This window comes from Phoca vitulina, unplaced genomic scaffold (genome assembly GCF_004348235.1).
Source record: "Phoca vitulina isolate PV1807 unplaced genomic scaffold, GSC_HSeal_1.0 scaffold20, whole genome shotgun sequence".
Lineage (NCBI taxonomy): Eukaryota > Metazoa > Chordata > Mammalia > Carnivora > Phocidae > Phoca > Phoca vitulina.
The window spans coordinates 3,724,241-3,868,419 of NW_022589723.1; the positions used below are offsets into that span (position 1 = coordinate 3,724,241).

Below are 144,179 nucleotides of genomic sequence, written 5' to 3' on the forward strand. Positions count from 1 at the left end.
TGTTGGGAGTAGGTGGTGGGAAGAAATATAAACAACCTTCCTGGTTTCTAAGATCCTTGGCTGGAGCATTGCAGAAAAACTGATAGATCCCAGAGGTGAGTTAATGACCCAGCTCCCAGAAGAATTGATGGGTTTCTTCTGTAGATGCAGCCCAGACTCCCCCAGAAAGAAACGGCCCTTTTGAGTCTATCAGTCTGATGAAGGTCTCCCTTCTTTACTGCTTCAAATCACCTTCCTCTTTCTATGAGAATCCCATCTCCTTCCAGGGACTCTGACCCCTCACCATTACCACCACCAGATTTTCTCTTCTGGGAAGCCTCTGCTATGTCCCTGCACAGAATTTCCTCCTCATTAATCTTGCTGTTTGGTTCCTCACCTTTTCCATAGCCCTAGCCAGTAAAGCTTTATACCTTGTCCTACATTGTTATTTCTAGGTCAATGCTTACCATACATAACCTACTCTTACATTTAAACCATTAATTGTGATTGTATTGTAGAAACTTCAAATAATCACAAATGTAGAGATAATAGTACAACAAATCCCCATGTACCATGACCCAATCTCAACAATTATCAATTTATGGCCAATCTTGATTGATCTATACCTCCAATACCCCTCCCGCCATCACTACCAATGGATTATTTTAAAGGCACTCCAAGACAGCTTATCATCTATAAATAATTCAGAATTTACCCCAAGAAATGAGAGCTCTTTTTAAAAAAATATAGCCATAATACCATGTAACACTTAAATATCACCCAATATCCAGTCTGTCACTAGTCAATTGTCTCATCAATATCTTAATTTGATTTGTTTGAGTCAGGATACAAATAAGACTCATTGTATTTGGTTTGTTATGTCTCTTAAGTCTTTTAAAATCTATAATAGTTCCCCCCCCTTTTTGTTTCAATTCCTGCCATTTATTCATTGATAAAAGCTAGGGCACTTGTCCTATAGTCTCCCCTATTCTAGATCTTGGTGATTGCTTCTCAGCAGTGTAATTTAACATGTTTCTCTACTCCTTGTGCTTGCTATTGGCAGAGAGTTAAATCTAGAGGTTCAGGTTAAATTGTTATGGCAAGAATATTTTGTTGAGGCATTCCTATACACCAAAAACAAGACAGAAGGAAGAGAAATTAAGGAGTCGATCCCATTTACAATTGCACCCAAAACCATAAGATACCTAGGAATAAATCTAACCAAAGAGGCAAAGGATCTGTACTCAGAAAAATATAAAATACTCATGAAAGAAATGGAGGAAGACACAAAGAAATGGAAAAACGTTCCATGCTCATGGATTGGAAGAACAAATATTGTGAAGGTGTCAATGCTACCTAGAGCAATCTACACGTTCAATGCAATCCCTATCAAAATACCATCAACTTTTTTCAAAGAAATAGAACAAATAATCCTAAAATTTGTATGGAACCAGAAAAGACCCTGAATAGCCAGAGGAATGTTGAAAAAGAAAAGCAAAGCTGGTGGCATCACCATTCTGGACTTCAAGCTCTATTACAAAGCTGTCATCATCAAGACAGTATGGTACTGGCACAAAAACAGACACATAGATCAATGGAACAGAATAGAGAGCCCAGAAATGGACCCTCAACTTTATGGTCAACTAATCTTCAACAAAGCAGGAAAGAATGTCCAATGGAAAAAAGACAGTCTCTTCAACAAATGGTGTTGGGAAAATTGGACAGCCACATGCAGAAGAATGAAACTGGACCATTTCCTTACACCACACACAAAAATAGACTCCAAATGGTTGAAAGACCTCAATGTGAGACAGGAGTCCATCAAAATCTTAAAGGAGAACACAGGCAGCAACCTCTTCGACCTCAGCTGCAGCAACTTCTTCCTAGAAACATTGCCAAAGGCAAGGGAAGCAAGGGCAAAAATGAACTATTGGGACTTCATCAAGTCAACAAAACCAAAGGACAACCGACAGAATGGGAGAAGATATTTGCAAATGACATATCAGATAAAGGGCTAGTATCCAAAATCTATAAAGAACTTATTAAACTCAACACCCAAATAACAAATGATCCAATCAAGAAATGGGCAGAAGACATGAACAGACATTTTTCCAAAGAAGACATCCAAATGGCCAACAGACACATGAAAAAGTGCTCAACATCGCTCGGCATCAGGGAAATCCAAATCAAAACCTCAATGACATATCACCTCACACCAGTCAGAATGGCTAAAATTAACAAGTCAGGAAACGACAGATGTTGGCGGGGATGCGGAGAAAGGGGAACTCTCCTACATTGTTGGTGGGAATGCAAGCTGGTACAGCCACTCTGGAAAACAGTATGGAGGTTCCTCAAAAAGTTGAAAATAGAGCTACCACAAGACCCAGCAATTGCACTACTGGGTATTTACCCCAAAGATACAAATGTAGGGATCCAAAGGGGTACATGCACCCCGATGTTTATAGCAGCAATGTCCACAATAGCCAAACTGTGGAAAGAGCCAAGATGTCCATCGACAGATGAATGGATAAAGAAGATGTGGTATATATATACAATGGAATATTATGCAGCCATCGAAAGGAATGAAATCTTGCCATTTGCAACAATGTGGATAGAACTGGAGGGTATTATGCTGAGTGAAATAAGTCAATCAGAGAAAGACATGTATCATATGACCTCACTGATATGAGGAATTCTTAATCTCAGGAAACAAACTGAGGGTTGCTGGAGTGGTGGGGGGGTGAGAGGGATGGGGTGCTTGGGTGATAGACATTGGGGAGGTTATGTGCTATGGTGAGCGCTGTAAATTGTGTAAGACTGTTGAATCACAGACCTGTACCTCTGAACAAATAATACATTATATGTTTAAAAAAAAAGGAGAAGATAGCAGGAAGGGAAGAACGAAGGGGGGGAAATCAGAGGGGGAGACGAACCATGAGAGACTATGGACTCTGAAAAACAAAATGAGGATTCTAGAGGGGAGGGAGGTGGGGGGATAGGTTAGCCTGGTGATGGGTATTAAGGAGGGCACGTTCTGCATGGAGCACTGGGTGTTATATGCAAACAATGAATCATGGAACACTACATCAAAAACTAATGATGTAATGTAAGGTGATTAACATAACATAAAAAAAAAAGAATATTTTGTTGACATTGCTTCTTATTAGTCATAGCAGGAAGCAGATAATATCCATCTCTTTTTGATCTGATTTACCAGTGGGTTCAGATGCTGCTGGCCTGATCTATCCATTAAGAATTGACTCCTTGGTTTTTCATCCACTGTTGTAGAAGCCATTGATAATGATTGACCATGATGATCTCTTTTTGAAATCTACATGAGAGAATTATTCCGTCCTCTTCTTTCTTTCTCAAGGGCCCCTCATGACAAACTTTTATATTCTTCAGTGACTGCCAACGTGGCTCACACCACCACTCTTGATAGTGATTTCTAACCTTTTGAGGGTCACAGATCCCTTTGAGAATCTAGAACTTTGTAAGAAAAAGAAAAAAAACATACATGCATCAGCACTCGGAATTCCAGTTAGTGTCAGAATATCCTGGATCTCAGGTTAACCCTGCACTCTACAAGCTTGTGGTGCAGCTTTGACTTTGTACAGAACCTTGGTACCCTGACCTTCCCCTCTCCAGCTTGAAGACTTTACCTCTCACATTGATGATTCTGTCTTTTGTTTCCTGACCTCATGGTTTTTCTACTTCTTCAAGACCATTGGTCTTTAACTCCACTCAATTCTAACTACTTCTTTGTAGTTGTCCCAACTGAGACATCATTTATTGTCCCTTGAAAATTTTCCTTTGTCAAGAATCCAAACTCAGGGATGCCTGGGTGGCTCAGTCGTTGGGCATCTGCCTTCGGCTCAGGTCATGATCCCAGGGTCCTGGGATCAGGTCCCACATCAGGCTTCCTGCTCAGTGGGGAGCCTGTTTCTCCCTCTGCCTCTCCCCCTGCTGGTGCTCTCTGACAAATAAATAAATAAAATCTTTTTTTTTTTTTTAAGATTTTATTCATTTCTTTGACAGAGAGAGACACAGCGAGAGAGGGAACACAAGCAGGGGGAGTGGGAGAGGGAGAGAGGGAAGCAGGCCCCCCGCTGAGCAGGGAGCCTGATGCGGGGCTCGATCCCAGGACACTGGGATCATGACCTGAGCCGAAGGCAGATGCCCAACGACTGAGCCACCCAGGCACCCCATAAATAAAATCTTTAAAAAATAAAAAAAAAGAATCCAAACTCAGCTTCCCCCTGCCCCCAACTGCCAACTCCTTGACTTTATTTTGGCCCACCTCATTTCCTACATTCTTTTGACTTCTCAAATCACTGGTCTCAGCCGGAACCATAACAAAGTCTCAAATCTATACCGGGGCATCTCAGTGTTGCTTTCTCTGGGGATTTAGGATCTTTGACTTGTTCATGTTCTACCACGGGGCTCACTCTCTTGTCTGCCTTCTGCTTTTCTTCCAAAGGTGCTCAGAGTGGCAATGCTGACAACGTCCTTATAAATTCAGACTAAGTTAAGCTGGTCTCTCGGTGCAGTTCACCCACTTCCACTCATCTTTTCCTACTCCCCTATTTCTGTGCTACTCAGATGTTGTTCATGGACCAGTAGCATCAGCATCACCTAGAAACTTAAAATAAATGCAAAATCTAAGGCCTATCCTGGATCTACTGCATCAGAGTGTGCATTTTTAACAATATCCCCAAGTGAATCATATTCACATGAACGATCGAGAAGTACCATCCTATCTGTTCTCCACCTTGGTCGTTCTAAATTTTTCTCACAGTACTTGATTCTTGATTCCCCCGATGGATGACTCTATCAGGCAAGGTCCAATCAGGAAAACAGAAAACACTCAAGGGGCGCCTGGGTGGCTCAGTCGTTAAGTGCCTGCCTTTGGCTCAGGTCATGATCCCAGGGTCCTGGGATCGAGCCCCACATTGGTCTCCCCGCTCAGTGGGAAGCCTGCTTCTTCCTCTCCCACTCCCCTTGCTTGTGTTCCCTCTCTCGCTGTGTTTCTGTCAAATAAATAAATAAAATCTTAAAAAAAAAAAGGAAAACAGAAAACACTAAATATTTCAAACAGAAGGAATTTAATACAGAAAACTGGTTACACAGGTGATGGAAGAACCAGGAAGCCATACAGGGGTGGGTGAAATAACCCGGGGATTAACAATATGGCAGAAGCCATGGCCTCCTTATGCTGCAGGGACCAGGGGAAGAGGCAACATGACTGGAGCCCGGACACCATGCTCACCTAGCAGGAGATGGGTCCTTAGGGAAGATGCAGCTACTGGGAGAGAAAGCACAATACCTTGCTTCCTCCCATTCTTTCACCCTCTACTCTCCTCTCAGTGACCTCACATTAAACATGGGCAGAGCTCCACTGACAAGAGAGCCTTGGAAACCCAGCCTGCCTTTCAGAGAACAGGGCACAGAACGCATCTGAGGGCAAACGGGCTAAACACAGGCCCAGTGACCTTACTTCCTCCCTGCTTCACCTACACTTCTTTCTTCATGATCTCAAAACATCTGCTTTTAGCCATTTTTCCTTCCTTCTGTCCAATCTCAGAAAAAGAGATATCCTTTGGTTTTTCTACGAAAGTTAAAACTGGTATGAAAAGTAACTAAAAGCCAACAAAACGCAAGATTCATGGGGTAAGCCCACCCAGCTCTGCAGGGCTCTAGGACACATGGGAATGATCTTTGGGAATCAGGTGACCAGGGTGCTTCAGAAATCCTGCTGTGAAATATGGGGAAACTGCCTGCAGGAGCTCTCTAGAAAAACTGTCTCCTGCTACGAAAAAGGTGCCGATGCCTTTCTTGATTTCTATAATTGATCATAACAGACTCACACGTTAACTGAAGACGGTCAGGCTGTTTCTATTCCATAAATCGCTGACATTTAGACTTAATGTGCGTTCATTAAAATTAAAACCAAGAACGATCCATCTTCCTCCCTCGGTGCCTTCTCACTGCGGTCTCCCTCTCATAGACCAGGAAGTTGAGGCCAGTGATATCAAAGCCTGCAACTCGTGTAACTTCTTTACAGTGAAGAGTGCTGGAGCACACGGGAATGATCTCACCAGTGCGCTGAATCCTGCCAGCCTTCTTCTGAATTGGCTTTCTGACTTGGGAGGACTCCGCTGAGTGAAAACTGCACACCTTTTCAGAAACAGCCTGGGGAGGGGCGCCTGGGCATCTCAGTAGTTAAGCATCTGCCTTCGGCTCAGGTCATGATCCCAGGGTCCTGGAATCGAGTCCTGCATCGGGCTCCCTGCTCAGCGGGGAGCCTGCTTCTCCTTCTGCTTGTGCTCTTTCTCTCTCTCTCAAATAAATAAATAATCTTTAAAAAGAACAAAAACAAAAAACAGGCTGGGGAGCGCGCGCCTGCACCTGCCGCTCCACCCTTTAAAAGCAGAGGGGATGGGGCGCCTGGGTGGCTCAGTCATTAAGCCTCTGCTTTCGGCTCAGGTCATGATCCCAGGGTCCTGGGATCAAGCCCCGCATCGGGCTCCCTGCTCCGCGGGAAGCCTGCTTCTCCCTCTCCCACTCCCCCTGCTTGTGTTCCCACTCTCGCTGTCTCTCTCTCTGTCAAATAAATAAAATCTTAAAAAAAAAAAAAAAACAAAAAAAACAAAACAGAGGAATATTATTTTACAAAATAAATAAATAAATAAATAAAAGCAGAGGGGAGGTGACTGACCTACTCTCTGCTCACCGAGAGCTGCTTTGTGACCTGGATTGTAGGCTCCGCTGCCTGGGGACCTTGGTGGTGTCAGCCTGAGTCCCCGATGCGCCCACAGAGCCCAGCCCTATGCCTGGCATGGGGCAGAAACCCGGTATTTGCTGAATAAACACAATAACTCAAAGTCAAAGACTTCAGTCACCAGGTACTGGCTGTACGAGTTCCAGCTTTTCATGGAAGCCAGGGGTCTCGGTCCCCCCATTTCTAAAATGGAGATACGGTGCCAGCCCCCGTTTACTTCACTGTATTAGTGTTAAGATCAGATAAGATCCTATTTGCGAGTTTGTTCTAGTAAGCAAATAAATTGTTTTTATAATGATCTAAATAAAAAAGCTTCACACACCAGTGCTTGCATACACATTTATTAAGATGTAGCCAAGTGAAATGTGTCCGTTCCTCCTCTTGAGTACTGTCTTCTTTACTGATGTGTAACAACGCCCACGGGCCGGGTGAACTACATAATCAAAATCAAATGCCAGCTTTTCACAGACTTTGCCAAAAGAGTGCAGCCCGAAACACCATTTTAAACTGCAAGAAATCTGAGGACATTTCATTCATAGTCTTGCTTTTTGCTGTTGTTGATATATACACTTTAATTTTAATGTTCATCGCAGATCCATATTTAAAAAGAAAAAAGTAGTAGAGAGCAGAGCTGTCAGTGTGAAGGACGATGCAGTATTAAAATACAGCTGCTTTTCATCCGTACTCGTCTAAATTAGAAACATGCTGCCATTCACAGGGGCTCTAATCACACGTGCGCATAAGCTGTACTGAGGCCTAACGGGTGGTGTGGGTGCCTACCCGGCATCTTCACTTTATTCTGGGTCCTTATCCTCATCTGAAAAATGGGGGACCGACTTCTTGGCGACCACATTGTCCAGTCTCTGTCCTTGTAGATACGGATTGACACTCTGAAAAAAATATGGTTTGGTATTATACCTGAACATCAGATACAGACATCTCACAAAAGACGTGAGTGAGAATTGCTTCTGGCCTATTGGGTTTAAAAACAAGGGGCGCCTGGGTGGCTCAGTCGTTAAGCGTCTGCCTTCAGCTCAGGTCATGATCCCAGGGTCCTGGGATCGAGCCCCGCATCGGGGTCCCTGCTCCGCGGGGAGCCTGCTTCTCCCTCTCCCACTCCCCCTGCTTGTGTTCCCACTCTCGCTGTGTCTCTCTCTGTCAAATAAATAAAATCTTTAAAAAAATAAAAAATAAAAAAATAAAAATAAAAACAAGGTAACAGTGGTACGTACCACCTACCAAATGATTACTCCAGTGCATCTTCAATACCTGGGCGTCTGACTGACAGATGTGTCTAATTGTGTCTTTCACGCAACCAAAGAGTTCTTTATCAGATGGACTATGTCTCCCGCCTGCTTTTTGGTACAAAGATTTAGAGTGAGCCAGCTAGTAAGTTCTCACTACTAACTTAGGTACCAAGCCCCATACAAAATAACATTATTATTCTATGGCCTTATTTAGTGGGAGAGAGCATAGGAAATGCATCAAATTATAAGAATGTTCTAAAGAAGACGACAGAGCAGGACCAAGCGGGAATTAGCATCTGCAGACTGGTCATAGGACATCCCGTTGCTGTACTGGTTCCATGCCAGTGTTCTACCTCAAGAGGATCCATCAGCGGCCCTAGAATTCTTCCCTCACTCAAGTTCAAAAGCTAAAGAAAAGAACTAAGCTATACACAAGGTGGCTTTATTTTTGACTCAAGACTTCGTAGTCTGAAATCTTTCATCTGTTGCTCCTCTGAATGAGTCAAGGTTTTTCCAGTCCTTCTCTAATACATATCTATTTTTTGAGGTTTGGATTTGAACTAGTAATTGGAGCTTTACAACATAGTATTTAGCAAGCAGAAAAAATTTCAAACGTTTTGGAAGCTATTTGTTTATTGAAGTCACCTTCCGGTAACTGAACAAAAATATAAGGAAGAAGCTATAGTTACAAATGATCAGCAATCCCAAGTCCCCGTGAATGAAGGGTGGCAGTTCACAGGTGGGTCTCTCGCCAAGGGGACACTGTCTGCCTTGGCTCTTTTGAAGGGTGAGCAGGTCATTCTCCAAAAGAAATGGACCCTAACTTTAGTATTTGTAAATGTCCTTCCACATTCTCACAGCTGAAAGCATGAATCATGAAAGGCCCTACTCATCCAGCAAAAATGCATTACAAACAAGCTGAGAATTACAAAGTGTGCGATGCCTTCATATCTGAACAGGGACATGTCACAAAAACACAGCACTTTGCTGGGAAGGCATCCTTAAAATACTTAGAATAACAAAAATACTTTTTATATCAGAGATTGTCCACTAGAATGGCCTGGCTTACTCCAGAGTCATGTTAGAATCTCTGGGTAAGTGAAGCAAGTGTAGACTGAAAAAGTGCACTCAATACCATAAATATCTTCATTGTTTTTTAGTAATAATATTTATTCTGAAAATTCTAAGACATTAAAAAGGGTATGAGATTTTCATACTTCCCAAGTATGGGAATAAAAGGTTGATAAACCCTTTAAATAAGATAAATAGTAGATTTCAAATATTGACAAGATACATCTTAACAGTTATAGTTTGCAAAGGTGATCATTTAAAGGGAAATTGACCTTTTACTCATGAAGCAACTCAGAATTCAATTGGATTTGATCGAATACAGAAAGTTACATAAAAACCACCTAGGAGTCTGTTGTAACTCCAGGGAGGATCCGTCTTGGTAAAGGGACTTTCACAGGAGCAAGTCCTTCTGCCCAGACCCAGAAAATGACAAATATTGGAGGGCAGGGGAAGTAAATTAATGAGGAAGCAGAGGGAACAATCACTTGAACTTTTTTTGATAAGTGTTCATTAGTATTGAATCCTATACATAAGAGGAATAATAGCATGATACTTGGTTTTAATTAACCTCTGAAAAACTCAAGGCACTTATATATTTCTCTTGTCTCCTGCGTGAGAGAGACTGGCTAGGTTACAGAGAGAACATTTTTTCCATTTCATAACTGGAAGAAACATTGGGATCAGATTCCTGCTTTTGATGTCCTTTGGAAATCCACAGCAGGTACTGAGCTTCGCTGGAGACAGCCTTGGTGATTGGTGCACTTGAGGAGGTGAGTAAAGTCTTCAATTAAGTGGAAACTTCACCTGAGGCTTTCAATTAAGTGGAAGCATCACCTGAAGCAAGTTCTGTTTCCTCATCAGTCCTGAGAAGGCCAGGATTTATGGCATGACCATGAATTTTTGTAGCTGTCTGAGAAGAGGAAGAACTTGATACCACTGGGTCAAAATGACCCTTATTTTCATAAATTCTAAGCCTTTCCTATGTGGAGGAAGTTGAGGCCAAAGTACAATCCTTTATAACATGTGTCCTAGCCAGAATTCTGAGTTTTGGTAATCACAGGTCTCACGGAAAAATGACCTGAATCCTGACCCACGGTCATTAACCAAGTCAGGGCAGAAGGAATGGTGAGCCAGGAAATAAAGACAATTAAAGCTTCATGCTAAGTTATTCATCTGGGGTCGGTCATTGGTCTTATTTGGAAATGTTCTTGTTGTGCCACGGGGAGATATTCAAGCCGTCTTACTGATAAATTGTGTATTGTGAGCTCCTGAAATAGAATTTCTTGATGTTTTCTCAAGACCACATTACACCCTTCGGACCCTTTCTGCCACCATTTGCCATCGGAAACTGTAATCGCCCCCCTAAAAAAACTCTAATGACCCTGTGAACTCTCCGGAAGAAGATCTGTTTCCAGACAACTTTGCTTCTCAATAGAAAACTGGCTACGCGTCATTTGTATCTTGTTAGGCAGCGCAGGGCTTGGAACTTTCTGTCGCGGGGGCCCGTCAATTAATGCTGCATCCAGAAAATCGACACCTCCTCGAGCACCCTGACCGGATTCGGCAGAAGCATGCAGGCCGGCCGAAACTACCAATGTCCAGATTCCCAGATGTTGCCAGGATCCAGGCACTTGCCATTCTAAATAAACAGTCAGTGGCCTTGGGTATACGGTTTGGTTTGTATAACTAACGTGGTTACTCTCTGGCAGCACTACGCTGCAGAAGAACAGGACTTGAACTTTCTCCTCCACCTGATCAGAAAAAGAAAGCAGGGGGCCAGGCACTTCTGTCCACGAGGGCACCCATGGATTATCAGAACAGACACTGATCACTGATTCAGCCTCGGGGCCATAAAATGCACTGGAAACTCAGAGCAAACTTGACATTCAGCTTTACAAGAGGCAACACCACAGCGGCTCCGTGCACGACCCCCAGACCAACGTGCCACCCCGGGCCGCCCTGAGATGGTAAATACCTAAGCCTGCCAGCAAATTCACCCGCCAGCAGACAAATATAACAGATCTAGTGGATTGTACATCAGGTTAGCTAGGCGAAGAAAAAGGTATGTAGGAGGAATGAGGTTTGGTCATCTCATCTTTTACCCCTACATTCCTTCAAAATTACTGCCTGGAGCTTGCAGTTCAGCAAGCACTTCCTTGTTCCTGTCTTGTGTTTTTATATAATTGGTGCAAATGTGTGAGCAGTTGCCCCCAGTGGCCTAGAGCCCCTCTGAGGAAAGACACCCTCATGTGCTCCCTGAATTCCCACACCCAGAGCAGGGATGCAATCCACATTTCACGAATGCGGTGGAGGTGGCTGGATCACCACCAAGAGGGGCTCCGCTAAGAACCACGCGCTAAATCGTGGGCAAACCATCGCAGGAACCGACGGCATGGCCCTTGTTCCCCGGGACCCCAGTCGTGCCCTCCCAGGATGGCACGTGAGAGGCTTCGGCTATTTTCCGACAACGGAGGGTGAGTTACACTCAGAAAGCTCCAGGCGTCCCACCAACAGCCCAGCCCACCACACATTACCCTCCGCCTTCGTGTCTGTCCTCCCTTCATCTTCTCATAAAGGAGTTTCTTGTTCTAGAATGGGGAGAAAAAGAAAACACAAATGCACAAGTATGGATCAAATTTGGTGAGCGTCTATTTTAGAAGCAATACTTGGTGTGTCCCCCTGGATATTTGCATACGCATATTTTGGAAACAAAGCTAGATGAAAGGAATGTTGTGTCAGAAAGATAGACCACAAGAGAAAAGCTGGTGGTTGTGTAGCTTTTAATAAAGTTCTCTGCAATGCCCCAAGGCACCCCAGTGTCACCAACAATCATATAAACAGGAAAATACGACATTCTAAAACACACGGGGCACTGGAAACTCGGCTCCTCACTTTGAACAGCCTTTGTTTAAAACAAAGTTTTATCTTGTTTTACTTTTGTACCCAACTCCCTTTTTATGAGCTTTACACATAAACTGTTCTCTAGAGGAGTGTCTGACTATTAATAACAATCCTCTATGTCAATAAACGAGACCTTCTGACTTCTGCGACCTTTCCTCCTGTGGCTTCGGTCAGTGTGTGCCCCCAGTCAAGACAATCGGAAAACCATTTGGTCTATAACATTTTTAATAGAGTGAACCTTTTAAAAACTGCCAAAAAACTTCTTGGCAGAAGGAAAGCTATGTTGGGGGAAAAAAAAAAAAACGGGCTCCGTTACCACAGTTTGTATAAGTGTTTCCACATATTGCTGTATTTCAAACACATAGTGGACTTAAATGAGCTCTAGAATATCGGACACATGCTCCGCAGATTTCTCTTCTACTGAGATTACAGACGACAGAACACTTAATCTGAAGGCAGAACGGGAGAAGGGGCATTGGGGGGACATATTTGTGTTGGCTTTTTTTTTTTTCATCAGAAGGGAAATAATGTATAAAAGAGATGATTCATCTTACTCTAAATAAAATATACTGACACTGTTGTTTTTTTTTTTTTTAAAGAGATGACAGTTCTGTTAAGGAACAAGTTTATACAACGCTTTTATCCTCTGAACTGTTTGGATATAGAGACTTTTTTTTTTTAATGGTAGATTTGGAAACGAAAATGACAAATGCCAAGAATGAGCTTCATAATTTTCATGTTCATTAATATCTACCCCACCCGCTATTTACGATGCGTTATCTCTTGCCCGAACCTCAACTATGCAGGGAGACCGGCGCCGGGGAGTGAAGGGGCCTCCGCTGCCACAAAGGCCGGTACTGGCCGCAGCCTCGGCCCCCCGCTCACTTGGGGAACTGGTCAATCTAATATTGGAAGGGAGGAAAGGCAGACGTGCAGACCACACCCTCGAAGAATGAGCACATCGCCGTGAGGCTCATTCTTGTCGTCTGTAGTTGCCTCTCCGTGGATGTAACAACTCTTGCTGCGCAGAGAACGTCTGGGAGCTTGTGCCGACGCTGGGGAAGGGGATTGGGAGATGGGGGGCCAGGACAGAGGCTCTTCATGTGCATCGTCAGGGTCCGCCGCCTGAGTGGGTGGGAGGGCACGGGGCCTGGAGCCTGAAGCCTGAAGGATGGGTGGGGCAGCCCCTCCGCCGCGGCAGAGCTCCACTGCGCCACCAGCAGGGTGAAGGCGGCATCGTTGTCTTTCATCTCCTTTAGAAGGTTGTGGGGCAGATGATACCAACGAACAGCCTTCATTCAAAAAGAAGTGCAAAAAGTCTAGCAAGTCTTCCTCTCAGAGATGGTCCCTGGGTTTGCCTAAGACCCAGGGTTAGGATTAGCCGGATGATGCTTTCCCACACCTGCATGAAAGGGGCTGGGGCACTCCTGACTAGCTCTGCTATTGAATGGATTTAAAGGCAAGGATTCTTAGGCACAGGGTAAGAGAAGTATACGAAAGGAACCAGAAGAAAGCAGCCCCCTCCCCTGACACCCATTCCTTGTAGATGGGGTGGGGATGGGGGAGTGGTGAGCCTGTTTTCCATGTGAGTAGCAGGTTCAAGTTCACAAAAAGGGCTTTCCACTGTGCCATCAAGATTTTGGACAACTGCCCAGATCTTGGTTTCAAATTCCATTCCTAAATGGAACCAGGGAGACTTCTCGGAGAATGTCTGATTCCAGGGCCAGGGCAGGGAAAGTACGAGGATCAATGAAGCTGGAATATCTAATTGTGCCATAAGGGAGGAACGTGCTCAGAAAGTGGTGAGTCATGTCAAAAGGACAGAGAAGCCAGCTTGGAGACTCCCACTGGCTAAATCTAGGACAGTTTAAACACCAAAATAAGTAATAATAAGAATCTACAAACCATCAAATAAACCAGTTTTTAAATACATAAATGAATAAATGGGGGAAGAGGGGAGACCCTTGCTTAGAGTAGAATGCCAGCCAATAAATGTAGAATGAGTAAGAGAGTTGAAAATCACCATTTGACAACTACCATAGTTATCATTGATTCTGGCGAGTATCATCAAAGGAGACTAAAATTGTTGGCTCAAGTTCAATGGGGACAGAACATGTATACAGTCTGAAAGTATCTCCCCACAGATTATTAATTTCAAAGGGAAAAAAAACAGTAATTTTACACTTGAGAAACCTGGCCGACATCACTTAGACCAGGTCACTACCAAATCTGGGACAAAGTGGCATCACATGTGTCCTGATGTCAACAGTAAGAGGAACATCTCAGAAAGGCATAACTCAAGGCTAATCACACGGAAACATGAGGCAAACCCCAAGTGACTCTTTAGCGGGGTTGAGGTCCTGAAAGACAAAGAAAGGCAGAGAGGGTCCTTGTTGCCCCATTTCTTTCTTGGCTCAGGCTCTGGCTGTGATCAGCTGCTTCCGGGGAAGAAAGAGACCCTACTCACCCCAAACGGGCTGATGAAAAGATATGAAAAGCACTCGGAAAAGAGAAACATTTGCTTGTCGAGAGAACTTTTTCCTGAGTAGCAGTGAGCAATTACTGTGTGAAGGAGGGGGCGACCGATACCTACGGCGGCCAGCCTGTGGGTATAGCCACTCGGCGCTGGGGGCACACACACTGTCCAGAAGGCAGCCAGTCCTAGACAGGACTCGATGAGACCCCTGTACAGGACGCATTATGAGCCATGAGCCACGAAACGATAAGGAATCTGTTTTTAAAGAGCTCCTGGAGTCAGATGGTCCAGTTCAAATCCCAGCTCCGCTGATCATCAGCTCTGTGGTGTTGGGCAGGCTACCCAACACCCCCTAAGCCTGGATTTTCTCATCTGTAAAATGGGAGTGATCGGGATGGGCAGATCGAATGAGATAATTCACGTACAGTTTTTAGCACAATGTCTGGCACACAGTAGCTGCTCAATAAATACTACTATTTACTACCATATAATAAAATACAATGACTCTTCATCTTCATTCCCGTCATCTAACAGAAGGCCTGGAGGGCATGTGATGTGCATTTAACAAATGCGTCTTGATGCATTAACAAAGAGAAAGTAATGCAGGAAACAAGACAGACGCTGATATTTATAATATATGAATCACTGCTAAAGACCTAGCTGAGCTCCAGCTAATGTCAAAAACAGACAAATGTTATTAGCATATAAGGAATCATGGTGTTGTGTGCCATTCTCTTGTGCAAGACCATTACTTTGTTAACTTACAATCCGGCTGAGCTTAGGACAGGCTTGAGACCATCATTCTCTATAAACAGGGAGGAAGGCCTCTCAACCCCAGCATAGAAAAGCAAGACATACAGCAGTTCCCCTTTATCCGAGATTCTGCTTTCCACGGTTTTAAGTTACCGGTGGTCAACCACGGTCTGGAAGCAGATGATCCTTCTTCTGATATATGGTCACTTACTGTTACATCACAATGCCTACGTTATTCACCCCACTTCGTCTCATCACAAGAAGGGTAGTATAGGTGCAATAAAGATCTTTTGAGAGAGAGAGACCACATTCATATAACTTTTATTACAGTGTCTTGTGATAATTGCTCTATTTTATTATTAATTACTGTTGTTAATTTCCTACTGTGCCTAATTTATAAATTCAACTTTATCATGTATGTATACGAAAAAACAGTATACATAGGGTTTGGTACTATGCAGTTTCAGGAATCACGGGGGGTCTTGGAACAAATCCCCCTTGGATAAGGAAGACTACTGTACTCAATTCACACTTCCAAGTGAGGATCAAGGAAATCGGGGCACCTAGTCGGTTAAGCATCTGCCTTTGGCTCAGGTCATGATCCCAGGGTCCTGGGATCGAGGTCTGCATCGGGCTCCTTGCTCAGCTGGGAGCCTGCTTCTCCCTCTCCCTCGGCTGCTCCCCCTGCTTGTGCCCTCTCGCTCTCTCTCTCTCTGACAAATAAATAAATTCTTAAAAAAAAAAAAAGATCAAGAAAATCATGTTTCACTGCCAGGCGGTAATGGGAAAATAAACGAGAGAAACTTAAGTTTAAATAAACACATAATTACAAATGATAAAAAGTGTGTACACATTGTTCCTGGTCACTGATCTGTAATAGTAATCTGTCCAGGTTTTCAAGAAAAGGCAAGGAAAGTTCCCAAGAGAGAAGTTTCCATCTTTCTTGCTTCCTCAAAAGGGCTCTCTGCCCGCAGTCTCTCTCCTGCTTCCTTTTGCTCATTTCCAGCCTACCAGTTCTTCAGGGTGCCTTCAACTTCCTCGAGGACCATCGTACAGTTGGCGGTGCAAGGCCTCCGTCTTGGGTATTCTTCCGCCCTTCTCTTCCCTCTTTGCCGTGGTGCTCACGGGATAGCTAGAATATGAAACTGGACAGCGCTACGTTGGGTTCACTGTGTTTTCATGCATTTCACCTCAACCACGAAGTGGTAAGCTCATGGAAGACCAGTCCCATGTCTGGAAGACAATTGTAAATCGAGCACCTAGCACAGCGCCTGGAACAAAGCAGGCTCCGTATCTTCCACTTGTTCTTTGCTGAACCTGGCCTTTGCTTTTCTTTGGCAACACTTTGCCCCTCTGTTGTGGAGTCCTTCCCAGGGCTCCTCTGTAACCTCCTACTCCTTCCTACCTTCTCTGCTCCCCTTTTTCCCTCCTACCTCCTTCTTCTCTTCTTCACTCCATCCTTTAAAAACTCCCCTCAGAGGAAAAGTTATGCCGTCCATTTCCCGTAAACTTGGCATAGCTCTTCTTTCCTCCTCATGCTATATTTACTCCATATACCGGTTCTAGTCAGCTCCCCAGCTGCCTTTGAAATGTCATAGGTTCTCATCACATTGGTGAGGTTCACTTGAATCCACTATATTCGTGGCCTTCATAACTGGAATTACTTCATATATTTTTTTCTTGCCCTTAGTCTGTTCCTTCTCTATTCCGTCCTTCCATATGCCACCAGAATAACCTCTTTTATAGAAGACTTTCATGAGTTCAGCCTCCTATTCCAGAACCTATAGATGTTTGCCTATGTAATTCAACATGTTTAAATTCTGCTAGAGGCTTCAGAATGGCTCCATAAACCAAGTCTCCCTAACAGAACCACTTATGAAAAAGAACAGAAATAGCATTAATGCATTTTGGAGGAAGCAAAATTAAAGCTGCTGTGGTGTTTTAAGATGGGAAATGTGTCCACATCAAGCGTAGAGGGAATCAATTCAATGCAATGTTAAAGCAAGGTAATGGAAAAATGAAAGTGGTGATTCATGAGGAGAGGCATCTCTCTCTAAAACAGTCTAAAGAAAGGGAGGGATTTTAGTCCTAAGATTACGATGGCCCTAGTAATGACGGAAGCAACGTCAGCTGCCAGCAATGAACTAACTGAGCAGGGACCGATAACTCTAGAAAGGCTTAGGCAGGAATATCTGCTCATTCACTCCTGCCACAGATGTACTGACCAGCAACTTACACATGAATTAACACTTCTTAGTACTTTCCCACTTTTCTCACGGGGCTTTTGCATTTGATTGCATAGGCCCGACCACCGGAGCATAGCTATATCCCCATTCAGTCGTGATCTTCTTTGACTCATTGTCCGAGCCTGCTGGGATCTTCTTGAGTCCTGACTCTTGTCATTCAGTGCTCTCCCTTCTAACTTTGCGTCATCTTTTGAGAAGCTGATAAGTACGTGTTCTATATTTTCTATTACAAACATTTCTAAAGATGTGGAGTGGGATAGCACCAAGACATGCAGGATACCATGTGCGGTCTCTCTCCCTGTGGACATGGACTCTTTCACAAGCTCCCTTTTGGTGAGGTTCTCTTGCCGAGGCTGCATCTCTCCACCTATTCCAAGAGGAGATCATGAAAGAGCTCATCAAGTACTTTGCTGAGGTCCAAATGCACCATGGTCACTCCATTTCCCTCATCAAGCTGACAACTAAATGAATAACACTGGCGAGTAGAAGAGTACAGTCAGATTGACAAAACTTGGTTTTAACAAACATATGCCAAATGGTGATGATTTCTCTTTCCAAGTGCCTACAATTTCTTTAATGGACAGTTAGAGATTCTTGCCTTGTACTGACAGCAAGTTCACTGCTCCACATCTTGGAATTTTTCTTCTCTTTCCATAGAGCAGAATTACATATGTCTGTTTCTAAACTTCCTTTTTTTTTTTTTTTTTTTTTTTAAGATTTACGTATTTTAGAGAGAGAGAGAGAGAGCATGAGTGGGAGAGGCAGAGAATCTCAAGCAGACTCCACGCTGAGCGCAGAGCCTGATGCAGGGCTCAATCTTACCATCCTGAGATCACGACCTGAGCCGAAACCAAGAGTCGGACGCTCAACGGACTGAGCCACCCAGGCGCCCCTGTTTCTAAGTTTCTGACATCATTTTTCCTTGGTCCCACAGAGATCATCTCCCTCAGTCTAGAGAGATAATTTGCAAATTTTTTCAGTATCCTTTTTTACCAAAAAATAACAACAACAACAACAAAAAAAAACAGCCCATATACTTCCTGTATGACCTTTGTGAAACCGTGGTGAGACTTTAGGATGTGTTATGACACAGGCTGTGGAGGAGACCAGAATCAAAGTCTCCGGAGACTTCAGTTGCTGAGACGGGTTTAGGTCACTGACTCTTGGGATGGGTTGGTATCTTGCATCCTAGACATGCATGTGGTTTGGTAATTACTTGAATTCCCTCTCAACCAGAGATTCCTGAAAAATCAGCTTCCAAGCAATTTTTCTTCTCTCACCCCACCCACATTGCTCATCCTTGCCGTCAGTACCTTCGGAGTATCAGAGTGTAAGATCTACTAGTCATTAAGATTGGACTTACCCACTTGCCCAAGCCTGGATAGTCATGTTCTGGATCAAAGAGGTGCTGGTGCAACTGGAATTCTCGACTGAACTCTGCTGTGTCGGGGGTGTTCTCTAGACATCCGTCATCTACTGCAAACAGCAAAAGGTTTTTGAGGAATGGCCCAGGCATCTATTGTTATTCTAAGAGTGAATTTATTCCAAAACAACCGGACATCCCAAGGTAAGCATCTGTCCACATCAGTCACTCTGGAATCTGCTCGTCCCAAGCTCTCACTCCTCCTCCCACCTGTGGCAGAGACTGGCTGGCTTCTCGCCAAACCCACTTCCCTTGCCCCCTCGGCACACAGCCTTGCCCTGCAATCAGGTGGAGTCGTATGGCTGAGTTTGTGCCAGTGGAATGTGGGCACAAGTGATGTATTCCGTTTCCAGGTCTGGCCCATAGAAACCTCCGATATGATCCCCGCTCCCGCCTGCCCCCCACCCCATCGGCTGCTCTGCCTGCTACATGCTGCCAACCAGGGCAACTGGGACTGTCGCAGGTCAAGAGGAAAGACGGCACTTTGGGTGGCTGAACCACCCGCCCCTGCCACACCCTCACCCACCTCTGGCAGGACCTCAGGTGAGCGAGAAATAACCTTCTATTGTGTTACCACTATCATTTTTATCTGTTATAAGAGCAAATCGTTCCTTAACTAGTATACTTCCATTCCACATGACTCATGGTGTTTTCTCTTGGGTGAGCTCCGTAGAAACAATTTCAGCTTCTTGGAAAAGGCCCCTTATATAAGAATGACAACATCACGAGACAGTATTGAGCTGTGTTATCGTGGTGATGGCGGCAGCTTGGAGTCAGACGAACCAGCGCTCAGCGTTCCCATCCTAGCTCATAAGTGACAGATGGTCTTAATTCCTTGGGAAGATTAACTCTGTCTCTCTAAACCCATCCATCCACCTACGAGAGGGGCAGAATCAAGGACTTACCTGACTGGGTAGCTGTGAGAAAGAGATGATCACACACAGAACACCTCGCACATAATAGGTTCACTCTGCTTTAGTTCCTTTCCCAGCATCTCTCTTTAAATGACAATTGATACTCTGACAGCTCTTTGAAATAAGCACGTCTTTTAGTCAAACCCAAGAATGGTTATCCCACTTGGCTGCTGCTTTGACCTAAGCCCTATCATTACAGGACGTGAGGCTCTGAAATTAAGTCCCTTTTTTCTGTTTCTAATGTGCTTTTAGACAATAGCTTCAAAGGGTGGGCGGCAGAGGAGGGGGTGTGAATTTTGCATGGGGCTGGGCGGGGGGGGGGGGGGGGGGGGGGGGGAGGAAAGAGAGTCCTTTTGCAAAGGGATAATGAGGCATCAAAGTCAATGCTAAAAGGAGTCCACGAGAACCAGCCAGACAGTCCGGTCTCTTGAGCCTGCTCTGAAGCCTTCCAGCAGCCGGAAGCATCCAGTGTCTTCACAGCAGGAAGCTCGTGTGGCGTCATTAGGTTTGACCAAACCCCTAACGTGGCTCCCCACTTTTCACGGAACTGCTTATCTAACTTATTCATCTACAGCAATTACCACGTAAGAAAGAGACATCCAATCCAGAGAGTACAGGCAGTCGGCATAGGGCAGCTTAACAACCTGTTCATAATTGTTTCTCCAGGACTTCCGAGTGGGCCCGGACTGCGATGTAGAGATACAGCCCTGCTCTGGGAATGGCAGTATCTCAGGGCCTGAAAACGTGCCCTGGGATTCGCATCCTATACCTGAGGATGCACTCTCTGTGTTCCGCTGCTCTATCCAGGGTGGGGGGACCATGATTCAGATGAGAGCATGGCAGGGGAGGGGGAAGCCAAGGTTTTATTCTTGGATTGCTCAGCTGTGTGGTGTCATGATTCTCACTGAGGCATATCTCAAGCAATCTCTAAACAAATAATGTCTAAATTTTGCCAGCGATTTCCTTTCTAGAGTGAAAATAATGGTAGAACATAGAGTGAGAAACATGTTTGCTTGGTGGCCGGATAGCAAAGAAAAATGGCAGACAATGTGTGATGAGAAAGAGTCTGAGAGTTGCCATCTGACCCAGCTGTAACAGCCCGCCTGGACTGCCCCGTCTCAGAACTCCTGCGTGCATAGAACTAGTGCTTGATTACACAGATCTGGACTCTTTCCTTTCCTAGGACAGCCTAGAACTGCATTTATGTTTTTGAAGGCACTGACTATGTCTTCATTTTACCGATGAAGAAACTGAGGTGCAGGGAAGTAGACTGACATACTATAGTTAGGACTAGACCTCAGATCTCTTGGCTCAAACTCTGTCCAATCTCCTACAACAGTGGTTCTCAAACTTCAGTATGTGCCAGAATCACATGGAAGGCAGGTTCTGGGGCCTACCCCAGGAGTTTCTGACTCAGTGGGTCTAGGGGAGAGCCTGAAAATTTGCATTTCCCGCAGGTTTCCAGGTGATGCTGATGCTGCCAGAAACCTGGGACCAACCCGGGACCACACTTTAAGAACTACTGTACCATATTATATCTAATCAGTTTAACCAAATCCCCATGGAGACTGTTGCTCTTCAAATTCTGGACTGGTCTTTCCTCCTACCCATCCAAAACCCTACAAGCACGTAAAATGTGGCTGCAGTGATTGGCTCTGCGCACTGATTCAGGTTTTCCAGCAGCCAGCCCAGTATTTCTCCATTGGCTAGGTTACATCCAACTACTCTGGGTGCTCCAGAGGCTCTGTGCCCCATAGAGAACAGACACCTACCCTAAATCAAAGGAGGAGTATCTTTCAGGGAAAGAGTATCTTTCAGCCTGCATTGTGTTTAAGAAAATCTGAGGGGCTGGAGCTCCTGGGTGGCTCAGTCGTTAAGCGTCTGCCTTCGGCTCAGGTCATGATCCCAGGGTCCTGGGATCGAGCCCCGCATCGGGCTCCCTGCTGGGCGGGAAGCCTGCTTCTCCCTCTCCCACTCCCCCTGCTTGTGTTCCTGCTCTCACTCTTTCTTTCTCTCTGTCAAATAAATAAATAAATAAAATCTTTAAAAAAAAAGAAAGAAAAGAAAATCTGAGGGGCCAATACTGTCACAATTTTCAGAGCAAGACACTATGTCATGGTGGTTGAGCACACTGTCCTGAATCAGGTAGACCTGGGTTTGAGTCTTGGCTCTGCTACTTGCTAAGTAGATAAGCTTGGACAAGCTATGCCCTAAGCTTCAGTTTCCATACATGCAAAGTAGGGGTAATAAATACCAACTATTGTTATTGTAGGCTTGGGGAAAAAGACTGTTCTGGTGCTAGGAGTTAACACAAGCCCAACGAGAGTGATGCGTTATTTACTAGCAGCAAAAACTAATGCTAATCAGGATGCCATTTAATGAATCTTTTACTTTGTGCAAGGCGTTGCACTGAGCGCTTAACGTGGATAATTTCATTTAATTCCCACAACAACTCCCATTTTGCCAATGAGGAAACTGAGGTGCAAATTGGTTAATTAGCTTGTGCAAGGTCACATATCTTGACCTTGGTTTTGAATTCAGGTAGTCTGAGTTTAGAGCCACTACTCTTAACTACCAAGGTTAGCTGCTCAAGGCCCACCATAAGGGGAGTCCACTCACCATTCACTCTTTGGCATCAGGGAGTAGGAAAATGGAAGGGAGATATGAGAAGCAAAGAAAAGTTGCAAGCTTCTCCCTTAACCAACTTCTTATCTTCCTGGACCCACTGTCTCTCATGCCACCTCCTGACCCCAAGGAAGTATCTCAGGATTGATGCTGTTTGTGACATGGGTAAAATGTCAATTGTCAGAGGAAGTAAGGAAAAACGGTGGACATGGATAATCCACAAACTAGTAAGTTCCAAAGACACTAAAAGTGGGCAGCAACTGTATCACAGAAACGGCAAAAAGAAGAAAATCTTTCTCCATTTTTATTAAAAGAGTAGCAAGTGCAGAAAAAAAGCATCAATTCCTAAAGAGGGAGAGAGACTGAAGGTAAAGCTTTGGCAAGGGAGTCTTATGTGGGTGTATCTGAGCGCCAGAACACACCAAGGGTTCTATAATAAATTTCCCTTTCCAATCTACCTACAAAACATGGGGGGGGGGGTCATTAGGATAAAAATACTATTTCTCAGAATATTTGTAGCAGATGTTAGAATTTTTAATTTCCTCCCAAAGACTCTACCATCCATGAGAAGAACCCAAGGGCATGCCCATTACCTGTTTTTCCAGCCGGACAGGGATTTGGAGGGTCCGGGTAGCCCTGATCTTCACTAAAGTCCTTAGGAATGTTGTCACCAGTCAACTCTGCCACAATGTTTGGGATGTTGCCAAAAGGACCCAAGTGCTGAAGACCTTCATGGGCTCCACCTGCCAGGGAATCAGAATAGTTCATTTCAGTGCAATTAAATTCATTTCAACTAATATGTACTCAGGCAAAGCACTGTGATCTATACTGTGGAAAGAGAATAAGAAATCGAATAGTTCCCGCCCTTTAGGGCTTAAAATTTTAGTTGTGGAAATAGACACATGCCTCCACATGTACCATTTCCACACAAGGCATTAGATATGAGACCTAATAGAAATGTTAATACAGCATCATGGGAGCACAGTGAAGGGAGAGTTTCATTTGGCTGATAGGATGGGGAGGGCTTCCCGGACGAGCTGAAACTTGAGTGGCACTTGGGGGCAGGGTAGAGGAAGAGATAGGGAGGCAACTGCTGCCAGGCATGGGAACAGGCTGAAAGACAACACATTTCCAGAAAAAGAAAGAAAAGAGACGCCTGGATGGCTCAGTCGTTAAGCGTCTGCCTTTAGCTCAGGTCATGGTCCCAGGGTCCTGGGATCAAGCCCCGCATTGAGCCCCGCATCGAGCCCCACATTGAGCCCGGCATCGGGCTTCCTGCTCAGCGGAGAGCCTGCTTCTCCCTCTGCCCCTCCCCCTGCTTGTGCTCTCTCTCTCTCTCTCTCTCTCTCTCTGTGTCAGATAAATAAATAAAATCTTTAAAAAAAGAAAGAAAGAAAAAAGTCACTGTCCTCCGCCACTCTAGAACAACCACTTAAAACTTGGTATATTTTCTTCAATCCTTTCTCTTCTGCATATCTCTTTATACTTAAGTGTTTATTCATGTTTATTTAATATTAAAGCACAAGCATCTGCCCATGTGGCTGTGTGGTCTCTCCTCACATAATTACAAATGGCTATGTTGTTTTTCTATCCAGTGGCTGTACCACAACATATTAATCATTCCCCTATTGTGGGACATTTAGTGTTTCCCAATTTACTCTTAGGAATTTAATTTTTTCCATATTTTGGATTAATATTTCTCAGGATAGATTCCCAGAAGTCAAATTACTAGGTCAAAGGCCATAAATATTTTTATGGGTCTTTATATTATATTGCCACGCTGTTTTCCAACCTGGAAAAGGAGGTACCAATTTATAAAATAAGGTCAACAAAATACGAGAATACCGTTTTTATAATATCTCTACCAGCATTGGGTTTTATAAAAATAATTTTTGTTTTCCTTGCTAATTTAAAAGGTGTTTAGAAAAATTACTGTCTTATTTTTAAAGTCCTTGATTACCAGCTCAGTCAAATATATTTCCATGTGTTTATTTACTAGCTTTAATTTCTTTTCTTTTTTTTTAAGATTTTATTTATTTATTTGAGAGAGAGGGAAAGCACAGAGGGAGAGTGACAGGGAGAAGCAGACTCCCTGCTGAGCGGGGAGCCTGACGTAGGGCTCAATCCCAGGACCCTGGGATCATGACCTGAGCCAAAGGTAGATGCTTAACCAACTGAACCACCCAGCCGCCCCGTACCAGCTTTAATTTCTTTATGAAAGTTGTCTGTTTATGCTCTTGGAATTTTAATCGTTTCTCTTATCAATTTGCACGAACACTTTACATAGTAAAGAGAATAAGACTTTGGCTGTTACATCTCCTGCAACCACGTTCCCATTTCCTCTGACTTGGAATTCTGGTTATTATAGCAATATTTTGCAACCCTAAGTTTTTAATATTTATGTAGTCAGATATGCTCTTGTTATTCTCCTTTGTGATTTCTTCTTGTCTTTTTAAATTTATAAAATTGGGTGGCGCCTGGGGGGCTCATTTTTACTTAAAAAAATAAAAAATAAAAAAATAAATTTATAAAATCGTTGCCCTTTCAGGAGTACTACCAACATTTGGATATATATTTTTTTTAATTTTATTTATTTATTTGACAGAGAGAGACAGTGAGAGAGGGAACACAAGCAGGCAGAGTGGGAGAGGGAGAAGCAGGCTCCCTGCTGAACAGAGAGCCCGATGCGGGGCTCGATCCCAGGACCCTGGGATCATGACCTGAGCCGAAGGCAGACGCTTAACGACTGAGCCACCCAGGCGCCCCAACATTTGGATATTTTAGTTTTTCTATTTTTTTTTCTTTCTTTCTTTTTTTTTTTTTTAGTGCATGTAAAATAATTAACCAATTATCCCACCAGCATTAGTGAAGTAATCCTGTCTTTCCTGTTTAGGAAGCTTACTCTACCAGCACTATAGCAGACTATTTCTTGGAATGAATTCCTATCTAGTAATTGTATTGGGACATAGCTCTCTAATGCAAAAGGTACATCTTATACATGAAGGGCCAAATCAAAATCAAAAGGTGCCTTGGTTGGTGTGCATGAATTTAGAGTCAAAATCAGGCTGTGATAGCCACACTTCCAGGAGAAGGCTCCATAGCTCAGGGGTTAGAGCACTCATCTCGTATAATAGCCACACGTCCACCTCCATGGGACATCTTGCCAATAGGTTATATTATTTAAGCCCAGCTGGATGAGGCACCCTTCTCCCCTGGATGAGATGTGTCAAGGTTATTGCTCTGACACCTGCTTTTTTTGCGTTTTTGACTGAACCAGCTCCCCTTGGGGGCAACACATTTTTTTCCTTTGGAAATATTAATATATTCAGGAGGACCATGGTTAGATCTTAGTGTCCTGGGAATCACATTGTCTTTGAAATGACTTTGTATCAGCCTGTCTTAATTTATTACGTCAGATTAAAGTTGATCCTTAAAAGGATCATTGTACCTCCTTCAATTTCAAATTTCTCTAGCCCCCCAAAACATAGATATCATCAAGTGGCTGGGTTGTTTCATTTACATTTATATTATATTTCATTGCTTTGTGATGGGAGTGAGTAGCCTGCAAAATTTCTGCATTAAAAAAAGGTATTATTTTTGGAAAATGTCCATGTGAACATTTAAAATAAGATGTAATTTTATATCTATCACAGTCTGATGGTTTAATCCTATCTTAATTTGATGGTTATGTGTTAAAATCTATTACTACCAATAAGTCTCTCAACCTCTTATTCCTCGATGTTTTTGCTTTAGCATTTTGATAATATGAGAGTTGCCATGTTCGAGAGTATAAATTCTTCATTTTAATTGTGTTATTAATTGGCTATTGAGTAAAAACGTAATTGACAAATCATATTTCTCCCATTAGCCTCACTGCTCTTCATTCTGTTGTTTTGCTTGGTCAATCTTTGATCATCCTTCTATTTGTAACTTTCTGTATCTTTCTGATGGATTTTCCAATTCCTCCTGTGGTGTCTGCCTTCAGAGACATTCAAGGGATTCCTCTTTATTACCCCACATTAACCCAAGATGTGCAAAAGGTTAAACAGACAGATCAGCGCCCTTGGTATTGATACATTTGAAACTTTGTACAATCTTGGCAATGCAGCCGCCCCTGTGTTTGCTATAGGGCATGCTCTCTGGTGTGTCAATACATGTCTCAACTTTTGAAAGCACCCTAGCCTTAAGTGCCAGGAATTATCTGACTTGGCTTAGGGGAGAATGCATGTCTTCTTAATGTTCCATTAGTAATTAATGAAGGAAGCAAACACAGTTTCCCTTACGGAAGGCCTGCCAAGGCTCTGTTTACCTCTGTGCACCAGGGCCATTAAAATGAATGCAGCACTTGTTAGGGAGTAGCCAATGTTTCTTACCAGGCAGATACATTATAACACAGGCTCTTTTAAAAACTACATTTAATGACCTCAAATCAAGAAACACTGAGGTAGGAACTGTGGGAGATACATGGAAGTAACAAATGCTATCCTTTGCTCTCCAGGAGCTTGAATTTTATAGACAAGAAACCACATTTAGGTAATACTTAGAAAATGATATAGTTGAGTATGCAACCAAATGCTAGTTATCAGGTTCATTATGTTTAGATTATGTTAATTTCTTATACCTGAAACCAAGTCAATCAAAATGTTATGATGCAATGGATGCTCTTTGTTCTATTTGTCACAGTCTCAACCAAACACAGAGTTTAAAATCATTAATTAGTCAGTTTAAAAAATATGTATTGAGCACATACTACATACTACATACCAACACCTGGACTAAGTGCTAGAACCAGGTAAACGGGGGCCCTGCTTTCACAGTTTACAGTCTGCAAAAGATGTACAGAGAAGAACACACTTGCAATGCAGAGTTGGAATGCACTTCTAATGTAACTGGGATACAGCAAGATGTCACAAGCATGACGGGAGAAACATCTAACCCAAACGTGGGACATGGAGGACTTCTTGCAGGAAGCAACATACCAGTGATTACGTTAGGTGCTGTGGAAGACAAATGTAAAAGACATGGTTCTTACTCTCTAACTGGTTCTTTATTCTAGATGGTTCTTCAAGGTTAACACAATAAGCCAGTGGTATATGATAAGATACATCCCCTGACATAATTCATTATGGTATAGACTGTAAATGATGTAGAAATTCAGGGAACAGAGAACCTGCCAAAAAAATACCCGTGAAAGAGATGACCCTTGAGTTGGAATCATCATCAAAGACAGGATCCATCCTTACAGGTAGCAGAGGAAGAACCACAAGTGAGAGCACAGAGGCAGGTGTAAGCAGGGAAGGTTTGAGCATCCGTGATGAGCACTGTTGGGGAAGCGGGGGGAGCTGGATGGAAGGGGAGAAGGCCAATGCCAGGCAGAAAAGTATGAATTAACATAGGAATAAATGGCAACCAAACTTTCTGGGCAGGAGAGCAATGTAATAATTGGATGTTACACAGAATGTTAATTTAGCAACAATTTAAAGCCCTTGTTCCCACCTAAGGATGCATATCAGAATCACTTGTGGCATTTTTTTTTTAAGACTTATTTATTTATTTATTTATTTATTAGACAGAGAGACACAGCGAGAGAGGGAACACAAGCAGGGGGAGTGGGAGAGGGCGAAGCAGGCTTCCCGCCGAGCAGGGAGCCCAAAGCGGGGCTCGATCCCAGGACCCTGGGATCATGACCTGAGCCAAAGGCAGATGCTTAATGACTGAGCCACCCAGGCGCCCCTCACCTGTGGCATTTTAAAAGAATTCCAATGCCCCCTACTCCAGAGCCACTGTATCCAAGTGTCCTTCTAAAGACCGCTGTATGAAGGTAGACTGGAAGAAAGTTTAAGAAGTCCTGCTATAAGGCTATTGTTGAAACTCAGGGGTGGAGAAAGGAGGATTGGGGTTAGGGTAGCCACAACATGAGTAGAAAGGAGATTCCAAACAGTGCACAAAGGGAAGATGAGTCAAAGCCCATGAGGTTTCCAAAGTGTAGAGGCCCCCTGATTAGGAAAAATAATACCATTGTAGACAGAATCTTTCACTACAGCTTTAAAATTATTTCAGGCAATTAATTAATTCTATCCTGTGATGATGCTTTATTTATCTGTTTCCATCACAGCCCTAGCACTCTACAAATGTCTCTAGAATAAAGAGAAAATATTTAATTCTTGCCAAATAGGTTTTAGGCTCAGTTTTGTTTATATAAACTTTGTTTTCTTTAATACAGTTGGTACCGTGCAGCTGTTTATTCTCAAGCTCTAGGCCATTGGTAGGTTTTCTTCGCATTGTGATGGCAGTAAAGTGTCGGTCAGTTGTAGTGTTCAGAGGCAATGGAAGCCGGGAGTGGGGAAGAAGAGGGAGACCCAGGCTGGTCTGATCCAGGCCAGGGCTCTTAAAATCTCCTTCTTGGCCTGCACTAAAACCCTCCATAAAAAATCGGTTGAGGCACTTTTCCATGTCTTGGGGGATTTCTCTAACAGCTCTTCTCTGCATTCCCATCCCCTGCCTTGTGCTTGGATTCTCCCTCCTCTGCACGACCCTTTTAGATCGGTAATGCTGTTGTTTCAGTCGGCTATCTGGTCAACCTCAGTTCTCACTTTGCCACCCATGGGCTTGTGCAGTCTCAACATGGCAGCTCCCAGCAGGACTCCTAAGGACCACCAGCTGGGCCCTGCACCTCCAATGCTCATTTATCCAGGAAAGGGCACTAGCTTTTCTGGTTAATTTAAAACTCCCTTTAGTTTCAAATCCATTTTCTTGCCTTAGTAATTTTGAAGATTAGTTGCCAGTATCTAGTAAATGAAAATATGAAAGTTTCATACCTACTGACCCAAAAAATTTTACTTGGCTTCCAACAGTCATGGGTTTTTTTGTGGTATCAGCTGAGTTGTTTAGTTGTTTAGTTATATAGTAGAGTAAATCTCTGGTATCACGCCTTATCTTGATGTCATCTGACTCTCCTAAATGTAGTACATTAAAAAAAAAAAAAAACCAAAACGAATGAAGTTAAGTTTCCAATTATAGTGACATTTCATGTATCTCTTTCCTGGAGAATGTGGTTTTCCATATAGTATGCACATCACTGAAGCATCCCATTTAACATCAAGATCCATTTATTTAACCATTTTAAAGGAAAATTTTCACTATGAATTTTAGGTAAAGACTTTGAACAGCAGCTTGGGAATATGACTTTCCCTCCTCTTGATAATTTGGGACTATTATTGGCCGTATCAATGACCACATAGTGTTGCAGCAGTTTGTTCTCAGTGGGGGGAAGTGCGCACAGTGCTATCACCCCGTGACACGGTCCTGGCTACTATGGTTTTTACAGTTCTTCGTCTCCTCCCTCCTTGTCAGCTGTTAATCCTAGTCATCCCAGGTCCTTTTCATAATGAAGGACTTACATAAATAAAGAGTGGGCCTAGGCCTTGCAAATCCCCTCTTCTAATGTGCTTTACTACACACATAAATCACATGAGGATCCTGTCAAAATGCAGGTTCTGATTAACAAGTGAGGGGTGGGGCCTGAGACTCTGCCTTTCTTTTTTTTTTTTTTTTTTTTTTAAAGATTTTTATTATTTATTTGAGAGAGAGAGAGGGATAGAGCACAAGCAGGGGGAGCAGCAGAGAGAGAGGGAGAAGCAGGCTCCCCGCCGAGCAGGGAGCCCGATGCGGGGCTCGATCCCAGGACCCTGGGATCATGACCTGAGCCGAAGGCAGACGCTTAACCGACTGAGCCACCCAGGCGCCCCGAGACTCTGCCTTTCTAACAAGTTCTCAGGTAATGGCGATGCTGTCAGTCCAAATACCACACTTTCAGTAGCAAGGGGCTAAGAAACGAGAGAGCCAGACTTATTCAAATTATATATAAAATAAGATTAAATTATCTCTGAGAGAGACCTTGGGGTAATGATCTTGGTTCGTGGGTCTGCAACATCCAGGGTTGCTACTGAGAGGCTTTCTAAAATTCACTTGAGGTTTCAGAGAAAGGAGCTGTGGCTACCGTTGACATCCTTTTATTTAAGGATTTATTCTAATTATAGAGGCACGTGCTCACATTTCACAAGGAAAGGATCCCACTGCACCCTTTTTCATTCAAACGAATTCTGTGTGAGAATTAGAAATACCTCCATCTTGAAGGTAAGTTCTCACATACAAGTGATGTCCTTCACAGAGCCTGATGACCTCACACCATCTAATGCAAGAGTCCCTCTTTGCTGGGACTGGTGGGGACAGATTTGGTAAAAGTCAAGGTTGGCCAGAAATGAAGAAGATAAATGGGGTCTGGCACCACTATCACCTTTTTGTACTCTTACTGTTTCAATCGTTTCAAAGTACTTTTATATCCTCATTAAAAATGTTTCGTGAGGTCAGTAAGGCAAGCATGACTACTCATAAGTGAGAAAGGGAGTCCTAAGAGATTGTTACTTGCCTGAAATCACTCATCCAGTTAGTGCTATTTGGAGACTGGGACCCCAGCACTGTTTCCATTCCACAGTGGCACCAGGGGAACCCCCAAAAGGCTCTATGCAGCCCATCCATTCCCTTTGCGGGGAGGGGTTGGGGGGGGTCGTCCTCCAAAGATCAGCTCTAGCTCCAGAGAAGTCATTGGTAGAATGACCTGTCAGAATAACGGGGGCCTCTCATATTTTCCAGCTCCCTCTGAGGCCCCCAAAGTGTCTGTGACCAGGAGGGTCAGCTTCCCCCCACAGCTGGGCCCCAGCAGAATGACTCTGGGATGGGGAGCCGGCTGTGGTCCCCGCCACCGTGGTTCCGCGGTGTCTGCGTGCCAGCCTCACACCAGAGGTTTCGAGCCTCCAGACATATCCCCGGCCCTGCGGACGCTGCCTCGCAATTCGGTAACAACCCTGACAAGCTCGCAGCCAGCAATCTCCCCCGGGCCCCCACCCGGCCGCAGCGCCATGCCGGGGCTGCCCGTGGGCCCACACGACTGGGCACTGGCGCTGGGCAATAAAAGAGAATTGTGGCAGGGCTGCCTGGTGCCAAGGAGCCAGTCAGCCACCTCGTAAAAAGGCAGCTCCATGAGCAGAGTCTGGCAGGGAGTGGGCATACTCTCCTGAATACCAGCCATTCAGCTGAAGGGACAGGAGCCAGCAGTTTTCACTTAGGTCACCACAAACAGCCGGCGCTAAAAATACCCTGCGGTCTGGGCCTTCGTTCCTCCTGCGCGTCCCCATGCATCATTTACAGAGGCACCACCAGCTTCTCTCCTGTTCATGGCCTGGGACACTGAGGCATCGGAGAGGTGATTCGGAAGAACGCTGCCCTGCTTTGGTTTGCCCTCTCACACTCCTGAGCCAGAGCGGAGCTGGAGGAGGGCAAGGAAACTGGAACAGAGGAGGCGGTGGTCCATGGCCTCAGAGGCCGCTGAGCAGGCACCGACGGGGACGAGCAGGACACAGACAGCGTGCAGCACCTGCGTGACCATGAGGGAACGAAGAGGAGCCCGCATCCCAGGAAATCCTGAGGGCCAACCTGAGGAAGCTCTGGCTGGCCCTGCAAGTTTTGTCTCTCCCCCCCGCCCCGAGGTAAACACACACACTGTTATACAAAGTACTACCACTTCTCAAAGGTGGGAGGATGAACCTGTCACCTCCTGTCCAAGCCACACCTCGGCTTTCTCCTTAGCGCAGCACTCAGGTAGTTTGGCTACACGTTATTGTCCACACTGGAGCATAGAAGACAGAAGCATGGAGAAAAGGCCAGAGAAAGACACATGATTTAGCCGTTATGGGGCGGGGGGGAGGGAAGAGAAAACACCTGAAAAAAGTGGCCAACTTAAGGGTGGGATTTTAAAATGTTAGATGTCTAATATCCATGTTTCTGCTTCCTTCAGGCCAAATAATTTAAGTGAGCTAAAAAGAAGAAAAAAATAGTCATTTCTATACATGTCCATCCTCAAAATTAACTATATATGAAGGCATTTTTGCCTTGATTCCTGGTAAGAAGTGAGAGTCCCAAAATTCAAACATATTATTGAAAAGCAACTAATTTTCACTTACTGAAGACCCACAGAAAAGAGAGCACCTTTTATACAAAAAACCTTTTTTTTTTTTTTTTTTTTTTTTTTACAAAAAACCTTTTAGAGCTTCCTGTTGTTAAGACCCTGGGTTCAAGTCCACATTCTGCCACACTTCAGAGAACATCCCAATCTCTCTGGATCTCAATTTCCTTCTTCTGAATTTGGGGATAGTATGCTTGCGAGGGGATCAAATAAGAGATTATACGCAAAATGCTTAGTTCACTGCCTGGTAGGTATGTAGTAAGCACTCAATAAATGTTTGCTCCTTTTATTATCTAATCAGTATTTCCTAACAGCACAATTAACAGAGCCCAGATTAACAATCCTATGTATTCTTCATTCTGATGATCCCAGCCCTGTATTTGGGGCAGCGAGCAACAGGGGCTCAAAACAGTCAAACTTTTTCTTAACAGCAGTGCCTCCTTAACCCACTTAAAACTAAATAAGTTAATACTTGGACTCATCCTACTCGGTTTTTTCAGGGCAGGCATCCTCCATTCTTGCCCAGGTGACAGAACTCCTTCTCTGAAGGATTTATCATCAGAGTTATAGGGGGCAAAACACGTCCACATAAACACATATCCGATGTAAGTGCCAGTTTGTGGAGGAGACCACGAGCACAATGGGGACAGAGAAATACGTGTCCTAGAAGGAGATGATGAATGCAGAATCATTTACAGTTAGAGATGGGTGTTAGGGCCTCAACCCTCCTCCTTGGTAACGGAGCTTAGTTGAAGCTGTTTAGAATGGTGAGGACTTATGTTGCAACATCCACATTCTCTAAACCCATGACAAGTGACCCCAAAGCACACAGCATTTGGTAATTGAGAAAAACAAAGAAATGATTCTATCTCTGCTGAATTGGCTTATTCATTGATTTGCCCCAGGGCAGGGGGCTGGTCCAGGCACTTCGCAGGAGCCATCGAATGCTCCGAGTGCCAGCCTGGTCTCTCACAGGGACTTCCCCACGCAGCCCGCGTCCTCAGCAAACGCCGCGCCCGTCGCTTGGCACCACCCTAAAGGTGCAGGAGCGATCTGAACTGAGTTGAATCTCCTGGCAGATAGGCAAAATAAAATTCATTGTTCAGATAGTCTGTCTTGAAAGGCATTTGTTTTCGTTCCTTTTCTTTCTTCTGCTTCGTACCAACCCCCCCCCAGTCATACGAGGATCTAAAAAACTCAGGCTCCTTTGGGACCAAAGGCAACATTATCATCATCTACTCGAAGGCACGCAAACAGTGCAGGCAGAAACTCGGAGGCGAACCACTGCATCTGTGGTTTTCACATCTACATATGGTCCCAATTTAGGATCACAAGCAGAGTTGTTTATTTTAGAAAAGCTTTTTAGTTCACTTTTAAGGTATTTTGCTTAGGCACTGCTTGCTTTTCAAAAGAAGAAAATGTGTATTTTTTTCCAAAGTGGTGTTTGTTTTGGCTGTTTGCTCATTTGCAAAAGTTCAAATTTTACTCTGCAAATTTAACTAATTCTCCTGCAGCCACCACAAGCCCCACCCCTCCCCAACGCATCTGCACAAAACCCAAAATTAGAATAAAATACATTAATTTGAAAATGAGGTACTTGGAGGATAGCTGTGAATTTTGTAGGTTTTCGAAAAAGCCACTTTAATAGGTAATTTGCAGCAGCACTTTTAATCCCTTCATATAACTTTATTTGCTGCCTGAAGTGAAGTCTCTATCTGGCAATTTGTAGGGAAGCCAAGTATGTTTCTGTCCTGAGGTTAAGGCCCATTGGGGGTCCTTTAAAACCTTTATTCTATGATTCTTGCTGAAATTATATGACTTAACTGGGAGTCAGAGTAGAGTTTAAGTTGAGGTATCACTTATTGTTGAAAAAAATAATGTGACATTTAAACAAAATTGTGGTAGGGGTTGCGATTGAGTGAGGACATGGAGAAAACCATAAAAAAAAAGTCAAGATATACACTTGGGTGGGCCCTTCAGCACGTGGTCCTGTCTAGAGTCCTACTGTCTCCAGTTATTGAAATCTCCCAACTTCATCTTCCTTTCTGAAACTCCACTTACTGAGGATGTCCTTTGCCCAGAGCAAGAGCCCCACATCTCTGTTCTCGAAGATGTGCTGAGTCCCATGTGCCATTCCTTTGGGTAAGGTTCTCCACTAACATGGTAATGAGTACTATGTGGTCCTCTGTTCCTGTGTAATATATTTGCACCTTAGACAATTTCTGGGGTAATCACTGTAACTTAAAGCAGTGACTTCCTCACAGGAGTCCCAGGCCCCCTGGTGTAGCAGCTCAAGAGACAAGTGGGATAGTTCATGTTCTTGGGTGAGGAGAGAGGGCAGTGTTGGGTCGGTCCCCGGAGGCAGGCAGAAATCAACGCAAGTAGAACATCAGTGGCCAGATCAGAGCCAAGTAAATGGCCAGGAGGTTTGTAATGAGTGATGGGGTGTGCAAGGAGCTAGCTTCCGACACACAGGGAAAGGTTGAAGGAGGTCTGCAGGAGCCTGGGAGGGCCAATAGATGACATCAACACCAAGCCACGTGGCAGCAAGAGTGATCCTCGGCCCGACTCACAGCTCTTATGGTTTCATCTGGGGCTGGACTTTCCCAGCCAGCCTGGGCTTTACAGGGAAACACGACACTGGGGACCCAGGGCTGAGAAGAAGGTGTGAGTAAGGCATGGCAGAGACTGAGACGGGCCCATGCCGGATGGGATGGCCAGCCCAGGGCCCCCTTCTGTCAGCTGCTTGCTGTCAAGAGTCTCCTTTCCGAGGTTCTGTGCTGGCCCGGGCTGGGCACGTGGCTCAGGGATGCGATTATTTCATATGGCAGTTCCTTCTACTCCTCTGTAAATTAAGACGAGGGGACTTGAGTTGAGTCAGGGAAGGCCTTCTGGACCACGACAAAGAAGGTCTCACTTGGCCTAACAAATTGGTGCCTGCATTAATTATTGATCCCCGACCTCCCTTTCTCCATCCATAGCTGCTGTAAATAAGTGTCTTTTATAAATAGCTAGTGTAAACGTTTGTTTTGGACAGTGATCTCCTTATAGGACATTCTTTTCTGTTTCCGATTTTCTAGTAGTTATTACCTTCTTCTTTCTTCTTCTTCTTTTTCTTTTTAATTCCAGCCCCGGGAAGGGAGAGCAGGTGGTGTGTGTGTTGGGGGTGGGGAGCGGGGGTGGGGAGTTCACTCCGATGACAGCTTCTACAGACCTCTGGTATAGTTTTTCCGGCCTGTAGTTTTCCCACCGCACACAAATATTCCCAACTTCTTCCTTTTGTATCCATGTAATCTCTGCCAGGTATTAGTCATTATGAATAAAAAAAACATCAAAAACAATAACAACCGCTGAGCTCCTCACTGAGCGTCCGCTCAGTGCCAGGCACCATACCTGGGCCAAGGGCCCAAAGCCATGTTGGAGGAGACACAAAGGTGGTCGGCCACAAGGCTGTGTGGAAAGTGGCAGGCAACTCCCCTCAATGAAATCTAGAAGAGGGGCATCCAGGAGCACACACTCGGATAGGCAGAGCACTCCATGTGGTAGACTCTGAAATGGTAACTCATGTGTTTCTTTTGAACCCTAAAAATGGCCATCTTTTTTACCCACAAATGGTAATGGGGGTAAAGAAAGCATAATTCAAATTCACAAATAAAAAAGGCTTAATGTTTTAACACATTTAAAAAAAATAGCTTTAAAAAATAATTAAAAATTTTTTAAATAGCTTCAAGCTCTCCACCTACACTCTCAACTAAAATTTTAACTAGAACTACTGGCGAGAAACACTGTTGGCTTGGGTAAATTTCACAGTCCCTTGTTACTTGGAATAGTACATAAGGGGCGCCGTCAGGTGAAAATATAATGTGAGCCACACAGGTGAGCTTAAATCGTCTAGTACCCTTATATCAAAAAGTAAAAAGAAACAGGTGAAATTAAATTTAATAACTTACTTTATCCCAATACATCCAAATTATTATCATTTCAACATGTAATCAGTATTTTAAAAAAAATGAGTGATGAGATATTGTGCATTTTTGTTGAACTATTTCCAAAATCTGGTGTGTAGCTTATACTTAGGGCACATGACCATTCAAACCAACCCTATTTCGAGGGTTTAGTGTCCCACATGGCTGGTGTCCCAGGACAGCTCAGGTACATAGAGGAGGCTTGGCGGGCAAAAGTACTTGCTCTGTGATCCATCTGCCTGAGTTTGAATCTTGGCTCCCTCCCCCTGGCTGTATGACCTTGTCTGTAACATGAGGATATAAGGAATGCCAATCTTAAGGGGGTGGCATGAGGATAAAATAAAATAAAATAGTCCTTGTAAGGCTCCTTGCATGGAATCTGGCAAATACAAAGAAGCTGTCCTTTTACAATGCACGATTAAAAACTTATGTGATCCTGGGCAAAGTGTTTTACCTATTTGAATATTTGTTTTCCTTCTCTGTAAAACACGGGTGATAATAATACTTCATTGAGAAGATTAACTGGTACAAACATAGCACTTAATAAATGTTCACTTCTTTCCCCTTGGATTCAGATGTCAATAAACAGAAAAATAGCCAAAGGGCCAGTGGAGCGGGAACAGAGGTAAACGGGCCCAGATAATTGGCAAAGCACAGAGTCATGAGGTAACCACGTCACAGCAAGCATCCAGACGGCTCCAACCTACCTCAGGCAGGGTGAGTGTACCCACTGGATGTGTTTCTTTGGTAGTCCCTTTACTAGAAGCTATAGAACAGCAAGCAGGTTCACCAATCCACGGGCCAACGGAGGCTGTATCTGCCTCTTTTGTGATCTGTCCCTGCATACACCTAATGCCGTAGACAGCCATTCTGTATTTTAAAATCTTAGCCATGACTTGACTCCCTTGATATTAAGAAGAAGAAGGAGAAGGAGAAGAGGAAGAAGAGGGAGAAGAAGAAGGAGAAATAAACTATTTGTTTATTACAGAATTCAAAATCTCTAATGGTAATGGCCTTGACTGCTTTTCCACTCAGAAGTTTGCTTTTGCATATTTAGCAGCTTAAACAAGATTTTGAGAAGGAACACTTAAAAATTTTAATTAAAACCATACCCTAATTATCCTTCTGCTCTTCTGCATATTTGTTTATTTCTTTTTCCTTAGGATTGATTTGTTAAGAGTTTTGGAATTACTGGGGAAGAGCTTTTGAGGATGTTTGAAATCCGTGACTCAAAGCAGGGAGGGACCCGAGGGTGACGGGATTGGTTGTGACATCAGCAATGACGGGCCACTCCTCGACGAGGCTGGGAACCCTCCATGCTGTCCTTCAAGAAGATGTTGTAAACCCTCCCAAGGCTTTAATGCCCCTTTGTGCTTTAACGTCCCAAAAGGTTTGTTTCCAAATGACAGTAAGAATCTGGCCACGAAAAACAAAAGTGAGCTTTGGGTGATCCTGAGGGCCTCATCCATTGCTCCCACCAACGGAAAGGGAAATATTGGTAAGACACAAACAATCCTTGGCTTTCCCGAAAGGGACTTACGACCTCGCAGCTTTGGCACTTCACTCATCCACGGGAATTCAATAAACACGATAGGTAACTGTGAAACGCGAAATAAAGCAAACATAACAAAAACACCTTCTACTAAACTTGTTCCACTCCTGACACTGGATTTATTTCTATCGCCATGTGTATCTCTCAGAAAGTAGCAGAAACCAGGATTGTTTTTTAAAATATAGGAGCTAATGCTAATGTGATCAGTTAAATAAACAGAATTGTGTACAGATGTCTTACCAAAATGGAAATAAAATAAACGTCTTGAGAATATGCATAGAGGTTATTTGGGATGGTCATGCTGTTCTCGTTGTTTCAATGGCATTAGGTATATTTTGGGGAAAAGTGGCCCTGATGAGTTCATTTCAAGGTGGTGATTTGATTAAGGGACTTGGGTGGGGGCGGTGCCCAGTCATAGCAATGTCATTTAAACCTGGACAAGGTTTCCACCTAGAAACCCCCAAGGGTTGTACTCATGTTGAGGTCCATTCCCCATTCAATAAAGGGAGAAGAATGTCCGAGGAAGAAGACTCTCTGAGACCAAAACCGGGGACAGAAACAGAGGCTGGGATCCCTGAGGTGCCCCTGGGCAGACCACGGTGCTACAGCCGGTGAGGAGGACTGGGACCAGTGCTCACTGTGTGTTCAAGCCTCTCTCTGTCCCCTGAAGCACGCTTTACGTAAAATGGACCCTCAACACGTATTTGTTGACAGGATGGCCTCCATTCCGTGTGCCTGGAGGCCACTAACTGGTTCTCAGCAGGATACACATTATTTATATATATAAAAGAACCTGGCAGAACACATATGACCGGGGATCTTGCTAGGACTGCTCCTAGAGGTGGATTTACAGTGAGGTGAATGAGGTGTAAGATTCAGGGCCCCTAACCCTCCTACACTGTTGGTGGGAATGCAAGCTGGTGCAGCCACTCTGGAAAACAGTATGGAGGTTCCTCAAAAAGTTGAAAATAGAGCTACCGTACAAGCCAGCAATTGCACTACTGGGTATTTACCCCAAAGATACAAATGTAGGGATCCAAAGGGGTACGTGTACCCCAATGTTTATAGCAGCAATGTCCACAATAGCCAAACTATGGAAAGAGCCAAGATGTCCATCAACAGATGAATGGATAAAGAAGAGATGGTATATATATATATACAATGGAATATTATGCAGCCATCAAAAAACCCCTGAAATCTTGCCATTTGCAACGACGCGGATGGAACTAGAGGGTATTATACTAAGCGAAATAAGTCAATCAGAGGGAGACATGTATCATAGATCTCACTGATATGAGGAATTCTTAATCTCAGGAAACAAACTAAGGGTTGCTGGAGTGGTGGGGAGTGGGAGGGATGGGGTGGCTGGGTGATAGACATTGGGGAGGGTATGTGCTATGGTGAGCGCTGTGAATTGTGTAAGACTGATGAATCACAGACCTGTACCTCTGAAACAAATAATACATTATATGTTAAAAAAAAAAAAAAGAAGAAGAGGGCTCCTGGGTGGCTCAGTCGTTAAGCGTCTGCCTTCGGCTCAGGTCATGATCCCAGGGTCCTGGGATCGAGCCCCACATTGGGCTCCCCGCTCTGCGGGAAGCCTGCTTCTCCCTCTCCCACTCCCCCTGCTTGTGTTCCTGCTCTCGCTATGTCTCTCTCTGTCAAATAAATAAATAAAATCTTTAAAAAAAAAAAAGAAGAAGAAGAAAATAGCAGGAGGGGAAGAATGAAGGGGGGGGAAATCAGAGGGGGAGATGAACCATGAGAGACTATGGACTCTGAGAAACAAACTGAGGGTTCTAGAGGGGAGGGGGGTGGGGGGATGGGTTAGCCTGGTGATGGGTATTAAAGAGGGCACGTATTGAATGGAGCACTGGGTGTTATACGCAAACAATGAATCATGGAACACTAATCAAAAACTAATGATGTAATGTATGGTGATTAACGTAATAAAATAAAATTTAAAAAAATATTTAGGGCCCCTCCTTTGCACAGATGGCTTCCAAAGCCTTGGACCTAATTTTGCATTTGTAACTTTGTATTATTTTTCTTAAAGAGGGTTTCTCAACTGCATAAGCTTCAGGCCTCACAAAACTTGGATCTGCTCTGGGCTGTTCTGAAAAGCCATCCACGAATGCCATCTTGGATTTTTCATCTGTCATCATTGCAACTCCCACTCATCCAAAGCAAATATAAATCAATTAGCTCTGTAACATTGGACAAATTAGTCCTGGGTTTCCTCACTTCTGAAAATGAAAAGCGGTTGGGTATGATTCTTCAGATCCCCAAAGAGAGAGATGTGGAGGAGTAAGGCATAGTGGGAAAAGAGAAAGAGGCAAAGGATCTGTACTAACAGCCGGTGTATGACCTGCAGCGAGGAACCTCCCCTCTCAAGGCCACAGTCTTCTCTACTATGAAATGAGCAGGTAGACAAGATGCTCTCTAAAGCCCCATGCTGACCTGGGGTTCAATACCCCATTTCATGCCCTGTGCCACATCTCACGCCCTATTCTCACTGGATGTCACCGTGGCCCTCGGCGGCATTCAGTACAATGTTCTGGCAAGGCTCAGACTTCTAATTCAGTGTTCTTTCTGCTATACCACATTGCACATATTTGCCAGCGGAACAGTAAATAAGGCTGATGTCATTGGTTTTGCTGGCCTTCAAATGTGCACTGTTGTCATGCTGAGTCAAAGATGACACTGACATGAACCAGCACTGTAGCATGCAACGTGGCAGATGATGAGGGTACAGCTGCTTTCCCAGGAGGCACTGGAGTTAAAGCTGCAGCTGCTAGAGAGAGCCAGTCTTCAGGGAAAGGCCATGTCATTCCCTGTCTCTGTTCAAACCCAGGTTTCCTTTGCTCCACTACTTGATCGCCCATTGCTCATTGCTGACGGCTAAACTATCAGCAGAATCACCTGGAGCCCCCCCCCCAAATCCTAAGCAGCCCAACTTCCCAGAACCACTAAATTTAAATTCCTGGAGATATTGGGGGCCAGGAATTGTTACTTCTAAAAGCTTCCCAGGTCAGAAAACTGCTGTTCTAGGTACTTCCCTCTGTCCTAACAGGATTGGAAATGCTATAGCACTTGAAATAATCAGTCTATCTCACTACCCTGATGCCTCGTGCCACAATGTAAACTGGGGTAGTGTTGGTCGGGGCACGTAGTAACAGAAAACAGCCCTATCACAGAAGACTACCTCTTACATGTATTATAATGCATATAAATTTGTACATTTATATGAAATGTCCAAAGTAGGCAAATTCTTGGAGACGGAAATTGGCTTAGTGGTTGCCAGGGTCTGGGGGAAGGGGGAGGGAGGAGGGGGTAAGGAGGGGTGGGGAAACTGGGGGAATGATGGCCATAGGAATGGAATTTCTTTTCGGAGTGATAAAAACCACACAAACACACACACACGCAGGTGCATCATGCCAACCGGTGATCACCAGCAGGTTAGTTACAAACACCTAACTAGCGAATGTTCTATGTGTGTGATTGGCACTCAGCCTCCTTATCACCTCACTCACCTTGTGACCACTTAGTAATACGCTTCCCTAGACCTCCCACACCAGAGAAACCAAATCGTCCTGGGCCAATGGCACCGCCTGGTGGCCACCTCTGGAACTCCCCAACCAGGTATTTGCACCACTTCGTTCACTGTCTGCAGAACCTCATGCGCAAGTCATTCTCCCCTTTTCTCTTCTTCCAAGTTCAGGGCTCAGTTAATTCTAGCTAGGTAATCTACAGTTTATACACAAGCATTCCCTTCCATCTCTTCTCCCAACTCCTGCCCTGTGTCTCCCTCTCTTGCTACTTGGAAAGCTTAAGGAGCTTCAGCTGTAAGTCTGAACTAGGAAGAAAGTAGCAAATCTTGAAGTAGTGAGACACATTTGGATTTACTAAACCAACAATCATCTCACCAACAAATATTTTTGGAGAATAAGAAAAGTAAATAGCTATATAATAGATGGGAAGACGGTCAGTTTTTGTTTTTGTTTTTTTTTTAAGATCGATTTATTTGTTTTAGAGAGAAGGAGAGCACACATGAGCGGGAGGGGCAGAAGGAGAGGGAGAGAGAGAGAGAGAATCTCCAGCAGACACCATACTGAGCACAGAGCCCAACTCAGGGCTCGATCCCATGACCCCCAGATCACGACCTGAGCTGAAACCAAGAGTCGGGGCTCAACTGACTATGCCACTCAGGTCCTCCAAGATGGTCAGTTTTGTTGGTAATCAAATGAATGCAAATTAAAACAATGAATGTTATTTTTGCCTGTTAAATGAAAAGATTGGAAAAAGTAATACTCATAGTTAAGAAGCAAGACAAGATTCCATGAACAGATGAAGAGAAGGCAGCCAGGTTAGTCCAGCATTTACAGAAAGCAATGTAACAATATGGAGGAAATGGGGCCTAAAAATAGGCATGGAGCCTGACCCAATTTCTCTTTTCATAGAAATATATAGCTTAGAGAACTACACAAAGACTTCTGTGCTAATATGTTCACTGAGGCAATATTTAGGATGCGGACAAACTGGAAAAACTCTAAATGTCCAACATTTGGGTAATGTTTACCTGAACTATGGTATAAACATAATAGGATATAATGCAGTTACTAAAAATAATTACAGTGATTATTTAATGAAATACAAAAAGTTCTTGATATAAAGTATAAAATTCAGATAAAAATATTAAGTATAAACATTCAGATAAAAGAAGTATGATTTTGGGTACACCTGGCTGGCTCAGTTGGTTAAGCTCTGACTCTTGGTTTCGGCTCAGGTCATGATCTCAGGGTTGTGAGATCGAGCCCCACACTGGGCTCTGCACTCAGCGCACAGTCTGCTTGAGATTCTCTCTCTCCCTCTTCCCCTCCCCCTGCTCTCTCTCTTTCTCAAGTAAATAAATACCTTTTTTTAAAAAGTATGATTTTTTAAAACTACATATATATATGCACAGAGAAAGGTGCTGGAAGGAAATATACCAAATGTTGAAAGTGGGTCTCTCTAGGTGGTGAGACTATAAACAATTTATTTTCCAAATCATCCAAGTGGACTTTATTATGGTTGTAGTAAAAAAAAATCACTCTAAACATCAGCGAACTGTAGCATCTAGTCTTTAAGGGTACCCCCAAACTTCTTTCTGAATGTGCAATGGCAGGAAAAATTAAGCCTCTAGAGCAGTGGTCCCCCGCTGTTGACTGGCAGAGGACAGTATCTGGAGCCATTTCTGCGCAGAGGCCAGGGATGCAGCCCCCATAACAGAGAATTCTCTGGCCCAACATCAGGAGTGTTGGGAGTGAAAACCTTGCTTTAGAGACTAACTCACAGGATTTGAATCCAGATCCTATCTCCCTTAGCTGGTCAATGCTGGGCCAACCGCTCACACACTCTATACCCCAACTTGCCCTTATAAAAGGGGATCATCACATAGGACTTTTGAGGATTTTTATTTTTTTTTTTAAAGATTTTATTTATTTATTTGAGAGAGAGAGAATGAGAGAGAGCAAGTACATGAGAGGGGGGGAGGGTCAGAGGGAGAAGCAGACTCCCTGCCGAGCAGGGAGCCCGATGCGGGACTCGATCCAGGGACTCCAGGATCATGACCTGAGCCGAAGGCAGTCGCTTAACCAACTGAACCACCCAGGCGCCCCAGGACTTTTGAGGATTTTTAAATAACAATATATGAAGTGTCAGGCAAATAAGAGATAAAATATAAGGATGAGTTCTCTTCCCTCTGGAACCACATTTAAAGAAATAACACTCCTATTCAACGCGGTGTTTCCTTTTGTTAGGTACTTATTTTAAAAAAAAGTTCCGGGGTGCCTGGGTGGCTCGGTCGTTAAGCATCTGCCTTCAGCTCAGGTCATGGTCCCAGGGTCCTGGGATCGAGCCCTGCATCGGGCTCCCTGCTCAGTGGGGAGCCTGCTTCTCCCTCTCCCACTCCCCCTGCTTGTGTTCCCTCTCTCGCTGTGTCTCTCTCTGTCAAATAAATAAAATCTTAAAAAAAAAAGTTCCTATAACCTTTTAATCCTTCTCAATTACCCATTTAAAACATAGATGGTGCTCTCCCTGGATTCTAGAGCTTCAATATTCAGGTTGATAGGATTAAAAAAAATAAATTCTTGGGTCTACAATAGCGATTACCAAAAACTCATGGAGGCAAATGTTCTACATTCTGGGGCTAACATAGGTGAAAAGCTGATCTCTGGGTCCAGCACTGCCCAGCTGGGTCCCTCCTGTGATCGAAAGGCTGGGCTTGTGGAGCACCAAAGCACATACACAGGGGTCCTGTGTGCATCTCTCGTTATCAGCCAGAGCTACACATCAATGATGGGGCCCATCCATCCATTTGGGTTTCTTGTGCTTTTCCTCTGCACTGAATGATTCAGCTCTATTTATGTCTGCTCATTGAAATAAAAAATGGCCTAAGGAGACCAAAAGCCTAGACCCAAGACACCCTCACTCCTACTACTTCTCCATCAGCACAGCGTCGGCACCGTCTGGGAGAGCTACGGGGCATCCCGCCGTCGTCTCTCGCTCCTTGGCCTAAACCGGAGCAAGGCAGTCACTCACGCACGCCCCTCCAGGCTGTCCTGGAGGGGCTGAGAGGTGACGTGACCTCCCCTGGAGCCCGGGTGAACAGCCCGAAGCATCACAGCCCTGGCTCTGGCGAGCTGGGAGCAAGCTAAGCACTCCCTGCCTGCAGGCACGTCTTGCTTGTCCACAGCCCAGACCCCTAGGCACCAAAACTCTGCCTGTAAAAAAAACCAGAGGCACTTACCAGGCTCCAGCGTGCTGTATACAGATCTAGTTAAGCGAGAGCCAACTGCCAAAAATTCTCTTCACTGACCACACATGCAAAAAAAAAAAAACGAAAAACAAAACCCCTGTGATATTAGTATAACGCATCACTTACCGTCAGAGTAACTCTCCCCCTGCCCTCCGGAAACACGTTCAGACGATAGCACCTGTTCTGCTGCCATATCTTTGCACACTCCAGTGAGCAGGGGCTGTTCAGCGTCTGCACAACCTCAACAAATGGTCCCTCCCATCATCCAGGGAAGGACTGGAAAGAAGACGACTAGACGGAAATAAACTAAGAGACAGGACGAGAGACTCGCTCATTCAGTTCGGGAGACAGGCGTCCTCGATCGTTGACAGCCGAGGAATCCTTCCCAGCAGGCCCACCCGTTCCTGTTGTTTTGAGAGGAAAATGTCAGTCACCCACTTCGGGTCCACACCACGTAGGGCTTGCTGCCCCAGGCCTGCTGAGCTGTCCTACCAGACAGTGGCACTGGGACGGTCCCCTGGGCCAGTCGCCGGGACGGAGCGTCCCCTAAGCCACGATCTGTCTTGCGCAAAGACAAACTCTGACAGGCTACCGGGGGGGAAACGGCCGGTGGTGCCATGAGCTGGAAGGGCCACAGTCATTCCAGGCTCTGCGTAAGTCTCGCCCCGTCTTGACCTAGGCCACACGCCATCGGACCCTTCCCTTCCCACCGCATGCCGCGCCACCGCCCACTGGGGACCAAGTAGGCTCTAAAGTCTGACCCGCTGGGACCTTATAATCAGATGTGTCCCGGTGAAAAACCACATGGAAAAGGTGGGGCGGTTACGGCAAAGGTCCGTTTTATAGATTGTTCAGCATGTGCTGAGCACCGCAGAAAGCACATTCCCTTTATCGTCTTTCTGACATCCCTAAGTGCCATCCCTAAGTGCCGAGTGACGGAAGAACCCCCAATGGCGCACGGATTTGTCCAACACAAAGACAAATGTCCAATCCCTGCGCCCACCCAGTAGCCTCTCCAGATTTGGGGAGCCTTTCTATCTGCAAAGAGAGAGGCCTTACAGGACATTCTGCGGGCAAGGGGATAGGCAATGGGAGGCCGGAGCTTCCTTGGGGCATCTTAGGGCTCTGAACAATACCGACCACACGCCCATACTCCCCAGATGCTCTTAAGTAGGGAAATTCGGTGACACTCTTACAAGTGTCCAGCCTTCCTTCCCTGCGGCCGCCACCTCTCCCCATCACCGCCCTGCACTCAACACATACTAGCTAAGAAGTCTATTTCTTCCTACTTCTTCCTGCCTGAACCTGAGTCCCCATGATCCACCTCCTAGCCTCCAAGAGGAAGGCCAGCTCAAGTTTAACTCATCTGCGATGTCTTTTCTGGGGGCCAGCACCTGACCTTTCTATAGAGCTCCTCGGTGCTGACTGTATCCTGGGCTCTCAGCTTCTGTCCCAGCGTGTTGCAGATAGGACTTTCAATTTGTAATGTCCCTTTCCCTCACCTAGACTTCAGGTGCCTTAAACAAGGACTGTACGTCACAGGAAGGGACAATGGGCCCGGCTACTCCTCTCTGCCACTCCCTGGATACCAGTTTTTCTGACGCCCATTTAGCTGGCCCCCTCACTGGGGTGAGACGGTATGTGAAACATAGCTCGTCCTTCCTGATCTCTCTTGTGTTGTCACTCTGCACGTCTGGATGCCTCTAGACTGACACACCAATGGGAAACGCAGCCAGGGAATGATGGAGGAGTAAGGCAAAAAGTAGCCTAATCCTGCTCCAATCCTGATGATCTGTAAAACGACTCGATTACTCCAGTCAGAGTTTAACCTTTACTAACAGGTTAAAAGAAGATAATGCCTGTCTCCTGCCTATTTTACGAAGATCCCATGTAATGAATTAGATGGTGTGCTTACTGGTTTTAAAAATGCACGAAGGCAACAATTCCTAGCAATGTAGTAGGTGCTCAATAATTACTTACTGAATAAACAAAACTGGAAATGTGTTAGATGACATTTTGATAGAATGCATGGGTTGGAGGAAGCACTGATCACTGTCTCCCAGCCATGCCAACACGTGGACAGCCACGGAGGGCACGATTTCCAGCTCCCCTGTACACCTTCCTTATGCTAACATCTCTGACCTCTCCAGGAGCATGCTTTGCTCTTAGCTTAGCAGCTGACCAAATATGTTTTTTGACTTTAAAGATGCTTCTAGGGACACCTGGGTGGCTCAGTTCGTTAGGCATCTGCCTTCGGCTTGGGTCATGATCCCAGGGTCCTGGGATCAAGTCCCGAATTGGGCTCCCTGCTCAGCGGGGAGCCTGCTTCTCCCTCTGCCTGTCACCCCCCGGCTTTTGCTCTCTCTCTCTCTCTCTCTGACAAATAAATAAATAAAAATCTTTAAAAAAATAAAGATGCTTCTATAACCTATTTCATGGCAAAAGATAATATTTAAACAGCCATAAGGACAAGAGATGGAACAGAGTGTGGTTGAATATGAAGAAGTTGCGCTTTACTGGGGTTTCTGGAAATCATCCATCCTCAATATAGTCACGTGGCCCTAGCTCCTAAGGTGAGGGGGCAGAGCACTTCGTAAGACCAGAGGGAAGCCCATTCATCCAAAGATTCACAACTTCTGACGGCAGTTTTCCCAGGCCACGCTTAGGAGAAGGATGTAAGGAAGAGAGAACACTGGATATGACCACAGTCAGGACCATCTTCCACCCCCAAAGCCAGGTGCACTTGGGAGATATACGTGGGAGGATGAAAGAAGCAGCTACCATGAGAATGATGCTTTGCATTTGTGTAACGCTTTCTATGGTCCAAAATACTTTTCTATCCATTCTTTAACTTGACTGTCGTATCAACCCCGTAAGATGGACTGGATCACTTATCTCCGTGGGCAGACTGGGAAAATAAACTTCACAGAGTTTAAAGGGACTTGCTCAGTGCCACCCAGCGGGTCCGAGCCAGGACCAAGCCCTGGGCTTCCTGCCTCGGTGAGCTTCCTGCTACATTACACACGCCCCCCCCCCCCCCCCCCCCCCCCCCCACGTCCCCCTCCCCCCCCCCCCCCCCCCCCCCCCCCCCCCCCCACACACCATGTGCCCCTTCCACTACTCCAACCCCATGGCGCACCACGCTCAAAAATGCACGCTTAGTTTTAATTGCGGTGCCAAGCCGGGGTCTGCTAAACCCTTCCAGCCTGCTTTAATAACTTTCTCTCCGAACCATGGTGTCCAAGGTATTTGCACCAATTTGTTCCAAGAGGGCAGTCTGTCAGAAAATTTGCTTCCTGAAGCTTCATGTCTCTGAAACACCATCTGCCTAAATCCGCATGTGGTTTACCACGACTCCCAGCATCATTATAGCTTGTCAGCTAAATATCACAGGATTATACAAGTCTACGGGGATAGAAGACAGAACACCAGGATGGTGCTGCTGAGAGAGATGCATTCAAACCTAACACAGTTGGCTTGCCAGCCAACTCGTAAAGCTCAGGCTGTGTGCTTGTGGGCAACTTTAAACTTTCTTCACCGCTGTAAAGGTTCTCTCAGATGAGACAGAGTACAGGAAAGTATTTTTGCAAACCATAAAATATTAGTTGTTATTACTCCATTTCCTCCATGTGCGTGATCCACTTTGGTCAATTATCTCTGGAACATGGCTCACTTGGCTTCCCTGGGGATGCAGCAAGCTTCTTCTTGTCTCACCCTTCACCTAGGTGATGGGAAACAAGGGCCAGGCTTGAACCTACTCTGGGCTTCAGATAGAACAGCGCGTCTAGGAGGACACCTGCCAGAAGCCGATTTGTACGAGGACCTGAGAAGCCTCCTGAGGACCAGATCCTACTGAAGGAAGGACGGGTCTGCCTGCCCAGGCCGAGGCAGGAATAAGTCATGCCTCTGTGGTCAGCAGGAAGGGAAGGGTCTTAGCCCCCATGCTGTCTAATGCTTAGATTTCTCTCCGCGCCCAGCATCTCGGGTGAATCCTATGAAAAGCACGGAGCAGTGAGGAATAAAAGGGAAAGCCATTTTCCTGAAAAGTCTCTGGGATTTAGGGGCATGAGGTACACCGAGGGATCTCCCCCTGCCTTGCCGCCCAATACATGCCAACAGAACTCCCTGAGGCCGCGACTGCTGGAGGCCGCTGGAGGCTGGAGGCCGTGGTGGTGCCCAGCTGAAGGAGACAAGGAGAAGAAGGGGAAACGGGTAACTGTCCCGAGGCAGCGCATCAATTCATTATGTTCTGGATCATGCATGCGCTGGGCTCTGGGATCTCAAGAAATATCTGAGGCATTTTGCAGGGAGCTGGGGTCCTGACTGAGGAGGTATGAGAAAAGCCAGTGAATTTAGGATTCTGAGGGTGGCTCCAAGCGTGCTCACAGGTTGTACGACAGGACGATCTTGACTAGAATAACACTAGTTTCATTCGCTGGAGTCTCGGAGGTCAGTGTTGTTTCAAAGGAGCAAACAAAGCAAGGTGATTTTAGCAAATATTCGGTGGGTGGGTGTCTGTTATGTGCCAGGCCCCGTTCAGGCCCTGCAGGTACAAAAGGCAGGCAGACATCACGTCTGCTCTTGCAGATCTTACGGTCTGGGGAGGAAGGTGAGCAGCGCACCACCGTAAATGCCGTTCATGGGGAGTCCATAAGCACCAAATTCAAAGAAAGATCCACAGGGAGCCCACGAGCAAGGATCATCCTTAAAGATAAACTTATTTCACCATCAGGTCTAAGATCAACCTTGTCCGCATCTAAACCTTTAATCCAGTAGCCTGAGAAGCTGCCCGCTGTGCCGCACAGAACAGAACAGAACAGAACACCAGGACCGTGCTCAAGCTGTGAACCCACACGCAAATAGTAGCTGCATCCCCACATAAGTCACTTCTCGGAGTTTCTCCTTCTACGTCTATAAAATGTGACAAGGAATATGTGCCCCCCCGTCTCAAACAAGAGATTGTGAGGGGTGAGCACAAGACCGCACGTGAAGATAACCTGAGATCCAGAATCTAACAGAGGTATCCAAAAGCACGGTATTGTTTGTGTGTGGATTATAATCATCTTCCTTAGGAACCACAGCTTGATGCGGCTGTGTTACTGTGTTACTCTCCACGCTGGCGTGGTGGTTAATTTAACGTGTTAGCCTGGCTAGGCTATATGCCCAGTTGCGTGGTCAAACACCAAGACGGACACTAGATGCATGGTGTGAAGGTCTTTTTTAGATGTGGTTGGCACTGAAATCAGTCGACGTTGCGTAAAGCAGACCATCTTCCATAATGTGGAAGGGACTCATCCAATCAGTCAAAGGCCTTAAAAGACCGAGGTCCCCGGAAGAGGAGAGAATTCTGCCTCCGGATGCCTTCAGACTCAAGGTCCCAACATCAATTTTCCCTGGGTCTCCAGCATGCAGGTCAGCCCTGCAGATTTCAGACTTGCCAGCCCCAAGTGCAGAAGCCAACCCCTTGAACTAAATCTGTCTCTCTCTCTATACACACACACACACAGATATCTATCCGTAACTTATAATATATTTATAAATACACACACATACACGTGTGCACACACGCCATTTGTTCTGATTCTCTGGAAAACCCTAACACATCTGACTTCCACTGAATTCCATGAAAATATATGGAGGCTCAGCCTCTCGCAGGTTCTGGCTTGTATGGAAGTGAGCACTTCACAGCAAGGGTCCTGGAGTCAGAGGCCCAGCACAGCATTTAGCAGTCGTCATCCAGCAAACGGAACCTCGGTTTCTGTGTCCCTCTCTGCCATTAGAAGACAGTCACATTTTACTTAAGGGATGAACTGAAGATGTCAACATGATTCAAAATTCACAGAACTCAAGAACAATCCTGACCAAGGACGAGGACTATCTCTGCTAAAATCAGCTAAAATGCAATAAGCACTGTGTACAATGACTAAGCCTACTACTTTGAAATTGTGACTCTTGACAAACTGTTACTTTGGGGGGATTCACATCACTTCTCATGGTGCGTAGGCGGTGAGCGCATACTAATTTTTTGTATTGCACTGTTTCAAAGTCACATAAAATGCACACACAACATTCCCCAACAGCTCAATATTCCTACTGGGAAATATTGATTTCTATTCTATTGGCTAATGCCTCACTGAAACATTTATTATATAAATATATATATTTTTTAAGTTTTTATTTATTTATTTGAGACAGAGAGAGCACGGGTTGGCGGGGGGAGAGGCAGAGGGAGAGGAAGAAGCAGATCCCCCACTAGCAGGGAGCCTAACGCGGGCTGATCCCCGGACCCTGGGATCACAACCCTAGCCGAAGGTAGATGCCTAACCCACTGAGCCACCCAGGCACCCCAACATTTATTATATATTTTTAAAGATTTATTTATTTTAGAGAGAGAACGGGCGTGCATGCAGGGGGAGGGGCAAAGGGAGAAGGAGAGAGAGCCTTAAGCAGACTCTGCACAGAGCGCAGAGCCCAATGAGAGGCTCAATCTCATGACCCTGAGATCACAACCTCAGCCGAAACCAAGAGTTGGTTGCTCAACCGACTACATCACCCAGGTGCCCCTGAAACATTTATCATATTAATCAAAAAAGAAAGTAGACAAAGACAACACTCTTTTCATCTTGAATTATATTTTACAAGTTACAGAGGGATTTTATAATGTAAGTACAAAAATGCTGTAACATAACTAGTAAATAACTAGGAGTTGGATTATATATTCACGCAAGGTAACAGAAAATATATATTGGTCTTTGCCCTCATTCCTGGCACAGAGCTCCTGAAATCCTTGTAATTTCTTGAGTGATAAAGAGTACTAGGAACATCTTTTGTTCTAGTGTTTGGTCTTTGACTCTGGTTTCTGACACAGGGCTCTGGAAATCCTTATAATTTCCTGGGTGACAGGAGTGTATTTTGTTCTAATGAAGTGACTCCGGGAGGGTTCCTGGGTGGCTCTTAGAGAAGCGTTGGTCACCGGAAAGACAAAGGCGTGATTAGAAGCTTGGGATTTTCAGTCCCGCCCTATTCTCTTGCGAGGGGTGGGGGCTGAAAATAGAGTTAATGATTGATCCTGCCTATGTAATGAAGCCTCCATAAAACCCCAAAAGTACAGGGTTCGGGAACTTCCAGGTTGGTAAACACAGCCACACGGGGAGGGTGATGCACCCCAACTCCACGGGGACAGAAGCTCCTTCACTCGGGACCCTCCCCGACCGAGCCCTAGGTATCTCTTCATCTGGCTGTTCATCTCTCTCCATATCATATCCTTTAATAAACTAGTGAATATAAGTGTTTCCCTGAGTTCTGTGAGCGGCTCTACCAAACCAGTCCAACAAACAAGGGGTGTGTGGTGGGGGAGCTCAGATTTATAGCCAGGCAGTCAGAAGCAGGGAGGTATCTCCAGGGAGGTAGTGTCAGAATTGAGTTAAACTGTAGACTATCCAGCCGGTGTGGCCGACTTGCGTGCTGTAGGAAATGACATGTGGGGTCGGACGTGTTGTGAGTATGGTATCAATCAGTGGGACAGTAAAGGGGAGACACGGTAGGAAAACTGAGTTTTTCTAATACAATTCATAAAGAGTTAAAGTTATCTGATATTTTATTTTTTTTATTTTTATTTTTTATTTTTTTTAAGATTTTATTTATTTATTTGACAGAGAGAGACACAGCGAGAGAGAGAGAGCACAAGCAGGGGGAGTGGGAGAGGGAGAAGTAGGCTTCCCGCCGAGCAGGGAGCCCGATGCGGGGCTCGATCCCAGGACCCTGGGATCATGACCTGAGCCGGAGGCAGACGCTTAACGACTGAGCCACCCAGGCGCCCCTCAAGTTATCTGATATTTTAAAACATCAAAAACCATATAGGCGAGGTGTATGAGATATATAAGATGGCAAAGAATAGAGATTTGGGAAGCCGACTGCATTTCCTTCTTGTATTCTTATTTTAATTCCGAGCATGTGGCTTGAAACAGTCCAGAGTGACTGCAGATACTGAGACCCAAACCTCCAAACTTCGCCGCACCGCGACGCCCCTCTGCCTCTTCCCTTTCTTCCCAGCGGAGGAAGGGCCGGACTCGGGCCACCCGTGCTCCAGTTCTCATCCCCTCCCACGTGCTCAGGAGCTTTCACCCCTCGGTTATCTGCCCTTCGTGCCACGTCTTCTGCACCCCCTCTCCACTGGTTCTGGCCAATCGGCACTTAAACAAGTTCAGATCTCTCCCATCCTGACACACAAACCTAAACAAAAACCTTCTTCAGCGCTGTGCCACTCCCCGCTCCATTCCCTCCGTAAGGATTACTCAGTCTTCACCCCCTTACCTGACCTCCTGGGTCATCTTCCCTGTCTCCTGCCCGATGGTTTCTGCCCGAGGCCCCGCTCCACCAGTGAACCCTTTACACCCGGTGGCCCTGGTTTCAGGTGACCTCTCTGCAGATTTTTACCATGGGGACTACTGCCCATTCCTGAGACACTCCTTCCTTGTTTTCTGTGCACGTCATCACTCTGGTGTTTTCTGGCCAATCATTCTGCTTCCCCTGTAGGCTCTTCTACCTGGCACTCCTGTAGGAGTCTTTCAGGCCTTTTTCTTAGGTGCTCTGCTCCCTCCCTGACCCTTGCCCAGGGTCACCTCCCCCATCCCCATAGCATCAGCCACTGTGACCATGGGGACGACCATGACATCTCTCCCTTTGCCCCAGCATCTCTCCCGCCTCGTATACAGCTACATGCCTCCTGGACGCTTGTCCCTGGATGCCCCAGGGCAACTTAAACACAACACAAAAAAACACCCATTATTTTCATCTTCCTGTCCTGCCTCCACGTCCCCACCAAAAACTCCAAATCTCCCCCTTCTCCTTTTGAATTTTTCACTATCCGTGCAATTGACCAAGATGAGAAACTGGAAATCATCCAGAGACTTTTTTAAGGATCTGAGTTACGGGTGGGCTGAATGGAACCCCAAAGGACATGGGCCAGACTGGAGGCCCTGGCCTCCTCGAAGAGCCAACCCATTGCTCTCACTGGCTCCCCCAGGATGGGGGGGCAGCCTAGAAGGATTTCAGTCAGGATATCTGGGTCAAGAGTCAGCCCCATTCTTTCCTCCAACTGCAGACAGGCTAGCCAGAACCTGAGGCCCCAGGGCTGTTCAATGCTGAAGTCGCTCTCCCCTCCAACCTTCAAATGGGAAGCAACTGCTGCCCCCGTGTGGCAAGATGGAGGCACTGCAGTCCTTTACAGAGGCCAAAGGCTGGCTAAGGCCGCTTAGAATCTGCCCCTTCAAATAGGCTTTACCTTACAAAGGACTCTTTCTCCCCTTGATATTTATTAAGAAAACAATCTTGGTTCTCTTTATTTTGAAATGAAAAAACTGAGGTCCAAAAGTGAGTGTTGTAAAAAATAATTTTGGCATTTTTATGCTCAGCAATACGGCTTTAAAATTATCTGAAACCATCAAATGCCAGTGTTCATAAATTTCTATCCGGTGGTTTGTTATCTGGTGTTATCAGAGAGCTAGGCATCCGGTGGCCTAGACCCGTGAAGAAAATAAACCGGTGGCGCTGAGGAGATCCTCTTTTACCTGAGGCCGTTAACATTCTGAAAACCAAAGCACATTTTCTGGTTGGGTTCCTCCGAGGCCAACATTAGTGTCAGCTGGAAGAGCCACTCCTGACTCCCCAGAGTCTCTGTCCCCTGTAAAACGGCCCTCTGAATCACCTTGGCCGGCTGGTGGCTTTACTTGTTTCCGGGGCCACGAGAACAACGGTAGCCATTCGGGTAGGTCACAGGGACCCGTGAGCAACTTTGGGCTGGATGGCCACTGCTGAAACGCACCGAAGCCCGCCGGAACGGTACCCTAACCGGATGGGTCAGCAGAAATCCCGTCAGGGGAAAGCCATGAAAGCCTGAAAATGTGGTGTTCGTAGTCCACCGAGCGAGATGAGGCAGGCCCGCTGTGCGGCTCAAAGCCCCACGCGACCCAGGAGAAAAGGAGGGCTCAGAGAAGCTACCAGGGTCACACAGAGCTCGCGAACAGCATGGCCAAGCCTCAGCCCCGTGTTCTCTTCTCTATAAAACCACAAGTTGATCCCCGTTTGTCTTTATGCTTCCATTTTGCTCTGGGCTAACAACGCCTGCGTTTGAGAGATGCTCCTTACCAAGTCACGTTTAAGGTGCCTATGGAGAAATAAAAAATAACCACCAATGCTCTCGGATGGCTTTGGCAAACGCTTCCTCCCCTGTGACGACTGAACAATTAGCAGTTAACCAGGAGGCTGGTTACCAAGCTTCGGGAATCCTCTGATACACGGAGAGTCTAGTTGGCCCCCTGCTGGTTCAGTGCTGGAACTGCAAAACGTCCTTCCTGTGTCTCAACAGGCAGGAATACAAAGGGCACCGACCTTGTACGGCGCTCATCAGTCACCACCAAAGTAAACAGACTTTTTGCTCATATCACTGAGCTCTGGGCAAAAACTTCTAGGCAGATTTTTTTTAAAACTCAGATTAGAAATGAAATATCTGCCTCGAACTGAAAGGAGAGAAGTCTCAACAGATCCAGATGTCAAATAGTATTTACTTACCTGTTGCTGCTAAATATATGCATTCCCCCCCCCCCCCGATAGTATGTATATATTCATTCTTCAAATATTTACTGTGTGCCTACTCTGTGTCTGGGTGTAAAGTAGTAAATAAAACTGTCTCATGGAGCTTACATCCCAAGTGGGGAGACAGACAGACAACGAGCAAGGAAACAAACACTAATGATAAATTTTAAAAGATGCTATGGGGGTTAAAAAAAAAAGAAAAAAAAAGGACACCGTGACAGAGAACGGGGGCTACTCAGAGCAGTGTGGTCAGGGCAGCCCTCTGTGAGCAGGTGACTCTAAAACTGAGACCGAAGAGGAAGGTACACGACGCAGAGTGGGAAGAACAGATGGTGTGAAGGTGGAGTAAGCCCAGTGGTGTGACCAGGGCTGAAAGGAGGTGGGGTGGGAGCGGGCGGTAGAGCAAGGTCAGGGAGGAGGGTGTGAGCAGGTGTGGATCCTTGCAGGATGTGGCAGGAAGTGTTATTTTTAACCCAGGTGCAATGGGAAGGCACGGATTGAATTTTAACCCTGGAGAGTGACACTGATGGGATTTAAACTTGTATTTTTAAAGTTTAACCCTGCCTTTCCTGTGGAGAAAAATTTAAAAGAAACAAAGTTGAAGTGATGCGGTTTCTAACAGACAATTTCATAAATTCATGCCAGGCACAATGGTATCTTGAACCGGGCTGTTTGGAGCAGAGCCAGAGAAAAGAGAGGGCAGGCAAACACAGATGTATTTTAGAAACAGAAATGAAATAAATTGCTAATAATTTGGGTATGACATGGAATGGAGAAAATGGAAGGATTATTCCAGGTTTTTAGCCTGCATGCATGACTAAGTGGTGGCACTATTCATTTCGACAGAAAAGACCGACATAAACAGGTTGAGGAAGGTGGTGGTAGAGAGATCAGGATTGACATATGGTAATTTAGCAATTCACAGAAGCCTCTAGATATACAAGAAACAAGTTTGGGTTGAAAATACGAATGTTGGTGTCATCAGCAAAGAAATGGCATTTGGAGTCAAGGGAAAAAATGAAATCCTCTAGATAGAGAATTGAGAAGAATAAAAGAAGTAGAGCCAGCACTGAGCTCTGGAGAACTTAACCCTGGAGAAGGAGAAAACTGCCAAGGAGACCGGGAAGAAAACGGTTAACAGGGAAAAGGGAAAGGAGGAAAGCCAATGGTGTGCCATCTTGGTGCAAAAACCAAGAAAGAAAAGGGTTTTAAGAAGGTCAAGTGTGTCGAATGCTGCTGAGGTTGAATAGGATGAAGACAGAACATCGGTGGATTTGGCAAGACAAGAACCCGTCCAAGGCATCTCAAAATTAACCTGTGGAAAACTGAACTTGAACTCTTCCCCTGGAGAGGCTCAGTGTGTTCCTCTTGGAGAAAAGTGTTCCTTTTCAGTTCCTCAGGCCAAAATCTTGGTGTCACCCCTGACTCCTCTTTCTTTCAGTTCCTGCCTCCAACCCACCAGCAAATCCTGTTGGCTCTAGCTTCAAAATACACCCACAATCTGCCCATGTCTCGCTACCTCTCTACCTATCATGCTAGTACATCTACCCCCCCAGATTATTATAGAAGCCTCCTAAATGAGCTTCCCCATTCTAGTCCTCCCTCCCCACAGGAAGATTTTCAATACAGCAGCTGGAGTGATCCTTTTCAAGGATACGTACTCAGAGGACAAGCCGAAGACCCTGTGAGGAGACCTGTCCCCACGTACCCAGCCTCCACCCTCCCCTTCCTGCCGTCACCCAGGCTCCTTCCGACCATCCTCCTGAGTCTTGGGCTCCGGCCACACTAGCCTCCTTGCTTTTGCACGTGCAGCTCTCTGCCTGGGATGTCTTTCTCTACGTATCACACGGCTCACTCTCCAACTCTCAGAGCTTGGCTTATCTTCCCAGGGAGGAGCCCCCTACCCCTATTTTAAGTTGTTTCCTCCAACCCCCTCCTCTGCTTTATATTTTTAGAGCACTTATAATCATTTGACTTATTATATATTTTACGTATCTGTTTGTTTAGGGACTGTATCTCTCCTGTCTTGCCAATCTTTGATGTTCATGTTTCTTTCCCCGGTATCTAAAACAGTGCCTGGCATTCAAGAAATACTTGTTGACCTGACAAATAAGGGGCAGGAACCATGGACGAGGAGAGAATGGGAGGTGGGGAAGCGCCATCAGTAGGCGGTGAACAGATGCTGGGAAAGGCAGCAAAAAAAAAAAATGGTACAATAACTACAAGGGGTATGAGATCAAAGGAGGGACTAAGTTTTCTAATGGGATATATGGGTAATTTATACTGATCCTATATCCTATACTAAAAGACTAGCTTATAACCCTATGTTTGAGAGTGTTAATGAGATTAACGAGGATCATAAGATTAATTAATCAGAATAGACAACATAAGGGAAAATTATCTTCAATGTGCCATTTATTAGATAATAAACAGCCCTTCCAGGGCGCCTGGGTGGCTCAGTCGTTAAGCGTCTGCCTTCGGCTCAGGTCATGATCCCAGGGTCCTGGGATCGAGTCCCACATCGGGCTCCCTGTTCGGCGGGAAGCCTGCTTCTCTGTCTCCCACTCCCCCGCTTGTGTTCCTGCTCTCGCTATCTCTCTCTCTGTCAAATAAATAAATAAAATCTTTAAAAAAAAATAAACAGCCCTTCCTGCAAGGGACTTAGAGTCCAGTAATAGTCATCTAAAGTGTGATGATGATTCATTCAAAAATGATTTCACAGTAGTGCAATTATACATGCGAACACCTTTTTTTCTGAACTGGAATATTACCTGCTCACAGGTAATAAATTCAAATTCAGGCAGTAAATTCAAATCCTATCCCCAAGGTAAACGGAAGCTTAGAGAAGTTAAGTAATTTGCTGGCATTGAAACTCAGGTGTCTTGCCAATAGTCTACGTTAAACATGTGTTAATATTCACACCAGAATACATGCTTTATGTCTATTCTTTCTATAAAAATCAGGAAAAAAAACCCTTTTCTAACTTGGTCCTTCATAATAAAATCCTACAATAAATGTTGGAAGGGATGTAAGAGATACTACACATATGTGTCAGAAGCCTGGGAATTAGCAGGAGAAATGAGCAGAGACAATGCAAACAAATGGATGAATTGAACCAATGCTACACTCACATAAATAAATATGAGATCACCTAACAAATTAAGTGCCAAGGTCCAGGACTGGGAAAAAGCCAGGCTTCTTATTTTGTTTCTTTTCTCCCCCAAAGTCTTTGGACTATTTTCTATTAGCTTTCATCCAAGCTGTAAAAGGCAGAATCCTAAAATGACCCCCAGGATTGCCACCCTGCATAAATCCTCTGCTTCTGAGTGTGGGTGAGACCTATCAATATAATGGGGTATCAGTCCCTTGTTAAATGACAAAGGTGATGGGATGGCCACTCCCATCATTACAATTAGGAGACTAAAGGGATATTCTCCCTCTGGCTTTGAAGAAGCAAGCTGCCCTGTTGTGCTGGGGCCCTGTGGCTTACGACCTGGGGTGACCTCTAAGAGCTGAGAGGGACCCTGGCTGACAGCCAGCAAGAAAGGACCCCAGTCCTATAGCAGCAAGAAACTGAACTCTGCCAACAACCTTAATAAGTTTGAAAGACAACCCCAAGCTCCTGCCAACACCTCGATTTCAGCCTGATGAGACGAGCAGAGGGTCCAGCAAACTCAAGCCAGATGCCTTACCAAAAGAAACCGTGAGATAATAAATGGGCATTATGGCAAGATGGTAAATTTGTGGTAATTTGTTATAGCGTAATAGAAAACTAAAACACAAGCCAATCTTCATCCCTTACACAGACACTTTGAGAGGTGACCTAACACGGCCATGACCTCACATCATCCCAGGGGATCATAATGGAAACAGAATTTTTCATTCTGAATTGTCCTAATTGTCCTGCTCTTTCAAACCTCCTTGTCTTTTCCCTTGGTATTATTCCCTGCTGAATTCCAATTCAGACTTCCAAACCCAAGTCAAATGTTGCTTCTCCGAAGAAGTATTTCCTTATAGCCATGCCCATCCACTCCCAAGCACAACAAATTAATTATTCCCATTCTTTGCTTCTGTGATAGCAGCTTGTCTGGACATCTCCCCAAAACCCTGCCATGCAGGTGCATTGTGGTAACCTTTCTTTTAGGACACAGCTGCCCCAGTCCCTGCACCGGGGCTGGTGTGGAGTGGGTGCTAAATAATTGGATACCGAGTAAAGAAAATGAGGCTCTGGAAAAACACAAGCCTTGCATGCCCAGGGAGCTGCTATTTCTCTTCCACACAGATGATCAGGCATCAGGTATTAATGGAAACTCGGAAAGCTTTCTCCATGACAACAGCTGGGTGGCTAATCAAGCACTTACTGCGCTAAAAGGGCAGATATTTACTGTCCAGAAAAAGCTGGTCTGAACTGGATAGGTGTGCTAGGAGCGACAGGTAGCAGGTGCCGGGAAGGATGGAGATTCTTCCTAAAGGGGTGGCATGATTCGCTCTGATTTAAGCCCTGTGCTAGGTTTGCACACTTGCCGATTCAAATTATCTGTTAATCCATTCCTGATATGCGATGCCAACCTAAACAGACAACAATCCCACAGAATTAGTTTTACTCAATGGCTTGCAACCATGGGTAACAAGACAGAAATGAGAGTCATTTTTTGCCCACATCCATGGCATTTACAGGCCTCCAGGGCAGATAGCATTTTTAGGAAATCACAGACTCAGGCAAAATGATGCATCATCAATCCATACAGAATAGCATTTGCTGGTTATGTATTTTGACAAAACTCAGAATTCACATTTTTTCCTCGGAACCCCCTCACACGGGCAAAAGTCTGGAGTGCTCCCTCGCAGTTAACCTAAATTAACCATGCTACTGCTCTAGGACTCCCCCTCCCTGGAGAAAGAGATTGTTTCAGAATCAGAGAGGATACAAAGCAAGGCATGGAAATAAGGCACCTGCTTGGCACCAACTCCTAAGAACTAGATGCAGATTCTTTCTATAGGTAAATCATTAAACAACAAAGTACTGCTTTTTAATAGAAGTATTACAATGACATTGCCAGAAACTTCAAAAAATTCTGGGGGGCAATGGTCTTGCCACACTAAAAGAATTTAATTAACATTTGTAATAATTAAAAATATTTCAAAAACGTTTTTTGACACAAACTCAATGTCAGTACCTCTTTCAGCTTCCTTTGCGTTTAAACGACATCATCCCTAAGAATCAAGTCAGATCCTATAGGTCCTGCATTTTAAGGATTTTTTACAAATACTGGTTGGCAATGACTCAAAGAGGGAGCCAGCTGGGGACACAATTTCCTAAAGATCAGTATGGGAGAAGACACGGGGTCTGGGTTCTAATCTTTCTTTAGGGATAACGCTAGATGCTCCTTTATTCACTCAAATATTAACGTACCAGACTTTGTGCGAGGTGCTAGGGCTACAGCTGTGAGTTAGATAGATAAGGTCCCTGTTCTCTTGATACTTATATTCTTATGTGGAGGCATGCATGTATATACTGTGAAGAATAAGAAATGGGAAACGGAGGGAGAAAATAAAGTTTCTTCAGCATGTATTATTTTAAGTACCAGAATATAGTAAATACCTTCGATGCTCTGTGGGCCCACAAGATTCATGGCCTGGTGTGCTGGATACTCTACCCGTGGTCTGGCAATGCCCAGCTGCTCCATAACGCCATGGAGCAGCCTCTGGATATCTGTTTCCGAGACCCGGTCAGGGCTCCTCGGGCTATACGCAGATGTTGGAGTCCATCCAAATGTCAGCCAAAACACTAGGCCAGAGAGCATGGTAGAAACCATCGCAGAGACCATTTTTCACCTGCAGAAAAAAGACCAAACATGTATCGATTGGCCACAATTGGTGACTGTGATGATCAATCACGCAAGTGAGTGATTCAAGGACCACCCACCCAACGGGGGCTGCAATGAAAAATCCTTAGGGGTTTGCTCTTGCCTTAAGTGTCCAGTCTAGGTAGAACACCTGCTATGGAATGGTATTAAAGAAACGAAACAACCCAAGATAGCCAATTCCCTCTGCACATGGCAGCCTTGGGAAGACTAGCCAGGAATGGCCGTTCTCACTCCTTTTCTTCTCCTTGCAGCTCCCTGAAGGTGCTTCATTACCCCTAACCCCACCACCCTCTCCTCTCTTAGCAAAGGAAGCAAACCAACAAGAACCGGCTTCAATTTAGAGAGAGGGAGAGGGTCATCGGGAGTTTTCCCAGTCTCGGGGGAAAAAAGAGGTTCTGAGGAAGGAGTCAGGAAGACAAATGGTAAAGAAGCACAGAAAGGTTGGGAGCAGTGGAAGGAAACATCTTAGCTCAGCAGACATCCAATACATGTGAGATCTTGAAGGGGATGAAAATACAGCCAGCTCAGGCCTGCTCTGCAATCTGGTAGGAGAGAAGAGGCAAGCTTGCTCAGCCACATACTGGCTGAGTGATCCTGGGCAAATGCCTCTGCTTCGTCTGCAAAACGGGCATGAAGAAAGCATCTGTGTTATAGGGTTGTTGTGAGCATCAGCACAATGCCAGGCAGAGCCCCCATACTGTCAATATGATGCTGGCAATATTGTCTCATGGTTCTAGAGGTTAGAACTTGAAGACGTGGTCATGATGAGAGGAGAGGGAGAAAACTGCTCCGAGGAGTCAACCCGTCTTAAATGTTGGCTTCTCTGGAACCAGAAGCCTGCAGAACAAGGGAACAAATATTCATGCAGCTTCCCTCTGCAGCTGCTGAACCTGTTTAAGACGGACACTTCAGGCAATGGCTGTGCAAACCCTCCTTTTGACTGTTCTTCTATGGAGGGGACTGGGGGATTCATTTTCTTCCTTGAAACTGCAATATTCATAACCCCCATTTTTTTTCTCTGTAAAGGCAAGGCTTTTTCCAAGCCACCCCTAGATATGAAACCTTGTTCCCCAAATTGCTGAGACAGAAAAGCCTGCGATTCTGACGTAAAAGGCCGGAGGCAGACACCAACCTCTCCAGCCATTTCCATCTTCCCCTGGCCTGCTGTGAATGCAGGATGTCTTTGTTTCATTTAAACCCCTGGCCCAACACCGTTCCGATTTGATGAGCTACCCAATTTCCTCCCTCGATACTCTTTCCCTCGTATTTATAACCGAACCTTCTAATCCCCACCCACTCTTTGTCTGCCCCCAGCCTCCAGCTCAAGGATTTCAGCAGGACGCCCCCTCCCCTCCCCATCCTGTAAAACCCGCGCGTCTCGGGTGGGCTTCAGGGGGTCGAGCAGGCATCAACGCTGGACTCACCGATGGGCAGCCGGAGGATTCTGCTGCGGTCTGGGCCTGGGCGGGGGTCGAGCTGCCGGCCGGGTGAGCCGTATCGCGCGTGCGTCACCTCCCTCCTCATCTTAGCTCCGCCCCCACCGCTCCTCCAGCAGGTGGAGGCCGCCGGGCTCCGAGGCCCTAGAGCGCGACCCAGATGCTGGCTCCTCCTGCCCTGAGCCACGCAGGGTTCAACCCATGCATCCCACGTACACATGTCCTGGAGACTTTTATCTATCGACCCTTGCGGAAGTAATTCACCTTTTCTCAAGCAATTATCTAAACAATGTGTCAGCTCGCCACTTTTGCCCTTCACCCCCAATGCCACATCTTTAATTTTGCCACTTCCCATTTTTTTTTTTTTTTTTTTTAAGTCTTCTAGGCTGAAGAAGGGGCAATGATAGGAGAGACAAAAGATGAAGAGGTCCTAAGAACTTTTAATGATGGTGTACCCATCATAAGGGTGTTTCAGGAGCCCTTTCACTGAGCAGAAAAACTATGGGGATTTTTAATACAAGATGTTAGAAACTTCTGTTAGAAGCGATACACCAAAAACGCATGAAAACCTCTAGGAACATTAGTTCTGAGTGTTATTTCTAAACTTCCAGACCAACTATCAAGATTTCTTTAGCCTGAAGAGAAATTGAACTTCCTGCGTATTGCAGAAATTTGTCCAGGTAGACCCAGAATTTTTTGTTGAAGACTTACGGAACAATCTTGAACATGTGAATTTAGTCCAAATACAAAGTTGAGATGTAAAACCATAAAATAATTTCTTTCAAAACTGGGGATGAGTAAAGTACCCTGGGGGCCAGAGAATAACTATCTTGATGAGGCTAGAATCCAGATCTCTTTACCCTAGCTCTATGCTGCAAATCCATGCTCAGCTGTAGCATCTTATGCAAATTAGAGGGGCCCACAAAACTCATTCCCAAGACACATGGCCTTTTGGTTTAAAGCCAAGCCCCCTTCCTAGTGTCTTTTCTTCCATGGATGCTCGTTTCCAGCTTTTTGTTTCAGTGCATGCAAATCAACAGGACAAATGCGGACTATTTTTGGTTTTAGGCTCAAAGACCATGCTGCGATTTAATATTATTTACACATACTTAAGTTTTTCAATTCAGAATTTTATCTTAATTGTTTACTGTTATCTTCATTTTGTGCTTGGAAAAATGGAGAAGCCATTACAATTTACGGCTTTTGTGTTTAATGGAAATTGAGATACACCAAAAGGTTTGCTTCATATGATATTTGGTATTTTAAAAACATATATATCCTGGACTTGATGATGATCAAACACCAATATTAAATTCTAAGTGATTATAAAATGTTGCCAGCCTACTAATTTAAGTCCTTTTTTTTGTTGCTCATGGTAAACAAATTTGTATGAGATCTTTATTTACACTTGCAAGAACAAAGTGAAAGTAATCCTTTAAGTTAGTGACTATGTACCATACTTTTAACTGTGTTAAGTACATTCACCTATCACTTGACCAGATATTCTCATGAGCAATATTATCTCCATTTTATATAAAATAAAGAGATTAATTCTAAAATTTAACTTTCCTGACTGTCCAAGCTACTCACCTTCACAGTCCTCCTATACTATTAGCTTTCAGCTAACAAAAGTGGGAGTGACATGTGGGTGGTTTCTTAAATTTATTTTTAATATTTTATTTGTCAGAGAGAAAGAGCAAGCACAAGCAGGGGGAGCGGCAGGCAGAGGAAGCAGGTTCCCTGCTGTGCAAGGAGCTCGATGTGGGACTCAATCCCAGTACCCTGGATCACAACCGGAGCTGAAGGCAGACGCTTAACTGACTGAGCCACCCAGGCATCCCAGGGTAGTTTTTTGCTTTTGTTTAAGATTTTATTTATTTATTTGACAGAGAGACACCACGAGAGGGAACATAAGCAGAGGGTGTGGGAGAGAGAGAAGCAGGCTTCCCGCTGAGCAGGGAGCCCGATGCGGGGCTCGATCCCAGGACCCTGGGATCATGACCCGAGCTGAAGGCAGATGCTTAATGACTGAGCCACCCAAGTGCCCGTTTTTTTTTTTTAATGAATATCTTTCATTATTATCAATCTCAGAAAAGCCACTAATTCAGGTAATTGTACAGTTAATCTCCTGTGCTTTCTTACTGGACTTCACCCATACCCATGGGTATAAAATAACATTAGTACATTTTTAAAAGTTTATTCAGAGGGGAGGTGAAATTTAAACAATTGCTTTGAATCAGACAACATATATTTTAGAGTTTATGAGGGTTTTCTATCTCCACTTACTATCAGAAATATCATAAACACCTGAAATGCATATCCAGTTTATATCACAAACCTGTTTTGATGTCATAAAACATGGTATTTATCTACAGGTTTTCAGTCTTTATATAAGTCAAATTCTTACTAGTAGTGAGGGGGTGCCTGGGTGGTTCAGTCGTTAAGCGTCTGCCTTCAGCTCAGGTCATGATCCCAGGGTCCTGGGATAGAGACCCACATCAGGCTCCCGGCTCTGCGGGAGGCCTGCTTCTCCCTCCCCTACTCCCCCTGCTTGTGTTCCTGCTCTCGCTATCTCTCTGTCAAATAAATAAACTCTTTAAAAAAAAAAAAATTCTTACTAGTAATGAGAAAGGGTTGATTCCTAGGTAATACAGAAATAGGAAATAGCTTTGAAATAAAACAGATGTATTGCTATCAAGTAGAACTTGGTAAAGCAGACACATCTGATGACTTTAAATTTCTCTGTAAATATGGGCTGCTCTGAGTAGATGTGCAATGCTGTTCTATTCTGCTCCACTATCTGAATGTGGCGTTCTAATAACTGACCTACAAAACTATCTTTAGTGGTTCGTTCTGCCTACAACATTCCTTCCTCTAAAACCTCGAGAATATCCACCATTGTTGATATTATTCTTTCCTTAAGCACTTGTAACTTTTAATAATTTAAAATATAAATTTAGAAAGATTTGCTTGACAATTTGGGTCAAATTCTAAAAGGTACTTTGAATTTCATCAGAGATTCAGACAAGTCATTTTCCAGAAGGTTACCTTTAATGTCTATGCTAAATAAATAACATTTACACACCAGACAAAACCATCATAGGCTTTTATAAGAATCAAAAATTAAGAATCCAAGTTAAATGTACAGAGGTACATCAACTATTTTAAATTATAAAATCAAGTGTATGCATATTAAGAAATCACCTTGATTAAAAATTTCCAAGCTTAATTATTCCTCCTTAAATAATTTTAAATTCTATATCAGACAAAACAGCTACAAATGTATTTGTGCAAATTAACTTTAAAAACATAGTATGGCTCAAAAGTCATCAATTATTTCTGCAGCATCATTCTTTAAGAGCACACTTGAGTCATTATTCTGCTTTAGCCGTAATTCTTAGTCCCAGTGAACATACCGTACACAACTACAGACAATATAAACTTAATTACTCTGCCCCAAATAGGAGTAAAGGATTAAGATGCTATTGAAACAAGTTAATTTTTAGGGATTTTGGCAAAAGCCATAAATATCAATGTAATTAAAGAAATAAGATTTGTAAGGCTTATCTCTTCCCTTTACATATAAGAAATTTCTTGTAGAAACCTGACTTAGGAGGAATAACAGGAAATAGACAACTCGTTCCACTCTTCCTATCACACTTAATATAAAATTCATACAATTTTCAAAAATTAATTTCTCACAAACCCAGCCAATTTCTTTCAAAAAGTGTAACCTCTGCTTTGAGATCACAAGTTTAAATACTGCCATAATTAAGAAAAACAGAATAGTCATTTATACAAGCATAAGAATTCAAGTTGCTTGTGCAGTGAAATTAAAATCTATCACTTCATCTTCCTGAGCTAACAAACTAACATGCAGATTATCCTGCCAGTCCTATCACCAACCGCTAATTGTATTTACATTAACAAGTATTAACATTTATCAATTACAAGTCTACAGGTTTACTCGTTGGTAGTAGCTGAGCTTTGCCAATAGGATTTTTTGGAGAACCTTTATACCAGACCCTTTCTTTTTCTGACGGTTTCCTAAGGACTCTGGTTTTTATCCCAGGAGAAAAGCCCATATTATTATTTACAACAGATTTAAATACGTCATGATTTGTCAGGTCATCCAAGGGAACCTTAATTTGGCCATCAGATACTACTTCCTGTTTACAAATTCTGGTAGACCCAAGAGAAGCATTCTTGGAGTCTGGGTACCTCTTCATCCTTGAAAAAGACTTATAAGTTAACTCCATGCCTGATTTTGAAATTGCATCAACATTTGGTTGTTCACATGCTGTAAACTTCTGTTCTTTAGGACCTGATTTGGTACGTGAAATCAACAAATCTTTTGATGTACTTTCTATACCAGAGGAAAGAGCACTGTCACAGCTCACTGATTTCACCAGAGGAGACGTAGCATCACCAAGACTTGCCAATTTGTGCCTTACAGGTTGTCTGCTGTACTCCAACAAGGAGTTAATCCTTCTGACAGACTGACGGACAGGTGTACGCTGAAACTTAAGAGGTGACCTAACTTTGGTCCTATTTGGTTCGTTGAGAGAAAGCTTGTTAAACCACTGTATGTGGTCTGACACCCTCCCGTGCTCTGTCATTTGTGAGCTTTCAGGGCTGGTTGTATGGCAGTTTCCCCCCAGTGACTGCTGCTGAATGATTCTCACAGGCCTCGGTTTTGGCAAGTTTGTTATATTACATGTAATCTGCTCTGAGGAAGAGAGGTCAGCTGCATCCTCCCTAGAAGCTGCACATTTCAGTAAGAAGTTCTCTTCAATCATATTCTCATTCTCCTTTAACTGAGTATTTAGTTTATCCCTTGGGGACTGCTGTTTCTTTATGTGTTCATCACTAGGCAATTCTGGCTTGACTGAGTGATCTCTAGGTATATCTGAATGGATGCTTTTCTCATGTTCAATCTTCATATGAGTTGAGTAAAATGTTATAGTTGCTTCTCCATCTGATTTTTGAGTTTGATGTAGTGAGATGTCTTGTTCTGAAAAACTATTTTCATCTGTTTTAGTCTGATGTTCATCTGATTCTATCACAGTCAAATCACTAGTTTCAAATAGATTTTTCTCTGGGCTATATTCTGTAGAAGATGTTTCATTTAGCTTTACTTTCCCCACATTAGTTATTGATGACTGCCTGTGATTTATCAATGCATGAAGATTACTTCCAGACTCAGAAAATGCTTTCTGAATTTTCACCAAAGTCTCTGTGGTCAAGTTATTTTCATCCCCACTAAGAGAGCTTCCAGTTACACTGTTGTTATGCTTATCATGTACGTTAGAAGGGCTGAATTCATATGAATGAACAGGGGACTTTTCAACCGTAGTATCAGGCTCCAAAGAGCTTTTCACCTCAAGGTTTCCTTTGATCAGAGAAACTTCATTTGCAGCTATTTCTTGAAAACTAGAATTACTAGGTCCTGTCCAAGACATCCGGTAACTTGTTCCATCTAGACACTCTGGAGTTAAGTTTTCCTCAGATTTATGGATCTTTTTTGAACCTAAAATAAAACAGTTCCGTCTTTTCAATCATTTATATTTGAAACATATTTGAAATATTATTCAAACACATGGCAGATAAAGGTATTAAACATTAAATTTCAATAAATTAAGGATTTGTTATAAAGAAATAATTTTTAATATAAAAATGTCAAACATTTTTGTATTTATATTTAAAAGCATCTTCCAATTGTTCAGACAAAAATACGATGCCAATTCAAATATTTTCACTATTCAAACATGAATTTTTAATTTCTAGAACAGTAAATTAATATATTTTACGATAAAATAACTGAAGCTTATATGTCAATTATATCTAATTATATCTCAAGAAAGCCAGAAAAACTTTTTCAGAAAAGCAATGAAAGTAGGCTTTTTGGGTAAAACTAAAAATATGTAACTGTACCTTTCTTTGTTAATCTTTCATCAATATCTGGGCTAAAAAGCAGACCTGTTTTTACAGACTCAATCCTATTTTTTAAACTTTGTTGATTTGCAAGTCGTCGACCAACATTTTCATGTCTGTCGACACCAAAACACCCATTCTGTACAGAAAAGAAAAACTGAAATTGGTTTTGGTTAAGAAATAAACCTAGTTAATTCAAATACTAAGACAAAGTAAATTTTTGTAGTTATCAAAATCCTCTACAGCTGATTGAAAAAGATATATAAAAGTAAACAATTTCATACCAAACACAAATATACTTGAATGCATGTTGATGAAAACTGTAAGCATCTGACTTGGCTATTACTTGGTATTTTATGATCTAAAATAAAAACAACCTCGGGCGCCTGGGTGGCTCAGTTGGTTAAGCGACTGCCTTCAGCTCAGGTCATGATCCTGGAGTCCCTGGATCGAGTCCCGCATCGGGCTCCCTGCTCAGCAGGGAGTCTGCTTCTCCCTCTGACCCTCCCCCCTCTCATGTGCTCTCTCTCATTCTCTCTCTCTCAAATAAATAAATAAAATCTTTAAAAATAAAATAAAATAAAATAAAATAAAAACAACCTCACATATTAACTGAAATAATTTCTTTTGTGATGACTCTATGCTAGGACCTGCTCACAACAGTGAGTGAACAAAACAAAACAGATCAAAATCTTACCCTCAGAATTTACATTCTAGATGGGGAGATTTCGAGCAGGACAAGAACACCAGTAAATTATATTGTATATTATACAATACACAAGGTGAGAAATGCTATGGAGAAAAGTAGAGCAGGGTAAGAAGCCTATGGTGGGGTGTCATTTTAAACAGAGTGATCAGAAGATGATTTGTGAGTAAGGAAAAATGTGTGAGAGCCATGAAGATAAAGGGGGAAAGAATATTATCCCAGGGAGAAGAAAGACCAGGGCAGTGTCCGAGGCCGAAACCAGGTCTGGCACATTTGACAAACAGCACAGAGGCAAGAAGCTGAGTGAGCTAGAGGGAGTGGTGAGAGGAGGACTCAGAAAGGCAGGCTGGTTCCAGTCCTGTGGAGAGGTACATGTAAACATAAGAACTTTATCATTTTTTCAGAGTGAAATGAGGAGTCACTGGAGGATTCTGAGCAGAGGAGTGACAGGACTTTACTTGGGATTTAAAAGGATCAATTTGGCTGTAGTATTACAGCAAGGTAGAGGTAGACCTACTAGTAGGAGCTTATTGCAGTAAACCAAGTTGGAGATGACAGAATTCATAGAATATTAGAAATGTAGTACCAGTGAGAATTGTTCAGTCTGGATATACTCTAAAAGCAGAGGAGACACAAGATTCCCTAATGGTTTACACAGGACGTGTGAGAAAGTGAGGAGTCAAGAATGCCTACATGGGGGGCACCTGGGTGGCTCAGTCATTAAGCGTCTGCCTTCAGCTCAGGTCATGATCCCAGGGTCCTGGGATCGAGCCCCGCATCGGGCTCCCTGCTCCACGGGAAGCCTGCTTCTCCCTCTCCCACTCCCCTTGCTTGTGTTCCCTCTTTCGCTGTTTCTCTCTGTCAACAAATAAAATCTTTAAAAAAAAAAAAAAAGAATGCCTACATGGTTTTTGGCCTAAGTGACTGGAAGAATGAGTTGCCATAGCTGAGATGGTGACGACTGTAGGTGGGGATGTGGCTGGTGGAGAGGGGGAGGAGTGGAGAAACAGCAGCAGTGAAGAAATGCATCTTGCGAGCTCTATTTGGGACAGCTTATACTTGAGATGTCTATTGGATGGACATCAAGTAGAGAAGTAGGCAGATGTTAAGAAACAGTCAAGTCGTTCAGGAAAGCATTTTGGGCTAGAGATATAAACTTGGAAGTCTTAAGTAAATATATGATGTTTAAAGCTAATGAGCACCTTGAGTGAGTAGAAAGAGAAAAGGCAACTCTTTGGGCACTCCAATGTGAAGGAATTAGGAAAGTAACCAGTGAAGAAGGAAGAATCATAAGTAAAGTGCCCCTGAAGCAAGGAAGGAAAGTATGCCAAAGAGGAGCAAGTGATTAGCCACGTCAAATGCTGTTGACAAGTCTAGTAAGGACTGTTATTTGTCCACTGGTTTGAGCACCACTGAATTCATGGGTGATCTTGAAAGCAGCTGCATTGATTGTTGGGGATGAAAGCCTCATTAGAATCAATTTAAGCAGAACAGAAAAGGAGGGAACAGTAGATATCAATTCATGTGTAAGAGTTTGGTATAAAGGGGACTAGAGAAAGAGACAGTAGCTGGAGAGGCAGGGTTAAGAGTGTCTTTTACCATCAAGTCTACAGCTTTATGCTAATATGAACATCAATGAAATGGTGAAAGACACTTACTGTGTCTTTGCTACTTTTCCCCAGACTAAATTTCAAACGAAGAGATCTTCGGACCTTTTCTTTACGACTGATCTTAGGAGAGAAGCAGCCTGCTTTTCCTGATTCCACTCTAAAAAAGCATGGGATTAAAAACGTCAGCATTAAAAAAAAAAAATGTTAGCATAAAAACTGGAGGCATTCTTGCAAAATGCAATTTGAAAGTCCAGAGCAAATTATATTGCTAGTAATTAAACAGAGTAATAATTTTCTACAATCAGTTAAGCTTTAATGTATGCATTATATTTGTATATAAAATGGCCTCTCCTGTTTATCACAAGAGTTACTTAGTCACTTATAAAACAGAATCATTAACAGACTAGCCTGGGGGCGCCTGGGTTGGCTCAGTTTTGATTTCGGCTCAGGTCATGATCTCAGGGTCCCGGGATTGAGCCCCATGTCTGGCTCCACGCTCAGCAGGGAGTCTGCTTGAGGATTCTCTCTCTCCCTCTCACTCTGCCCCTCCCCCTCCCCCTCAAATAAATAAAATTTTTTTAAAAAGAACAGACTAGCCTACAAATTAACGGGAAATTAAAAAATTACACACATCAACATACAATAGGATTTTAAGCAAGCAAAGTGGACTCAAATTAGAAGTCATTCTCTGGAGGATATATAAAGGGCAGCTGATTGATAAGATAATAAAGGCAGGGGGAATTTTTAAAAATTATGACTCAAGGGGCGCCTGGGTGGCTCAGTTGTTAAGCATCTGCCTTCGGCTCAGGTCATGATCCCAGGGTCCTGGAATTGAGCCCCGCATTGGGCTCACCCTGCTCGGCGAGAAGCCTGCTTCTCCCTCCCCCACTCCCCCTGCTTGTGTTCCCTCTCTCGCTGTCTCTCTCTCTGTCAAATAAATAAATAAAGTCTTTAAAAAAAAAAAAAATTTAAAAAAAAATTATGACTCAAATATGATTTTCAGCAGAAAGACAAACAAAATATTTTATTAACTATATATACCAGTGAAACAAAATGTCCTGGATTTATTACCTGCAAACTTTTTTGCCTGCAATCCTCTTACTTCGCCTTAGCACACCTGTACTAATCAAACGGTTTCCACTGATGGTTACAGGAGAGACTGAACTCTGAGATGATCCTTCTGGGCTTGTATCAAAGGGAACTATAAAAATATAACCACATGTAATATACCACCCATACTTCCTTTCCAAAGTATAAAATATTAATAGCAATTAGATTTAAAGTCTTAATTTCCAACCCTATGCAATAACAAAATCACATAATTTCTGGTTAGCAACTTCAGAAGCCAAATAAACCCAATTCAACTTTAAAAAAAAAGTATCAATTTCTTATTTTTTAGTTGCCAATTAAGGGTCAGATTAAACATGATTTTTATATTAAAGTTTTGCTTTAAACTCATTTAATAATGGAGTGTAGATTAATATAGAAAAAAATCATAAATAGGTACTCTGTGGACTGTAGATTAATATAGCTGCCTTTATATTAAAAAAAGCACATATCTGTTATTATCCAAAATTAGAAACCAATCCATTTTCAATTTTGCAATGGAATTTACTGAATTGTGGCTGAGAAAGTAAGGCCAAAGAAAATGGTAAGTTAAAACCTCTGTCTTTAAAACCAATAATATGTTAATTAACTGAATTTAAATTTTTAAAAAATTAAAAAAAAAAACCCACAAAAAAGCAAAACAAAACAAACAGCAAAAAAAAAGTGCGGGGCGCCTGGGTGGCTCAGTTGGTTAAGCGACTGCCTTCGGCTCGGGTCATTATCCTGGAGTCCCTGGATCGAGTCCCGCATCGGGCTCCCTGCTCGTGAGGAGTCTGCTTCTCCCTCTGACCCTCCCCCCTCTCATGTGCTGTCTCATTCTCTCTCTCAAATAAATAAATAAAATCTTTAAAAAAAAAAAAAAGTGCGTAAGGCAGTTTCTCTGCAGTGGCCACTCTAGCTCTGTTTTAAGATGGCTCCAGTCTCACCCGTTTTTCACAGGTCTGATAAAAATATCAGTAAATGTAAACTATATTATTATTTTTCTTAATAATATAAACGCAGTGTTTGGTAATAAAGACTTATGTGTTATTGTTCCCTAAGATTAAAATATAATTTTTGTAATTAAATTAGACAAATATAGAAACTGAATCTTTTCATGAGTGCCTGGGTGGCTCAGTCAGTTAAGTGTCTAACTTCAGCTCAGGTCATGATCTCAGGGTCCTAAGATGGAGCCATGCACCAGGCTCTGCGCTCAGTGGGGAGTCTGCTTGTCCCTCTGCCCCTCCTCCTGCTCATACTCTCTCTCTCAAATAAATAAAATCTTTAAAAAAAAAGAAAGAAAGAGAGAAAGAGAAGAAGAGAGGAAGGAAGGAAGGAGGGAAAGAAGGAAAGAAGGAAGGAAAAGAGAAAGAAAGAAAATGGTGAGTTAAAATAATAGGATTATTGTTATTGAACTTGATTTTTAAATTTTTTTTTAAAAGATTTTATTTATTTATTTGACAGAGAGAAGAGAGAGAGTGAGAGGGAACACAAGCAGGGGAGTGGGAGAGGGAGAAGCAGGCCTCCTGCGAGCAGGGAGCCCGATGTGGGGCTCGATCCTAGGACCCTGTGATCATGACCCGAGCAGAAGGCAGACGCCTAACCAACTGAGCCACCCAGGTGCCCCTGAACTTGATTTTTTTATTAAAAAAAAATCATTGATTCAGCAGGCTCATACTAATGTTCCAGTAACACAAGAATGTTTAAACTACTTTTTGGGAGCTTGGAGAGAAGGAATCAGTAGGTTCATTTCTTGAAGCAGATGTTATAATGCTTATAATAAGCAAAAAGGCAGATAGAATTACAATTCACACTGGCCATTTGGAAACAGTCCTCCAAAGTCGAAAAAGCTAAGAAAACACTAAGTTAGGGGCGCCTGGACGGCTCAGTTGGTTCAGCCTCAGACTCTTGATTTCAGCTCAGGTCATGATCTCAGGGTCATGAGATCAAGCCCAGCCTTGGACTCTACACCGAATCTGCTTGAAATTCTTTCTCTCCTTCTCCCTCTGCCCCTCCCCCTCTGCTCTCACTCTTTCTCTCTTTCTCTAAAAAAAAAAAAGAGAGAGAAAGAGAAAACACTAAGTTAGTTTAAAAGAATTCAAGTCTCCAACCTCTGAATACTGAAAGAAATACAGACATAGCTTCAGATATGTCTGTATTTATCTTATCATTACAATGATATGTCTTATCATTACATTTTAGCAAACCACACACAGAGATCCTGTGAAGGACCATAAAAAACAAGTTGCTAGGGCGCCTGGGTGACTCAGTTGGTTAAGCGACTGCCTTCGGCTCAGGTCATGATCCTGGAGTCCCTGGATCGAGTCCCGCATCGGGCTCCCTGCTCTGCAGGGAGTCTGCTTCTCCCTCTGACCCTCCCCCCTCTCATGTGTTCTCTCTCTCCTCTCATCCTCTCTCTCAAATAAATAAATAAAATCTTAAAAAAAAAAAACAACAAGTTGCTATTCTGTTCAACTTTCTAATAAAACAAACAAGGAAAATCTAGACTTTTTGGATAATAGAAACTAAACGGAGGCTTCTGGAAAGATCTCTTAACCTAGCTAACAAATTTAAAGTAAAACTCTCAACATTGTCTGAAATCAATAAAAACCAGAAGAATTAGAGATCACTCACTTTTTGATGAAATGTGAGACAAACAGGAGATAGAGGACTCAGGATTTCATTTCATTTTGGGTTGATCATAACATTAACTTGTAAGATTAACCATGAGCCAACTTGTATTCTGTACATGCTAAAGGAGCCAACTCAATCTAAGACCATACTAACAAAAATCTGGTATTCAAATTAGCAAAATTATATTTTTCTCTGGCGGCTCTGGGTGGCTATATTAGGAACTTTTAAGTCATTTGGAAGAAAATGGCTGGGCTGGTAAAGAATCTGGAAACCATGTCATAAGGAACAGCGTAAACCAAGTTATTAAAGCTTTTATAAAATCTACTTGAATATAAAACTAAAAAATATACCCCCTTTACCTGCACAATGGTTCCTCCAATGGCAGTACCCCACCACCCTGCATTTAGGGAAAATCAAATTTTGGCAACCTCAACAGGAGATAACAATACAGTCATAGCTATGGATCAGAGAGTAAGGAAGTAACTAAAATAGAATTCAGGATGTCCAATCACCTAAAACCCGAGAACCAGTGCTATACACAGAAGCCCAAACTCTCATTCTAAGTTACTTATCATAACTTTCAATAGGCATGGTCAGTCAACATACACATATACACATTAATTATACAGAGCCAGTGTCTATTTTAAAAGTGAGGGGACGGGACACCTGGGTGGCTCAGTCAGTTAAGCGGCTGCCTTCAGCTCAAGTCATGATCCCAGGATCCTGGGATCGAGCCCCACATTGGGCTCCTTGCTCAGCAGGGAGCCTGCTTCTCCCTCTCCTTCCGGCTCGTGCTCTCTCTCACTATCTCTTCTCTCTCAAAATAAAAACCAATAAAATATTTAAAAAAAATAATAATAAATAAAATAGAATAAAATAAAAGTGAGGGGACTTTATAAAAATTAAAAGATCTGATAAACTGAATAAAGCCATAGTTCCTAAAAGGGGTGACATTAATATGAAATAGCACTTTGCTCAGAATAGACACTCATGTTAATGTTTACAACCCAATTATATAAATTCTTTTTGCTACCTGATACTGGTGTAGAACTGCTACTGAAGAGATTAGTTGGTAACAACTCAAAGTTAAAATTGTGCTTGATGGACTTCCTCTTCTTACTTGAGAAACCATGAGACGAATCCACTGGCAGTTTACGCTTAGCATTTGGTGTAAGAATCGTGGGTGATATGGATACCTGGGCTGAAAAAAAAATTGTTTTATTTTATCAATTCTGTGGGAAAAACAAAAGCTTTACGTAATTTCTTCTTATAAAGTAGTTACTTAGAGCTAACCAAAGAATGTGAGAATATGTTTACATTATCAAATATATGTTATAACCAAATTAACACCATGCAATTATTTAAAATGATAACAGGGAAGTCACAAAAAGGCAAGATTAACAATAGTGACTTAAACCAAATAGACTGAAAGATGCATATAATCCACATTAAAGAATATTAATATATGGAATAAAATAATAATCAAGGAGATCAAACAAACTGATCTACATAATAGTTTTGCTTTTCATCACAACTAAATATTAACCACTTAATTTCTTCAATTTGAAAAACAAAACAAATGATCATATTGTCTGTTATTATGTTATTGGCCTAATTTCAGCCAGAAGCAAACCAAGATAAAAATGGTAACATACGCTAATAAAATTCTGGTTCCAAAACAAAAATGAAATTTGAGTTATTTTCACATATTCAACAGCATCCAACTTACATTCAACAGAAAAGCATGATTTAAAAGACCAAAAATGTAACAACAAACTAAAAGAAATTCTTACCTACAATTTTGGGTTCATTATATCCAATGTAATTAGCAATGTCACAACACAATTATAGTACCATATCTCCATTTAAAATAATATTTGGATTTGATTAAACCAAAATAAGTTAGGTAATGGTTACTTTTTGTATAATATACAGAAATTTTCACTTAAATACAAAATATATAATACCTACCAATTTTTTCTTGTTGAGGTGTAACGGAGGGTGTTCTGTTAGATTTAAGTTTATTCAATGCTCCACTAACAAAATCTGAAATACAAAACACATATAATCATATAATCAATTATAATTTAACATTTACCTATCTTTCACCAATAATTCATTTTGATGTTTGTGGTTTTCCAGCATCTAAGTTTATGTCAGCTTATACATTTTATTTATTTTTATTTTTTAAAGATTTTATTTATTTGAGAGAGAGTATGAGTGGGGGTTGGGGGGCAGAGGGAGAGGGAGACGGAGAAGCGGACTCCCCGCTGAGCCAGGAGCCCGACACAGGGCTCAATCCCAGGACCCTGAGATCATGACCTGAGCCAAAGGCAGATGCTTAACCAACTGAGCCACCCAGGCACCCCTACATTTTAAAGTCACTTAAGGTTATTTAGAAGAAATTATTTCAAAATAGGAAAAAAACTAAAAGATTTATTTTGATTACATTCCCAATTTACATGCCCATCTCTTCTCTCAAAAAAAAAATGACATACAATATAGAATATGTGTAAAACAAATGTGTATAATGTACAGAAAGAGAATGGGAGAGAAAATCATTACTTATTGAGGAAGAGAAGAAATGGCAACAAGAGAGAAAGCTTGGCAGGGGAAGCAAAACCTGGACAGTGTTCTGAAGGATTAGCAGGTGTTGATTTAGTAAGAAGGTAGCATTTGGGCAAGGCGAATAGCATATGCAAAAGCACGTAGGTGAAAAGACAGGATTTATGTATGCTAGAAACCAGTAGTTTGATACTGCTAGAGCAAACAGAGCAGTGGATATGGTAAGAGATAAGTCTTGTGCATTAGTTGGAAAAAGGCCTCTATGTCATTTTGAAGAACTTGAACTTCTCCAAAGGCAAAAGGGGGGGCAAAACTGTCAGATCTGCATTTTTGAAAAAATAACTGGCAGCAGTATGATAGAGTTAGGGGGTTGGCTAACTAGCTGAAGGTTCTTCTAAGTATGTTATTTAGTCATTCAACAAAGATTTATTTTGTACCCACTATGTGTCAAGCATAGTGCTACCACTGAAGATACAAAAGTGATCAAAACAGACATGGTCTTTGCCTTTATAAAACTTACTCTAACAGAGAAAAAAAAAACCATGAAAAATACCAAGGAAATAAAAATATGACAAATGGGATTTGTAGTCTGAAGTACAAATTTAACAACAGATTTAGACTGGGGAGTTATAGGTGCTCCTGAGGAAGTGATATTTGAGATCTAAAGGAAGAGTGGCAATTAGCCAAGCAAAAGATGAAGATCTGAACTAAGGCAGGAAGAATGCAAATGGAGGTGGAAAAAAGGTATTTAGGAGCTCAAAGTGACAAGACTTAGTGATCAGTGAGATGTGGGAATGAGAAAAGAGTGGATAAGAGTATCTAGAATTCTGACTTTGATGATTGCGTAGACAATGGTGCCACCCAAAGAAAAGGAAATTATGTAGGGAAAAGTTAGACATGCCTATGGAACACTGAAATGGATATGAATCAATTTGTGGAAAGATCAGGGTTGGAGAAGTAGTTTGAGAGTCATCAGCGCAGCAATGGTAGTTTTAAAAAAAATAAGAGTGAATGAGGTCATTTAGGAAGAGGGCAAAGTCTAAAAAAAAAGTCAAGTATGGAAGAATGGAGCAATTAAGAGGTGGTAGAAAAAGAAAATCCAAAACATAAAGACAGAACAAGTGGAGAGGTGCCTGGGTGGCTCTGTTGGTTAAGCGTCTACCGTCAGCTCAGGTCATGGTCCCAAAGTCCTGGGATCAAGCCCCGTGTCAGGCTCCCTGCTCAGCAGTGAGTCTGTTTCTCATTCTCCCTCTGCCCTTCCATCTGCTTGTGCTTGCTGCTCTCTCTCTCTCTCATAAACAAATAAATAAAATATTAAAAGACAGGAACAAGTGGCTAAAGATGTAGGGAAACAACAAAAGCACAGTGTTATAAAAACCAAGTAAATTAAAAAAAAAAATCAGGAAGGAAATAGTTAAGTGGCCAAAGAGATTCTGAATGATACAGGCCTAAAAAAAGTACCCATTAGATTTAGTGATTAGGAAACTGTGACTTCAACTAGTTTCATGCAAAAATATACCCCTAATTTTTAGCCACAATGTAATATAAAAATTCTTTAAATATGTCTGTTTACCTGATTAATCACCAAATATCACTCAAAATAAAGTTCAGCTATAGCCCACTTGTGTATTACTGAGAAATCTTATACCTTTCAAGTGAAACAGGCACAAACCAGAGAAGACTGAAAACCTTAATGAAGAGCCAAAAATAGGCTATGCTCTAAATGGCAGGTAATGGCTTATAAAGCCAACCTTCATGGCACCTGAGCAGACAAATAAAGTTAATATGGGAGAGGAAAAAGAGAAAAAAAGGAAAGAAGAAAAACAAAAGCCAGAGCTGAAGAGAAAAGAAACAACTGAGCAACAGACTCAGCCACAGCAAAAAACCCCACACAATTAGAATAGCACAGGAAAGGAGACGCCTGGGTGGGTCAGTCAGTTAAGCATCTGCCTTCGGCTCAGGTCGCGATCCCAGGGTGCTGGGATCAAGTCACGCATCAGGCTCCCCGCTCAGCGGGAAGCCTGCTTCTCCCTCTCCACCTGCCGCTCCCTCTGCTTTGTGCTCTCTCTCTGACAAATAAATAAAATCTTAAAAAAAAAAAAAAAAAAATAGAATAGCACAGCAAAATCAGAAGCATGGAAAGACAAACTATTCCCTCCATAATCTATTTTAACCTGTTTGAACAGATAAAGTACCTCTGGGTTTAAGCCAAATATTAATAACTCGACTTACTGTATTCATTCTGTAGTTTATGCCCATTAAGTATAAAACACTGGGCTGGATACAATGTATAAAACATGGCCTCTACCTCCAAAGAGCATTAAATATAATAGGTAAGAGAGTCATGTATGAGGAGTAAATATAAAACCATATAAAAACTGTTAGAGTCTAGAATATTATAGAATGCCAGCGCAGAAAAGAGATTATTTTCCCACTAAAAACACAGCAGGGGTGAAGCATGCCTGACAAAACACTTAAACTGAATTTTGACAACTGGATATAATTTAAACAGCAAGTGTAGATGGAAGTAAAAACATTCTATCAATAAATAGGGTAAGCAAAACAGCCCAAAGTGTCTAAAAAACAATAAATAAAAAATGGAATTGAACTAAAGTATAGTATACATTGCATAAATTAGAGAGAGGAAACAGTAGAAAGGCACACTAAAACAATCCTATGAAAGACCTTTAATACCAGGTTATAAATATCAGTTTTATCAGTGAAAGTTTCTGATGAGTATGCGGGAGACATGATTAGAGTTACACAGGAAGAACATCAGTCTTGACAGCAATAAGCAGGGCAGATTCAATGAAGAGGCATGAAGATCAATAAGGAGATTCTTAGAGTAAAGATGATGCGGTAAATACCACAGACAGCATCTTACAGAACCTGAAAACTGTGAATATAAATGGTACAGTAAGAGTTAGGTACCCACCATTTAAAGCCCCAGTGACTAGAAAATGATGGTGCTGTTAATAAAAAAAGGAATTCAAGAAGAACCAGTTTAAAGAGGGTGAAGATGATCATTTCAAAATGCTGAGCTTAAAGCATCAAAAATAGGCAGAAGTGAAGATATCTCCCTAGTAAGCTGTTACTAAAGTGGAACTGATATTTGCGAGACAATAGTGATAGAGATCCAGATCCAGTGTTGACCTATTTTTTTTTTTAAGATTTTATTTATTTATTTGACAGAGAGAGACACAGCAGGAGAGGGAACACAAGCAGGGGAAGTGGGAGAGGGAGAAGCAGGCTTCCTGCTGAGCAGGGAGCCCGACATGGGGCTTGATCCCAGGATGCTGGGATCATGACCTGAGCCAAAGGCAGACGCTCAACGACTGAGCCACCAGGCTCCCCCTGTGTTCACCTATTTAGATGCTATAAATGAAACTCTAGGAATGAATGAAATCACAAAGGAAAAGAGGGTAATAAAGAGGATCTGTGGGGTGGCTGGGTGGCTCAGTCAGTTGGGCGTCTGCCTTCGGCTCGGGTCGTGGTCCCAGGGTCCTGGGATTGAGCCCCGCGTCAGGCTCCCAGCTCAGCGGGGAGTCTGCTTCTCCCTCTCCCTCTGCTGGTCCCCCTTCTTGTGCTCTCACTGTCCAATAAATAAATAAATAAAATCTTAAAAAAAAAAAAAGGATCTGTGTCTGAGAATATCTGTATCTGGGGTAGGAAGTTTATGGGATGAATTATGTGCTCCAAAAATACATGTCTAAGTCCTAACTCCAAGTACTTGTGAATGTGACCTTATTTGAAATTAGTATCTCTGTAGATGTACTCAATTTAAGAAGAGGTCATTAGGGTAGGCCCTAATTCAGTGTAACTGGTGTCACTAGAAGATGAAAACTTGGACAGAGAGACACCCAGGGAGAAGGCCATGTGACAACAGAGGCAGAGATCGGATGCAGCTGCAAACCAAAGAATGCCAACAATCAACAATCACCACCAGAAGCTAGAAAAAGCAGGAAGATTCTCCCCTACGGGTTTCACAGGGAACATGGCTCAGACAACAGCTTGATTTTAGCTTCTAGCCTCCAGAACTATGAGACAATAAATTTTTGTTGTTTTAAGCCACCCAATTTGTGGTACTTTGTTACAGTGGCCCTAGGAAACTAACACAGAAGGCATAGGGGAATCTACAAATGAGGCAAAGAAGAAACATAAGGCTGTATCATATAAGCCAAGATTCAAACAAGAATGAAGACAGTTAATAACAATTAGTTCTAAAAAATGGGCAGAAGACTTGAACAGACACTTCTCCAAAGAAGACATACAAACGGCTAACAGACACATGGAAAAATGTTGATCATCATTAGCCATCAGGGAAATTCAAATGGGAAATTCAAATCAAAACCACACTGAGATACCACCTTACACCAGTTAGAATGGCAAAAATTGACAAGGCAAGAAACAACAAATGTTGGAGAGGTTGTGGAGAAAGGGGAACCCTCTTACACTGTTGGTGGGAATGCAAGTTGGTACAGCCACTTTGGAAAACAGTGTAGAGGTGCCTCAAAAAATTAAAAATAAAGCTACCCTATGACCCAGCAATTGCACTACTGGGTATTTACCCCAAAGACACAGATGTAGTGAAAAGAAGGGCCATATGCACCCCAATGTGCATAGCAGCAATGTCCACAATAGCCAAACTGTGGAATGAGCCAAGATGCCCTTCAGCAGATGAATGGATAAAGAAGATGTGGTCCATATATACAATGGAATATTACTCAGCCATCAGAAAGGATGAATACCCAACTTTTACATCAACATGGATGGGACTGGAGGAGATTATGCTAAGTGAAATAAGTCAAGCAGAGAAAGTCAACTATCACATGGTTTCACTTATTTGTGGAACAAAAGGAATAGCATGGAGGACATTAGGAGAAGGAAAGGAAAAATGAAAGGGAGAAAACCAGAGGAGGAGATGAACCATGAAAGACTATGGACTCCGAGAAACAAACTGAGGGTTTTAGAGGGCAGGGGGTGGGAGGATGGGTTAGCCTGGTGATGGGTATTAAGGAGGGCACATACTGCATGGAGCACTGGGTGTTATACGAAAACAATGAATCATGGATCACTACATCAAAAACTAATGATGTATTGTACAGTGACTAACATAGCATAATAAAATAAAATTTAAACAAAATAACAATTAGTTCTGATACTCAAAAGATGAGAAATTTCCTTTTTTCTTTTTTTAAAGATTTTATTTATTTTTTTGACAGAGACAGCGAGAGCAGGAATGCAAGCAGGGGGGAGTGGGAGAGGGAGAAGCAGGCTTCCTGCCGAGCAGGGAACCCCATGTGGGGCTCGATCCCAGGACCCTGGGATCATGACCTGAGCCGAAGGCAGACGCTTAACAACTGAGCCACCGAGACGTCCCGAAGATGAGAAATTTCCTAAGGCAACTGGAAGAAGAATGGCCTGTCTTCTTGATCAAGAAGGAGATAAGAAATCTTATGACTGATTCCACCAGCTTTAGGTCTTTTTTTTTCTTCCTTGGTAATGTTTCCTTCATTAGTTAGTTCATACTTCTAAATAGTTCATGTCACTATTTCAAATCATGATCTCATGCCTGACTGTTCTCCGTATTCCCAAATCTCAATTCTTTACACCAGATAATTTTCTAAAACATTATAATCCTGTTATGCCTCTACTCATAAACCTTCAATACCAATACCCAATATCCAGCTTCATGCTATATTTCAGCCTGACATTGAGTTCACCATAATATCCTCCTAATCCTTAGGATAAACCCCCCACTCAAGTCATGTTAGTCTATTTACTAATAGTCATAGATTATTTCTTCCCTACACAAATCTTTCTTTAGAGCATCTTCTTATCTACAATAGGATACAAGTATTCTGACGCTCTACCCAATTCCCCTAGACTCTACCCATTTTTTCAAGAAGGTTCAGTTTGACTTCTTCTTTGGAGTCCCTGATCACCATAACCCAGGGAACTTTTTTCTCCTTTGAACACACTTTACATTTATGCTAAAGATTTAGCATTTAATATTAGATTGTATTGTCATTTTTGCTTTTCACATGCATGTGTCATGTTTCTCCAACTATGCCGTAAGCACCAAGAAGGCACAGACCGCAGCTTATGCTTCATTACGTTTAAACACATTTTAGATGAAAGCAAATTGCTGTAATTCCACAAAATGAGACTGCCATTGCCACTTACCTCCTACACTTTGTCTTCGCTTTCTCTTACAATCACCAGGAGTTTCACATTCACCTTCTTCAAAGCCTTCTAATGATGGAGTAGCACAGAGACCATCAAGACCCAACATAGCTGGTATCTTTTCCTGGATAAAATCTGGAATATGCCCTAAAAAAATGTTCAGAGTTAAAATTTTTCCTCTACTCTCCCTCAAAGTGTTCAAATAGTATATACCAAAATGTTCAAATAGTATATATTTCTAATAGTTGTCTTCACAGTTCACTTGGAGGAAGCTGGGATCTCCTTCATTTAAACTAATCCTGTTACTTTATAATGTATATTCATCTTACCAATATCTGATGCATAGTCAATAAGAGTTTGCACCACTGCAGCCTGTAATCGTAGCTTTTTTTCTGTGTTAGCAGACATCTTTTCATGTCCTTCACTTGTCTGAAGAAGGTTTGGTGCAAATATTACAGCAAGATTGCTGCTATCCATCTTATTCTCACTGGACCTTAAATGAAACAAAGTTCTCTTAGATTGAGCCAAAGAGAAACAGAGAGGTAAAATAACATATTGAGCACACTTTGAAGACTTATTTTATCAAACACAAGTCCAAATAGCTACCCTTTGTCTACCCATCTATATGATTGCCTTGAAATAAGACAGAACCAGAAATAGCTTCTGTGTTTAAATATATATCATAAAAACCATGCTAACTATAGAGCCCACACTTTGTTTTTCCATACAAATGGATTATTTGATTTTCAAACCCACACACAGAAAAACTATTAAAAGGCTGCAAGTATGTGTAGAACAAGCAGGCTCACTGACAGCAAGCAGAGAGAGAGGACAAATTTGAGAAGCAAAACACAAATATATCAAAAACACAGTAATCCGAAGTCATTCAATGGACAAAGAATCCTATCAACACCAATAAGCCATTCATAATGATGACCTTAAGGCAGTAAGAAAATACAAATCATGTGGCATATTGTCTCTTAAATTATACAGGGTATACTTCTTACAGTAAGGAAATAATTTTTAAGAAAAATTTTCATTCCAAATTTAATTTTAAGTTATTATCTATACGGGTAAATCTAGCTAATTAACAACCTGTCATTTCCTAAGCCTTTAATTACTTACCTAAGTGAAACATTCCTGAGAAAGTTAAAGAAGTATCTTAATACATCAATTGTGTGGTCAGCCATAAGACAGGAGAGCAACAATGTAGCTTTATTTTTCTCCTCTGTTCCTAACTGTTGAGCTTTGAAGAGTGCTTCATGCAAATCAGCTGGAAGGATGGGCTCTGGCAATTCCCTAAAAAACTGCTTAAGAAGTCCTGCAACATCACAAGGAGGTGCAGTAGACAGGCAACTTTCACCATGATCCAGTTTATTCTGAAATAAATATAATAATCTTGAGCATTTGAGGGCTTAAGAGTTTACTGCAAATAAGCTATCCTTTTCTGTACTCTAGAAAGCTTTAATAAATTTTTCTTAACTCTTGTTTTAATAAACATCATTACATTTTAAAAGGCTAAAAACAAAAACAAAAAACATTTTTTCATTTCCTATAGTACTTTATAGGAACAAAGGACCACAAATTTGAAAGTACTCTAAATTTTTAAAGCATTATATAGATTGTGGCAATCATTTCACAATATATACATATATTAAAACATCAAGTTGTACAGTATTTGTCAATTATATCTCAAAACTGAAAAAAAAAGCATTAAATAATGCATGATTCTTTTTTTTTTTCTTTTGAGAGAGAGAGAGTGACAGAGCGAGCGCACGTTCGGGCATGGTGGGGGGGACAGAGAGGGGGAGAGAGAATCTTAAGCAGGCTCCACATCCAGCATGGGGCTGGATGTGGGCTGGATGCGGGCGGGGCTGGATGCAGGGCTCGATCTCGTGACCCTGAGATCATGACCTGAGCCGAAATCAAGAGTCAGACACTTGGGGCGCCTGGGTGGCTCAGTCAGTTAAGCTTCTGCCTTTGGCTCAGGTCATGATCCTGGGTCCTGGGATCGAGCCCCACATCGGGCTCCCTGCTCAGTGGAGAGCCTGCTTCTCCCCCTGCTTGTGCTTGCTTGCTCTCTGTCAAATAAATAAATAAATACATTAAAAAAAAAAGAGCCACCAGGGGAACCCCTGTATAATTCCTTTTAGAGAAAAAGGTTCTTCTGCCACAGAAAAGGCTATTTGCAAATTCAGTTTCTGTTAATTCATGCAATAGTTTAAATATTTCAATTCTAAAAACCAAATAAAAAAGTAGTACAAATGAAAAATTATAGTTCAAGAATATGCTTACCTTTAGGGCTCTTAGACGAATAACAGATCCTGATTTCCTAAAAAGCCCTTCTGTATGAATATGCTCTTCTAAAGATGTGCAAGCATCAACAAGAAAACTGAAAGAGAGAAATCTTTTTAGGGGGCCAGATGCACATCTTACTAAACCCTATTCTTCTACCAAAGTACATGGACCAAGCACTAACCCCCCTTCAGAAGCTCTGATGTCACAAATCTCTTCAGTCTTTGTGATAAAAGGTTAATTCTAGTTGTTTCTCTTGCTTCCTAAATTCTTCTGTCTGGCTCATCTTTTTATCCATGACAATTTCAATGAGGTTGCTTTATTTTTTTTTTTTATTATTTTTTTAAGATTTTATTTATTTATTTGACAGAGAGAGAGAGAGACAGCGAGAGGGAACACAAGCAGGGGGGGTGGGAGTGGGAGAAGCAGGCTTCCCGCCGAGCAGGGAGCCGGATGCGGGGCTCGATCCCAGGACCCTGGGATCATGACCTGAGCCGAAGGCAGACGCTTAACCGACTGAGCCACCGAGGCGCCCCTCAATGAGGTTGCTTTAATCCAACATCCTTCTCAATCCTACTTCATTTCTCTGCTTCCATTCAGAGCACAAGATGTGTCATTTTTACTGCCTCCACTTCATATTCCAGTGTCTCCTCAACCCTTTCCAATCAGACTTGCACCCCTATTACTACAACAAAACAGTTCTCATCTTAGATATCATGTCAATATTTAAGTAGATATTAAGGTCATCAATCCATGGTCAATTGTCTTCATTTCACTTGTCCTGCCAGGATCTGACACACTTACGCATTCCCTGCTTTTCTTGGAAATATTCTTTTTCATGACACTTCCTGCTGCCCCCCTAACTATTCTTTCTCAAACTCCTTTTCTGGCTCCCCTTTTTCTGTCAGACCTCTACATGATAGTGTGACCCTTAAAAAGGCCTTAAGCCCTTCTTCTTTTCTTTTCTCTTTTTAAGATTTTATTTATTTGACAGAGACAGAGAGAGAGAGAGAGTGAGCTCGCACAAGCAGGGGGAGCAGCAGGCAGAGGGAAAGGGAGAGGGAGAAGCAGGCTCCCGCTGAGCAAGGAGTCAGATGTAGAGCTCGATCCCAGGACCCTGGGATCATGACCTGAGCTGAAGGCAGACGCTTAACCAGCTGAGCCACCCAGGCACCCCCATAACTTTAAATATCTACCATCTGTTACATTTGCCCAAAAATAAGGCATTGTGCTTTTCTCACTCTAACACTGCCTCTCAGAAAAGTCAGATATATCCTAATCCTTACAATCCTTCTCATACTTAGAGGTGTGTGCTTAATTTCTTTATATTGAACAACTTTTAACCATCAATGTTGGCTTTAGTAGTTAACAACTGATACCACAAATTAGAATGGATGTCAGCAGCAAGCAATTGATAGCACTGTGCTGGTGCGCAATGGCTGAATGTTACAGGGGGTAACTGACAGAATTTAATGTTTGTTTGTTTGTTTAAAGCAGGCAAAGAAATTACAACAAAGATTTAGTAATCTTTACTGCAGATATAACTGCAATTCTAAAGGTAGAAAATCATTATAAACAAATCTTTCATAGGTCATTTGAAAAGCAAAATAGTAAGTGCTTACCTTATGGAGATTGTGAATCAACACCTACATGCTGAATGAGGGAAAACTGTTCTAAGATTGCAAGGTATTCAATAAATGCTTTTGAACAATGTATCAGTTAAAAACCTAGGTTACTGAACTAGAGTGGCCAGAATGAACCCTACTTTGGATAGAGGGGAAATGAATTAGTAACAGGTAAGATAGTTTCTTTGCATGCTTCTTTGAACTATTTAAGATGTAAACTTCTCTGCTAATTTCTTTTTTTTTTTTTTTTTAAGAATTTTTTTATTTATTTGACAGAGAGAGACACAGTGAGAGGGAACACAAGCAGGGGGAGTGGGAGAGGGAGAAGCAGGCTTCCCGCGGAACAGCGAGCCCGATGTGGGGCTCGATCCCAGGACCCTAGGATCATGACCTGAGGCAAAGGCAGACGCCCAACGACTGAGCCACCCAGGCACCCCTCCTCTGCTAATTTCTGATGCAGTTAGTCCAAAAGGTTACTTTTAAATAGTAAGTGACACAGTAAAGCTCAAGTGCTACAGAATTTATATTTACAAATACTTTATTTAATCTTAGCTTAAATGTTCTTTTATCCACAAAGGAAAAGGGGGGGGGGGGGACAACAGACTCTTAACTAGAGAGCAAACTGCTAGTTCAAAACAAATGTGTGGGCGCCTGGGTGGCTCAGTTGGTTAAGCGACTGCCTTCGGCTCAGGTCATGATCCTGGAGTCCCGGGATCGAGTCCCGCATCGGGCTCCCTGCTCAGCAGGGAGTCTGCTTCTCCCTCTGACCCTCACCCCTCTCATGCTCTCTCTCTCATTCTCTCTCTCAAATAAATAAATAAAATCTTTAAAAAAAAAAAAAAAAAAAAAAAAAAACAACAAAAAAAAACAAATGTGTAAGTCAATCAGCTATTTTTTAATTTATTCTTTTTAAAGATTTTATTTATTTATTAGAGAGATTGTCTGAGCATGAGCAAGCAGGGGGAGGGGCAGAGGGAGAGAGACAAGCAGACTATCCACTGAGCAGGGAGCCCAAAGTGGGACTCCATCCCAGGACCTGAGATCATGACTTGAGCAGAAGTCAGACACTAACCAATTAAGCCACCCAGGTGCCTCTCAGCTATTTATTTTTAAACAGCCCAGACACTGGTTTGAAATATTTTTCTTCATCCCAAACTTAGCTTACCTTGGAATGTGTCCATATTCTGGTACAACAGAATGGGGCAATGCACTAAAAGGTACTCCAAATATTTTACCCTAAAATGGCAAATTCAATTATTCCAACACAAATATTAGGCATAATGTAAGTTTTCTTAAATATTAAGCAAATTAAAAACCTTAGGAAATTAAAAAAATAGAAATAAGACAATGAAAATAATTATTACAAGTAACCTTGGTTAAAAAGTAACTACTATATGCTAAACATTCCCTTAGGTACTGGGAGCACAAAAATGGCCAAGATAAAGTCATTGTGGGTGGGGGGGATGGGTGAGACAGGTGAAGGGGATTAAGACTACACTTACCATGATGAGCACTGAGTAATGTACAGAATTGCTGAATCACTATACTGTATACCTGTAACTAATGTAACACTGTATATTAATTGTACTGGAATTAAATAAAGTCATTGCCCTAAAGCAATGTAATACATTCCATCAGTTTCCAATCCCATAATGAAAAATCAATCCAGTTAGTGCTTAGTCAGGAAATTCTTAAAAAAAATTTGGCCAAAACACTAACATTTTCTAAAAATACTATGTTTCTTTCAGTAACCTTATAAACATTGACCTTATACTTCCCTTCTGTCACCTTATAAATACTAACGTGAACAAAAGGCTAAGTTGATTGGTAATGCCACTCCTGGAGTACTTCTTAAAATTACATCGAAGTGGTTTTTAGACCTGATCTTCTTTTCCACACTCTGGAAAACTGTTATTCAAACTATGTTCTGAGGTAACCAAGGCAGGGATTCTACAAACATTTAATTCAAATTTCTTTAACTACTTTGAAATATATTTTTAAAAGGTCATATTCAAATGTATTACTCATACTCAAATTTAATACATTGAAAATCCCAAGAGGAATCTGTATGTTATACACTTCTTAATAAAGAATCTGCCACTATCTTTGTGCATGCATTCCAACTTCTTAAAAACGTGTCACTGATTAAGAAGGTTGTAGTTTTGCACCGGACTTAAATACAAGCCTATATACGTACATACATATATGTATGTATCTATGTGTGTGTGTGTGTCAGTGTATATATATATATACATATATATACACACACACATATATATACATATATCTGCTTATATAAAATTAAATAAGTGGGTATACCTAATCTAATAAACATTAATTTAGCTTAGATGCATCTGCTCTCCATGAATGCTCTTGAAGCACTTGTTAAGGAATCATTCACACTGTTAATTATTCAACAGAGTAACAAAATCTTAGTAGTCCTTTTCAAGCATCTGGCTCCATTTAATTGATGAATATAGAAGACAGTACAGTATAGTGCTTAAGGGAGCAGGCTCCTAGTGGCAGGGTTGCCAGGTTTTAAATCCTGGCTCTTCTACTTATTAGCTGAATGACCTCGATCAAATTAATTCTTTATGCCTCAGCACCTTCACATAGGTCCTAAGTCACAGAGTTGTAGAGAAAATTAAATAAATTAAAAGATGTAAAGCATTTATATTAGTCTCTGACATAGAGTAAGCATTCAAAGAATATTTGTTGCTGTTATGATCACCATTTCAAGGTGAGCTGTTAAAAAAAATGTGTTAGTGTGGAAACCCCCTTTTTTGGTAAATCAGAATTTTCTTGATATTGTACAACCAAACAAAATGCAAAAATCAGATGCTGAAGCTGATTATAAGTCTACAGAGGTCCTACATACCTAGAACTCAGGGATTTTTTTCTCAAGTGTATTATTCTCAATAATGGCCTCACAATAACATAATCTCATAAAATAAAACTAATAACTTGCTTTTTAAATTTTATGTACTGGAATATCACAATGTTATCTTCAAAAGATTTCTGGCACTGTTCTTTAAAAGCTCAAAACTATTATTAGCTAACAAACACCAAAGAGCCAAAGAAATCTAGTTTTCAAATAAAGTTACTTATCCTGTTCCCATTCTCATTAACACAAAGATCTTCCGTATTTATTAGAGTATTTCTATTATGATTTCTAGCCTGACTACCACTTAGGATTTCAACCATTGATTACCATAACAACTATCACTAGCTGAATAAGTGACATGTGACAGGTACTGTGCTAGTCCTATCTACAGATCTTATCATTTTTAAATCCCCTAAATAACCCAAGAAGAGATACCATTATTCCCACCTTATAGAGTAGGAAACTGAAGGGTAGGAAAATTAAACAGCCCAAGATCACACATCCATAGTAGGAGTAAAGCAGGATTCAAACTCAGGTCTGTCTGACTCTAAAAGTAGGTATCAATTTTTTTTAAAGATTTTGTTTATTTGAGAGAGAGAGAGAGAGAGAGAGAGAGAGTGAGAGAGAGCCTGAGCAGGGGTTGGGGAGCGGGAGGGAGAAGCAGGCTCCCCGCTGAGCAGGGAGTGTGACTTGGGGCTTGATCCCAGGACTCTGGGATCATGACCTGAGCCAAAAAGGCAGAGCTTTAACCGACTGAGCCACCCAGGTGCCCTGGTAACGATTTTCTTAAGGGGTGAAAAAAAATCCAGATTCAAATTTTTTCATACACTTACAAAACCACTATATTTGAGATCTTGGAAAACCAGTTTTCAATCAGAAGAAATCACTCTAGTTTTTAAATATAAACATATACGTTGCCATTAAGTTGCAAACAACAAAAACTATTTTCTCCAGAATGTACAAGCTTTTAAGAGGTATACAAATTAATTTTGTTAGTAGCTTATTTATCCAAGTACTTATTTTCTTTCACAAATTATAAATTAAGAGCTATGCACATTTTATTAGTTTTTGTCTCTAAATACATACAAATACCATAGAATTAGGCAAATAAATTTAAAATAAAATGTTTTATATTCAATTTACTGTATTTTTCACAATGAAATTCTTGATGACGCAGTAGATAATAAAATTTCATTCAAAATCCCCTTACTTCGACCACCCTCAGATCATCAACAGCTTTTTAATTATTCCACTCTGCCATCTTAATTTACTCACTTTAAAAATTAGCTTTATATCTCAAAGACAACCAAGCAGAAAGCTTGTTTTTTTCAAATTAGTGAACACAGAGGTATTATCTGAAGCCTATTTCTAATGCTCTTTCACACCTTATCTACTGACTCATTTAGAAAATTTACTGATCCTCCTTGTCCCTTTACAAATTTTATTCTAAAACTGTGGTGGTGGTGGGTAGTGTTTGCCTCCCTTCCCACATGCTACTTGGTCAAAATACAATAAATTGATAATATCTGGAGATATTTTTAATTGTCAAAACTGGGAGATGCAACTGGCATCTAGTGGGTAGAAGCCAGAGATGCTGTCAGACATCCTACAATGCGCAGTACAGCCCCCACGTCCCACCTCAAAGAATTATCTAGTTCAAAATATCAACGTCGTGAGGTTGAAAACCCTGCAACTTTCTCAGTGATCAAAAATCCCTGTAAAGAATCAACAATGTCATTCTTTAAATTTCACAGTCGACCATCTGGATTGAATTAGTACGCTTAGCCACATTCTCTTTGGGATCCACACATAATGAACATTTTAGCATGAACTGTAATAAGTGATGGTACAGGGTGGGCTCTTTTTTTTTAAAAAAACCCAAACCTCTTTCCCCGGAACTTACCACTATTTCCGTGGTTGCTGTTTCATGTCTCCTGCGATCGCACTGCCCACGGCCACTCTTGACCTTAATGCCATAGACCGCCCGGAGCTGCTGCAACAAGGCCAACCTTACCAGCCTCCGATCCCACATCCCGGACACGTCGCCCACTCTCCGAGGCAGGATCTGCGTCCTGACCCTCGTCCGCCACCAGGTCTTCCAATTTCCAAACACTCTGAGGTTTGCACTCTGCGCCGCTGCCTTCTGGCCAAGTCTGGCACTGTTCCGGCTCCGGACCCCAGCCACTTCCACGGCTTTTCCCTTGGCCCTCTAGCCACTTCCACCGACCTTCTCCTACTTCCCTCTGATCTAGCCACACCTCACCTTTCCCTCACTTACACCGACCTTCTTTCTCGTCACCTGATCCTTTCAGCTACTTACACAGACCTCCCTTCTTTCTCCCGGATTCTTTCGGTTCCGTGTACAGACGCCTGTTACCAGCTTCTCACCACCACTTCCGAACACTTCCGGCCACTTCCTAAGATCCCGTTTCCTCCAAACCTCACTTCGCCCTCGTCCCTTCCCAACGGTAAAGACCCTTCTCCTTGGCCCTCCTGCCCCGGCAGGCTCAGCCGGGCGTTCGTCTCTCAAGTCCCGGTGCCCCCAGCCCTAGCCCAGCCGCCGGACCAGCCGGCTGCTCAGGCGCCTTTTCCAGTCCCGGTCCCCGCCCGGGCTGGTCGCCGCCGTCACCCCGTTTCACAGGCTGCTCCTTCCCTCCCCCAGCAGCCGGCCTGCGGCCCCCGGCCTGCACATCTCGGTGTGCTCACTGAAGCCACGCAGCTCTCCTCATGCCTCCGCCTCCACCTTCTCACCAGCCCTGGAGCCGCGACCGTCCCACCCTCACTTCCAGCCCAGGCTCAAATGGCAGCGCCAAACAGCGCTCCGCGCTCTGATTGGCCCGCTTCTCTTTTCAAAATCAGGACCTCAGAGAGTGGCCAGGAGCTGCCTGTCTAGTGAGACCAGGGCAAAGGCGGCGCTCACGAAGGGCGTGGTGGGCAAAACTAAGAAATATGGAAAAAAAAAAAAAAAAAAAGGTTAAGTTCCACTTGCTCCTTCATAGCCATATTTTTGGAGAAAAATACTTCTTAGAGCGTATTTTAATACACCTGGCCTGCGACTGAGACAATACATTCGGGGAAATCTAATAGACACCCCATTCTCATTTTTTCAGCACTTGGTGGAGGCTGAAGGCCCCCAAACGCAGAAACCGGTTCTACGGAACCCGAGGTGAGACAACCTGAGTCAGGGTTCACAAACGCTGATTTTGCTAGCCCTAAAGCAGGATTTTTGGAGCTTACTTCGGCTGTAGAAACCGGTCCGTATTTGGGGAACTGATAGTGACGCTCAAATCTTAGCGCATAGGGAGTTCAATATCCAAAGAAGACCTGTCATGGGAGACGTGAGTGCGGGAGGAATGCGAAGTCCCCGGGAGGCGGCAGCTGCAGAAGCGGCACTCATTGGGATTTGGAGTCGGGAGCTTGGCTCCATGCCCACACCATTGCTAAATTGTTGGTGATCCTGTTGATAAACAGGACGGAACATCCCTAACGCTTGTGCCTGGGCTGCTTTTCCATTTTCAAACAGCAGCGGTCCCATCAGGATGTTCTCTTTTTTTCTGGGATGTAACTCATTTAGGGCAAGAGACTTGGACTCAATTTAAATACAGGCAATAGAGCGGACATTACTATCACTCCGCCTCACTCGCATGTAGACTCGGTGAGAGCAGCGACAGAACTTTACCTGCCTTATCCACTGTTCCTGTCGCCTAGCAGTATTTGCCAAATGAACGAATTTAAGTAGGGAACGTTTTCTTAGAATCATTTTGCCCCTTTTGGAGTTCAGTCCTTAGATATTCTACCTTTGCCAATCTAGAGAAGATTCGCCTGAGAAACTGGAATAAAATGGAAGTGAAGCGTTTTGCTGTATTGTAACAACTATTTATTGAGCGCCTACTATGCAATATGGCATAAGATGAAGAGCAAAGCCAGACAGATTGGGGGAGGAGGGGAGGAGAATATTATATTAATGGGGGGCATAATTATCAACTGAGAGAAGTATAGGAAGGCAGGGAATACTATTCTATGATAGGGTATAATAAAAGATCCTTGATGCGCGGAGGGTCAACATACCAATGATTAATCTGAAGAATCAGTAGAAATTGGTAAAAAGTGAAGGTGGGATGGTGGAATGGGATCAGCATTCAGGAGACAAAAGCCCTGCAGAAAAGCCATCGATTTTTAACAGGAACCAGTGCATCAGAGACTAAACGGAACCCACTCCTACTCGTTTCTTTTTGCTTCAGAAATAACTTTTAGAAATTACTTAACGTTAAAAAAAGTTACTTATGTTGTCTTTAGCTTCCTCCCTCCCCCAAACTTCACATTGTTTTGGGTTTTAGATGTCTCAGATTTCCTTTTCTAAAGACCTGACACTGCTCTTGAACATTAAGCGCCTTTTCTGTGTCATAATCCTTTTTTCAAAGCTGGGCTCTTTGATTTTGTTTCTTTTGTCTCTTTCCTTTTAAGATGAAATTATTGGTTCTTAATGATATTAACATAATTACTTATGTGCTTTATCCATGTATACATAAATACACACATACATATATATAAAACTGAGTAATAATAACAATATGCTAAATAAGATTGCTGAGTGAAGTTTAAATGTGTTTCTTTTTGTCCTCATGCTGTGTCCCATTAGGGATGTACTAACAAAGTACCATGTTTTAAGTGAACTGGATGTAATTCTTCTCTTTGGTTATATGTAGATGTTTATTCAACCAGGACTCTGGATTGCTACATGAGATATTTCCAGTCTTTTGCTATCACAAAACGTTCCCTGTGCATGATACAATATGCTTTTGCTAATGGCTCATTAGCGGAGTCCTGCAAATGGGATTGCTAGGCAAAAGAACATGTTATTTTGTTTAATATTGCCAAATTCACTTTCATAGGGGTTGCGTGGTTTTGTATTCACACTTGCAATGTAGGAGAGTCCCTGTTTCCCCACAGCCTCTCCAATAGAGTGGATTTTTGCTAATTTGATAGGTGGCAAATGGTATCTGATTACAGTTTTGCATTTATCTTTTTATAAGTGAGGTGGAGCATCTTTTCAAATGATGCGTGCATATAATGAAGTATGATGAGTCTTAAGGAGTGTGGGAGATACACCGCTATGAAATGAAGTGGAACAAGCTAGGCCCCAAAGAAGGTGTCTAATATGCTACTTTGTGTGTGTGTGTGGGGGGGGGCTTAGAAATACATACACAAATAGACACTTGTTTATATTTTCAAAGTAAATATAATAGGTAAACCAAAATCTAATAAAAATGGTAACCAATGGAGGGAGAGCAAGGCCTATTTTCTATTGGATGATCTCTAAAAAATTTTAGAAACATTTTACATATTAGCCCGATGCGAAATACGTTGAACTCTTCTAATGGCTTTTATTGACTTTTTGCTTTGCATTTTTGTTTAAACTGTAATCATTCTCTTCCCTTAATGCTCCATGTTCTGAGTCATAGGTAGAAATGTTTACCCCACTCTCAGGTTGTAAAGGATTTCACTCATTTTATTTTTTTAGTACTGGTATGGTTTTCTTTTTTTTTTTTTTTTTTTTAAATTGATATCTCTAATCCATTTGGGATTTATCCAGTGTAGAATAAAGAATGAAATTTACTCTTTTTCCATATGGCTACCCAACCGTAGAAATTTTTATTTTATCTTACTTCAGCAAACTCCCACACCTGTCTCCAAAACTAGCAAAACACTACTGCTGAAAGCCCCATAGAGTACAGACGGTCCCCAACTTATGACTGTTCAACTTAAATTTTTTTATTTTATGATGGTATGAAAGGCATACGCATTTGATAGAAATCATTCTTCGAATTTTGAATTTTGATCTTTCCTGGGGCTAGCAATACGCAGGGAGATATCCTCTCCTGATGCTGGGCAGCGGTAGCAAGCTGCAGCTGTCAGTCAGCCACGCCATGATGAGCGTAAACAACCCATACACTTACTACCATCCTGTACTCATACAACCATTCTGTTTTTCACTTTCAGTACAATATTCAATAAATTACATGAGATATTTAACACTTTATTATAAAATAGGCTTCGTGTTCGATGATTTTGCCCAACTGTAGGCTAATGTAAGTGCTCTGGGCATGTTTAAGGTAGGCTAAGCTATGATGTTTGGTAGGTGAGGTGTATTAAATGCATTTTTGACTTAATATTTTCAACTAATGAGTTTATTCTAATGTAACCTCATTGTAAGTTGAGGAAAATCTATACATTGACCGGATCAAGGGATATCATCTTTATTGAAACATTAGACTTTGGTTTTAGTTAGTGTCACCCTATGGCACACACCATTTTCTTTATCCGGTACCTCACTTAGCTCTCTTTTCTGTGAAGTCAATCAAATGTCTGTTAAACTGCCTCCCTGAAACTTCTTCCTATATCCTTGCTTTGAAAAAGTTGACTTGTGTAGCTTCTCAGATCAGATCCAGAGCTTTTCTCTGTAAAGCCAAAATGGTTGTCCTTGAAATCACTGCCTCTGAGGCCTGACACATGGCACAGGCACATGACTCATTTATTAATAAAACAGAACCATTTGAGGAAACATCTGTCTTAAATTTGGACTTGACCTAGGTGGAAAAATAACAACAATGATTTCCTCAGGTCACTGGAGCTCTCACCAGGATAGTGGACACTGGTGCTTCACCTAGATCCCCCTCTAGAGCTGAAGTCCTTGCTCCCCCACTTGCAAGAGTGTCAGCCACGGACAGCTCGTAGCCCAACTCTGAAATGACTGACAGAAAATGTCAAACAGAATAATAGCTTTCCAAGACTATATGAGTGTTCTGGAGCAAGAAATATGAACGCTTTTTTATTTTTTTTTAAGGTATAGGAAAAATGAGATGGAAAAGGATAATGATAGATAAACCAAAATGACTAAATAAAAACTAAGAATATAAAGCCTTAGGAAGTTTTTGGTCTTTTACGAAGCTAAACAATGGGCAGTTTATGATTGTGCTTTCAATCACAGTGTAGATTTGATTAGATAAATTATTGTGTACCAATTACCTGGGTCATATATATTCACTGATTTGGAAGTATTTAGGATATAATTTGAGAAAAAGCAAGTCACAAAATTGTATGTATAATATAATTGTTCTTTATACATGTGTTTGCAGAGAAAAATGAAAAGTTATTAAGTGATTATTTCTCAATGGTATCATGCAGTGACTTTTGCATCCTTCTTTGTGCTTTTCTGCTGTTATCATCCAAATTTTTTAATAATGAGTACATGAGGTTGAATTCTGTCCCCCCAAAAGATATGTTGAAGTCCCAACCCTCAGCTTCTCAAAATGTGACCTTATTGACATACGTACTTAGTTAAGATGAGACCATACTAGAATAGTGTGGATCCTTAATTCAACATAAGTTAGTATCCTCATAAGAAGAGAAGACACAGCCATGTGAGGTGAGAATGCCATGTGATGGTGGAGAAAGAGATTGGAGTGTTTTGTCTAAGAACCACCAAGGATTGGGGCACCTGGGTGGCTCAGTTGGTTAAACATTTGCCTTCGGCTCAGGTCATGATCCTGGGTCCTGGGATCAAGTCCCGCATTGGGCTCCCTGAGCAGGGAGCCTGCGTCTCCCTCTCCCTCTGCAGCTCCCCTTGCTTGTGCTCTCTCTCTCTCTCAAATAAATAAAATATTAAAAAAAAAAAAAAAAGAATCACCAAAGATTGATGCTTGATGCCTCCCACCAGAAGCTAGGAAGAGGTAAGGTGAAATCAACACCTTGATTCCAGACTTCTAGTATCCAGAATTGTGAGAGAATAAATCTCTGTTGTTTAAAGCCACTCATTTTGTGATACTTTGTTATGGTAGCACTAGGAAACTAATATACACGTGTTACTTTATAATCATTAAAAGTTACTTCCATTTTGAAAATTAATTGGAGTTATAATCCATATGAAAGAAGATGAACTTGAAGGCCAGCACAAAGATGACTTTTCTCACAAAACGTTTCCTGTTGGTCCCAAGGAGCAACACTAGAGCCCTTGTCAGGAGGAGCTCCTGTTGAATAATCTATTTGCATGCCTTACCTTTCCTTCTCTGGATGTAAGTCTCTCAAGAAGTCAGGGGCCAGGTTCATGTTTACTTCTTACAAAGTGTAGCCCACAACTTTGAAGTTCTCAGTGAATGCTTTTTGGATGGATGGATGGATGGATGAGGAATTCCTCTTAGTAAGAAAATCCTTCAGCTGCCACTCTTATAGAGTAGGGTAAACTAACACACAAAAGCAAGAAAATGCCTTGAGGATGAAAATTAAGACTAGATTTGGGATGAGAGGAAGGCAGGGGAACCTACTGACATACATAGACTCCAGATCCCTAGTTCTGTGGAATGTTAAAAAGCAGATCACTTATCAAATGAATGTGGGGATTGAAGCCAGTTTCTTTGCCGTGGGATCTCTAGGGGTCTTTAACACACCATTGTGTATTGGGACTTTCCAATAAGAGGAGGGAATTAAGCTGCATATCCCAGTATTTGCTGAATTTTTTTTTTCTGTCATTTCAAAGCACCTGGTGGCTGGTGTTTGGGGAATTAGCTTTGGTGCATTCTGCACCATGTTCAGATAAACCCGTTGAGAGCACCCTTCAGTGCTCTTCTCACTTACCTATCTCTGCACTCACACTGTGTCTCCAAGCTTTAGTCAAATGTTTTTGTGGTCCCTCAGATCTAAGAAATTTCACCATAATTGTAGATCATATTATATTTTTTTATTAAAGAATATAGAATGAGGGAAGTAATACTTTGAAATCATCAAAGGTCTTTCAAAGACAGACATTCCATAGATCTAAAATGTGACTGATATCTTTAAAAAAATAAAATGTGACTGACAATGCTTGCTTGACCCTTGGAGTGAGCAGATAAGGATAGGTTTATGTCAGAATAAGGCAGGGGTAGTAGTGTGTTTTTTTTGGCCCTCCAGAAAGAGACACAAAGACATGATTAGATGTGCAAGAGATTTATTGGGGCAATGCTTGTGAAGGATAAAAGAGGAAGCAGGAGTGAGGGGATAGCCTTACATCATGATGCAGGTCTCACATCTACAGGGAGAGGGAAGGGAGTTTGGGTGGGAAGAATCTCCAACTACAGAGCAGTTCTAAGAAATTTTGGCCAGGCTGATGGGGTGTTCCTCACATAAAGTCACACGTTAGAGGAATCCAATACCCCATAGGAATGGGTTAGCACTTGTAACCCTAAGTCATTGGCTGGGAGTGGCCCATAGTGCAAATACCGTGGTGGATCCAGAGAGCCAGCAGCTGGGACTATCCAACAACTATGTTTCCTGCAGCAGGAAAGCTGACGGGTGAATGTTTATGGTCCCCAAGGGGAGTGAAGTCAGATGACCAGGGTTTGAACTCCAGCTCTACCACTTAATTATAGGAGAGTTATCTAACTTGTCTGAGCTCCAAATTCCTCATCTGCAAAATGGAAATTATTAAAGTATCCACCTCAGAAAGTTGTTACGAGAATAACAAGACTCTAAAAATTTTAGCATTTTGCCTGACACACTGAAGACCTCAGTAAATATGAACTATTATGACTACAGGTACTTATAGCTGGCACGAAGTCAGAAGTCTCAGCCCTGGGCGCCTGGGTGGCTCAGTCAGTTAAGCATCTGCCTTCAGCTGGCGTTATGATCCCAGGGTCCTAGGATTGAGTCCCACGTTCGGCTCTCTGCTTAGAGAAGAGTCTGCTTCTCCCTCTCCCTCTGCCCCTCCCCTCTGATTGTGCTCTCTCTCCCATGCTCTCTCTCTCTCTCTCTCAAATAAATAAGATCTTAAAAAAAAAAAAAAAAAAAGTCTCAGCCCTCAGGGAATTCTGACAGCTGGATGAAATGCTAAAAGGTGAGAGGAAGTCTTTACACTGTGTGTGGAACTCTTCTCCAGGATCTTTCAAATGGGATCCTTTTTCCTGGGCTTCTCAGAAACAAAGACTGTCCCTGCTGAACTTTACTTCCAAATGCTTACTATAAGAGAAAAGGATAGCATTCCCATTTCCCTGCTAGATTCACAGGGCTGGTGTGGGATCCTCCCACACCCCAGCCCGGCAAGTTTCCCTTGAAAAGTTTAGTGTGTTTATCTATTTATCCTGTGTGCCTCTTAAGGAGGTCAATAATGCTATAAACAGAGGAGAGCTCCTGGCTCAGTCAAGCAAATTACAGAATATTGAAAAGGTCATGGCAATAAAGTACATCATCACTATAATGCACAGAATATATGAGGCATTAAAATCCTAATGCCTAGACTTCTGATTAGAATTTATGGATGAGCAGAATGTACTACCTTACTACATTTTTATGGCCGAAATTAAAACAAGGGTGGCTTCACTTAATCCCTGCTAGCAGCCTTAAATTCATTGAACTGCCTTCTGTGTTCATAGAAGTCTGTCTATATGGAACTCAATGTTTTGGGGAGTAGTTATTGCTTTGGCACCTTCCTTGAAGAGAAAGGAGAGAAAAAAAGATGGGTGATCATAGAACCAGCTGGTGAGACATCCTCACACATTTGAGACCAGGCTGATGGTGAAGGGAGTGCTGATGGTTTCTCAAGGATATTGGGCACCCGACCCCCGGGCTCCGTGATGTTGACTGGCTCAAATGCATGACCTGTCCTTCCATTGGCCATGCAGCAGGGACAGCTCTCCACAGATTCTGTTCCTCTGCACCACACCAAGCAGAAGTGGTTGTTAACTAAAGATAGTGGCTTCACAGCCCAGGAAGACAGTGGACAGAAACATGAAGCTACGTGGACATTTCACATCCAGAAGAGAGTCCTTACTACCTGAAGGAATTCTGGATGAAGCAGCGAATGGGACCTGATTTGGAAATAGTTCTAGGAAATGTTTTCTATGAAAAATTACCTAGGAAAGAGCTTATTCAGCTGCACAACCTTATCACTGAAGTTATCAAGTGTTAGTGTGTAACCCTTTGAAAAACTCGGATTATTCTGCCATGTGAGAGGCACCATCAAGGAACGAGGCAGAGGGAACCGGCATTGATTATACACAACACGCCAGACACTAATCCTCACAGCAGCCCTATGGAAGTAAGTATTATCCCTATTTTACAGATGAGAAAGCTGAGGCTGAGAGAGGTTAAGAAAATTGTACAAGACCCTAAGCTGTTAATTGGCAGAGCTGAGATTCCAATCTGGATCTGCCTGACTCCAAAATCCATGCCCAGTATAACACACACACAAAACTGATTGCAACAGCTTCCCTGTGGGGGACACGGCAACCTTGGGAGCAGCCTTGACTCAAAAGCCACCACCTTTTGATTTGAGTGGCAACTAAAAACCTGTCTTTCTAAACATGTCTCTCTAATCTCTGTAATTTCCTGTGAGTGGCTGGTTACTTTAGTTCTGGTTTTCTTTTAAAATGCAAATTATCCAGAGAGATGAGACACTTCCTGTGAATAAATCTTTCAGATACTTTATTTTCTTTCCTTTCTTTTCTTTTTTTTTTTAGAGAAGGAAAGAGGGGTGGAAGGGCAGAGGGAGAGGGAGAGAGAGAATCTTAAGCAGGCTCCACACCCAGCACAGAGCCCAAGGAGGGGCTCAGTCTCACACCCCTAGATCATGACCTGAGCCCAAATCAAGAATTGGATACTTAACTGACTGAGCCACCCAGGTGCCCCCAGATTCTTTATTTTCTAAAGGGCAATCTTGATAGCATTAGACCATGGATCACCCGGGGAGGAGACAGAGGGGTTTATGGAGGAAATGGCAAAAAGGGAACAGTTGGAGGTGTCAAATACATGAATCTGTTTCAAAATTTTACCTGAGGCTGACCTCAGTGATCTTTTTTGCTTTTTAGGAAGAGTAAGTACTATATTTTAGAATGTACATACCTATTTCATGGTATTGTAGGACAAGGGACGTGTGTATGGGAGAAGACTTTGTAATGTAAATGAATCAATATAAAGAAGGTGTGGTGTGGTGCTAGTTCAATTTGTAAATGAATTCATTTTTTGTGGCCAAATTCACTCTTCCTATTCCACATGGCTCCATTCTCTTAACCATTCATCAAATATAAGTGGGGGAAAAAGTATCTGGACACTAGAAACACATTATATAGACCAAATTATAAGACCAGATTTGTTGTAGAAAATAAGGTCTAATATTGCAAACTGAAAGAACTGCCTTCTAGGAAAAGATTGAATACATTTTTGTGATTTTCAACATTATTTTCTCCTATATTAAAAACTTTCAATCTTTTTTTTTAAAGTGCTATATTAGAATTTACCAGCAGAGGGGAGTAAAGGAACACAAAACACCTTTCAGTTTAGGATAATTTTTGTGCATAAACAGGGTAGCAAAGTCGGCAAACCCATGCCTTTTAATTAGCCAGTGGATCCACGTGAATACATTAAATTTTATGAACATCTCAGTCTGTAATGGAGGCAAACAAACAAATCTGTAGGTCATAAAGGCATTGACCTTTTTGATTGGAAGGTAAGAGATGAGAAGAATGGACTGTTTTAGTGCATGTTTATGGCCAAGTTTGCCAAGTACAAAGTTTTATTTTCCAAGTCTCTTGAAGCTGTAGTGAAGTCAACTATACTATACTCAAATCAAAATTTTTCTTAATTTTGCATGATGCCTATTTTTGAATATTCATTTAGAAGGAAATTCCAGTGAGATGCATTTTTTTAAGACCACTCTATATCATGGTGGATGGAAATATGACTTGCACAAACTTTACCTCAGACATATGCAGCCTTTACTTAGACAAAGAGTGGATGGGGGAACACGATCTGATGCCAATTCAAAATACACCAGAAGTGCGTGCGCGCACACACATGCACACACACGACCTTTGAGAAGACAGTTATTCACCTCTAGATGAATGCTAGTTAATGTTCCAAACCCTCTTTCTTGCCCTATATCTTGAAAGAAGGAGACTTTGGGGATTAGAATTATGAACCCTTACCTAGAGGGAATAGATTGCACGTTCATTGTCAACAACCTGAAATGCCTGGTGAGTGATTCCTGTGCTGCATTAGAGACAAAAAGTTGTTGAAGAGGCCATTGCAAACAAGTTGAGGAGACAAATGAGAGTCTATTTTGCAATGAGATATCTCTTGTAGGAAACAGAAGGCCAGTCACCAATAAATGAGGATCCCGATATCTAACCAAGGTACTATTCACCAGATTTCTCCTTCCTTTTCATTCATTCCATAGTTCTCCTAGAGCAGTGTTAAAAGATAAACTGAGACATGTTAAAAAACGTAAGAGTGTATTTGAACAAAAATCTATTGGAATCCTGCTGTGCCAAACTGGGAATGGTTAGGTGTGTTCCTCCGACGGGAGCTCAGGGAGAGACTTTCAATAAAGAAAAGGTGAAAACAGAGCAAGGAAGTTGTTGATTGGCTATAGCTTAAAGCCTAGGTGGCTGTTTGTGATTGGTTGTCCTTGGGTTTTGATTTCGTAACCCTGAGGCATTTACAGGCTTGGATTTGGGTTCCCTTACATAGGCTGCCGAGGCATGAGAGCCACAGCAGTCCAGTGGTCTCCTTGTTTAATTAATTTAACAGCGGTAACCAGAGTTTTGTGCTCTTACCAAGAGTTCCAATCTGCTAGGCCAGAGAAGGAAAATGTCAGCTTTAGATTTCACTTCATGAAATGTCCACTCATCAATTTCATCTTCATTGGCTTTGTATACAGGATCTAGGAGTCATATCATCCTCTTTGTCTTAATGAATATACTGTATACGTTATTTACCTGGTTTAGCAGGTTCGAAGGCCTTCTATTCATATGATGTTTTCCAGTCCCAGCACATCAAGTGTTGATAGAAAGACTTAATATATCATCCATGGACCCACCACGGTTCCAGAATGTGTTGTCATTTGCTAAGATAGGCTTGATTTGTTCCCGGTCTTGATGAGGGTTTTAGAGCTCAGCACACCAGGCAATTAAGGAGATCTAGTACTGCTGGGGAACGATGAAAAAATGGAATGTTAGCTGGGCTTCAAAGATAAGGAAAGAATAGGAGCATTAAAAGGGGAGTAAAAAGGCAATCCAGGTAGGAGAAAGCACTTAGTAAGAACACAGTTCTATATTAGACAGTACCTGATGAGTTATAAGGAATGATGAGTAATGGCAGGGTTCAAGTAGTGGAGATCCCTTAGTCTTCCAGAGTTGAAGGGATGCCCTACCAGAAAACATGGAGAAAAGATAGGACACTGTTTTGGGTCTAACACATACGCATGGGAGTGACTCCAGTAGGTTTCTCTCTCTCCCTAAATTAGTAAAGGTAGATGTATTGAATGGCTAAGGATAATAACTGTTTCACAGTTTGGGAAGTAAATGAGAATATGTATGCAAGCCTCCCAGGCTCCAGTGGGTACCTAACCAATATTAACTTCCTTTCCATTCCCCAGTCATCAAAATCCATCCTAGAAAAACTACTCTCCAAGAAAATGGCAGTTGGTAAGCGTTAAATGTTATAAATCTCAGAGTGTTACACAAAGTGCATTATCATCAAGAATTTTAATAATAAATATAAACATAAATAATAAATATTATATTTCTCTATGACCCTCCTGTGTTCTGTGCTCAAGAAAATAGTCCCTTGAAGCTCATAAAAAATGTTCACACTTAAATTCTATCAATAATTCTTTAAGGCAAATCTTTTCTATTTTTCTCTAGCAACAGACGCGATGCAAATGTACAATGGGTGGGAATGTTTCTAAATGAAATCACTCTAACAACTCAAGCATTTCCCCGGCTTCTGTTCTGGAATGCACACAGGTACTATTTTTGCACTGTGGGCTAAATGCCTTAAAATGAATTTCACTGTTAAGGAAACAATTATCCCTTGCGTTTGATGGCAAATTTTCCCTTTCATAAAGACCGCCAAATTTATGGGGGAGAAGGGGAGAGCAAAATGAAGTATGGACTTATGTCTGCACTTAGAATAAGGTTATTTTGTGTGTCAGGCCATTTTGGTAGATAATGTTAGATAGTGACATGGTCGCTTAGCAACGCTGTCATCGACAAACTCAGGATTCCTGTTTTACTGGGAAATCATAAGGAGCAATATCTAGGAGAGTCCATCTATTGTTTTTGGTGATTTTTTACAAAATATTTCATTGGAGTTCAAATGACTCAGATAGGATTAGAAATTTAGACAGTAGGATTTATATTTCTGTTGTTTTAATAATGGAGAAAGGTGTTGATCGATTTTCAATCTTGGCTGAGTACTAAGAGACTTGCTATGAAGTATGAGAAGGAATGATTTCCTCTTACACAGGAGAGCTGTGTGCCCAGAACAGCTGTCCTTACCTCCTCTTGCCCAGTGCTAATGTCTCCACTTGGACTTTTAAGCCCGGCGGGTTTTTTACTTCAGGATTCTGTTTAATGAATTTCTCCCTCTTCTCTTCTATTTCCAGTTTTTATTTCCAGCCTAAAAACATACTCATCTCAGAAACAAACAAACAAAAAAAGTAAAAAGTAAAAACTTTCTTTCAACTCTCCAGTTACCCTCCCACCCTTTTCCTCCCCTTTTGACAAAAACCTTGACGAGCTTTCCACATTGATGGTTTTCAGTTCCTCGCCTCGCTCGAGTCACGGCAATCTGAGTCCTACGGCCTTTAATCCACTGAGAATGCTCTCGCCCTGGTGACAATAATCTGGTTGCCAAATTCACTGGACAATTTTCAGTCAATATCTCACCTCTCTGGCCAACCTGAGAACTCTTTCCTTCTGGCTCTTCTGACCTTTCCACATGTCTCTCTCATCCTGTCAATGCTGGGCTTCCCTGAGTTTTATCCTCAGTCTTCTCCCCCTATGCTCTGTGGTCTGCTGAGTGATGTCATCCCCTCCTGTGGGCTTCACTAATTATCCGTGGTGACTTCCAAATCTATGTTGTTCTGGCTCAGACCTCATTCTGGAGCTCCAGGCTCATTTCTAGCTACCCGTATGAATATCTCTCTTTCTGTATCTCCTTGACCTCCTAGTGCCCCCACCTCAATAGCACCGACAGCCTGCTTGCTCCCATCCTTTTGTCTCATCTCAGTTAACGCCATCACATCCACACAGTTTCCCAAAGCAGAACTGAGTATTCCCAGATGCCTTCCCTTCCATTATGCGCCACATCAAGCAACTCATCAGAGTCCATATTCACCTCCCAAGTTCACATTCACCAGAGTTCATATTCAACTCTTAAGTATCTTTTGAATCTGGCCTACACTAACATCCCTATTTCATTCAACCTGTATTCAGGACAATTTAAATTTCCCAATTGTCCTCCTTATCATCGGTCTTGTCCTCTCCACCTCTCCCCCGACCCATCCATCTCACTTCCCTGATCATGGAATTAACACCTTCTTCTAGAACATGGCATACCAATCCTTCATATTTTGCTCTTGCCTACATGTTAGCATCAACTCTACTATTTGCTTTGTCACACTCCTTTGTGCCTTTGTCACACTCCACTGCACATTCTATACTCTGACCATCTCCATGAGAAATATCCTGTGGTTTCCTAAACTTGAATGTTCTTCCATCCCTTTGTACCTTTACACATGCAAAACCCTGGACCTCACCTTTCTCCTTCTCTGCCTTAAGAACTTTATGCTTGGGGCGCCTGGGTGGCTCAGTCGTTAAGCGTCTGCCTTCGGCTCAGGTCATGATCCCAGGGTCCTAGGATCGAGCCCCGCATCGGGCTCCCTGCTCCGCGGGAGGCCTGCTCCTCCCTCTCCCACTCCCCCTGCTTGTGTTCCCTCTCTCGCTGTGTCTCTCTCTGTCAAATAAATAAAATCTTTAAAAAAAAAAAAAAAAAAAAGAACTTTATGCTTTAAGAATCAGCTCAACCATCACCTCCTTGGGGTTCTCTCCCCAGGCAGTACTTAAGTACTCCCTCCTTAGTGCTCTCTCACATTTTACCTGAATGTATTTTGACACTTATCACTCACTTATGTGATGTAAATGTAATGTACTGATTATGTATTTACAGGTCTGTCCTTAATGAAACTGTTAGCTCTCTGATGGCATGCAAGAAGCCTTTTTAAAAAGTCTTTATATCGGGCGCCTGGGTGGCTCAGTCGTTAAGCGTCTGCCTTCGGCTCGGGTCATGATCCCAGGGTCCTGGGATCGAGTCCCACATCGGGCTCCCTGCTCGGCGGGAGGCCTGCTTCTCCCTCTCCCACTCCCCCTGCTTGTGTTGCTGCTCTCACTGTCTCTCTCTCTGTCAAATGAATAAATGGGATCTTTAAAAAAAAATTAAAAAAAAATAAATAAATAAAAAATAAAAAAAATAAAAAGTCTTTATATCCCCTTATCCCTAGCACAATGTAGGTGCTAAACAAAGACTGAGTGAATGAATGAACAAACATAAATTATTTCAATAGTGAACATTAGAGGACAGGGAAACAGACCCTAATAGAAGTTGTGTAGCCTGTTAGTTAAAAATCAGTAAGATCTGGGGTGCCTGGGTGGCTCAGTTGGCTGAGCGTCTGAGTCTTGATTTTTGCTCAGGTCATTATCTCAGCTTCATGGGATTGATCTTGTGTCAAGCTCTGCACTCAGCACAGAGTCTGCTTCCGATCTCTCTCTCCCTCTCTCTCTGACCCCCACCTGTAAATAAATAAATAAATAAATAAATAAATAAATAAATAAAATCTTAAAAAAAAAGAAAAATCAGTAAGATTCACATCCATTAGGACACCTATCAGAAAAACAGAAACTAATAAGTATTGGTGAGAATGTGGAGAAATCGAAACCCTTGTGCACTACCGGTGGGACCTCAAAAAGGCTCAACCACTATGGAAAACAGTATGGTGTTTTGTTTTATTTTTTAAATAAAAATACAACTACCAGCAATCCCACTTCTGGGTATATATATCCAAAAAGATTGAAAGCAGGGTCTTGAAGAGATATCTGCACACCCATATTCATAGCAGCATTGTTCACAATAGCCAAGAAGTGAAAGCTAGGCAAATGTCGGGGCACCTGGGTGGCTCCGTCGTTAAGCATCTGCCTTTGGCTCAGGTCATGGTCCCAGGGTCCTGGGATCGAGCCCTGCATCGGGTTCCTTGCTCAGTGGAGAGCCTGCTTCTCCCTCCCACTCGGCCTGCCGCTCCCCCTGCTTGTGCTCTCTCTCTCTGACAAATAAATAAATAAAATCTTTAAAAAAAAGAAACAGAAAGAAGAATGGTGATTACCAGGAGCTAAGAAAAGGAGAAAAGGGGGAGTTGTTTAATGGATATAGAGTTTCAGTTTTGTAATATGAAAAAGTTCTGGAGATCAACGCAAATATACTTAACACTACTAACCTGTACACTTAAAAATAGTTAACATGGTAAATTTTATGTTATGTGCTTTTGTCATAATAAAAAAATCAATAAAAGCACAGTACACAATATACTTGACATGGAATAGATACTGTCTGGAGGCCAAGGGCTTGATAGGAAGACTAAACATTTAGGACTTCTGCTTTTATAGGTCGTATCAGCCTAAAAGTATTTATATTATTTACCTTAAATGCTTTTCTTCACAAAAAATTCTATAATATAAATAGCATAATATTTGAATATAATAACAAAACATGACAATGTGAATTGGCTTGAATGGATTATAATATGGTACGAATAACTAAAAAATTCCATTTCCTTTCTCAGGAAAGGTGCTCAACCCTTTCACCACCTCCAATATGCTTACGTTTTGAGTACCACGTAGTGATAGAGTTGAACATTAACAGATCTAGCAGCAGTTCTCTTGGAGCTTATAGTCTGCATGCTATGACCCAATGCAATTACCTAGAAAGATTAGACAGTTGACCAAAGGGTGCATGTGAAAATATACACACATGCACATGAGCATGCGTACTCGCACAGACACACACCCCACTTGTTGAAGCTCATGACGCATTCATGAGTCAGGTTTTTGAATAATTAAGTAATGTTGAGAAAATACACATTTCCTTAAGAGGCCTACGTTGAGAAACTGTTTCTAAAGAAGAAGGTAAAGCAGGAACTTCAAAATGTCCCTACTGATCTTTATTGACTTAAATAGGTTGACGTGACATCTACAAAGAGCAATCACCAGTCGTCCAAAAAGTGGACCTCCCTTTGAGTGGAGTTTTTGGTCTTTAATGGTCCTTTAGCAGCAGGAAACATCTCACACATTCCCTTTAGGGTTTCAGAAATTTCCTTTTTGTGAACCTATACATTTTTTTATCTCTCCCATGGAAAACATAAACACCAGGGTTAAAATGGAACGCAGGATTCTTAAATGATTCCCTACTCTAATGTGGCTCATTTTCCATCATTGAACCTCTGGGGTTACTTCAATTAAAAAAAAAAAAAAAGCCTGTTAGCCACTGAAATTGAAGCAGTTAATTCAAACTGGTGAAACTGATAAGGAGGGGACCTGTGAAAATTGCCACGCGCCTAGGGTGCAAGAGAAAAATCCCTGATATAATACTCCTTTCCTCTATATCTGCAGCTTGGGGATGCAGCACAAACACCAGGCCTGGCTTCTCATCCCTTCCAAATCTGCAGGAAGTGCTTCTCTGTTAGTCTGAGCCCTGCCATTTCTGAGTTGCCTGGGAGCTATAGAAAAACATCATTAACTCAATCTGTGTTAACCTGAAATGCTGAAAATAAAAATAGCATCTAGGAGGCCACTTCCCTAGATTCCTGTTATTTCATATAAAGATTGTATTTTTCCTTGAGCTACTGTTGCTTGCTGACCATTTCCTCATTAGAACTGTTCTTTTATTTGTCCAGCTTTTGTGACATAATTGACATATAACATTGTGTAAGGTGTGAACACTGTGATGATTTGATGCATGTCTATACTGCGGAATGATTACCGACACTAAGGTTAGTTAACGCATCTATCACCTCACATAATTACTGTGTGTGTGTGTGTGTGTGTGTGTGTGTGTGGTAAGAACACTGCTTAGGAACTACTCTCTTTACAGCTGTTCTTTTAAAATTTCATTTTGTATCTAGCTCTGCCTGTCAGCAAGTTTACTTGGGAGAAGGGGAAATACCCTTCTTCACTCTGTGCAGAGGCAGGAAATGGAGGGGAGAAGGTCTATTATACTGTGGGATCGCCTCCCTAGGCCCATATGTATTTATGCAGATGGCACTACATAAAAGTGAATTCCTTTAAAAAGCAGGCTTAATGGGAGAACTCACAAAAGCTAAAATCCTTTAGAAACTCTGAAAGAGTATGGAGGAAGAGATGTGAGGCAGTGGAGGGTTTCTAGGCTGATGGTGTGTGTGGTACAAAGACTATAATAATATGTTAAATCTTGCTTTTTATTTGCTTGCTTGCTTGCTTCCTTCTTTGTTTTTTGGTATGAGCCTGCCACAGAGCCACTGACATTTGACTCCTTTTCTCCCTCAGCAAATCATCCTGGGAAACTGTTGCTTGGTCTTCTGATCTCACCTGAAAGAGATTTCTTGTAGAGAGGCACAGTACCCCATTTTTACCTATAAATGATGACCATGTAACTTCTCACATAAACCAAGACACATTTCAAAGTCGAATTGGTAAGTCAGAAGAATTAATGGACAGTAATTGATCTACAGCTGGTGAAAACCAGGACTATGGGCAGTAATTCACCACTAGGCCCCTGGGTATCGTCAGTAATCCAGATCAGGAAGCGGCCCACTTCAGTTTCTCAGAGGGGGATGCTCTTTCCCTCCAAAGACCCTGCAAACAAAGGTGAGACTGCAAAATCATTGGGCGATTCTATTTCTGGCTCACGCTGTAGCCTCGGAAAGAAGTCTTCTTATTGTGCTTGTTCGACTGCTTATTAACAATTGTGTATTACCGTCTGCATGAGTGTGCTAGGGCCACCATCTCAAAGTACCACGGGCAGGGTGGCTTAAACCACAGAAATGTATTTTCTCACGGTTCTCGAGGCTGGATGTCCAAGATCAAGGTGTCAGCAGGGTTGTCTCCTCTGAGTCTTCTCTCCTTGTTTTGAGATAAACTCCTTCTCACTGCATCCTCACAAGGTCATTCCTTTGGGTGCGTGCAACCCTAGTGTCTCTCTGTGTCCTAATCTCTGTGTCCTGTAAGGACACCAGTCAGATTGGATTAGGGCCCACCTGTAAAGTCCTCATCTTAATCTCCTTACCTCTTTAAAGGCTTTATCTCCAGAAACAGTCACATTCCGAGGCCCTAGGGTTTAGAGCTTCAACATATGAATTTTGGGGAGAAACAATTCAGTCCATAATACTGCTGCCTCCCCATCCAGCTCTCTGTCATGTGAGGACAGAGCAAGAAGGCAGTCATTTATGAACCAAGAATTGGACTCACCAGACACCCACTCTGCCAGCACCTTGATCTTGGATTTCCCAGCCTCCAGACTGTGAGAAATAAATGTCAGTGAATATTTTTATGATATTTTTGTTATAGTAGCCTGAACACACTAAGACAAGATCTGATCATTTTGCAAGTTGCAAATAGGTGGATTTACAGGGAAAATCTGGATGAGGTAAACACAGGGTTGTGTCAGAACCAAGCCACGTGCTGAGCTATAATAAAATATGAACTGGGAGACTGAAATCACTTCAAAATACTACAGTCAAGTTGCTTGGATGTCAAATGCTTACTGAAGTCAGAAAGTCTGTCTGTTTTCATTACAGCCTCGAATGAGGGAGACCCATGCAAGCCTTCCAGGCTGATGCCTTGATGCCAGCCAGTGGATCAGCACTGATTCTCCTCACGGGGTGGCAGCTGGTGCTCCTGGTGACATTTCATTCTTTCCGTGAGAGTGTCAACGTGGTTTCCTCTGATACAGAAAAGTGATCTACAGGGATCAGAAATTTGAAAAGAAGTAATGCAAAAAGTATTATTTAGCTTTCATTGTTAATAGCATTTATAGGCTGCAGATAATTAAATGTAGGGATGAAACCATGAAGTCATCAGAACTAGAGGAACTTTGATAGGTTCCAAATTCATCTAGAAAGATCTTCAAGAAGGACTGTGCCAAACCATGACTGAGGAAGGATGGGGGAACCCTTACGATGAGCCCTTTTGGCCTAAATGGCCAAATGGGATTGATTAGTGGGTCAGGTGTGTGTTTTTCAACACCAAGCAATTTTCCAATTCTCAGCAGACACTGACTGGGTGTCTTATAATTTAACTCAGTTCTGACCCTACTACCTGATGCCACAGGTTAAGGGCTTGGCCTCGCAAGACTGTCCCCACTTCGAATGCCATTCGCAAGGCTAGGTTGCTATCTGTGCTTCTTACTTTTACCAGTTTATTATAAAGGATATTATAAAAAATACAGATAAACAGCCAAATGAAGAGGTACAGAGGGTGAGCTCTGGAGGGACCCCAAGTGCAGGAATTTCTAATCCTGGGGAACTGGGGTGTGCCACCCTCCCGCATGTGGGTGTATTCACCAACGTGGAAGCTCATCAACTCTTGTTGTTCATGAGATTTTATAGATTATAGATTTTATAGAGCTTCATCTATAGCCATAGAGAGAGACAGCGGGAGAGGGAACACAAGCAGGGGGAGTGGAGGAGGGAGAATCAGGCTTCCCGCTGAGCAGGGAGCCTGATGGGGGGCTCGATCCCAGGACCCTGGGATCATGACCTGAGCTGAAGGCAGATGCTTAACGACTGAGCCACCCAGGTGGCCCTATACTCAGAACATTTCAGGTAGTGTGCATTTCTTTTCTTTTTCTTTTTTTTTTTTTTTTTTTTAAGATTTTATTTTTAAGTAATCTCCGCACCCAACATGGAGCTTGCACTCATGACCCTTAGGTCAAGACCCTGAGATCAAGAATGGCATGCTTCACTGACTGAGCCAGCCAGGGACCCCTCAAGTAGAGTGAATTTTAAAGTGGGCTATCAACCACTGCTGAATCCAGCCCCACCCTCCCACCCCCACTGACCCTAGAACTGAAATAATTTTGGGACCCCAAGCCAATGTCATTTCAAAATCTGTTATAGGTGGGTAGAAGGAAGTCACAAACTATGGACAACTTGTGATTTAATAAAAAAAAAGATTTGCTTTCCATTTTCTTTGTTCAAGTAAAAAGAGAAAGATCTCTGGCATATAAACAAGCGTATCAACAGGAAAGGCCATGATCTCTTTTTTCCTATTAGAGAAGAGACACTTGGCCTCTAGCTTCTCTTCACCTTAGCTCTTTACCCCCTGAAGATTTGTTATTTCCGACATGACGCCAAGTATCTCCTTAGCAACGATCTCAAATAGGGTCAGCTTTTTCTCTTTCCTGATGAAGATTACTTCTTTCTTTAAAAAAAGAAGAAAGCATTCCTTTTATAGTTATAAACCCAAGCCTAACAGAACATGATTTTTAAAGCAAACAAAAGTAAAACATAGTTTTACAACAGAAGCCCCTCCAATTGGAAGTCTAATTATACCATAGAGGGTATAACTGATCTAAGAACGAAGTCAGATATGAAGTAGCTATGAAATGACCAAAAAGCCGGCAATGAGGAAGAGTAGACAATGAAAGAAAAGCAAGAGGCCTCAGCGTCTGGTCCTTGAATTATCTAGAAAGCTGAGCCTTATCATTAATGGGGGAATTTTAGTGTTTCTGCTTGAGGGAAAATGAAGATATTACATCCTCTTACTGCATTTAGGGTTGCCCTGAATGCAAGCTCTTTCAAAAGGCTGATGTTATATACCCTAAAGGGCAGAACAAGGTTTTACAGCTATGGGATTGGAGAAGGGCTGGGTGTTCTGTCTTCCAACTCATTACTACACATCATCTATGGCTTTTGGGTAATTGAGCAAATAATGCCCTTGACAGCCATTCTCCCTCTTCAATGCCAAGGCAAGGTAATTAATTAAGGCCAGAAGGGGATTGTTAACGGCTGTTAATGAACCACAATTGAGGGAATTACCTAGGAGAGCACTCTTAGAGTCTATAAAAGTACATGAACAAGAGTAGTTCGGGTATCGAATGTTCCCAGTCCTTCCCGTCACTCTTCATCACAGAAGGGCACATTAGAGAGGAAATGACTGGGGGAATTTCCAGGACATAGCCCTGCCTAATTATGCTTGTATAACTTGGAAGGGCTCTTTATTCTTGAACCCCATCATTTCCAGAGAAACTTTTCTAGGACACACACCTAATATGGAGCACACACTAAAATATAATGACCTGGACACCTAACTGTTTAGCCAGTATTTGTTCAACGTTGTGTGATGTAGTTCGAGTGTTACACAAACATCCTGAAACGGGATGCGAGGGACCCTCTGCCCTAAAGAAGTCATTATCTCAATGGGGCCACACGAGGGACACAAGAAATGAGTGGAGAGACCAATGTGCCCTGATAATACATAATTGTGAAAACGAGGAAAGGAAACCTCACTTAAAATGGAGCCAGGAAGCGCTGAAGGGAGAGCACTCACGCTCATACCATTCCTCTCAGCCTCCATAACCAGTGGGAAGAAGAAAGAGAATTCTTATCTTGACAAGGACAGACAATTTTCACATAGGAATTTTATTTCCTGCTTTTAAGAAAAGGAAGGCAGTGCCCCTGGCTGGCTCAGTCAGTAGAACATGCGACTCTTGTTCTCGGGGTCATGAGTTGGAGCCCCACGTTGGGTGTATAGATTATGTAAATAAATAAAAATTTTTTTTTAAAAAGAAAGAAACATTGCACTAAGCCCCACTTGTAGCCAATGAGAAACCACCCCAACCTCAAACATGTCTTCTAAAAAACTTGTTCAGGGCGCCTTGGTAGCTCAATTGGTTAAATGTCTGTCTTCGGCTCAGGTCATGATCCTGGGACTCATTGGAGCCCCACATGGAGCTCCCTGCTCAGCGGAGAGTCTGCTTCTCCCTCTGCCCTCACCCTGCTCTCGCTCTCATGCTCTCTCTCGCTCTCTCTCTCAAATAAATAAAATCTTAAAAAAAAGTAAAAAACGTTTGTTCAAAACAATCCTCTCCAATTTCCTCCTAAAACTTGATAAAAGCTGACCTTCCCTTTGTCTCCTCAGACTTGCATATAGTTTACCATAGCTTGCATGTCCTCCCTCGCAATTCCTCAACTATTCTGGAATGGACACATTTCGCTGGTAAAATAACTGGCTGTTTTGTTTTTAGTTGACATAATTGCTAAACTGCATGGCATAGACCCTAAGTACTAAAGTTTAGAAAAGTGAGAGACAGCTGCGTGGGCTGGGTGAGCGGAGCCAGTTGAGGAGGAGAGGTGGAATCTGCACTGGCAGAGAGGGGCAGGGGGCAGTACAGAGAAAAGCTCTTAACAGGAATTACAGAGAATTTTCTTTTTTTTTTTTAAAGATCTTATTTATTTATTTGACAGAGAGAGAGACAGCGAGAGAGGGAACACAAGCAGGGGGAGTGGGAGAGGGAGAAGCAGGCTTCCCGCGGAGCAGGGAGCCTGATGCGGGGCTCGATCCCAGGACCCTGGGATCATGACATGAGCCGAAGGCAGATGCTTAACGACTGAGCCACCCAGGCGCCCCTCTCATGGATATTCTTACCTAAGGCTCACAACTATTCTCCGAGGCGCTAATAAAATGTATTCCCATTTACCAATGAACAGATAAGCTTAGAGAAATTAGCTATCTTGCCCAAACCAAGTAAGACCAGAGCCGGATGTACTAAGAGTCAAGTTCCTAAGGATTATGCTTTATTGCTTCTCATATAAGTCTAGCTTGTGGTCTTTATGCCTTTCCTGCTCAAACACCCCTAAAACAGTGGTTCTTAACTGGGGGGTGATTTTGCCCTCCAGGGACATTTGGCAATCTCTGAAGACACTTTTGGTTTTCACAACTGGGGGGAAAATGCTACTGGCATTATTGGGAAGAGAACAGGGAGGCGGCTAAACATCCATGCATAGTGCAGTCTCTCACAGCAAAGACTTATCCAGCCCCAAATGCCAGTGCTGCCAAGGCTGAAAAGCCTTGCCCTAAAAGAATCTTGAAAACTGATGATCACTTCATTCATATTTAGGTGGACATGTAAATGTTTCATCATAAGTTTAAACAGTAGCAAAGAATGTAATGTGTATCATGAATACTGATATTTAAAAATAAAAGTCATATCATTTTTTAAATGTATTCAGTAATACTTAAACACCGTATCAAATTGATATCTAACATCATCCTTTTATTTATTTATTTATTTTTAAAGATTTTATTTATTTGTTTGACAGAGAGAGACACAGCGAGAGAGGGAACACAAGCAGGGGGAGTGGGAGAGGGAGAAGCAGGCTTCCTGTGGAGCAGGGAGCCCAATGTGGGGCTCGAACCCAGGACCCTGGAATCATGACCTGAGCCGACGCTTAACAACTGAGCCATGCAGGCGCCCCTAACATCATCCTTTTAAATAAGAGATACATGAACAAAGTATATTTCCATTCCACGTCCTCCAAGAAATATTATTCCAACGTAATATAGTTTATATTTGTAAATCTTATAATTACACAACCCTTTGCTCTACAACAATGACAACTATATATAAATTTAAAAATATTTCCTGTGACCCTAAGGTTCTAAGTCTGTAACTCCCAAACTATTTACGCAGGTGTTTCAGAGGCTCTTCAGTGAAGTGGGTACTGCAGGGAATTTTAAGTTTTCCAAGGTAACACAGTATGAACCACCAGTTTGGAAGTCATTCACAGCTTCCATATTAGATCGAACTACATTCCTTGGATGATGTTTTATTTTTGCAAAGCTGTTTTTTTTGGCAGTTGCCGTGAGCAAAAAGCAAGTCAGCACAAAAGTCAGCTTGGAAGAGGAAATGAGGGTGGTGGGGCCTCATCTGATTCCCAGGATTGAGAAGTTGCGAAGCATACAATGGGGACACACATCCCATTAGTAACTGTGGTTATTTAAGAATGAAACAAAAATATTATGTTTTCTTTCACTTTAGGTTTTTCTTTTTTTTCAAATGGATATAACCGAGGTACAGGGGCGCAGGAGCACCTCACTCGGGGGGTCTCAAACAGACCAGGTTTGGCCCCTCGCCACTGACAAAATCCAAAGGCGGAGAGATGTGTTCTGGTGAAAGAAGAAATTTATTTCAGTATGCCAATGCCCAGTGACAGCAGACTAGTATCTCAAAGACTGTCTCCCCAACGTGCTGAAAATACTTCGAGGTTTATGTAAGGAAATTGTAGGGTGAAGGGGGGTGGGTACCTGTAGGTGAGCAGTAAAGGTCCGGTGGATCATTGTCTTGGGGTCAATCCCACGGGGTCTTGCTGACTCAGGCAGTCCCTATTGCTTGAGGGGTAGTTTCTGCTCCTACCACCGGATGCTTTGCTCACAGGGTCCTTGGTCTGAGTTAAGAGATAAGGAGAAAAGAGGAACTTAATTAGAAAGTTTGAGGTCAACACAGAGGGATTTGAAGTCCTCTTTCATGGCTACTATGTTGTTAGGATATACATACTTATTGTTTGAACTGAAGCACTTACTAGATGGAATGGATAGGTATTTTTTTCGGTTTGGGGACATAGTGGAAATTTACTGATTCATTAAGGGTGCTGAGAAAGAAAATTTGGGAACCTCTGTGTAAGTGTTATGAAACAGTCTTCTGGGTTGATGTAGTAGCACAATGACTATTAGTATGTAATATATCAAAATAATATTATTAATTTTGATAGTTATTAAGGATAAAAAGTAAAAAATGTTGGAAATGCATCTCTAGTGAATGTCCCTCCCCCCCATTAATCATATACCTGTGGATGAACAGTATTATGTATCCATGGATGAATATTACAAATGAATGTCAAGTTATGTTCCTATTGTTGAACTTAAAAGTAAAAGAGCCAGTTATTTTTCCAGGGAGATGGGTTTATTCGGGAATAGTAGAAAAATTGTAATTCAGAACATGCAAGCTACAGCAAACCAGAGGCAAGTCCTGAGGTCAAAGGAGAGGAGATTTATAGAGTTACTTTGTAGAAAAAAAAAAAAAAGTTGGGAGGGGCTGAGGCCAGAGTTCAGATGGTGAAGATTTCCTATAGGCTGAGTTATGGTATTTTCTTATTGGCTAAGCTTGTTGCTGGTACTTTTCTTCCTGCTGGGTCTGCAATTGACAAGGAATTGTGGGGTGTGAGGGCTCCTCCTCCTGGCCTCCTCACTCCATCTTTTTTTTTTTTTAAGAGGGAGAGAGAGACAGCACTTGTGCTGTGGGGAGGGGCAGAGGAAGAGGGAAAGAGAGAATCTTAAGCAGGTTCCACGCAGGGCACAAGACTTGATCTCACGACACTGAGATCGTGACCAGAGCCAAAATCAAGAGTTGGTCGCTTAACTGACTGAGCCGCCCAGGAACCCCACCCCACCTCACTCCATTTTAAATGAGGGTTCCTTTATTTAGTTCCACACTATTTCTATTGTAATAGATGTAAGCACTGAATAATCTTGTTTGCACAAATATCTGAAGAGTTTTATTATAGCAGTGTCACTGAGTTATATGCCAAAAGTCATGTAGTGCTCAAGCATCAACAATGATTTTTAATGATCCATCAGCTCTACTAGTATTTGTTTTGTTGAAAGCAACGTTGGAAACATTTGATTTCCAAAAGAACATGTTATGCAGTCATTAGACTTACTTACTTTCTCAGCTCCAGAATTTCCAACCGAGCCTTTGTTTGTGCCCTGGAGGTTTACAACCTGGGGCAATGCACCTTATCAACCTGTGGGAAGGATTAGAAGTGTACTTTTCTGTTGTAAATGAGAAGAAGGGCTAGTGTGGAAGTGAGGCGGGAGGGAGAGCCTGCCAGTCTATCACTGGTAAATTCACAAGAAGATCCATTTTAGGGAAATACACATGGAGGGTGAGGACTTGGAAATCGGTCCCCTTAAAACTGACTGTACCCACATAAGTCTTGGAAAGCCTCTGCATATACCTAAGGGCACCCAGATCCCGGTATGGAGACCACTGCTGACGTGAGGGAAGAGGAGTTTTACTCCAGGATGTGGACACCATGGTATCCTTGGCCACACCTATATGGGCTATGGAGCTAAGGAGCAAACATTTTGGGATCACTCCCTTCTTTTCTTTCTCTTCCCCAAGTTGCAGATGAATATGGCCGCTGAACTCAGATTGTAAGGTTTAGGTTTCAGTTTTCCCACTTACCAGTTTTCTAAATTTGCACAGGTGATTTAATTGTGGGCTTCAGTTTACTAATGTGTGAAGTGTTGGTTATTATAGTATTTGGCTCATAAGATGGATGTGAGAATTAAATGAATCCAAGCACATAAAGCCAATGCAGGCTGGCTGGGTCCGAGGACCCAGAGAAGGCCCCTCAGGATCAGCCAAGAGGGTTCTTGGCTTCGCACAGGATGAAAATCAAACGTGAGCTGAGAGGAAGTGAAAGCAGAGCTTATTAAAGACATAGAGAGTGTAGATATAGACAGACCATGCAGGAGACTCAGAAAGGAAAGGAGAATGAGTCTCATCTTTGCTTGGGGTCTGGGGTTTTTATTAAGGATGGTGGTCTGGTGCAGCGTCTTCTCAGTAATCCAGGAACAAAGATGAATGTTTACCTGTCCTCTATAAGTCACTCATGCCCTGGAGCCAGGGGCCTTGATGAGTCAGTGGTCTTGCAAAACTTTTATGAAGACCTCCGCTGTCAGGCCTTAGTGCTGGAAGACTCCAAAGAAATCGTTAAATCCTGAGCTTTATAAGGAGGACATACGTTATCAGGTGCATGTAAGGCGTGTAGGTCTTAGCCAGAATAGAAGCAGGGAAGGAAGCAGTTCTTCATGGGGCCCCTCTAGTTTCCCTGTCTCAAAGCTCTCAAGAACAGTGTCTGGCATATGACAAGTACTCAATTAATGTAAACTATTACAGAGGTTCAACTGTGCCCCTGTAGGGGAATCCTGCCCTCCATCCTGGGAGGCCTAGCAGGACCAGGGTGGGGTCCAGGAAAAAGGGAGCCTTTGTGGCCTGTTCTTAAAGAGAAACTCAGCACCTGAGGCCCACGGAGTAGAGAGATTGAGAGAACAGACCCACAACAGACTCAGAGGAAAGGAGTCAAGGAACCGGCCACTTGAGTTTTCTTCTGTTCTAGACAAAAAGAGCCTTCATGAATTCTCAGGAATTTGGAGGCAAATTGCTGATCCATAACAAACAGAGGGCTTGTGCTGGATGCTCTTCAAGGGAACTGGGAGGTCTCCATTGGGCTCCTCAATTCGGCTGACAAGACTGGAACTAAGGCTGTTGGTTAATGCTTCTTCCCTTTTGTTCTCTGGCATTAAGCACATTTACATCCCTGTACCATTCTGCGTTTACTTACTCCACAAAGCAAACTGTTCTGGTTTTGTTTCTTTTTTCTTAGAACGCAGCTTTTAGCTTCTGCCTGGTTAATACTTAGCATTTATGTAAAGTTTGCATTTGTCTGATACGTTGAAGCTGGGCATTGGGGAAGACAGGAGAGATAGCCTTGGTGCCAGAAGGTGAGTTAAGCTGAGGAATCCATGAAATGAGATGTCTTAAGATGCCTAGGCTTCCCAAGGAGAAGGATTTGTGAAGACAAACATCTCTGAATTGGGGCAAAGATTGTATTGATAGGCTGACTCTTTCATCCTCATTTCCTAGTTCCCCTGCTGCTTTGCTTGGTAAATAAGGCAGGTAGGGTGATGGAAAGAGTGGAAACTGGAAAGGAATCAGGATTTTTTGCAACCAGAGACCTTTCACAAAGGTCTTTCTTAGGTTAAGTAAAAAAAAATTCCTCCTGTAATTTTAACACATGGATCCTGGTTCTGACCTTTTGGAGCCATGCAATCTGCTCTGTCTTCCATGTGCCAGCCTGCCCAACATTGGCGGACAGCTATTGGTGTCTCCTCACCGGCCCCAGGGAAGTGCTGGGACTGCTTCCCGGGGCTGAGTCAGGCCTTGTGGGAAAGGTACCAATCCCGTGCTGGAGTTTGTCCGCAGGGATGGAGGTCCTCTGTTAACTCCATCCACGATACAGCTGCAAGATATTTCAAAATTCTTTTTTTATAAATTTTATTTATTTATTCATGAGAGACACAGAGAGAGAGAGGCAGAGGCAGAGGGAGAAGCAGGCTCTCCAAGGAGCAGGGAGCCCGATGCAGGACTCAATCCCAGCACCCCGGGATCATGACCTGAGCCGAAGGCAGATGCTTAACCGACTGAGCCACTCAGGTGCCCTCAAAATTCTTTTTAAAAAAGTCAACTTATGCTCTGGGTTTTTTTTTGTTTTGTTTTTTTTAAGATTTTATTTATTTCTTTGAGAGAGAGCATGAGACAGGGGAGGGTCAGAGGGAGAAGCAGAATCCCTGCTCAGCAGGGAGCCCAATGTGAGACTCGATCCCGGGACTCCAGGATCATGACCTGAGCCGAAGGCAGTCGCCCAACCAACTGAGCCACCCAGGCGCCCCAGCTCTGGGGTTTTTCTAACCTGACTAAAAAATCAAACCCTTCTCTGTTGCCTCCATTCAGGATCAGGCTTCAATCCACTCATCTCAGCAGACGCCATGATGGAAGTGTTTGGTGTTAGCCTTCCTGCAGCCTGAGCCCCCTAAGTGGGCTGGCGTCACAGAGCTACTGTGCCCTTGGGCTGCTTGCTCGAGTCTGTCGCCAGGCCTGCTCTGGAAGGGCTGACTGTGCTGTACTCCCAAGAAAAGGAGGTCAGGCTGTGCTATGCATGTGAACTCAGCCCACTGGGATTTTTGCTTCACCAGCACCCACGTGGGGACTACTTGCCACAGGTCCCGACTTCTAGAAGCCTACTTAGAACAGGCATCTGCATTAGGAGAGAGGGTTCCCGAAGCTATTTGTCCCATGTCCCAGGGACCACTTTCTAATGTTTTCTTAGGATAAGGATCATTTATTGAAAGCTTCCTAGTGGTTGGCACTGTGCTAAGGATTATAATACCCATTTGGAAGCTTAGTGAGGAAAAGCAACTTGTCCAATTAGTAGCAGAGCCAAGAGGCCACCACGCTATCACAGGAAGGCTCATCTAGTCAGTTCTACATGCTAGTTAGGCTTTTGTGCAAAGAGACAGAAAAGTCAGAGGATGGGCACTGTGAAGGCTCCCATTCACAAGATGGGATGTGATTGTGACAGATGGATTCTAGAAATAAAAATTCTGTAGTGACGAGCCTGCTTCTTCTGCCTGTTTCTCCCCCTGCTTTGCTCTCTCTCTCTCTCTCTCTTTCTCTCCCTCTCTGACAAACAAATAAAATCTTGGGACGCCTGGGTGGTTCAGTCAGTTAAGCGTCTGAAATGAAGATTCTGGAGCGGTGTCATTATTACAACAAGATCTATAGTATCAGAAAAGTTCTCAGGCTTGGGGCGCCTGGGTGGCTCAGTCGTTAAGCCCCACCTTCGGCTCAGGTCATGATCCCAGGGTCCTGGGATCGAGCCCCGCATCGGGCTCCCTGCTCAGTGGGAAGCCGGCTTCCCCTCTCACACTCCCCCTGCTTGTGTTCCCTCTCTCGCTGTCTCTCTCTCTGTCAAATAAATAAATAAAATCTTAAAAAAAAAAAAAAAAGTCCTCAGGCTTATGAGGACCCTTTATTTCCTTTTAGGATCCTCTCATGGAATATGAATCTTGGATGCCAGTTACATATGGCCAAGGAAGTCATCTATGACCTTTTTTTTGCTCCCCTTTCTTTTTAAATTTAGAAGATAGAATCGTTGCAGGTGAACATTTTTGCTTTACCTTGGGGAAGGGAGTAGAAAGAGCAGGAAAGTGTGACAGAGAACGATAGGGAGTATCATGGACTGATCTGTGGAAGAGGAAAACTAAAATCATTATCTCCATCACAAAAAAAAAATCCCCCAAAGTCATGAGCACCTTGGTTATAGAGTACACCAAGCACAGCCTCTGTAACCCAGCTCCATTCAACACTATGTTATGCAGGCTAATTTTAAAAATCATCTTTTAGTTACTAATTTGAAGGTGGTGTCATCGTACATATGACTGAATATCTATGAGCCTTGGTTTCCTCATCTATAAAATGGGGAGCATAGTATCTACCTCAGAGGGTTGTTGTAAAGATTAAATGGAGTAATGTTTCTAAAATGACTAGTCCAGTGCTGCTATCCCATCATTAACACCTTCTTTCTCTTTCTTTCCTTCTTTAAGCTTATTTTATTTTATTTTTTTAAAAGATTTTATTTATTCATTTGAGACAGAGAGATAGAGAGAGAGAGAGGGCATGAGCAGGGGAGAGGTAGAGGGAGAGGGAGAAGCAGGCTCCCAGCCGAGCCAGGAGCCAGACGTGGGGCTCGATCCCAGGACCCTGGGATCATGACCTGAGCCGAAGGCAGACGCTTAACCATCTGAGCCACCCAGGCACCCCTTAGCTTATTTTAATGTATACACAATCTAAAACATATCAGTAAAATTTAACCTTCATAAAGGCCCATACATGAAAGGAACAAAAGAAAATGCCTATATTTATCTGTTGTTTATTTTGAAATTTTAAGTTTCTAGAAAAATATATGTATATACATATAATAAAAAATATATATATATATATACACACATATATATGCAATGCTTATTCACTAACAACCTAGCACAATTTGTTGAGTTCTTTTTTTTTTGAACATTGGACAAAATATTTTTTCTTTTTTTTAAAATATATAATGTATTATTTGTTTCAGGGGTACAGGTCTGTTCTTTCTGAGTTCTTGATCTCAAGAATCAGAGGGCAGGAAGTAGTAGTATTAAAGGATAATATTACAGAATTTATGAGGAAACCTAAAGTAATTTATCTGGCCAAGGAAAGAAGGCTAAAGAGGGACTGTAGTACAGACAAGAATACTGTCACTGTCACCTTATAAGGAGGGTCATAATGGGAGCCATCCTCAGTGCACGTGTTTGCTCTGATCGAGCTTAGTGAACTTAGCAAACAGGGAAGGCTACAGGGGGAAAGACTTCAGATTAGCCTTGCCTCCAACATGGTGCATGACCAGCAACAAAGGCAGCGTGTTTACCTGCCTTGAATGTTTTATATTGCTTTGCATCTTCCTGAAGCTAGTAGACTAAAGGAGATCCATTGGAAAGTTCAACCAATATTCATTAGCCTACCTGACACAACCTGGCTTCTTTTTTTTCGTAGCAGGAAGACCTATGTGGTGCATTTCATTTCTCCTTGCCTACAGTTCTGACATGAAAGGTAGCCTTAATCTGCCAACTCATTCTGATGCGATTGCTTTGGAAGTCACTCCAAAGTCACTGTGGCTAAATGGGATGTGGCTGTTAAGATAGAAATGCATTTCAGTTAATACCTCAGCTGCACCGAAGCTAAGCCAGTGCCAGCCCTAATTCCTAAAGAAAAACAAATCCACAATAATCCATCTTCTAATTCTGTGCAGAATGGCACAACACCAGATCATGTCAGTCGTTGAGTCCTCTTTCCCTCACACCATGGCCCAGACCAGCCCTTCACAACTTGAGGTCAGCAAATCACACATGTACAAGTATGAAGCCAAGACAGCATCATCAACTTCCTTGATTTATCTGAAACGAGGGCCTCTACTCTGATGAGAGAAAGACACCCATTCTTTTTCAATGGGAAATCACCTTCTCCTGAGCAGCAACCAAAATGAGTTCTGTTTTGTAAACAAGGTTTTCTTGGGTTAAACTTGGTTTTGTCTTCTTGCTTCCTTTGGAGTATCCTTAATCTTCACTATCTCCCCAGGCTCTGAGGCAAGGCCTTGATATTTACTCATTCACACTGAGCTGTAAATGACAGATCTGAGAGTCCATTGCTTTCTAGAAAGAGTCACATTTGAATATCATTGTTAAACTGGAGCAAAAAGAATAGGACAAGGAAGGAAGCAGACAAGGTTGAAAACAGACAAGGAAGGAAATAGACAAGAGAGGGAAACAGACAAGGTTGAGGGGAAGATACTGGTTCAGGGCCCCAGGAGGCCAACTATAGCCTGGGGGCCACATTGGGCCTGACACCTGTTTTCCTACAGCCCGTGAGCCAAGAATGATCTTTTTACAGTTTTTAAATGGTACGAAAAAAAAAATCAAAAGAAGGATATTTTGTGACATGTGAAAATTATATGAAATTCCAATTGCAGGGTCTGCAGTTTTATTAGAACAGAGCCACGCTCATGACACAAAATCTATGGTTGCTTTTGCACTACGAAGGCAAAGTTCAATAGTTGCACCCTGCGGAGCACAGGGCCATGAAGCCTGAAGTATTTACTACCTGGCCCTTTACAGAAAATGCTTGCTGCCCCCTTTAGGGTAAACTGTTCATACAGCAGGCAAGTGGCTCCGAAGGAGAAAGCGATTTGGAAAGGGAGAGATGTATCCTTTTAACACCCAATGTGTCTGAATGGGCCAAGCTTTTACTTCAGTTACCATCTTCCTTGCTGGCATTAATCAGTAGGCTCATGCCAGGGATAGGAGGCCGTAGAAGATTTCCCAGGGCCTTGGCTCATCCCTCCAAAATGCTTGCTGAGGCAGGGTGCCAGTTACCTCAATGGCTGGCAGAGGTGCCCTGCTCCGATGCCCAGCTGCCCCCACAGTGTTGACTGAATGGGTGAGTAAATAGTAAATCCCCTAGGAAAAAAAACTCCCTTACGTTATCTTTTGGTTTAAAGTATTTATATTTTTTCTCAGGGCACCTGGGTGGCTCAGTTGTTAAGCGTCTGCCTTCGGCTCAGGTCATGATCCTGGGGTCCTGGGATTGAGCACTGTATCGGGCTCCCTCCTCTGCGGGAAGCCTGCTTCTCCCTCTCCCACTCCCCCTGCTGTGTTCCCTCTCTTGCTGTGTCTCTCTCTGTCAAATAAATAAATAAAATCTTAAAAAAAAAATTATATTTTTTCTATCAATTTATTCATTTATTAAATCCTTTATTCCGTAAACATTTGTTGAGCACCTACTATGTGCTAGGCACCAGACATACAAAGGAGACTGAAATACCGCCCTCGTCCCTGCGTTTGAGGGGCTCATAGTCTAGTGGTGGAGAGACAGGCTGGACATAGTTTTATAACATAAGTACAAGTAGGATGCTGGTGGGAACTCCCAAGAACACAGAGACCGTGGGGCAGAAATGGCAAGAATTAATGTTTCACTACGTACTAAGTCAATCTGTTGGTGAATCACTTGGTTACACACAGAATTTTGAAGAAATGTAAGACTGACACCACCTAATGGGATTCTCAGTACTATTTACAGTTTTCCAAAGTGTCAAGCTCTTTTGCCCTGTATTAGTTTGCTAGGGCTGCCATAACAAAGTACCACAGACTGGGTAGTTTAAACAATACACATTTGTTTTCTCACAGTTCCGGAGGCCAGATGTCTGAGATCAAGAGTGAGCAGAACCAACATCTTCTGAGGCTCCTCTCCTTGCCTTGTAGATGACTGTCTTCTCCCTCCTCCCTTTGAGCTAGCAATTCTACTTCTTTTTTAAAAAGTTTTTAAAAAGTAATCTCTTATGCCCAATGTGGGGCTTGAACTCATGACTCCAAGATGAGGAATCTCATGCTCTACTGACTGAGCCAGCCAGGCTCCCACAATTCTACTTTTTGATCCAAGGGAAAGAGAGTTGTAGGTAAAAACTGGGTTTTCCCCCCCCTTTTCCTTTAAATAGAAAATCTGTAAGATGCTAAAGCACAAGATTTTTGGTATCTTGTTAACACAGTGTTACATAAAAAAGGGGTAGACGACAATTCTTGTACTTCAATGCCTTGAACTCAAGAGGCAAGAGCATCAGGGACAGTGTCCAGCAAAGTGATAGCAGTGCTGGGAGGACCAGTTTCTACAGAGCTACGAGGAGGCCCAGAGAAAGAAGCAGTAAACAACAGATGATATCTGATCAGGCATCTTTGTGAGCAACTGTGAGACTGAATACACCCCAAAGTATTTGGTTAGGAGGACTTTGAGGGGGGCTGGGGTCATGCAGTGAAACAGGTTACAGCAGATTTTATTTTTTATTTATTTTTAAAAAGATTTTATTTATTTATTTGAGAGAGAGAGAGAGAGTGAGAGCCAGAGAGAGCACAAGCAGGGGAAAAGCAGAGGGAGAGGGAGAAGCAGGCTTCCCGCTGAGCAAGGAGCCGAATGCGGGGCTCAATTCCATGATCCTGGGATCATAACCTGAGCTGAAGGCAGAGGTTTAACTGAACCACCCAGGCACCCCCAGCAGATTTCAGATAAAAGGATTATGAGCATTAGTTCTGAAATTATACCAATATTAAGTAAAGTTTATGATCTGTATTCCTCTTATTTGTAATGTTATATTCAGATGTTTTTATTTGCAAGTATTCAGCAAGTCTACCTGGGACGATGGAAAAGAAATATGGCCAGTAGCCTTCTGGTGGAAGCAGGGGAAGTCGGGTAAAATCTGCCTCCTCATCCTGGCTTTGGGGTGGAAAATGTAAGTCTATGTCGGCTCAGCCAGGCTCCAAGCCCACATCTAGTCAAAATCTGTGGTTTCAACCAGCCTGGTTTTAAAAGAAATCTGGTCCTGCATTTCCCAAAGTGACCAATGGGTGAATCATTTTTAAAAGAAAAAAATAAGTGCTCGAACAACCTAACATTTTTTATGTTATCTATGTATAAACATTAATATGCTTGTGGCTCTTAGATAAATACAAAACCAAAACAAATAATGATTTGCAGAAGCAGAACAGCTGATATTGGGTTTAATGTTAGAATTTGCCTCTAGTGTGATACATTTTTTTTTTAAGATATTATTTTATTTATTTGACAGAAAGAGAGAGAGAGCACAAGCAGAGGGAGAGGGAGAGGGTGAAGCATGCCCCCTGTTGACAGGGAGCCTGATGCAGGGCTCTATCCCAGGACCCTGAGATCATGACCTGAGCTGAAGGCAGACGCTTAACCGACTGAGCCACCCAGGCACCCTAGTGTGATACTTTTTTTTTTTTTTAAAGATTTTCTTTACTTATTTGACAGAGAGAGACACAGCGAGAGAGGGAACACAAGCAGGGGGAGTGGGAGAGGGAGAACCAGGCTTCCCGCTGAGCAGGGAGCCCGATGCAGGGCTCGAACCCAGGACCCTGGGATCATGACCTGAGCCAAAGGCAGACGCTCAACCATCTGAGCCACCCAGGTGCCCCAATGATACATTTTTATATATCAAAATAAAAACATTAAGGTAGAGAATACTAATACTAATAATCAAATATTTCTATTAAACCAGGTATCCAGTATGGACTCCGACATCAGTGACCCTTTGCAGGGTTTGAGTGTAAACACAATCCAACTTCAGGCACCAGCAGTGAGTGGCGTCTTAATCATAAGGTAGTTATTCAGATAATTGGAATTGTGTTAAACATACCGTCCAGAATAAAGTGACAGCGTAATATTAAAAATATTTATTAAAGAAAAACCCTTGGACCCCTGAGGATATATCTATGGGCCTGGACCCCATTTTGATAAAGGCACTTTTATAAGTTTATCAAAGACTATCAAGAGAAAGAGGCCTAGTTCCCCAAACATCCAGGGTCTTTCAAGAAAGGCACTGGGCAGTGCCAGAAGGTGACACTAAATGTCCTCTACTCTGCAGGTTTGGGTGCTGAGCCTTTTATTTCTTGAGCTCCCAGTCTTATCGTGTTAATACCTAACCCTTGGGAAATGACTAACAGATGTTCATTTCCTGTGATGTTGAAATTAGTTCTTTATTATTGACTTCTACTTTTCCCCTTATTCTGAAAAGTCAGACCCTGGCTCAGAATATTTAAAATCAGCCATATGAAGCACCATTTATTTGTTGGGGGGCAGACCATGTGCTTGGTCTGAATGCAGCAATGGCAAAGATCTGTCCTCTTGTTATTCCATCAGAATTCACATCTGTTAACCTCTGGGGCATCACACCAAAACCATCTGCTTTACCAGTATTTGCTAGGGGGATTGGGAGTAGGGGTGAAAGGGACAGAGAAAGAATAAATTGGGAAACTTTCTTTTGGCCTTTCAGGGTGCTGAGAGGTATCCAGATTCAACCGGTACATGAGAGCCATAGAAAAAAACATTCCTGTCCTCTTTAGATGTAAGCAAGGCTGAAAGTCAAGACTTGGGGCACCAGAATAAAATTCTCTCTTTCTTATAATTTTTTGAAAAGAATAAGAAAACCCTTGAGAACTTGCAGATACGTAAAATTTTATCTATACATGCATGGATCAGCCACGAAAAGTGAAATATCTCAAGTGATCAAGCCACATGAATGAAAAACCTCAATTAACTCTTGATTTGAATAGTGAACATGACCCCTAGAGAAAAAAAGTCATTACTACATTGCATTGATAAAAATCACTCTCTCCCTCCCATAACTGAGTTCTCTGTCTATAGGTACATGGTTAGCATAGAAAATAACCTTTCTATGTGTTTAGATTCATGGTGCCCAACCCGGGGTATACATAAAGGTCACTTGGGAAAGTTTCTTGGGGTTTTTTGGGAGATTTTTATTTTTTTTTAATTTGTATTTTTTATTATTTTTAAAGATCTTATGTATTTATTTATTTGACACACAGAGAGAGAGCACAAGCAGGGGGAGCAGGAGAGGGAGAAGCAGGCTCCCTGCTGAACAGGGAGCCCAATGCGGGACTCGATCCCAGGACCCTGTGATCATGACCCGAGCCGAAGGCAGACGCTTAACCATCTGAGCCACCCAGACGCCCTTTTTTGAGGTTTTTTAAAAAAAGATTTATTTATTTATTTTAGAGAGAGAGGGAGAGAGAGAGAGAGAATCCTCAAGCAGACTCCCCACTGAGCATGGAGCCCAGTGTGGAGCTCAATCCCAGGACCTTGAAATCAAGATCTGAGCTGAAACCCAAGAGTCGGACACTCAACCAACTGAGCCACCCAGGCGCCCCCACCTTTTTAAAAAAGATTTATTTATTTGAGAGAGTGAGTGAGAGAGAAAGCATGAGTGGGGGGTGGGGTGCAGAGGGAGAGGGAGAAGCAGACTTCCCACGGAGCAGGGACCCAGATGCAGGGCTCCATTCCAGGACCCTGGAATTATGACCTGAGCCAAAGGTGGACACTTAACCGATTGAGCCACCCAGGCGCCCTTAAACTCGGGAAAGTTTTAAAACCTGCTGTGATCTGGTCCCATCTGGGAAGATTTGGATTTAATTGGTCCAAGGGCGGAGTCTGGGCACTGACATGGTTTAAAAGTTCCTCTAGGCTTTACTAATGTGTAGAAATGTTAAGGACCACTGATTCGGACAAAAACTTGCTATTTTTCTGCAGCTGCTGGTAAGCTAATTTCAGAAGCTAATCATTCAAAAGAACCTGTTAGGTCAGGGGCAAGAGGTATGAGAAAGAAGAATCAAGAAGATGTGTAATTCAGTGAAGAAAAACAATAACATCGAAGCCAGCATGGATTTTACAACCTCAGTAATCTTAACATTTTAGGTCAGATAATTCTTTGTTATGGGGAACTGTTCTGTGCATTGTAAGCTGTTTAGCAGCATCCCTGGCTTCTACTCCTCAGGTATGCACTACGGATCTTCCCTCAGGTGTGACGACCAAAAATGTCCCTAGGCATTGCCAAATGTCTCCTGGTGTGCACCCCAACTTGCATTTGATAACCACTGATCTAGACAATTAGAGTGTGGCTTTTTCCTTCTTCTTTATCTAAATCTGCTTTATCTTCCCTAAAATTAGCAAGTCTAATAAGTTCTTAAAACCCATCTGGTTCTGGCTCAAAATTTACCAGCTTTGCAGAAAGGCCAGGAAGGCTCTGTTTAGTGATGAAGATAGCCATCTTCATGGATGCTTTGGAATTAAGGTAGCATCCAAAATGAAAGGGGTTTTTATTGTTTGTTTGTTTTTAATGTGGAGTCATGAATCTTACTATAGATTAATCTTTTGGAGGAGAAGACCTGAGATCCAAAATTAGTTTTTTAAAAAATACAAACCACAAAACAATTATACTCTAGTCAAACCAAGAGGACTTTTTGAAACACAGACATATTTCAGCGATACCAGAGAATAGTTTTGATGCATTTGTCCTAAATTCACTTCTTAAAATATCACTAGATTTACTAAAACCCTATTTTTTATATCACACAGAATAACCAATCTGTGAACTAGTGTAAGGAGGAAAGCTCTAACAGACTGACAATGAAATCATTCATATGGGACCGTGACAAACCTCAGGGGGACTGTTAATTTTCTGTTTTCAGAATGACTTAGTTGACACCAGATATTACAGTTAGTACAAAAATCACCCATGGCAACAGCACTTGATTTGAAAAGCCGTAGGCTTACAAATGCATCGAAGTTGAGGTAGTTAGGGTAGGGACTAAATACTACTTCTCCCATAGTGCCCAGAATTCTGTGGATCTACATTTGCCAGTGTTTATGGATTACTGAGCGCGACCCCTGCGCTGGGTGCCTGACTTGCATTCTCTCATTAACCTTCGCAAAAGTCCTCAGAGCAGTTAGTCTTATTATCCTTATTTTATAATAGAGGAACTTCTCTTGGAGCTTAAAGTGTTAAACTTCCCAAGGCCACAATGCTAGTAAGTAGTGCTACGTATCTTTCTCAGAAGTTCCTGGACTTTTTTGGTTCATAATGTGCTTAGTGTTTCAGTACTATTTTCCCAGTGCACCTGGGCCAAGAGAGAAACACCCATCAGTTCCATTTATTATGTAGGTAGGTGCAAAGAACTTTATAAATATTTCTGTCCCAACAACTTAGTAGTCATTTTGAGGAAACAACACACATAAACTGGAAGAAAAAAATAACGTATTTTATTTCATTCCTAAAGAAACCCTATCCCTTACTAGTGGGATGGGTGTACCTGTTTGACAAGCACGGCTTCTCGAACTTGGAATTGGACACCACCAGCCTCATTTTCTGTTCCATGTTGAGTTTTGCGTGTTACTTGCTTTTTAGCTCAGCAACTTCCAAAGACCTAGCTTTGAAAAGATACGATGCTATCAAAAGGAGTGTTTCAATCTAATGTTGAAGCTATGAATGAACTACTATGAGTGAGTTGTTTGTGCCATATCTGACAGATGTCAAGTCTTGCTGTGCTTTTCTTGAAAATATAAAAGGTGCTCACTGTTGGGGAACTGCAAGTCTATCTGTTTCTTTCCACTAGGCTGTGAGCCATTTGATCAGTTGCCATATTCTCTTATTCATCCCCATATACTCACCCTTGGCATAGGGCTTGGCACATAAGCACACAGTAGGTGAAAGGAGAGGTCTGAGTTGTTCCTGGTTCTTGGTTCCACCTCTCATTCTCTACAGAGAAGATCTGAACTCTTCTGAGTCTTCTAAGGGTGACTTTCTTCCCAAAGCTTGTTGATTTCAGACCCCCCCTTCCTAAAGATGAGCTCAAACTGGCCTCCAAGGACTGGGGAACCCAGAGCCCCATCACCAAGACCTGTTCATTCTAGCAAAGTCAGAGTCAAGCAAATCTGTCCCCGCAAAGTCAAACCCTCTGTGACCTCTGTGATCTCCACAGCTGTCCCCAAAAGCAGCAGCTCCAACAGTCACACATGTTTGCCTCCAAGGCTGTGAGGTGGCTCTTTTTAGAGAATGAGAACAGGGAGGGAGGTGGGGAGGAGTTTGCAACTAGGACAAAGTGTGACCTTAACAGGAGTGAATGCTCTTGCATTGGTTTCTACAGTCCTGATACGCCAGTCAATTTATTTGAATGGCAGAACCAACTTACCATCTGTCAGCTTCCCACAGTCCCATTCTGGGGCTATGGCTGAAAACAGCCACCACTCACTCTCCTTTGAGACAGTGTTCTTCATTTCATCTCCCACAGCATGGAGTTCTCAATTAATTCTTGCTATTGTCTAATGTCTGGCCATGGCCTTCCATTACATCATTAATGCTGGTAGAACCAGATTAACAAATACATCCATGAAAAGCCCATGACATTGCTTGTTCAGTAATCCCACTCCTAGGTACTTCTACAGATATTCTCACAGATTTGAGAATGACATACATGTATTATCAATTACAGCAGTATTTTTAATGAAAGATTAGAAATAACTGATAATATCCTTTAATAGGGAACTATTAAACTATGACACTTTACACATAGAATATTAGGCAGTCTTTTAAAGCAGGGGTCAGCAAACTTTTTCTGTAAAGGGCCATACAGTAAAATCTTAAGTTCTGCAGATCATCCATTCTCTGTTGCAATTACTCAACTCTGCCATTGTCGGACAAAAGTAGCCACAGACAGTGAATACGTGAATGGGCATGACTCTGTTGCAATAAAACTTTATTTACAAAAACAGGTGCAGACCTGTGGGCTGTAGTTTGCCCAGCCTGATTTAAATGAATGAGGCAAGTCTATATATACTGCTATAGAAAGAGTCCTAAGATATGTCATTATGCAAAGTAAACCAAGGAGGAAAAGAAATACAAGGACATAAGTAAATATGCAGAATACCCTGGCAGAATACAGAAGGCTGTATAAGAAACTAAATGTGGTTGCATCTGGGGATGGCACCAGAAGGGCTGAGAGAAAGGGGAAATGCTTTCAAAGGAGAATTCCAATTTGTGATATTAAGGCTGACCATTTGTATACTCCTTCCATAACCAGCATTCCTCTGCCTGACTTCCCCTTATGACTGAGGCACATTTGATTCCCCATGTAAATTGCAAACTCTTTTGAAGGACTATTTTTATATTTGCAGGCTTTCCTGCTTCTTGCCACAACATACAATTTATCACAATGTTTTGCACAAAGCAGGCTTTCTTTATATACTTATGACATGAAAATGGTAAAATAAATACTCACTTATAAAGGTAATGGTGCGAGGGAACCCACCATTGTAACTCTTGATAGCAAGAGTTGCATGCTATTCCTCCCACTCTCCCCACGATTCAGTTACTCTCGTATAGGTAGAATCAAATTAAAGCACACTTCAAGGACATTGAAGGAAACAACATGGGGAAATACGTGGCCCATCATGGGGCTCATTCCATGTTGAATATCCACCTGAATTAAAGGACTGTTGTGGCACAGTGGCTGTTCCATGTTCCCCACACCACCTCCTCCTGAGCACACTTGAAGACATTCCCTGGCCGCCCTGGCCGCCCATGTCTGAGTCGTCCCTGGGCCCACAGGGAGTGTGTCTGCAAGTGCAGGGGGCTCACAGCTCTCTGGACACCTACACACTAGGCATGAGTCAGGGCAAAATGGGAAACACCCCCTCCGCCCTCAAAGGAAGGTTATGTCCAGTCACGGATGGCCCAGCTGTGAGATATTTTCAACTCCTGGGGAGGTGGTGTGGGTGGGAGACATTTGGAGTGACTGTACGGGCGGCTGCCTTCTCATTCTCCTGAAGGACTCACTCAGCTCCCTCCTGGAGAACAAGAGGACGGGCAATACAATTCTCAGATGCTTGCTTTCCAGTGATACTATGACCCTGATGTGAGTTGCCATGACAATTTACACATATTAGATCCGCACTCTTTGGGTCTTTTTATGTCCTTACGGGGAATGAAGCCTGATATTTCGCGTTGAAATTCTATCCATTCTTACAGACTCTCCAGGTCAGAGATTCCAGCTCCAATGACATCGACATCCTTGCTCCCATTGCAGGAGCAGGACACCCCTCTTGTTGATGGCCTGTGGTGGCTAGATGAATGGAGCTCTGGGCGTGGATTCAGGCATTTGGGTGTACCTTGAGCGGGGGAAAGAGCGGAAGAGAGGACAGTCTGTCATAAGAAACACTGAATCAGCTGATTAAAAGTCAACCACAAAATCTTGGCTTTGGAAGCGATCAGAAAAACAACTAGCTCAGGTGCAGCATTCCGCAGATGGAGAGTGAACACGGAAAGGGGAAGTGACCTGCCCAAGGTCACAGAGCTACTTGGTGGCAAACAGAGGATTAAAATGGAGTCTCTTGACTCCATTTCCAGTCCGGTGCCTTTCTAGATGACACGTGATAGGAACACAATATAGCATAGTAGATTTCCTCAAAAAGCAGAAAAGAGGGCCTGCCTTCCTTTAATTTACTGCTGAAGAGTTGCATGCTATTGTCTGGTGCTGGAGGCTGAGGATTATGATGGACATTCCTAAAGATATTAATGAATTCTTTCCTCTTCCGTTGACTGTGCCACAGGTGCATGTAGGGCTAATTCAAGGGAATTGATTGCGAGTGATGACTCTCCCCAAAGTCTCCAAAATGTCTGTTCTAAAAGAGCAGGCCAAATAAAAATACATTTTTTTTTTTAATGTAAAAAGAAGGCAGACACAGTATACTTGGTTCCAGATTTGCCAACTCTGAGAATCTGCCAACTCTTTATTGCTTCTGCAGTATGCAGAGCTTTAGAATTGGAGCACCTTGATAGGTAGCACCTACATACAAGGTGATGAGGAGGAGGAGGAGGAGGGAACATTTCTTGAATGCATACTATGTGCTAATCACATAGCTAAAACCAAATCACATAGGAAAGGCTTTACATTTATTCTCTCATTTTATCTTCTCAGTAACACTAAGAGGTAGATACGGTTATTCCCATTTCCAGAGGGTAAGCTGAGGCTTAGAGAAGTCTCATGGCTACAAAGAGGTAGATGCAGTATTTATATTCAGACGGGCGCAAGAGCCTGTCTACACCCTATTTTTCCCGTAAATTAGAAACACAGCATTTAGAGGTAGAAGGTGCCCGTCTCATCCAAGAGGCACCTTTAATAGGTGAAGAAACAGGCACCCAGAGAAGTGGAATGGTTTGTTCTAGTTACATAATTAGTGACAAACCCCAGGTTTCCAGGCTCAGAAGAATGCCCTCTACTGGATCACTGAAAAGGGTTTTCCCTTGTTGTTTTTTTTTTAAATGCCTCTGGCAGTGCATTTCGTCAGCAGCTCTCCAGATCTTTAAGGAGAGCTGTTTAGTGGCAGATTAATCCAGATCAGCTACACACAAAAGGGTAGTACTGTGTAGCAGCTAAGAATTTTGGCGCCATCAGCCATCAGCTACAGTCTTGGGTTATTTATTGATCTTCTCTATGCCTTCTTCATCTTCAACTTTCTTCATCTGTAAAGTAGGGGTAGCGACTTCCTGGAGTTGTGAGTATATATGCACAGGGCTGGACACAATGCGAACTCTGCGTAAGTATAAGCTGGCTTACATAATGATCTGTTCTTATAAATATGGGGGAGAGGAGAGATGGGGGAGGAAGAGGGATTGTCCCCACACTGTGCAAGTAGCACTCTGGCTAATAGGCCATGTGGCCACTCTGTCCTTTTCCCTTGATGCCTTTTAGAGCTGTATCCAATCTGTTCACACTGCCTAAGCTCCAGTCCATTGGAGCCACGTTTTGTGTCTGCCACACAACCAGCAAGCACTCCTTGCCCTCAGTCCATCCTCCTCGAGAGCCTTGGGTAGGGCAAATCACTTCACTGGCAACTCACTTCCACTGGGCCTGGGTTTACCCATCAGTTAAAGGAGCAACTAAAGAGAGTAAAATGTTATGAATTAATTTAACTGTATATTAAATAGAACTTTATGGGTGAAGTTAGGGGCACCTGGGTGGCTTAGTCGGTTAAGTGTCTGCCTTCAGCTCAGGTCATGATCTCAGGGTCCTGGGATCGAGCCCCGCATTGGGCTCCTTGCTCAGCAGGAAGCCTGCTGCTCCCTCTCCCTCTCCCTCTGCTGCTCCCCCTGCTTGTGCTCTCTCTCTCTGTCAAATAAATAAATAAAATCTTTTAAAAAAAAGAACTTCATGGGTGATCTAAGAATCTATCAAGCATTTTCTCTCTGGGAAACTATTCCAAAAAACTATTCAGCAAGGAAATTTTGGGGATATGATCCCTTGTGACCTGGAAATACCCTATAATAATCACGCAGTGTTGGAAGAAGGAGGATTTTCAAAGGGTGAGGACAGGGATGGTGGGTGGGGGTGGGAGATGGGGGGAAATAATGATTCGTCTTAGAAGCTGCATTCGAATAGGAGAGGTTGGAAACTGGCACCTTACGAGGGGCTGGGTCCTGAGCATTCTGCTGCCTTTCTGCACAGATAATTACTTTGATGACCTACAGCGAATCCAAAGCGACAGCTGACATGATGCCACCATCCTGAAGGTTGTTGACCCGAAGTAGCCCAGATGCTGCTGCTGCATCAGTGTTAGGTGATACACAGACCTGAGACGTGTAGAGGGAGTGCATAGAGGGGGCAACGTTCTCAGAGCCTGAGGTCAACAGGCTCCCACTGCCCTTTTAGGGAAGCTCCCCCCACCCCCCATCTCCAGTTCTGTTTTCTTCCCTTCCCTGTGTTGGTTAACCTAATGGTTGCTCAGCCTGGCTGACAGCAAGGAGCATCTGAGGACCCAGGAGCTATGCTGGTAGAAGTTCCCTGGGTGTTTCAGCGGTTGCCCAGTTTGGGCACGACCCTGAGATCAAGACCTGAGCCAAACCAAGAGTCAGATGCTTAACCGACTGAGCCACCCAGGCGCCCCTCCATCTCCTATTCTTAACCTCTGAAGGTTGGGTTCTAAGAAATAGACTGTTTTGCACAGAGGGATAAAGTGTGTGGTTTGGGTCCCTCTGGTAGGTAAGAAGGAAGGAATTGAATTCTGCCTCTGCTCTTGGGGCCCGGCCACAAGCCCTGGCAGCCCACGGGAAGGGCCACTGTTGTCTCACTGATCTGAGGGCTGCCCGTGTCTCATCGCCACAGCCCACGGCAGCGCCTCTTTACAATGTGTCTTCCTGAAGAGGGTGCTTTTCCTCATTCACAAGGTAGAGTTCCTGCTAGGTGCTAGGGGTAGAATGGTGCTCCCCTTTTCCTCATGGCTTCTTTCACTTAACACAGATCCAAACATGTGTAATGAAAACAGGCTGAATTTATATTTTTTACTAAAAGTTAAATTATGATCCTCTCATAAAGGCATAAAAGCCTCTTTTACAGGAAAAAAAAAAGAATTCCTTTTATATGATCATGTATAATATATGGGGACTAAAGTCAGCCTTCCCACCCGGCCAAGAAGGGCAGAATTCTCTTGTTTAGTGGGACTAAACCTTCCATGCTTAGTTCCATAAGATGCTTATTGATGTTCTCAATCCTTGCACAGGGGCGGACATCTTGTAGAATCTGCTTGCGAACCCCAGGTACACCCCCACTATCTGACTGGAGGGCGGAGGGCTCAATTGCAGCTGCTGGTTGAGCTCATTGCTGAGCCAGCATGTTCCATGGGGAAGCAATTAGACAGATCAGAACCAGAAGCTGCCCCAGAGAGCATATGAATTAAACACTGGAGACCCGAAGTACAGAAGCTACTTCCACTTAGCATCAACTTCACTTTTTCATCTTTAATTTGGGTTGAAGAGTTCTGAGATGTTGTCAGCATCCCTAAAGGGCCTTTCAGTTTTCAGACACTCTTTTTTCTCAAAAGTTACTGGTTGTCTACTGCAAATATGTATGTGTTTTTAAAAATATTTTATTTATTTATAAGAGAGAGAGAAAGAGAGCATGAGCAGGGGGGAGGGACAGAAGGAGAAGGAGAAGCAGACTCCCGCTTGAGCAGGGAGCCCAATGTGGGGCTCGATGCCAGGACCCTGGGATCATGACCTGAGCCGAAGGCAGAAGCTTAACCGACTGAGCCACCCAGGCACACCTCATTCACTAAACTTTCAACAACTACTTGTAGAATACGTATTCTGTGCCAGGCACCATGCTAAACACCAGGAATAAAGATATTAAAAAAATCACTTTTGCTGCTCTTATGGAATATTTAGTCTACCAGGATGGACAAACAAGTAAATATGTCAAATTATAATATAGTATAATAAGTACTAAGCTACTTATGAAAACAAAGTACCATGAAAACACATGGGACATGCCCCTAATGTGGACCAGGAGGGAGGAGTCAGGGAAGGACTCACAGAGGAAGTGATGGATGAAACATCTAGAATAATGTTTGAGCAAATATCTGGGTATTGTGGCCAAGCCACGTTGACACATAAAATTAACCACCACAGTTGGTAAACTCAAGAAGAGACACTTCCGTTGATGGTGGAGGCAAAAGCGTGATTGTAATATATTAAAAGGCTAACAGGAAGTAAGGAAGTATGTCATTGAGATTTATGGTTCCCAAACCTGGCTGAATTTGAAAACACCTGGGAAGTTTTTTAAAATCCCAATGCTTCAGGCAGCACCCAATATCAACTAAATCAGAATCTTTGTTGGTAGGTCCCAGGCATTAGTGTTTTCTAAAATTCCTCCATTGATTCCACTGTGCCAGGTTTGAGAACCCTTAATATAGATTGAATACCTCTCAAACTTTAAAGTACATGTAAATTTCCTAGTAACCCTGGGTTGGGGCCCATGATTCTGCATTTCTAACAACTGGAGCCCCCAGGGATGCCAATGTAGTCTGCCAATCCACAGATTACGCTTCGAGTAGTGGTATAGATAATTGGTATCTATACCCTTGGAGAGTTTGACTATGAAAAATACAGTGAAATAGGACAGATGGCAAGAAGAAGATACGAAATCAAGGAAGGATGATTATTATCATTTTAAAGCACAATATAAAAGCATGTTTGTACAGTCCTGGGAATGGTCCAGGAAAAAGAGAAGTTAACAAAGGAAGAGAGATGGGGACAACTAAAAAAGCAAAGTTCTTGAGGAAGCTAGAGGAGTAGGGTCCCGAGTTCAGGTAGAGTGAGTAGAGTCTTTTTTTTTTTTTTTTTAAAGGCTTAAAACGTATTTTAATAAGTTGATGCTGTATTACTGCTCCATTTCTCAGAAAAACTCCAAAGATATCAGGGACAAATCAAACATGGTACACCAATAAAAAAAATGCACCACATAACTACCTAAGATAGGCAAGGCTAAGAGCTGCTGTCTGACCTTCAGCATACAGCAACCCTGTTCCCAAGACTGTACTAGGCCTGTCAAGAAAAGCTGTGAACAGCAACATGATAGACACAAAAGGGCCATTCCTGGGTTGTCCTAACCCAAGAAAAAAGATGGAGGCAACTTGACACATGGGGTTTTTTTAAAGATACACTAAAATGAAAATCTCTAAGAGAAAATGTTTTCCTTAGGACATGAAGGGCTAATATACGGGATATAACAGAACCGTATGTATGTTGTCTGTGACCTCTGTGGACATTTGCCTGAATTCCCAGCTGCGAGTGAATGGAACAATGGGGCTAAGGTCATTGGGGGATGCTTGTTTTTGTGGTGTATGTGGCAATGTCTCTGAGAAACCAAATAGAACAGGATGGACAAAGAATGAAATGATCAAGATTAATGGGGGCTCTAACTGGATCCATTTTGCCATGGTCCCCCCTCCACCACAGACCCTCAACAATCATGTGAGACTTCAGGAATGCACCACACAAAATCAATTAGTTAAACGATATACCACACAGAACTGATTTGTTAAATATCGCCCCTCCCTTGCCCTCAGCCTCCAGCAAACTCCCTCAGAGTAGTACAGTCAAGGAAGACCTAACTATTGGGAGGAATCCCTAACACTTTTCCAGGGCAGAGTTCTGGCTAGTCCAAAAAGGGTCCTTCTTTTAAGGGTTTTTGGGAAACTAGACATTGAAATTTTTATTAGTATCGGCGATGTTTGTTTAGAGCAAATTCAGCTCCAGGAGCTGCATGGTTGAATGCAGGAGGGGTTCCACCAATTGCCCCAATTCCTTCCATTGTAGCAGCTTGGCCAAAGCATTCAGTTGTTGGTGGGGTCAATCCCAAGGTTCCATCTGGCATCATAGCGGCAGTTCCTGGAGGAGCTGGGGTACCACCTGGTACTGGAGCAGGGGACATGGCGCCTCTGTTGTTGATGCCCATAGCACCTCCCATAGCCATCTGGCCCATCCGTATCTCCTGTTCTCTCGCATCAGGGCATGTTCCCTTGAATCCTTCCTGCTGTTGCCGCATCATTTCTTCCTGTTGCCACGCATCTCTTCCTCACGGCGCCTGCGTTCCTCCTCCTGCCTGAGCTCCAGTTGCTTTCGTTTTTGCACTTCTTGGTTGTGCAGCTCTTCCATCCTCCGAAGTTCTTCTTGACGTCTCATCAAATCCTGTCTCATTAGCATGACCTGCTGCTCATGGCGAGCAGCCTCCATCTCCATCTCCGGCTTCTCACGAGCTTCCTTGATGTTGCAGTCCACTTGGTCCTGCTGCTGCTTCTCCATCTCAATGAATGCCTTCCAGCGCATGGCATACTCATACTCAAAGGAGCCAGGCTGTGCAAATCTGGGTGGCTGCTCTTGCTCCTCGTGAAATTGCTGGTTCTTTATAACCAGCTTCTCTGGAAGTCCCTCTTCATCCAGCTGGTCCATGGGCTCCACCATCACAGGCCGAGGAAATGTGGTTAGCAGGAAGGAGCCTTCACTGCACCTGTCCAGAACTTTCCGAGCAGCTGGCTCTGCTGAGAATTCAGCAGTGCCTTTTTCTGAGGGCCTTCCTCGATCATCCATGATGACTACAGCCCTTTCCACCTGGCCAAACACCGAAAAGGCTTCCTCCAGCAGTTCATTGGAAACATACTGAGGAAGGTTTTGGACTGTAAGGGATGCACTATGGCAGACAAAGCGCACATGCAGCTGCTTTCCATGGAGTGGCATGTTGTCCAGTTCTACTTTGGCAATCTCCGCTAGGGTTCGTGTTTCCAAGCTGATAAAGCCAAAGCCCTTATCCTTATGAATGAAGACTTCTCCTGCCTTCCTGTATTTCTCAAATAGTTTCCTCATCTCCTCCTCAGTGATCTCAGGAGGAAGATTGCCCACAAAGAGCCGGCTACGTTGGGTGAAGTCTTCTCTCCTGGTTTCCTAAAATTCTTCAGGTCAATAGTCAAGACTTCATTTTGGCTGCTGGCTTGTTGACCATTTGCAGGTATTGGTGGCCATGGCGGCTGCTGCTGCTGCTGCTGCTGCTGCTGGTGCTAATGCTGATGATGCTTCCTTGGAGTATGGTTTTGCTTCTCCAAGTTAAAGGTTTTATTGCTCTGCATTTTTGTACCCCTCTACCAACTGTTCTCTCCTCAGAGTAACAGTGACGCTACCTGAGTGAGTAGAGTCTTAATGGATAGGGAACCAGCTGGGGAGAAGGAAGGAGGAGGAAACATGCACACAGGCCTAGAGGAAGAGGCCTGGGGGACTTATCTCCTGCCAGAGAATTATAAGTGATTCTGTATGATAAGAGCACGGGAAGCATTTGGAGGACTGATCAATAAACCTCAACCTCAACCTCACGTGGTATATAAAAGTTAATTCAAAATGGATCACAGTCTTAAAGGTAAAATGTAAAAATACAAACATTTTTAGGATAAAACATAGGAGAAAATCTTCAGGATCTAGGGCTAGGCAGAGAGTTATTAGGCATGACACCAAAAGCGCAATCCATGAAAGGGAAATTTGATAAATTGGACCTCATCAAAATGAAAAACTTTTGCTCTCGGGAAGTCCATGTGCAGAGGACGAAGAGACAAGCTACAGACTGGGAGACAATATTTGTACTCCATATACCCAGCAAAGGAGTAGTATCTAGACTATATAAAGAACTCTCAAAATTCAACAGTGAAAAAAAAAAGTTAAACAATGCAATTAGAAAATGGGCAAAAGAGGGCGCCTGGGTGGCTCAGTTGGTTAAGCGACTGCCTTCGGCTCAGGTCATGATCCTGGAGTCCCGGGATTGAGTCCCGCATCGGGCTCCCTGCTCAGCAGGGAGTCTGCTTCTCCCTCTGACCCTCCCCCCTCTCATGTGCTCTCTGTCTCTCATTCTTTCTCTCTCAAATAAATAAATAAAATCTTAAAAAAAAAAGAAAATGGGCAAAAGATATGAATAAACATTTCATTGAAGTTGATATACAGATGGCAAATAAACACATGAGAAGATGTTCAACATTATTAGCTGTCGTGGAAATGCAAATCAAAACCACAATGAGCTATCAGCACACACTTATCAAAATGGCTGAGATTAATAAAATATATAGTGATAACACCAAATACTGGTAAGGATGCAGAGGAAATACATCACTCATACATTGCAGATGGGAATGTACAATGGTGCAACCACTCTGGAAAACAAGTGGAAATTTTTTTTAAAAAACTAAACCTATAATTGTCATATGACCCAGCAATTGTACTCTGAGGTCTTTATCACAGAAAAATGGAAACTTATGTTCACATAAAAACTTTATGAATGAATGTTCAGAGCAGCTTTATTTGTAATAGCCAAAAACTAGAATCAGCTCAAATATCCTTCAACAGGTGAATGTTTAAACAAATTGTGGTATACACACACTATGCAATATTACAAAGCAATAAAAAGAAATTAACTATTGATACACACAACAACTGGACAAATCTTCAGAGAATTATACTGAATAATAGAAAGCAAATCCCAAAAGGGTATATAGTGTATGATTCCATTTACAGGACATTTTTGAAATGACAAAACTTTAGAAATAGAGAACAGATTAATGATTGCCAGGGATTAGAGATGGGGTGCGATTGCTTGAGGGAGTTGGGTGTGTTATAAAAGGGCAACTTGAGGGATCATTGCGGTGTTAGAACTGTTTAATATCATGATAGGTGGTGGATACAGGAATCTACATAAAGGATAAAATTGTATAGAATTTAATACACACATACCTGAATGCGTACAAGTAGAACAGGAAATCTGAATAAGGTGGATGGATTATATCAAGATTTCTGCCCTGGTTGTGATACTGTATTATAGTTTTGCAAAATGTTATCATTGGGGAAAAATGAGTAAAGTGCACAAGAGATCTGTCTGCATTATTTCTACAACCGCATGTGTGTCTACAACTATCTTAATAAAAATTGCTTTAGAAAAAAGACAAGCCATAGATTGGGAGAGAATATTTGCAAATCATATATCTGGTAAAGGACTTATATCCAGAATATATAAAGAGTTATCAAAACTCAATATTAAGAAAACAAACAACCCAATTACAAATGGGCAAAACATTTAAAAAATTTTTTTAAATTTATTTATTTGACAGAGAGAGAGACAGACAGAGAGAGAGCACAAGCAGGAGGAGCAGCAGAGGGAGAGGGAGAAGCAGGCTCCCCCTGAGCAAGGAGCCCAATACGGGGCTCGATCCCAGGACTCTGGGATCATGACCTGAGCCGAAGG

General features: G+C 42.7%; 2 protein-coding genes and 1 pseudogene across 6 annotated transcripts; all 3 read right to left on the reverse strand.

Annotated features, from left to right (window-relative positions):
• Positions 1–7,085: 7,085 nt before the first annotated feature.
• On the reverse strand, positions 7,086–62,766 carry LOC116640263 (neuroendocrine protein 7B2). Of its 5 annotated transcripts, none has more exons than XM_032417138.1 (7): positions 62,635–62,756; positions 60,946–61,178; positions 29,235–29,372; positions 23,010–23,159; positions 18,818–18,927; positions 11,613–11,666; positions 7,086–7,650 (listed from the first exon to the last, which is right to left on the reverse strand). In XM_032417138.1, the coding sequence occupies exons 2-7, from the start codon at positions 61,169–61,171 to the stop codon at positions 7,555–7,557; spliced, it is 774 nt and encodes a 257-aa protein (XP_032273029.1). In that variant the 5' UTR covers positions 61,172–61,178; positions 62,635–62,756; the 3' UTR covers positions 7,086–7,554. The 5 variants fall into 5 exon arrangements, with proteins under 5 accessions (XP_032273029.1, XP_032273028.1, XP_032273030.1 ...); XM_032417137.1 differs by having other exon boundaries at positions 18,818–18,930; positions 62,635–62,754; XM_032417139.1 differs by lacking the exon at positions 11,613–11,666 and having other exon boundaries at positions 18,818–18,930; positions 62,635–62,766.
• Positions 62,767–66,358: 3,592 nt separating this feature from the next.
• Positions 66,359–92,346, reverse strand: LOC116640262 (rho GTPase-activating protein 11A-like). Its single transcript, XM_032417136.1, has 12 exons — positions 92,075–92,346; positions 88,453–88,523; positions 85,663–85,759; positions 84,493–84,746; positions 83,697–83,860; positions 83,368–83,514; positions 76,588–76,662; positions 75,650–75,817; positions 71,968–72,097; positions 70,945–71,053; positions 68,581–68,719; positions 66,359–68,176 (listed from the first exon to the last, which is right to left on the reverse strand). Exons 1-12 carry the CDS (start codon positions 92,201–92,203, stop codon positions 66,594–66,596), a joined length of 3,066 nt encoding a protein of 1,021 aa, XP_032273027.1. The 5' UTR covers positions 92,204–92,346; the 3' UTR covers positions 66,359–66,593.
• A 48,278-nt stretch (positions 92,347–140,624) lies between these two features.
• Positions 140,625–142,029, reverse strand: LOC116640751 (annotated as a pseudogene).
• Positions 142,030–144,179: the final 2,150 nt, after the last annotated feature.

Coding starts and splice junctions, on each gene's coding strand:
- LOC116640263 (XM_032417137.1), bottom strand. CDS start 61,171: ATGGTCTCTGCGATGGTTTCTACCATGCTCTCTGGCCTAGTGTTTTGG. Junction 18,931..23,009: donor CTGTCCGGCTGGAAAAACAG/GTAATGGGCATG, acceptor TGCTGTTTGCAG/TAGATGACGGATGTCTAGAG. Junction 11,667..18,817: donor ATCCAGGCTTGGGCAAGTGG/GTAAGTCCAATC, acceptor TCCCCATTCTAG/AACAAGAAACTCCTTTATGA.
- LOC116640262 (XM_032417136.1), bottom strand. CDS start 92,203: ATGTGGGATCGGAGGCTGGTAAGGTTGGCCTTGTTGCAGCAGCTCCGG. Junction 75,818..76,587: donor ACCTCAACAAGAAAAAATTG/GTAGGTATTATA, acceptor TTTTTTTTTCAG/CCCAGGTATCCATATCACCC. Junction 68,177..68,580: donor TGAAAGATTAACAAAGAAAG/GTACAGTTACAT, acceptor GTTTTATTTTAG/GTTCAAAAAAGATCCATAAA.